The 144,179-nt window shown below is 39.4% G+C and overlaps 1 protein-coding gene across 5 annotated transcripts; it reads right to left on the bottom strand.

Moving 5' to 3' along the window:
• Nucleotides 1–52,839: 52,839 nt before the first annotated feature.
• CDH11 (cadherin 11) lies at nt 52,840–135,417 on the bottom strand. Of its 5 annotated transcripts, XM_064519718.1 has the most exons (14): nt 134,931–135,095; nt 93,806–93,936; nt 76,973–77,075; nt 72,416–72,811; nt 70,881–71,175; nt 70,027–70,146; nt 69,380–69,547; nt 66,184–66,371; nt 64,477–64,730; nt 63,308–63,444; nt 62,978–63,099; nt 62,076–62,193; nt 55,190–55,441; nt 52,840–54,149 (listed from the first exon to the last, which is right to left on the bottom strand). In XM_064519718.1, exons 4-14 carry the CDS (start codon nt 72,641–72,643, stop codon nt 53,653–53,655), a joined length of 2,379 nt encoding a protein of 792 aa, XP_064375788.1. In that variant the 5' UTR covers nt 72,644–72,811; nt 76,973–77,075; nt 93,806–93,936; nt 134,931–135,095; the 3' UTR covers nt 52,840–53,652. The 5 variants fall into 5 exon arrangements, with proteins under 5 accessions (XP_064375788.1, XP_025963368.1, XP_064375787.1 ...); XM_026107583.2 differs by lacking the exons at nt 76,973–77,075; nt 134,931–135,095 and adding an exon at nt 135,222–135,417; XM_064519717.1 differs by lacking the exon at nt 76,973–77,075.
• Nucleotides 135,418–144,179: the final 8,762 nt, after the last annotated feature.

Below are 144,179 nucleotides of genomic sequence, written 5' to 3'. Positions count from 1 at the left end.
GCCTTCTATTAGATACACAGATACTCCAAGTAGTGTGGAAGAAAATAAAAAGCCACTGATTAATTGTTCAAAAGATAGGATCTTCATCTTTTATGCTTTTATGTTATCTGAATACTAGTGAGTAAACCAAATCAGATTAAAGAAGGAATGGTTGTCTCTTATCCCTTAGACTTGGTGAAATCTAGGCTTATCTGCAGAAAGTCAGCTATATTTGTGCTACAAAATCCAAACATCTGTTTTCAGGCAGCATTTTCTTTTTTTATTAACATCCATCTCAGCCCAGCATCTGTGCAGCAATTCTGTATCAAATTCTGAAGATTTTAAACATACAACATATGACAGGGATCAATCTAATAGCAAGGTTATATGGTCATCTCTGAATATGAATGGGAAAAACAGGTAAAGCAAGAACAGCTTAGTGTAAAACTAAGTTCCATTCCCTTTTATTTCCCTGCAAGCTCTTTCATTTCTAGTGGAAACGTGTCTTTTCTTCATGAGAAATTGTGGTACCATGGATGTTCAGATGATTTCCATTGAAAACCAGTAAGTCACAGTTACTGAGGTAAACATGAAATGCTAAACAGACTCTTATACTACAATATCCCACAGGGGCAAATGCTAACAACTTAGTTTTTGTGCTTATGTAATACTTATTTCTGAAAGAGAAGACAGATGTCAAAAACATAAACTAAAGTAGACAGTGTCATTTACCTGAGTTAACTGTCCTTGAAATAAAACCAACATTGAATCTGGCAGTAACACATAGCATAAATGCTTGCTTTTGTTAACTCCTTAATCTTTCACCCCAAATTTTTCACTAATGTTTCTGCAGATTAATTATCAGTAATTATCAACAATTATACTTTGATCACTTTTAAAGGAATTTTTCTCCACATTTCAAATTGCAATAATAGACTGTCATTTATGAGCTCTTCCTTCTTAATTTTTAAAAAATCTGCTTAAAAAGAGTATGATGTTATGCAAAACTGGCTGCTTTAACCGCTTGTAGAGTTCAGATCCCCTTTGTATGTGTTTTCCACTAGCTATGCTGTGATAAAAATTTAATTTTAGTGTTTTGAAGCTACAGAAATAATATGTAGAACAGGCTTCACACTATGATCCTGGTATTTTCAGAGTGGGGTTGCAGTTCAGAGAAAATATAAGTATCTGCTTATCTTTTCAGAATCTGAGATGCATCACCGAAGTTTGTGGTCAAATCTATATTTAGACAACTAATGTAATTGGTTCTGTACACTGGTACAGAAAAGCTTAACTTAACTGAAAGAAAACCCTCTCTAGATTATTTTTTTCCTATGATTTGTGTGTGCTAGACCAAAAAATGTCAAACTGATGCCTCTTGGTGACTCACAGACATTTAACTTGTTGAATGCTATTGGTCAGTTCCCTTGTTTCTAGGTATTATATCAAAGTAGGACTGTGGGGTATTCAGGTTCTTTTAAATTGTGCATAAATAAACAAAAAAGGCAAAAAGTATTTTATTAAGCGTACATGCAATTAGCGTGCAAAATTTCATCCATTTTGTTGATGCATTTTGAAATAAGGTAATTAAAATAGTATCTACAGTATCTATAAAAGGCTTTATATAAAAATCATAATGTGCTATTCCAGGCTAAAGTGGTTTTTTAACCAAGTTTACTCCCTTGATATGGTTTCACAAACAGCGTGCAGATTTAATGAAATCCGTTTTGGTTATCAGTCTTGGTGTTGTTTCCCTGCCGTTTGTTGAGAGCAGGACTTTGAAAGCCTTGTGGCGGGATCAAGGTGCATTTCAAATGCTGAAGTGTTACCTGTCTATGAAGAACATGCCTAAATCCTTACCTGTTTTAGAAGACCCCTTTTTCTTCCAGCAGTGCTTGAACAATTCAAGCAGAAATGGCTACTGTGATCCCTGCAGATCTAGACAACTTTCTACTGCAATTTTCAAAATTATCTAAGTGGTAAGTGCTTCATTTCTCATGAACATCGTGTCAGAATATACCTAAATTAAGGCAATATTTTGGTGCAGTCTGACATGATTTGGTGAAGAGAGCAATTGTGACAAAGAATTTTAAGAAACACCAAGCGCTCCAGGAATCAGTCCCTTGCCATAACAGCCGATATGGTGTTTCCATTGCTTGTGCAGCTCCAGTCCAAACATGCTGTGATTCCCGGGGGGAATGCGAAGTTTTGTGCTGCTTTGGTTGGGGGATGGATGTGGCAGTGTTGCCGCTGCTTCTATCACTGATCCTCTTTGGAAGAGGATTTATTATGGTCGTTTGTGCCAGTGGGCATGAAAACACTTCACTGTGAAGCAGCTGAGGATAATCTCTGCAAAAGATATGTGACTGCTTATCCAGCAGATACCAACACCTCCGTGCCAGATCACCCCAGCTGTGGTCGTGGTGGAACGAGGTGCTGCTGGTTGTGCACAACCCACCGGAGGCCACTGCTTTCCTTGGAGGTGAGTTACAGTGAAGGACAAGAGAATAAAATGACATCTGCTATTTTGGACATGCAATTTTTCTCTGTTTGCTTTCATTATGTTGCTCCCATCCTACTGACCACAGGTGAGATAGTAAAGTGTGTTACCACACCCAGTGCTTTAGTAATATTTTTGATCTTGTGCATCAGTCAGAGTTACAATATGCACCAGCATGTAAGGTTCATGTGTGCAAGGCTCTGCTTGAATTCATTCAGCCAAAAATAGTTAACATTGTAGTCTTGGCTTCTTTGGCTGGCAAAACTTCCCCTTAACAATAGTAAATGTCTGCAAAATAATGCTTTAGTGTGGTGCATCCTGTTGTATTAGCTAAAGAACATAGCCGTTGGGTAGGGTTAACTTAATATGTAATAAAAAACCATGATAAATTCTTTACTTTTAAAATTCATAAAATGTGTTTATTTTGAGTGATATTAGAATACAATTGTGTGTTTTTGCTTTTCATGCGTATTTAAAAAATATCTGAAGAAAAGTCAAACATTTAAATTGACATATGTGGGTGGAAGGTTTTTTGCAGTGTTTTCACTTGTTAGCTCCTCAGTGTGATTTCAAAAGTATTCCAATAATTTCTGTGGTGTTTAACTGGAGGTGCTTCTGGCAAACTAATACCCATTGCACACAGTACTTCAACCTTCAGGCAGCAGCAAATAGTAGTGTTTTATGGGTAATTTCTTACTTCTACCTGCTGTTATCAAAATGATCCATTTCTTTAAAGCTGAAGTCACATCAGATGGTATTGTGTTCACACTCAGTTATTTTGTCGCACTCAGTGACAAGTAAGCCACTGGCTTGTGACAGCCATGCTACAATGAAAGGAGCCCCATACTGCATTTGTAACCACATGTGATATTTCACATCGGGTGATGTCTCTGCTGCCTGTAGGTGAATACAAAAAGCAGCTCCTAAAAAACACAGCACATTTCCCAAGCTGAAGCAGGTGACAGAGTAATATTATTGCATAACTGTTGCTGCAGAGGAAGCAGTTTCTGACATTTTTATGCCAGATGAGACCTGAAGTCACTGGAACAACTTGCATTGTACGTTAATTCTTGTTATATAAGGTTAGAAGAGTGTTAAACTCAAAGCACATTTTGCGGTCATTACACATAGCAGTAAGTGCACATTGTTTCTTGAACCGGGGGAATGTAATTGGGGAATTGTAGCCTGTGCTACCTGTCTAAACCAGCAACCAGAGAGCATCACTGTTTAAAGGTGTCCAGTGGACAGGGCACGTACATGAAAGCACCTTGAAAGAGTTTGAGGAACAGCATGTTTAATTACAGAGGTCCCAGCCAGAGTTACTATGGCAGCAAATGCGTAGCTGGGGAGTCCTGGTTACCTACAGAGAGAGTACTGCTGCCGTCCTCTTACAGCAGCATGATCGCACCAGCATCTGATCTGCATGCTCAGTAAATGGTATGGAAAATGGTAGCTCAGATACAAGCCTCATTGCATACATGGACAAAATTGTATTCTTTTTATTGAGGGGAATCCAATGTTATTGAGGATGTAGATGAATGGCTTAGCTACAAACCACTTATATTGACACCATCTCTGGCAAAGGCCTCTAATTCCCTCCTCTGTCCCCTGCCCTCCAAGCAAGCACACAGATTATTGTTTTTTCAGGAACAATTATATGATTCGCAAATTGAAGTCAAACCTCCAAAAGGCTGATGCTAGGAAACACTGTTCTGAGGCTGTTCAGCGAAAGTACAGTGAAGCAAGATCCAAACCAGACTGCGTATTGGCTAATCTGTCTTTCGTTTATTTTTAAACTTTTTTCCCCTGTCTCTTGTCAGTTCAAATTAACAACAGTATCTATAAAAAGAGAGAAAGATTTGGTCCCCAACACCATAAAACTTTGATCCACTTCATGAAAGAAACAAAGTGGTAAAGAAAATTGGAAATTTTACCAGAAATAATGAAAGGAGGAGTTTTTACATTTTAATATAAATGTCACATGACAGACATTTTCTTCTGCTGAATGTTATCTACAGTACCTTTCATTACTACTATTCAGCATCCAATTTGTAGTCTCTAATCAGGCATCTTTATTTTATATTTTTGCACGCTCAAGAATCTTTCAAATTACTCTCACTAGATGAAGAATTTCATGCCCTTTAAGACACTTCTTTTTATGCAGAGAACAAGAAGTTCTTGAGCAAGTTTTCCAAAATTGTGAAAGCCTCCTGATAGCAGTAATTTTAAAGAATGACAGTATAGGTGAAATATTCCTGTCTTTTTTCATTTCTTTTTAGTCATGTGTTACCTAATGTCTTTTTATTATATTTGAATCTTTCATATTTGGAACTAACTGCACATGAAATCCTAGCCTTCTCAAGCTACTTTTACCATTCGGACTCAAAGTAAAGCAATTTTTACTGCATCATTTCTCCTTTGTTATCTTGTCTTTCCATCAGGTTCTCCATTAGCTCAATTATAGGAGTGCTATGATTTTTACTGCTACTATTATGTATGGACTATTAAATCATTTACTGTTCTCCAAAACATATTTGTGCATAAAGGTCTAATTTTGAAAGGTTGAAATCTCATCTCAACATTATCACACTGGTAATCAAAGAAGTAATTGCACAAAATAATCCAGAATAAGATGCACAATAATTCAGCTTTAGGGATGCAATCTATTTGTAGTTGTAAAAGCTAATATTTATTTGTATGGTTGGTTATTTTTCTTTCTGTGATTACCTTGAGATATTTAGTGTGGACATAAACAGCACTCATAGCATACTATGAGATACTGCTGTAAAATTCACATTGTGTTGGACATCAGGTAATTTAATTGATATGTTTTAATAAATAGTATGTTGGCCAAATGATGAGAGCTGTGCACTTGATGGGTTTGATGGAGTCTGTCCCTCAGTCCGCAAATGAATAGCTGCTGCAGAGCAGCTATTCCCCTCGACACAGAGAACCGGACCCACGGCAGATCCAGAATCTCTCCTCCTTGCCACAGCGCTCACCATTTGCAAATGGGTGCAAAGCATGAATGGAGATTTGAATTTCCTCAGCTTAACCTTTTCTCACCCATCTGCTGCAATTCAGATTATTTGTAGTCATAGTGTTTATTGCTAAGATCCGTCAGGTGTTTCATGCTCTGCAAAAAGCTCTGTGCAAACAACAGGGTATGTTGTTATCATAAAAATATTAATTGCTCTGTTGTGGTACAAACAGAATGGTATTGACATTTTGGCTCTTCCAATGAAAGACATGAAATGGGTGGAATTAACTGTCTGCAAGCAGGAAAGCTCCCAATGAGGTCAAAATTTCATAAAAAATTGAGAACCTACAGAACACGTTAAATGTGTTTGATTCAAGCTGATTCAGTGAAAGGATGACTTCAGTTATACTCAGTAGTGAAATATGTTAAATTTGAACCCTAGAAACCTTACACAGGATATGAATCATTGTAAAGTTTCATATAATGTGATTGTGAATTTGCATGCTTTAGCCAATATTCACTGTAAATAGTATGTACTGCTCTTTCATACAGGCGCTTAATTTGCTCTTTTTCAGCTCATAAGTCTTCAATATGACACAGTTACATGATAAGCTGATGCTCAGGTTTCATTTCATGCACTTCAGGAAAAAAGGGTTTACCCTGCATGGCCATATTCCCGTGAGTTTCAAGAGCAGCCAAGAGCAAAGGTAAAAGCTTAGCTATTAGGGCTTTTATACATGTGGAAGAAGATGTTTCTTCTTTATTTTGTAGGTTTGCAGAACAAAATGTGCATTATGTACTCATGTGCACACAATTTCAGAAATAATTGGTCCACACATCTGCAAGATACTTACATGTTGAAACGATTGGTTGCCATTTTTAAGTTAGGCATATGTTGTTTCCTTAAGAAATTCTTCTACTTGAAGTGTAGAATTAGAAGCTTTGCAGTTTTGTTCTTCCATTTATAAAAGACACAATTTTTTTATATTTAAAGACTGTACTAAACATGATCAAATTCTGCTCTAAACTAGCTATGCACTTACTTTCCATTGGTGAAAATACTGTGGAAAATGTATAAATGTTGTGTGAGCCTCTAGCGAAATAACTGATGTCATTTGGGCTCTCTCTGCTCAGTGAGATTAGTTCTGTCTAGTCTCACTGTTTCAGTAGAAGCAAGCTAACTATGGGAGTCCTCTCGCCATGAGCATCAGTCTAAAAAGGATCAGAAACAGTTATTCAGAAGTTAATGTGTTTGATGGGTTAAAATGTAAACCTACTTTGGCTACTTATAAACCTGCAGGTGTTGTGGCCTTGTATTGGATAGTCTTGAATTAACACTTTGAGTTGAATTTCTGTCCTTTTTGGCATTGATTTCAGTGAACTTGTGGTTTCTCCAAAGATCGATGGCATTAGAACAAAACGGTGATGTTACACAGTAAAGTGGCATCACTAAGAAGGTTTGCTCTTAAAGGTGTTACAAAAGTATGCCAGCTGTCATTGATTAATTGTCCATGGTGTTCACAGGTATTGATTACATTTAGGAGCCTGTGGATAAGAGGCAATTTAAATGATCTTCAAGGAACAATACAACAAATAAGAAATAAGGTTCACTTTAAAGTAGATGCTAACAAGTTCCATTTTTAGGAAACCACAGTTTGAGGAAGGGGAGATTTATTCATTTTGTAGAGACTGATTGGCTGACGTGTCAGGAAGAGACCAACTGCTTGTCTGCTTTATTTTGCCTGGGGCACCAGTTATGGCAGTGTGAATTTTCAGCAATATTTTTCTGTATTACCATCTGAATTCAAATCAGAGTGTGGTTCTCAGCTTTTGAGATTTGAATGAATAAATACCCATGCTTCAAGTACTGTAAAAAAAAAAAAAAAAAAAGAAAGAAAAAAAAAAAGAAAACCCACACCACCCTATCAAGTGCTTTTTGAAAGTCTTTTAGACAAATGTTCTTGAAACAAAAATATTTATTATATTTATTACTCATTTCTGTTTTATTTACGGTAATAGTTTATTGTTTTGCAGTTGATATACAATAGTGCTCTGCACTCAACAAATTTTGTGTTATTCATTTGATTATATCAGTTTCAAATGTAGGGGTTTCTTTTTATAAGGATTGCAAATGTTTAGCAAATATTTTACAGCATAAGTGAGTAGCAAGACCATGGATCTTTGACTGTTTACAGAAGACAAATCTATGTTGTTAAAACAGTACTGAAAAACAGAATAATCTCTGTTTGCAATTCCTTGCTAATAAGTGTGTAACTCAAATAAGAAGCTCTGATTGCCCAGACTTGTGTAGACTTACCTCTAACGCTTATTCCTAGTTGTAGGGAGGGTCATCTAAGTCATCTGCTGTTCTGTCAATATAGAGAAAGCTGCTGTCTTTAAATAGTCATATATAGCCATATGTCAACCTTACAACTGTTACGTTTCCCTTTTTAATGGAGTTATACATTTTTCAAATGTTTATTTCCATTAAGAATCAATTATTGTCTGTATCATCATAACTTTTGAAAGCAAATGCTAACTGTCTTTCTTCTATATAACCTCATGACATTTCATAGCTGGAGTATTGCTGTATTAGTTCCTGTAATTACTAACTGAATCAGAGTATGTTGGCAGAGGGATTGAATTAAGGTTATGAGTGGTTGAACTGGTCCATCTTTTCTAACATTAAGCAGTATTAAGAATGAACTGAGGTAATACAACAGCATGGTATGAGAGTGGCTTCTGTGTATTGTACTGAAAAGGATGGCAGATCTGCCATTGTGGGAGGTGTATAACCAATGCTGAGAAATCTTACGTATCTTTCAAATAATAAAATATAATATTTATACTGGTATATTTGAAGAAAGGGAAGTCGAGAACCAACATAATTGCATCTGAATGTTCAGAATGTGGATTGTAGGTCAGTTGTTTTACTCCTGTATAACTAGGAGTATTTGTCTGAAAGCTGTAAAACAAAAACTTCACGAGGAAGAAATATTAGGCTGCATAAACGGAAAGTGCAGTACGTGAGCACTGCATATGTGCAGGCTGTCTGTGCTGGGCATACATGGTAGATTTGAAACTCCCCAGGCATCTCATACTCACAATGCACGCACCACTTCTCAGGTGTTATTATATGCATTGCCTATAATAGCATGGTTTTTGACTATTACGCATGTTCAAAGGGGACTTTGTTGTTGCCAGTAATGCAGTCTTTGTGGTCTTACTCAGTTTATCTTATTAGCTTGAGTTTTCCCACCCCAAGCAGTAATTTATGTGAGTAGAAGTAGTAAGATTTTGTGCTTTTCAGAGTGTAGAAGTGACCCTAGCTGTTACAATTTCTTATGTTATTTTATAGGTTACCTGTGATATTTTAAAGATATGAATAATTTTATGTAGATGCCATTTCTCTGAGATATTGTAAAATACCAGATAGCATTCAGGAAAAGGAAATCATGCCTTGCATCTTACTACACTAATGGATTTTCTGTCTCATTTAGAGTTCCTCCATAACCAAAGTTTTGCCCTGTAATTTGATTTTATAGCTGTAAGTTTAGCACAAAGAGCACTATGAAAGCTTCTCAGCGCTCTGTAGTTTATTCTTCACAGTAACAATTGAATTCCCATTCAGATTTGTCAAATATATCAACCAGTAAACATCCACACACAAGAAGTCCTCTAATAAAATTTAGGCAGCAGTTAGATACATAGTTGAATACGTTTTTGGATTTTACTTGTTTTATAAATGAAGTACAAATGTGTCCACACACAAGCTAAGCAAAGGCATGTGTGTGCAAGTTGGCCCCAAGCAGATGAATATTATTTTTAAAAATGGACAATAGAGCATTTGTTTGAAAACCAGCAGAGAGAATTGTCAGCTTCTGGAAAGTGTTCATGCTAATTACGCTGCACAAATGGAAAGTACAACTGCATTCTTACACCTTCACAAAAAGTACACTTATGAATTATTTTGTGTTACCTCTCTTAAATCTTTCCTGTATCCAGGTGAGAAAAGCAATGACTCATAGTGATAATATGATAAGACATTCAATTTCTGTTAATTACTAGAACTGTTTTGTGTATTTGTCTCATGAATTAAGCATTTTTATTCAGATTCTGATTATTTGATCCACCTTTCATGACTAAGGTACAATCAAATCATTCTCAAAAATGCAAGACTGACAAACATTCAATATCAAGAAGGTGTATTTATTTGTTTATGCATGTTTTAAGCAAAGAGGTAATAAGGATACTGACAAATTTCATGTTTCATTGACAAATTACTTTGAATTTCAGAAGCTATGTGTATTTAAATCAACAATTTAATCCAAATTGTTGTGACATCACAAAGCAAAATTAATCATGTGTAAATATTAGTAATGTTTCTGATCTGTCAGTTCTACCCTATCTGTAGCTACAGTGATTTAAGCTGGGATAGACTGGAATTGTTTTAATTTTTAAGTAGCAGTAGATCGAAGCAGTGGATCACACCTACATGTCTTGATACATATTCACATGCTATGATCAAAGGTGATCCTTAACAAATCACATAGTAAAGTCTTGCAGTGGTATTTACCTAAGGATACCTTAATAGAAAAGGTTGGTTGTGTGCTTTTTTTTTTTTTAATATGTATTCATTAACAGAAAAGGCTGTAAATGCAGTTATAATGCAGGTCCTAAATCAGAATTTTTTCCCAAGCCATACTTTTGCCTGATATATTTCCTGACCAGGAGATGATGATGTGTATTCATGAAATACTATCCCATATTCACACTGTGAAAATATGCGTAAATGTCAACAAAATTATGAATGCTTTGATTAATGGAAACCAGATGAATTCCACTGGGAAGGGTTGAAAATGAGGCTTTTTTTTTCTTTTTGCATGTAGCCATTTAAGACAATAATGCAAAAGCTTCTCACAAAAGATCACTCAACTTAACATGCTGCCAAAGGAGCCAGAAGAACAGTACAGATTATACTGAAGGACAATTAGACATTACATACAAGAAAAAAAGAATATTGAAAAGTGTAGAATAAGGCAGTAGATGGCAAGGCAATTGAAATTTGTCTGACCCACTTAATACAAATGGATAGCTGTTTTGGGATGTCTGAGGTGGTAGAGTTTTGCAATATGCCAGAAGTTATGTTGTTTCACCAACAACTGCTAAAGGTTTTAAACTTGAGAAATTGATTATATTCAATGTAAAATACTTGAAAATTATGACAGTCCAGCAACTGTGATTTTTTTTCCTGACAGCGAGTGGTGTTTGAGTGCCCCTGTTTTGTGGTGCCATTGTCTAAATAGGGTTGTGGTGAGCCTGACTTGGAAAACCTGATTACTTACCTTTCCTGCTTCCTGTGAGGCAATATGTGACAGCAGAGGAAAGGCACAAGTAGGAGGGCAATGAAGTGGGAAATGATTGGATACTAAGAAGAAAATATGAATTTGGATAGCTTTGTCCAGGCTGCTGATAATAAGGATGGTAGGTCAACTCAGTATTTCAACTGTGCCTTTACGTTGTGTTGGGGAAACTCATTATGAGAGACAAATAATGAGAAACAAATAGTGAGAAACAAATAATGAGAAACATTTTGGAAAGTTCACAGGGGAAGAAAAATATTGTGTTCAAAAGAATTCAGCATTTTCCTTTTATTAGTTACCCTTCTCTCCCCACCAGCCCCTGTCAAATTTACTGTAAGAAAATATCTTTTCTATCTGTACAATGTTAGGATCATGCTCCAGACTCAGCTTCTCCAGAGGAAACGGAGTTATTACACAAGATTAGCAGCCTTGGCTACTAATGATTAATTATACTGCACATGGTCACAGACGACATTTAATGACAGCTATGTCATGAGCCACTTTTCAGTTAAAGTTAAACAATTCTTATTGTAGTCCACAGGTGAAGGCCCACAACTCTCAGGAGATACCACGAGGCTTTGGGAGGATGCTGACATGGAATGGGGAGGTTGTTTTACCTACATCTCATCAATAGTTGAGGTATATTTTAAAAGAAATCCTTGTGATACTAAAAAAGTAGAATTAGCTGATGATAAAGAAATATTTTACATCTCAAAGCACAAATAAAAAAAATCAACTCCAGATAGCAACCTCAAACCTCTAAACCTAGTGCAGAACTGCGGTGATGCAAAGGTGAAGGACAGGAGATTGAACTTCAGTCTAAGAAGCTGTTTTTTTCTCATGTTACTTGTCTTAGCAGGAGTATGAATTCTGCCTGAGGAGACCACTTTTGGGAGAAGAGTTCTCCCATCCACAGACAGATACTAAGATATCAGTTCAATGCATATGTATGTAAGTATGCTTTAAAGTGTATCTATGATGTGTTTTTGTTAAATTTAATATGTCTTTAAACATATTATAATGCTCTAATAAGCATAAACTATCACATTAGGATTGTTCCAAACCCATGGCTGTCCAGTTCCAAGTGTTCTTCCAAAACTGTTCGTTTCTTTGCTGTTTTACACTGTCCCTGTTCAGATTTCAGATAGAATTTTCCCAATTTCTAGATCCTAATTTTGTCTCTTTCCAATATCACCTTCTGAAACAAGTTCTGCTATTTATGTTAAGCACAAGGGTAACAGTAGCTTTGATGTGTATGGTCTAAGTCATCTTGTCTGAAGACAGTCTGCCAGGAATGTTTAAGGATGTCGGTGTTTCATTACATGTCCTTTGAAGTAGCAGTGGAACCACAGAATGGCTGTTATTGAAAATTTTCCTTGATTATTATTTTTACTGCCAGACTTTGAAACCATACAATATCAGCTTTCTTTAGGCTTTGCTTCTTAGTTCCTTTTATGGTAAAGCTTAATACAGTGAACATATGGAGCAGCTGAAAGGCTGCCAAATATTTAAATGACAAGGTTATAAATATAGAGACAGCATGTTATTTCCCCCCCCTTAATGTATAGTCCTGTTGGTTTGAGCCAAAGCAGACAATAAATCACAATGTATAACTTGTTTTGCCATTAACTTTATAAATTTATAACATGTACATGTTGCCTCAGTCTAATAGAATGAAATAGTCATGGAGAGTTTGTGTAAGTGTGAGGGAATGCTAAGCCAGCTTTCATGAAGGAGACCTATGATACCCAAAGACAAAGTTAGTCTTTAAATTTTTGTTTTACAAAATGTTCCCTCCAGAATGCACCAGCTAGAGGCATCCTTTCTTCCCCCTGCTCTGGTCCTCAGCCACAGGGTATCTGCACTGACTAGCCCCCACCAAGCCTTGAGGTGGCTAGGAGTTGCTCTTGGTTTCACCCTTTCTCCTGGGAGTGTGGAAGATGCTCTGGGTGCCTGAGGCAGAGACTTAGCAAACAGGCGTTCAGCGTGCCAGAACTGGGGTAACGTGTTTCTTCACTAGGACTTGTATTTGCTTCTCAGCAGCTGAGCCTTTCTTGCTCGAGTCTGATCTAGTCTAGTCTGCTCTCGCAGCTGTGTTATCTTCTTGTAGCGCATGAAGAGACATGACTAACACCGGTAACACTGGATGCTCAAGCATGTTGTTTCGGTAGGAATTGTATTGCTGTTTGTTTGTGTGAATGTATGCACTGCTCTGAGCACACTAGAGAAAGCAAGGCAGCATACTTTGCATGTGCAGTGAAAGGGGCGATGTTTATGAAAGTTTTTTGTTCTTTGTGTGCGTAGTCCCAGTATGAGATTTTTTAAACTTGGAAAGTGAAAGCTTCTACTTACAAAGATCTTGTGTATGGCATCTGCACCTTTGCTCTCTTAATGCACTATGTTATTTTTATCATCCAGATTTTGTGGTTCTGTTAAAACAGAAACACAAAACTTTATATCCTTCAAATGTATATACATCCTGCTGATAAAACACAAAAACTTAGATTCACAGGTTTTTAATTAAAGTTTTGTGTTTCTGTTTTCTACTAGCAACAAATGCTTTCTCTCAGCCATCCACTACTACAAGAGAGCTATGCTACACCAGAAATGTAGCTATGACAGAATCAGCACTCCTAAAAATAATAATATGGATTATTTGCAAACAGATGGCTAGAAACACAAACACTTCATCTTACAATCATCACTTATCCCTTTGGCTGCCAATACTCCACTGCACATGTCTTTGTTGCTGTGTGCTAATAATATCAATTGAAATGACTTGGAATGTCAGCCCATACCTGCTGCACTCAGCAAGCAAAATGCCAGCTGGACTACTCTAGGAAAGAAGAATAGCTTTTTGTGGTTAAAACATTTGGTTTGGGCTCTAGAGACTTGGGTTCAAACCATGGTTCTGCCATAGATTGCCTGTGTGACCTTGAACAAATAACACTCTCGTTGTCTCAGCTGTCCATCTGTTAACACAGGAACGGTAATTTTTGATGGTAATGAATTTAGCTTTGTAACAGTTCTTAAGGTTGTAGCCCCTTCATTAGACGTGTAGCTCAAACCGTAGCCTTGAAGACAGATTCCATCTGAGAACTGGTAGCGGAAGATGATGGTTTCTGTGGTGTGATCCTTTCATTTATATCGAGTGCTAAGTAATAGCAGAAGTATAGTAGCCTTAAGGCTAAGCTCATTTTTCAGAAGTCCCAAACTGGGCATCTCGATTCTGCCTCTTGAAAAGGCCATTGTACTTCTGCTTCTCTCCAGGGATCCATAGGGGCTTCAGTGGGCTTGTCCCAGCTCGTGTTTTGGAATTCCATTTGCAGAGAGCTCCGTCATCTCCACTCTCCTCTCTGGACTCCACCACTAACTGGGTATTTCCTGTAGCTGCAGCTGTTTGCCTCATGAAATGCACTTTTGTTAACTGCTCCCTCATCTACTTACTTTTGTGTGATATGCAATCTTTGTTACAGCAAGAGCTGTTGTTTTATGGGATCCAGACGAACATGCAGGAGAGGGAAAGACGCTAGGAATCTTTGTTAATGCATGTATATTCTACACAGCTATAGCAAAACATAATCTATAAGTGGTTAATCACATTGGTAATTCACACATCTACCTGTTAATTCACCTGAATCGAACAATCACCGGCCAGATACCACCTCCAGTGGGAGGCAGGCTCTCGGCTGCTGGTGCTCTCTCTTCCGGGGGACACGTCTTGTATTGCTTTGATACTGTGCTGTCTCTGCGTTAACTCTCCAGCTTCTGCCTGCCTGTGGCTAGTGCAGTCTAGGCTTACCAAGTATTACTAGGTATGGTCGGCAAGACACTGAAACCATCCTAGTTTCAATTCACCTCTTTCCAATTTCCTATGAACGGTTTTCATCATCAATGGCAGCTTGATGTCAGAAAGCTAATAATGAACCTACAGATCCTATATATCAGAAAACAGATTCTACAGACCTGCAGCTGTCAGGAAAACAAAAATTTAGAAGTTTATACTGAAAAGGTGTGAATTATGAGGAAGTCTATGAATCAGCCCATGCCAGGCTATAGGCCAGCAGGCCTTTGGTGGGGCTTCGGCAGCGTTACAGCAGTTTTGGCCATACTCAGAGCTGAGGTATCATCCTTGAAGGCATGGCTCTGGCAGCCAAGTGCAAGAGGAAGATGGTCATTATGTCTCTTGCCCAAGATGTCTTTAAAACTGGGTCACATTAGAGATTTTTTAAGGAATGGAGCTGGGCAGTGCAGTGATTGTCACATTTTCAGAGGCAGCCCACAGATGGTATCACAGCTCATAGACACCTCCAAGGAGGTTATGGGAGGCCCTTTCCTTGGACTGTATTGTATGGAGCACACAAGTGTTTTCATTGTTCTTTAAATTTATTTTTGTGTGGTTGGATCCTGTACTTGCATTTTATCTTCCATTTATGTATGTAAGTGAATGAAGAAATGTTCTGAGCTAAGTGTTTGCCTGCAGGATTTTAAATATACTGAAGTTCAATTGGGTTTTGGTTCACAAGTCAGTTAGCACTTCAGGGGGAAGCTGTCTGCATGTGTTTGCCTCTCCTGAGTTTTGCTTAGAGTTTCAGATTCAATCAAAATTGAAAGCTCAAAGGAGAACCCAGCTTGAACTGCCAGCACTGTCTGACTTGGAGTTGAAACTATGCAAAACCTCTATATTTAGTTTGGTTTCAAACAGGTACTATAAATCCTTATGCAGATCCCAAGAGCTACTTTAAAGTTCACTCAGTACTTATCCCCAGTTCCTTTGAAACATTTGGTAGTTTCAAAGTTTTCTATACCTTCTGCCAAGATTTTAGGCTTGTAAGAGAATGTGATATAAGAAAAATTTCCCCCTTCCCCCCTTTCTTTCTTTTCCTTCCTCTCTCTTTCTTCCTTTCTCTCTCTCTTTCTTATTTCTGTCCTCTCCTCTTCTTTACCTCTTTCCTTCTTTCACTTTCTCTCTTTCTTGTCTCTCTTTCTTTTCCTGTCTTTTCCTGTCTTTCTGTCTTCTCCCCTCCTCCCTTCCTCCCTTCCCTTCTTCTCCCCTCTCTCTCTCCCAGCCAAGTAATACACAGAAAGCTATGGTTCAGCATGAGTTGCATCTTCTCAAGACAGATGTGGAGTGAAACCCATCGTCTCTCCTCCTATACCCATTCTCCCTGATTTCAACAATATTTTCTTAAGCAATAACTGGCTATGATCTTGGCACTTAGTCCTTTGGAAGCTTTCGTCTGGAGCCCTTTACAGAAAAGTATCACAAAATAGATGGTGATGTGAATAACCGTGGAATGTTTTTCTTGAGCTAGGCTTACCACATACAGAGCTTTAGCAAGACACATATATTACTAAAAATAATAGCCTAAAACTATGCCAGTGTCATTTGTTCATTATTAAGTCTATTACCTCTGAAATGAGGCTGCAGTACTCGCTCCTTTCCTGTTCTGTGCAGAGCAGTTTATTAATGGTGCCTTTGTTTAAGAGGGATGACACAGGGAGCTGCGCTGAAGGCTCGAAGCTGCTCAGCCGCTATGAAGCAGCTACTAGGTACTGTTTAATACCTTAAATGACTACATGCCTATAAATCAGCCAGCTATAAATTATATTTAATGCTGAAAAATAACCACCAACCAAACAGATCTTTAACCTGTAAATGTTAATTCTGTTTGTTAATGCTCAGTGGCTACAGCAGTTTTCTGAGGCTGCGCAAATTATTATTCACTTTGGCTCAACTCCAGCCCTTTTCAGGAAGGCCTATCAGAGATCTACCTAAGAATGGAAACCACTGCGAGGCGCCCACCATCGAGCAGAAGCACGGTGGGAATGGTACTGTCAGAAATCCAGTTCCTACCTTCCCTGCCCACAGCACTGCACCATAGAAACACCGGACCCCTGAGGTAGTTCATATACTTAGACAAAGTATTACAAGGAAGCTAAATTAGAGCTGATCCTCTGCCTGTGCTGCTTCCCCATGGGATGCATGTGCAGACACTTAGCTCCACGATACTGCAGCAGACCCCCTGGGTATTAGAGCTGGTTCAGATGCCACTGCACTGCCCCACCGTGTCACCGCAGTCCTACCCACAGCGCTGCGCGTGGCTGGGGCAAAGCCCCGGGGGAAAGGGCTGGGAGGTCCCTGCTGTGGAAGCAGCAAGTAGGGTGCAGTTTCAGAACGGAAGGAAAGGGTTTCTTCCCTCCCTTCCCACTTGCAATTTAATCCCATGTGCATGTCCCTCACCCTATCCTTTGCACAGTATCAAGCAATTTGTATCTACCTACAAAACGTTATCTAGTAATTTTTATCTAGCTACAAAAAAACATTTCTTTATTTTTTTTTCCTTGGGGGTTGTTAATCTTCTGTCTTATCAGTGATGTGATTTGACTCTGGGGTGGTTGCAAGAGAGGACTCTGGAGTGCAGGATGGAGGTGAGGCATGGGAGGAGCAGGCTGTCCCTTTCAGAGAGGCCTTCTTTACTGTCAGCCACGTGTCACGTGTGGCTGTAACCTATACTGCTTCAGCGATGCACAAATTGTTCTGCAAAACAAGTCCTACCTATCTGATGCTCATTTAAATGCTTCATTTTTATCTAAGGCAATGGGAGCCAAAGATTCCAAAACTCCAACCACATGTCATTAGGTGTCTATGAAGCTTTTAAAAACTTACTGTTTAAATCCTTTATCTATATTGATTGTAATACTTTCACCTTCCAATTCTGTCTGTTGAAAGCGTGCTCTTCTTGAGTTAAACTAATGGATACAAAATCTATTTTGTATTTGATTATATTTTATTGTTTTATCCTTGCATTACACCAAGTATAAATGTTTGGAAATGAAATTGGAAAAAATGGTGAAAATCTTTTGGAAAAGGTAGCCTTTTAACTAAATGCTTTATCCACAGTTGAAAAATTTGAAAAACAGTAGCTAATTCTGCACAAGATTATGTATATGTGCCCTATTCTTATGTTGGTAAAGTACCAGTCTCTTGGGGAAACAGTCTTTTTCCCATTATTTGCTCTTCTGATGATTAGAGACAGGCCCAAACTATGAAGCTGAGCTTTGTCCCTTCTTTAATTATAAAGTATATTAACTATATACTATCACACTGTGTATAATTCAGACTGTTTTATTTGTGACAAGAGGTGACATAATATATGAACTAAAAAAGTCATTTTAATTACTACTGTTGAGATATTTACATTAAAAACATAGTTACCAATACAGCTGGATTTTACTATACAAGATAAAATGACGTTGAACAAATCCTGGTCTCGATTTAAGCGTGTCCCAGCAGCAAGGGCAAGACTTTCATATTTCTATTTTCTAAAAATATGCAGGTTCAAAAAATAACACAACAGAATGAATAATACAGAAACTGGGCAGAGAGTAAAATGTAAGTGGGTAACAAATGTTAACATTCTACTTATCAACCTCTTACAAGCATAAGAGAGCATGTAGAATAGTAATTAACACCCACTCATCACATTCTTCTAGAAGATTAAAGAACAGGTCCTGGCCTCACTACTTACCTTTGCAAATATAATCTCATCAATTAATCTAATTCAGAAGGGAACAAGGTTTTTCTTTTAGCTCACTTAGCCAGGTTTTTTTCTCGTTAGACTGTTTTTCTCATTTACCACACAGGAATCTATATCTCACTTAGAGGTGAAAATTCCTTGACCTTTAAATGCACTCAGTTAAGTCTTTACAAAAATAAATGAGATATCACAGATGTAGGAATTATGAGAACAGGATATATGATGTATGATAAAGCTGAATTTTAGCTCTTGCTGAAATGTGTTAGTTGCATATAAAAATTAACCATGGAAGCAAAGTTTTCCATTTTGCCTCAGGATACCACATATCTACATTGCTAACAGTAATAACACAGACCAATAGCTGTTTTCGTCAATGGAGACCACAGTTTGATCTCTCTCACCTTAAGGAAATGTGTTGCAACGTGGTTTTAAACTTGAATCACTCAAAATATGTATTTATTATTTTTTTCAAAATGTGTAAGTTAGCTAAATCGGTGTTCATTCTGAAAAATGCAGCAGCACAATTGCTTGGGTGCTTAATCTGTGGGGAGCTACTGAATTCCCCCGTCCTGAACATCTGGCAGATCAGTATAGATAAAAGTGTTATCCATGTAGATAAAATGGATGTATTCTAGAGCTTTAAGATTTTTAAAAGCAATCCTAATGAATAGCCCTTGCTAGTTTTAATAGTTTCTTTCTTAGTTTTGTTTCCCAAATACATTTCATTAATAGACTTCAGGCATGCGTGATATCTGCTGTGCTCAGAGACTGTACAACACACTGACTGTATTAGCTTGGGAATCACGTTCCTTTAATATGCAGCCCTTTTGCATCTACCAGCACCTATGAATGCAAGCATACTCTCAGTCATGAACCTTTTCTAGGTATTATCATGCAAATATTTCCATGCAGTGTCTTGCTAAGGATGTAGCAGATGCAGATATTGTGGTTCCTTTTTTGAATATTTTATATATGGAGCTGAAATCTGACTTCTTGGGAAGTCTACTAGCAAAAACATCTTAGTAAATCTACTTTGAACTGGCATTGTTAGTTCTTGACTTGGAGGTATTTGTTGAGCATTGATAGATGCAGATGTAATAAGGCAATGAAGGTGATCATTAACAATATTATATACATTTACTGTAGCAAAAATGAAAATTTCAGTTTCCACACCATTAGGAGTCTGAAAAGCTATAAAAATGCATTTTGCAGTCTTCACACAGATAAATGATTGCTGTTCTCAAACCCTTGAGTAGTTTTAACAAATGATTATTGGCTGGATTCCAGTGTTGGACCTCAGCTTCAGCAAAACCATACTTTTTAAATACATAAACACAGATTGTTACTGAAACTGTTCTCTATATCCTTTCACAATTCCTGAAACAGAATGTAAAAAAACATTTAGTTGAAAATGACTGGAAAATGGACAATCATGGAGCTCATGCCAAGGTTCTCTAATCTCTCTATTCTGTTGAATTTATCGATGTGCTCATGTTGATTTATTATTGAAATTTCTTTCCCTAAAAGCAACTGTATCGTGGAGCTGGAATGACACATGAAATGTAGTCCAAGGTAAATTAAAGTACTTAAACTCAGTAGTTATCATCTGATTATAACTAAGTACATTAGACAGCTCAGTATCCTTGCAAACACTTAATATATTAAGATGATCAGTCATCAGCACACTTCTGCAAGTCTTGCTGCTGTTATGAATCACTTTTATAAGAAAATGAGTTCTTGATTTCTATCTAGGTAGGGAGAGGGAAAAAAATGGAATTGTCAGTGCAGTTATGCCAAGGCACCCATTGCTTGATTTCTTCACTGAATTGGTGGTTACTGCTATAAATGTTGAATAATGACAAGTAAATGTGACCTTTGTGAAAATAAGCGTGTAACGTAGGTACCTGTAAAAAATAAAAAGGAAATAGGGAGTCTCCAATTTGAAAGTTAGGTAGCTGCACACACACAAAATATTTTTCTGTATCTGTCAGGCAGACGGAAAATATTCATATAGTAAGGTAACAGTATGTATCCTATCTTAAAAGAATAAAATCACCTGATTTTACCTACTTCCATGTCTCCATGTCACCCTACTTCCATATTTCCATTTGCTTCACTTTTTAGCAGCTGAATAACAGATCTTTTTCTTGGTCTACATTTATCTGAGGAACAGCACAGCTATCATAAATGTTTAAAAAGATGTTATAATGAATTGGAAAATTAAAAATGGTGGAGTTGAGATCTGAAGAGCTTAAATTTTAAGATGGCTTCTGAAATGAGTATTTAACATTAAAAATAGTTTAATATTGCAGATCACTTGGAATCAACTATATAAACAACCTTTTCAGGTTGTTCAGGCTTGTGTTTCAGACTTATGTTTTAGAATGACAATTCTAAGAGAGAAGTGAAGTTCTCACTGCCAGGAAATATATATTAACGGTGAAACAAGTATAGATAGTGCCTGCCAAGGAACTGTTCATAACGAAATCTTGTTTTACACAGGTCAATGATGAATCATTAGTATTTCTTACCTGAAAATTAGTGCATTGGAAACCACTAACTGTAAACTGTGATGAACTCTTTTAATGGCATGTTCCTTCCTTCAAGCCAGGAGCTCCAGCCTGTTCTGAACTGTTCTGAGCTGAAGGCTGATTGATGGTTGCATCAGAAAATACAGCATATGTGTGGTTTAAATGACTGCATTCTTTTTTCAGACCATGAGTATCTGTTGTCTTTTCTCAAGGGATAGGTGCAGACTAAGGGCAAGGGAAGAAAAGGTTTCGCTGTTCTTCTGTAGCCCATTTTTACAGAGTCACAGTAATTGACTGGATTGCTTTCAGGATTGCTACAGCTCGATGATGAGCACAACACCAAGCACAACTGAGACCCCCAAATCCGCCAAACAACAATATGCATAAAATACAAAAGTATATTGCAGTAGAACCAAAAGTAGACCATTGTCTGCAACTGAATATTAAGCTTTGGTGTTGATTATCCCTTGTCAGATATGAGTCATCTGGTTACTTTGTCTTCAGAATTAAGGTTGTGTCGTGCTATAGCTGTCATGCAGCAAAATTTTTTCTTTTTTTCTCTCTCAAATTGTGTTTGAATAGCATTCCTGTTTTGGGATGGAAATGTAAGGTGCACCTGGTATATGACGTTCTAAAAAGTACAAGGTGACATATTTTTGAATTTGTTATTTGCACATGGTATATCCATCATTACCTTTGATTAAATTAATACTTTAGGTTTGCTGGTTTTGTTTTTCATTTCCTGTTTAAGTTGACTAGCAACTACATTTCTCCTTCTATTTTAATAACTATTTTAGAATATGTACCAGAGTTGTTGGCTGTGAAGCAAAAAAGACTGTATAGTGTATATCAAGAACAGGAGAATTCCAGCTTCATATGATCTTTTATTTCTTTATTGCTAGTTAATCTCAGATAAACCTAACTGATCTACACTTTGATATTACAGAAGAATACATTGTTTTTTTTCTGCTTCTGAGAAGAAAAGACTCAATAACACAGCCGTCAGAAAGCCTTAAAAGGTTTGTCAGGTTTGCAAGATACAACAGTATCTTTACAAGTACGTTATCAATAATTTAAAGTTCAGTTGTCAAAATAAAAGGGTATGTATTTTGTTGTGCAGTTCCTTCTGTATTGCATTTGCTAATCCCCCTTCAGTCTGCCAAATAATAGCATGAATTAATATTTCCATTTCTGAAGGAAAGTTGCCTCAAACTTTCAGGGTCCAAATATCGTTAGAGACTATGAATTTGTCATTTTTAACTTATGCTGAATAGCACACTAATACAGAGACTAAAATGTTCATTATTTTTTAAGGGCTGTGTTAGAATCTGTACAGATTATTGTTCTACTGGCTGGAAGCACTTGGGAATAGACAAAAATGGATCTGTTTTAGCAAGCTCTCTCCCTGTGTTGTTCAATTTGTCCAGTGCTAGAAAAAGTTCTCTGCAGGCTGCTTTTGAGCTCTGCATCATTTTTGAGTGAGTTCCAATGAAAGCACTTTGCTAAGGAAATTTCAGGGGGAATGTTTGGTAGTTCTTCTGCACATAAAAATATATTCCATGAGTCAAAGGTAGTTGGTCTGTCTGTCAAATCCATAGGTGCAGCACACACCACTGAGAAATCAGCAGTTCAGCCTGAAAGGCTGTGGGAGGAAGGAGCGGCGACACTTCAGGAGGTGCGGGTTTCAGCATTATTTGCCAGGTGTAAAGAGTGAGTGAATGAAATTCTTGCTCCCAGATGTGTCTTGACATCTGATCCAAAGGGACTTGTAGAGCTGGGAACTGCCACCACTCTCATTGTCTTTCTGCAGAGCCCACTGCCCAACCCAGCATATCTACTTCTGTTTTTAACTCACTAAAAATTGATTTTAACTGCTATTTTCCCTTATATTTTTACAGTAGAGGGATATCATTCTGATGAGAATCTCAGTGCATGTTACCTTCTTGACTAGAGAAGATCCCAGGAAGCCACAGTGTCATGGAAACACAGTATATTTTTGGTGCACCTCCTCCTTCCGGTCACTTCTGATTAAGATTAAGACTCACATCGATTCTGTAATGGTTTTGCAGAAGGAGCTAAGAGGGACTACTGAGCATTAGCTGTACGCACAGCTGCACAGTCACTCTCCGCTTCTCTCTGTCTAGCACACTTTTTAAGTACACCCAGTATATTTTCAGACCGTGGAAACCATTCTCTTTTATTATCAATCAGACAGACAACACATTCTGCAAACTCTCTTTACTTTAACAATTTTTTCTTATTTAAGCTGAGTGGTCTGCATCTGCCGCACAAGGCCCACAGGTGATCCACAGCTGTGATGTGCAGCGGTGCCTCGGTGAGAAACAACCCCCATTTATTCCCTTGGCCCAGGGGAATGAGGATAAGAGACACAAGATCCAGAAGAGGCTGTGCCAGCGCATCGATGACGGTGACAAGGGCAGAGCGCGGTGCACGCTGCTTCCCGCGGCCGCTCTCTGCTTTGTCACAGCGCGCGGCTCCGCGTCCCGGGCAGGCAGCGCTCCTGTAATTTACAGATCGCTCTGTCCTAGGGTTGACCCTCTCTTTGAATGGCTGCGAGATGAACATTAATTGCCCAAATGACTACCAGCTAAGAACATCAGATGAATTTAAGCAGTCAACCATCCCACAAAGAGATTTTCATCAATATTCACAGTACTTAGAGTGCAGCAGAGCAGGTATGTAAAGTGATACTGATCTTATTGTGGCAAAGATGAGCACTCACACACACTTAAGGAAAGAGGCTGCTTTACGCTAGCTCTGCTTTCTGTCTCAGAGTAAGGATGCACCGGCTGACACACAGCCTAATCTTTATGATGGTGCAAGTAGTTGTTAAATGCCATTTTGTACAGGAAATGGAAAGACCGTAATGCTGTTTGCCTACCCTTCTGATTGGACAGATACAATTTCAAGAAAGAAAGGATTATCTGGTTTGATGCAGGATACTGGCATTTTCTGTTGGTTACTGTAATTTTGAAGGAATGTCCTTTGCATTCCTGACTTTGCTCAGTAAATTAAAAGATCAAAAGAGATGCATAAAACAAAGACAAAAGCTTTACTATTGCATAATATTATGTCTTTATTAAGCCTCAGACTACTGGACATATGTCTTATTTCAATGATGTACTTATGTGGAAGATGGTGAAAAAAATGTTCAGTAATGATTGGCTTAGCATTGGAAACCAAATGGCATGAACAAAAATTACGTACAGTGAATTTTCTTGTACCTGCCAATATCAAGACATCTCCTACTAAATTTCTGCTGCTTAGCAACTCACCAGAAAAACTAATCAGGAAAGGATAGTTGGTAGAGGGTTTTTTTTCCCTTTTTTTGCCCCAAATTTTAAAATATTGAGATTTCTTTTCCATTTTAATTGCTTTACTTTTGGACCCTGCTGCAGAGATGACACCATTTCTATTAAGAAAGAGGCAAAGTTTTCTAGATTGTTTAATGTTCCTTAGGTGGATTGCTCAGGTGTAACATACTTATTGGTGTTCTCAAGTGAGCCTTCAGCAGATCTGAACCATTTAAGGATTCACCCTCATCTAGTTAAAAATTAGTGTTTGAATATCTATCAGTATGCAAAACATTCATTTGCTACTAGAGTTAGAGCTCCTTATTATACCAGGAAGAATTTGAGTTTTAATTAGCATTTCCTCTGGTGGACTAAACCCACTGAGATTACTACACTTAGTAAAATTTAATTAACTTGACAAAAGATCCTAATTGTTTTCATGCCACTAGTCCTTAGTGGGACTAAAAATAATACCCATCAAATTAAGCGTCTGCAACCAACCTTCCTTTTGGTTGTCCTATATATATAAAATTGGTTGGCCTACATATAATTATAGTTGGTAAAAAGTCTTGCCCACTATGGAATCAGGATTGTTTGCTGAAAGATGGAGATTTTTATGGCGATGGATAATGACAGAAGCTTATTAGTCAAAAGACCTCAGCTAACATTAATTCTTCCCGCTGTCTTATTACCTTTTGCAAATGGGAGGTTTATTGATTTATGTAGGTTCACAGAATAATCAACAAGATATAATACTCATTTAAGTCAATATAGTAATATAATATTGGAGAGAGGAAAGAAAGATAAATGTATCAATAATGTAACTATGATAAACAGTATATATCAATATCAAGTGTAACATGTTTAAGAGAGTTTTGATACTAAAACAAAAATATTTGCTCCATGGCTCTTCTTGCATCTTTACTTCTTTCTCAAAAAGAGCAGCTCAGAAAATAATGCTCATCTCAGAAGAAGTGTGCATGTGGAAAGTGTTAGTGAACAGAAAGTTTTAAAAGTAGTCGAGACAGAGTTCAGCCCAAGAGATTTATTGTGGAAGTTTATGTGCAGAACACAAGTACTGGAGTCCAGAGGCTCCTTTGGCTCTGGAATTGAAGGCAGAGAGAATACTGAGAAGAGAGCCAGGGAAAATACCTAAACTATTCTGCCAAGGTTATGGTTTCATCACAGGCACCCTAGCATTACTACTTTTCAGGTATGTTTCCCAAATTATTATCTCCAAAATTTAAGGAATGAATCAGCTTGTGATCCTATGAAATCAATTCAATCACTCCTTATTCCAGTACTGAGCTTCCTTGGGGCTGAATATCTCTGATCTTCATAGAAATTTCCTACTAGTAATGTAGATACAGTTTTGGCAACATACTCCATTATGTGGACACTTTTTTTTTTTTTTTTTTTGGGGGGGGGGAACAGGTATCTTTGTTAGGGCTTAAACTCCATCCCTTTCTGAAAATTACACAGTTTAGACTGAAGTTTTACAATTGAGAATGCAAGAGAATATTAACTATATGCATTTTAAAGCCCTAATAGCACTGGGAGGGAAAAAAAATGTAAATCTGTCTGTGTCAAGAGTCTTCAGCTTCTTTTTCTGCCCAAACATCTGGCTGCTTTATAACATTTGAATACTAAGAAGATTATCTTGGCTGATGATCCATCCAGACTGGCTGTTAAACACCTCTTCTCTGCTTTTCTTGCCAAGTTCCTCCTTTGTTTCCTTCCCTCTCAATTTAAACCACAAGGTGCTCTTATAAGCCTTAATCTTGCATGAAGATTTATTGACGTAAGCTCAAGATATCTATCTATTCTAGTTAAATTATAAAAATCTTCTGAATATTCATAAACACAAAATATTTTTAGTTAACAACTCTATAATGTTCACATTTTGGCATAATAAATAGAATATATGCGATAACCATTTCACTCAAAAACACTGTGTGTGTGCACGCTGTAGAAGCACTGAATGATTTAGACAAATATTTAAAATTAGGCTCCCACTAACTTTCCTCTGCAGGTGTAAAGCAGTGAAATCTAAAGTGTTGTCAAAGACTTAATTTTAGTACATAAAATTCAACGGAAGTCAGGTATACAGTGGATAAAATGGGGCCTACAGGAAAAGTTATCCACCAAAGCTTTGCTACAAAAGACTTTGTGCAATTTGGAGAGATTACCAGATTTTTTTATAATGCTGTTTCTCAAAAAACATTCATGTATTCTTTGTTTTTGTATGCAGGCATTGCCATTCGAGGGAGTTCATACAGAGCATGATTATTCCTAGCATAGTCCCATGACTATTCCTATTCCTATTCTGTCCCAGTCACTCTAACCACATTGACAAAATATCAGAAGTGTATTAAGCTGAATATTACTGTCTGCACGCCACATTTGTTCTGAGCATCTTAGAGCACTCTAATTTGTAGCACCGCTGAAAATGGTATCACAAAGGATTGTAATGGTTAGCAAAGAAAGCCAAAAGGAAGGGAGAAAGCTTTTGATGATTTGCAAGCTCAGATAATTTAATATTCCTTAATATTAAGTTAAGGAGTTTGCCAAAGTCGCTTTTTAAAAGGGAGCTGTCTTCTGATGCTCCGTGGTGATGGAGAAGCTGCGCTGATGGATGGAAGACGGTGGTTTGGGGCTGAGCACAAGGGTTTCTTCAGCTCCCCCTGGATCAGTAGAGCCGACCAGAATTTGATACCCTGAAGACAGCTTAAAACCAGCATAGCCATTTCTGGAGTGTTTGACTTTTGTTTTATGCTTCTCTAGGTTCAGCAGAGAATCAGCCCCTGGCTGAAAGTTGGTTCATGTGAGGGGATGATTCAAGTGGGGAAAGGGCTATCCAGATTTCCTAGCTAAATTCACACCAAAAGGCTTTGGTAATTTTTGGATGAATAGCAAAAGTGTACTAGATAGTTGTTTCCTACACATCAGTAGATATGGGGCAATATTATTTCTGTTGAGAAAAACAGATGTATTTTTCCAGAAAACTGCAGGGATTAGCAGCTCAAAAATCACCAAATCAATTAGCAGCATCAAAAAGTCACTTGTATTAAACTTTCCTGAAATCTACCACTAACTAGTAGAAAGTAAAGCAATCTGTTGGTCACAGATACTGTGCTAAAGCCTTTGTAAAGCATTTGTTGTGAGAAGAGTATCACGTTGCAAATAGGAATTTATCTATTTTCTATAATTTTAAATAGAATTTAGTAACACCTTTTCAAACACAGTATCTTTTTCCATGTTTTTCCATGTTTTTCCATTTTAGATTGAAATATCCTAGGAGGGGCACCTATCAAGTAGGCCTTCAATACAGGAACACAGGTAAAATACACAAATCAAGACAGGACACAAAGCAACAGCTAAGTAAAGCCATGGTAACATGCTTTCTTCTGCCTTCAAATTACATGCCACAATGTTCTAAAAGAGTGGATGTATGAACATATAAAATAAACATAACTATTTTGAGTGCCAGGGGGTCATAAGAGTTTTGCTACTTTCAACTGATCAGTTAATTCACATTAATGTAAATTATGAAGAAACTAAATAAATTCTGAAATCAGAGATCTCTAATAGACAATATTGTATCAGTAGCACCATTCTGGACTATCTGCTATGGCATGACACGTCACGTGTTATGGCACTGAATTGGGTGGAGAGAGATGGTCTCAGAGTGTAAATCATGAAAACATTTATTCTCACATCTCTAAACAGAGCCTGATGACCAGAAGCAGTGAGTTTCATTATGGGCATATGTTCTGCTTCTGCTGGAGTTTGCAGTCCTGCATTAGGAATTGAGGCTCTATATACACTGCATGGGGAGACTTAGTCCGTCCAAAATGGGGCCTATAAAGAGAATATTGGTTACACAAAGTGCAGCTGGCATTGCACAGCCTGAAGCCTTCTCTTCAATGTTGTAGATCAAGTTATATCGAATGAGGTATTTCTTCATTAACTCTTCCACACATAAGGCAGAGGGCATTGGCTGTGACCTCTTTGGATTAAGGACTATCCATGGGGTTCTGTGCTAGAGATTAAGAAAAAAAAAAAAAAGCCAGTATTTTCATTCTTTCTCTGTTTAATAAACTGCATTTAATTCCCTTTTCTACCTGAAAATTTTCAGAAAATCTCAGCTTTATTTGGAATTATGCATGCATGTGCACACATGAGCTTGCACATACACATGCACACACTCATATACAACTACATATATATATATTAAAAAAGTAAAGATTTTGTATATGTATATATATGTATGTATAAGAAATTATAGTAATGAAAAAAAGACAGGTCTTTCTCTGACCTTTGCATCCTGTGATGGATAATGTTGCTCACATCTTTAAACAGGCCTTCCCAAAATGACAAGTATGTTAGTATAGTTATTCATGTTTTAGGAAAACGGAAATACTAGTCATCTCTGTTCTTGTTGATAATATATTTAGAGCATTAAAATCTAAAGCAAACTGCTGTACCCCTTCCCCCTCTGCCTTTGATTTTCCTTCGTATGGCAAATGACTCACTGGCAACATCAGATAAAACACAGGAACTTTACCTCCTCTCTGCTTTAACAGGCTGTCACCAGCATCTTGGAACAGTCCAGTATTCTCATCATCATTTCTTAGAATGCATTGGCTTATAGAAAAGACTGTTTTCAGCAGGTTTTCATGGCTTGACCTACTGTTCACCTCAAGTATTTAGATATTTAACATTATAATGAAATGGAGGGTATTTCATAAAATAATTAATTATGACACAATTTTCTGATCTAGCATTTTCACACACCTTTGGAGTTTTACATTATACCATAATAATTTATGCATTTAGAAAATTAAAATGTAATTGAAAATTATAATGTGTAAAAGCAGTTCTGATTAACATAATGCACAAGCATGTAATAGAAATGTTAAAGACTCGGGAAGGAAAAGAATTTCAAACGTCTGAAGTTTTAAGTGTCTATCCAGAATTCAAACCAATAATACCACAATGATTTGTGGGAATGCTGACAGCATTGACAAAAATCTGCTCTTCATTATCTTCTATGGAGAACACTGAACATTTCATTTGACTTCATTCCTGCTCTGTTGTTATAGTCTTTCTTTTATTATGTACATATGTTTTCAAAAATTTTAATGTATTTTTAATATTTTATTTTAGTCACACATTATACTTAGGAATTCTAAGGAAAAATAGGACCTCAAAGTAACTACTAGTTGATTCAGAATATTTTTTATAAAAGAAATCATTTGAAAAGAGAATGCATGCTAGATTTTAAATGAGTCTGAGTATTCTGAAGTACACTACAGTTTTTATTTTTCTACTGCAGATTTAAGGTTTGATTCTGTCTGACTCAAGTAAAGGAGTAATTTGTCATGGAGTAATTCATCAGTGTTTTTTGTTTTTTTGTTTTTTGGTTTTTTTGCCCTGTCAATAGTTGATGAAGGATATGTCTACTACAAATCCACTAAATAAATGGTGAAGAGAACAGTGCTAGAAAAATCAGAGGTTTGGTTTTGGTTGTTTTTTAGGGAGGTAAATGGAAATACTGGTGGGATGAATCTCTGCTGTTTGGCCATGAAAGGATAAGTCTAAGATAGTTATAGCCAGTTTTAAACTTTGGCATCACGAATATTCATCTTCTGTTGCTTCAAACAAAAGCATTTTAAATAAAAGCCTTAGTAAGGGCTAATAAGTAATCACTGCTGAAATCAGTAGAGCTATACTGATTTGTATCAGTTAAAGTCTAAAACTCAAAAATCATTTTTTTTGAAAGAAAACCTGTTTATATTATAATTAACTATCAAGTTACATTGTAATCCTACAGTGACAGCTTTTTCTGTGCATGAAGCATGGCTGTTCCTTCCTCACAGCACCACTGTTCTTCCAGCTTGCCGCTCTTTCGTACAGTTTTACCAGTCATAAGCATTATCTAGAAGATTGAAAAACAAGTTAATATTTTGGTAGGAAAAATTCCAAACTGATGGAAAAACATCCGCTCCATTTAAAAACTGATGGAAAATATCAGTGCAATAGAAAGAAATAGTGCAATTAAAAGAAAGGGAAATGCAAAAGGAATGTAATTTGTGGAAAATGTTTATCAGCTTTGTAAATCTATGAGGATTGCTTTGGCACATTCCTTTGGTCAGCCAAAATCCAAATAATGTTGCAGTATTTGCAAACAGATTCAATGATTTTTAAAAGCAGAGCTACAAACTAAGCAAAATTAAGATTAAGACATATCAGACCTTACAGCTGTAGTGTTACTGTACTTTCTCTTGGATTTTTTTTCAGTAAGTACAGCAGTGAGCCTGTATACGTTAGGGAAAAAATGTGCACGTTGTTCTTTTCCAAGAAAGTATCCTCACCTTCTCTGAACCTAATAAAGTAATAATTTGGCCTTACATAATAGCAACAACTGTGAAGGAATGCTATTTTCTGACTAAACTGGCCAAAATTATAGTATTCTCTTCCAAACTTTGTAGAATTCAGGAAATTTTGCATGCATGCACATTCTGTTTTGAGTAACAATATGATGTAGGATCGAAGAGCACTCATTCCACTTTTGCTAATATTACTTCATACAGCTGTGACACTGTAGACAATGTAATAAAGATTACAGATCTTTAATATAAAAATGAATTGAGAAAAATCTGTATAGAAACAGATTTGATTATTAACCCTAAAGTATCTATAATTAGGTTGGAAATCAAAGGTGGTAGCAGAGAGTTCAGGCTGTTCCAGTTCATCTCTGTCTTCTTTCCTTCCTCTTTCTTTTTCTCATCGACACATCCCTTGTTCTCTTTGTTCTCTCTCTTATTGACATCAAAGAGGAAAAACTTCCTAAGAGGATGGAAGTCCTTGAGGCTTTGATCATTCAGTGATCTCCTTAGTGTAGTTGCTCTGGCTCCATGCTGGGTCTTAAGCACAGCACTTATATCTCCACACTGAACCACCCAATTTCTGATTTTATGACACACAGCAAGGATCAAAACTGTCAACCAAAACTTGCTGTATAGCTAATATGACTGAACAAGTGGGCCTAAATCCAGAAAAGCTTAATTCCCATTGGTTTAAATAAAAGTGGCACTAGCATATTTTGTTAATCATCTGAGTGACCGTACCTAACCAGAATCCTGGCACCGACTGATCCAAGCACAACTTGAAAAATTATCTGTGGAGGTAAGTGAAATACCCTTCATCTAGCCTCTAACTGAGTTTTATAGAAAGCCTTCAGCATATAGAAATCCAGAATTTTCTAATAGACATAATTCAAGGCATCTATCTGAATTTATGAATACGGTGATAAATGTCTAAATATTTTGATAATGAGAATATTGTGTGAGCATAAAGTACCTTATTTGCATATTTCAACCTGCAGGAAAAAGTTTTAGATGAGATTTTTTTCTAAATGAATGGGACATCAGATGTCCTATTCAAACATTTAATTGCAGTAGGTAATCATATTTATTAGCAATTCTGATCCAAGAAATTGCTAAGTTAGCAATGTATGCTTTTATTTCTGAGACCTAATTAGAGTTCAATGTTAATGGCCTACTGCCACAAATCAGAAACTCTCGTATTTGTGCTCATACATTTGGTTTGGTCTAGGTTTTGCACAAACTTTTCTTCATAGACAGACTGCCACTGAGCTCACTCGTATTCTTCAGGGGTTTCTCTGCAAATCGCCACTAGCAAATAAGGGCTTTACTCACTCCATTGATATAAGGTACTACTACAATACCTCACTGGTGTATAGTCACAAAGTGTAATTGATGAAGAGAGAGAAAAAAATGCTGTTTATAGGAGGAAACACCAGAAAAGATCTTGCACCCGGAAAAGAAATTTTGGCATTTTTCCTCATGATTTATTACGTTTATACAGTGCTTGCAGTGTAACAAAGACATTTTGTCAGCATTCTGGCTTCCTTGTATCAGTGTCTGGTGTCAGATGTGTGCTGGAGAACTAAATATCTTGTTGCATTGTCATTCCACACATGAAATTGTCAGAAAATCCTGGTAAACAGCCTGGAGGATATTTTCAACATTATTTTCTTCTGCCCTGTTTTTTCTTCCTCTTTGCAGTTGCATTTAACTGCAGCAATAAAACCTTAGAAAGATACCGTTATCTAATATGCACTAAATGGGAGCATGCTGACCACCTGGAATAAACATGAGTTCAAAACCAGTTAGATAGATAGACCTCAGCGTGTAAACTAACATGACTTGATAGGCAGCAGCATGATAGATGTACGCAGCTTGGATGAATACTCTAATGGCATTAGTGTGCAGAGCTAGAATAGTGGAGCAGGATGTAGGAGCTCGAGTCTCTTTGTCCTGTCCATGTCACTTAATGATGCGGGATTTTGTGCAAGTCTCTTTGGAGCTCAGCTTTCCTAAGGAAGCCGAAGACCTGAGTTTCCTCTTGTGTCCATTTTGCATTAGTCTTTCCAGCTCAGAAAATCACTTTCTGTGTGGCTCTGATTCTTCACTCAAGCAGACGCAGGGCTGTCAGGCCCCTGCGGCTGGGTTTCACTCGGCAGCGTGTTTCTGAGTTCTCTGCTTCCCCAAGGCTTGGGTCCATAAAACAGTAAGACGTGGTGCTTACTCAAATTCCAGCTTTAAATGCTTTGCTGAAAGACTAAATATGAAGATTAACTGTTATGTTCCCATGAAGACAAAGCTGTGCCTGCTCTCCTTGTTATAATGTTGTTATGGTTATCATGCTGTCTGTCTATATTAAAAACAGGCTTCTCCACTGGAACGCTGAAGTTAAAAAATGAACTCACCAAAGTCAGGAAAAACACAGATTAAGTTCCACTTGTCACAGTTTAAGCTGATTCTACCAATTGCCATTCCTTAAAAGATACAGATCTCACAAAGAGCTGTTGCTGGTGCCAGATGGGCAGATCTTTCTCCTTAGATAAGCATGAGCTGGAACGTCTTCTGCCAAAGCACTGTCTGGAGTGCCGGAGAAGGAACGGCACACGCTAAATGGAAGTGAAATTGAGCAGGCACTGAACTGCCGTGGGAACTGAAGAAATTGCTCAGAACTATAAAAATATTTCTTAGTTGTGCAGAAAGCTAGTTAAAACCGTCTTCTATAAACAGATCAAGCTTTTTGGAGGGATATGTAGTTTGAATCAAATAGGGAAGTGTGTGCTATGTTCAAAGCAATGATGCTCTCAACGGAGGGTGCCCTAGTTCATGGCTTAGTTCCTCGTTTCCTCATGTTTAGAGACTCTGGAAAGCACGGGGATGGCATACAGAGCTCGGTGCAGACTCCAGGTTTTGTTTCCTGGATGCACTTTTTGAAGTTAGTTGTGGTAGACTAAGGAAGTGTGGATATGAAAATTAATGGTGCCTATGGAAGCAACTAATTTATACACTTGATATTGCATAAGTGTCAAACAGAGTAACTTCTAAATTGATAACTGTAGGTGAAGTTAACCTTTCTGAACAGCTGCCCAGAACATTTGCATAGTGCCTAGACTGTGTGCTAGCCTGCACAAAGAAAATTCTTGTATTCAATAGCGTTTCTTTGTCTGGTGTATGTAGATCATGTAGCCAAATACTTTGTATTTTTAGCTGATGTGAAAAGACTTTCTCAATACAATGTGAGTGAGAAAAATCAATTCAGTCAGAAAAAAAGGTTGTGATAAACCATTAAGGAACTATCCTTTAAAACCCAGCAGTTTCATTTTAAAATGTCTTGTTTCTGCAGTTTAAGCCTAAACAAGCCCTGGACACTTTCAAAATACGCAGCTAATCCTGAAAACTCTCACTCGTGCAAATCGTTGCTTAGAATGGGTGTAGAAGATTATGCTGTCGTGTTTTATGTCTAGGACATGTAGGACTTCATTTTTTAGATTAGAGAAATGTCACTGCTCTTATGGGGGGGGGGATGAAACCTATTTTAACCTTGCATAAGTATTATTTTACTATACTTAAGGTGAATAAAATGAATAATAATAGTCACATTTGGCCTGTTTAGGATAGAAGGGAGTATCTATGTAGCAAAATGCAGTTCGTAAAATTGAAATTGGCTTACTTGGTTTACAGTCCTTCAGCTGTGTTAGCATCTCAAATGTTATGAAGAGCTCGTGGGATTTTTAAAAGGAATGAAGATAAAGCTTCCTCCAGAATGGATGACATTTATGTTAGCAAAGTATCCCTTTCGATAGCAGAGAACAGGATTGATTTGCTAATAGAAGTTTCTCCCATTTTTCTGCCTCTGTATCTATAGGCCTTCCAGCCACAGGCTATCAGACCTGATGGTTGCTTTCATTTCTGTGGGAAGGGACGGAGAGAGTGAGATCATAGCCCTAGATGATATGGTTGAAGTAAATTATTCATTATTGTGATGTATATGGTGTTTGCCTTAAGTGTTGCTTCAAAAACATGAAACATGACGAGTTGTTTCTCTGAAACAACTTAATACTTAAATAGACAAAAAAAACCTTAGCCATCTTCTTTCTTCTATTTGACTCTTCTTGCATGATTTTTCTGCTGATCTTTTTCAGTTCATAAAGGTGTGCTTTATATGAAATACTATGCCCAGGGAACGAGGGCGGCATTTACAGCAGGACAGAACTCCTTTTCCAAAGTGCTATGTAAAGCGTCTTGAATGCATTGACATTACTCCTCTCATGTAAATTTAAAATATGTATTTCAAAACTTTCCCAGGCTTCTAAAGCATAAATATTTAATTCTCAGTCTTATCATCAATCAGGTTAGATGATCTATGAAAGATATCGGTGGTAAAAGCTTCTTGCGCTGTTTGCTCTAGACCTCCACAAGCACTTGAGGTTCATGGAGAGCTTCTAAGGAGCTGATGTCGGAGCGGGGCTGCTGATTAATGGGTGCCTGGGACGTGCTGACACCTCGGTATGGATCAGAGAGATAAGAGACAGCCGGGGTCTGCCGGAGCGCGGTGCTTTATGGAGGCGAGGCCAAGGTTAGGAGCGTCGTGGATTTGCAGCGAGAAACACAAGACGCGCGGCTTCCTCTGGGGCGGCATAATGGTCTGCAAAGGGGAGCGAGCGAGTGAAGGATCGTTTTGTAGTACTCAAGCGAAAACAAGAGACAAGACAGATGATGTGAAAGGGTTAGAATAAAAACAAGAGGAAGAATCTACAGAGAAATGAAACTTAACATATGTCAAGCTGGTGTTTTTTTTATAACGTAGTTTAATTTATCATCCGTAAGAGGGGGCTTTTGTCATGAGGGGTTTTGTTTGCTCATTTGTTTTATAGAATAATTTGCTGTGCTAAACAAAGTGCACTTTTCAGTTGTGGCAGGAGCAGCACCGGGACACCAAGCAGTACTGTCCTCATTTAGTTAAAATAATGCTCATACTATAGAGCTGCAAGGAGAATTCAGATCGATTAAAGAGCACCTTGGTCTGCCAAATCTGTGTTACTGGTGATAGTTGGCACAAAACACACAGTGCGGCAAGGCAGTTTTCATGATGCAAGAACATTGTTTTCATTTCTTCTGTGTAAAATAAAATGGACCACAGGATTTTGCAGTGCTCAGTCATCCATTTATCCCAGCATTGCGCCTTGGGAAGTATCCAGAATCACATGCTTCACAGGAACATTGAAAAAGTTTATTTTAGGTAACTTCATCTCTTCCCCAGACTGTCCTTAGAATTCACTGTACAAAGCAAATAAGTAAGTAGTCTTCTTGTAATCAGTCTTCACATGTAGTCACTGGAATATTTTTCTTGAGTAAAGTGCTACCCCACAGGTTAAGTTTTTGACCAAGCAGAGCTTTGTTATTTACTGATCTGTCTATTAATAAACGACATGCACAGAAATAAAGGTGGCTTTAAACTTTGCAAATGTGTTTTGCAAAGAACGACATAAGACAGCCTTAGGAGAATTCTGTAAACAGGGTTTGATCCCAATAACCTGGAAATCATTGGAGGGAAAAAAGTAATTTGACTTTAATGAGCTTTGACTTAGTATTCAAAGTAGTAAATTTTGACACATTTGAGAGTACTTTGCAGTAGCACAAATGGGCCAGGAGCACAAACCTTTGGAATGGGAAGTATTTTAAAATCGTTCTAGACGGACATCACTAAGTGGGCTTAGCAGTGGCAGAGGTAAAGCATACACTGATGTGTATGGCAGTATAAACTTGTGCTTGGCATGGGTTCTAAAAAGAAGCACAGACATCTACAGCATCGTCTAGATGAGGGTGGGCATAGCCTCGACAGAGTTATTACAGGCTCCTAATTCCATGGATGCTGTTATTTAAAGCACAGTCTATAAATAGGATTCTATAATGGCATGGTTAGCTACAGGGGAAAAAGACCAAATGTCAGGTATATACTTTCTGGCTCTGATGTACATACAAGGGTAAAAGTCACCTACAGAAATTTAAGGAAAAAATGTTTCTGTAGCCAAGAATGAGGCTTTAGGAAGATCTTTAAAGAGCTACTGTAGGAAGGGTCACTTGGAGAGACATTCTGGGACTACACGGATCCTTCTCTCAGGTACATGAAGTGCATTATTAATAAAAGATCACACATAATTTACACGTACTGTACTCAATTTCAAAATGCATCAGGAGAACAACAAAAAATAAACTTTGAAAACAAATTAGTGAGACATGGAGTTGGTCTCAGTATAAATTGCAGATTAGTAAATGCCATTTTTCAGAGACAAATTTTTGTTGCTTGAAGCAAAAATGAAAATACTGCATTCTTTTACTAATAGAATATAAATAATTTATTTAACTATATTGTCATTATTGTGAAAAAGCAGAATAAAATAAAAACATCAGCCAGAATGGCCAGAGGGTCCAGTAATGGAAGCTCTTATTAGCTACGTGGCATAACCGAAACAATTACAGTTTGGGAGGCTTGCTTTCCTTGTTACGATGACTTTGGGAGGCATCACTATAATCAACCTTTGCTAAGTGGGAGGAAAAAAAACCCTTCCAAAACCCATAAGATTTTAAAAATGGCATTTAAGATTTACTTTTAATGGCAAATGGGTATCCAGTGAAATTTTGCTGAAACTGAAAGGTTGGTATAACTATTTCAAAGATCCCACTATATGCCCCCACATCCATGAAAAGTCTTAAGAAACATGGTGTTTAATTCCTTATATTTTGGGACCTACCCCCTCACCCCCGATCTGGGAGAAGTTGAACCTCCTTTCTCACAGACCTCTGTCTTTAATGGCAAGGTCGCTGCAACCGAAAAGCAGATCCATGAGGGGAGTTTCGCTGTGGTTAAAGATCTTAAAAGCACAGTCTCACGAGGGAGCGAGGTTTGGAAATAAAGGGATAAACCAATTATTTATAATTGGGTCAGACTGGGTAGGCTGATTGCCATAATTAACATTGCCTAACGACTGTCCCCAGGGATGGCGCGTGGCTGTACCAGCTGAAGTCTGGCGAAAGCGGGCGTTTATCGGGCTCTGCCGGCGCGCGAGGGCTTGCGGCGCCCGCGGGGGAGCCGGGCTGCGGCCAGGAGGCAGCCGTCACCGCGCGGCGGGGCTGCGGGGCTGCGGGGCTGGGGGGCAGCGAGCTCCCTCCCCGGGGCAATCCGTGCAGGCTGGGGAACTGCTCCTGATCGGCGGCGAGGGAGCTGGGTGAGGCTCCTAAGTAGTTAGAGAAAGCCAACTGCAGCGTTTCTCAACTGGAAAACGCCTCTCTGGGCAATAGAGGAGCAGTACTTGCGTGGCTCGGAGGGCTCGGGCGGCTGCCGTGCAGCCAGAGCAGCTGGGCGGGCGAACGCTTTGGGCAGCAGCAGTGAGTCGTGGGCATTGCTCTTCCTGCAGGACCCACGTGTAAAACAGCGGAAAGGACACTGGAAACAGCAAAGAGCTTCGAAACGGGCTAGAGACAGAGCTACATCTAGCCCGGCTAGAGAGAGCAACGTGCACACCTTGAGCGACAGCGGGGGCGAAACAGCCCCGACCGGGCCCTCGTGCCGCTTCCCCCTGCGCCCTGCAGCGTTTTCCAGCTGGGTTTGAGCCCTGGCCTTCACACGCAGCACGCTGCTGGTAGTCCGCGTCCGTGCTGCGGGGAAACGCCCGCTCAGCCGCCGTGGTCGCCCCAGCGGTAGCTGCCGGACGGGCGGGGGGAAGCAGGTACAAACCGCGCAGCGTTTGCTGGGTGGGAAGGGCCATTTCTCCCTGGAGGCAGGTGGCGGAGGCTCGCTGGCGTTGCCCACTGCTCCTGCCGTCATGCACAGCTCAGTAAAAATGCTGCTTGGTCCCTGCTGACTTCAGCCTCAGATGCTTTTAATTCAGTGCTATGGTGAGGAAAAATACACATAGCTCCGTTTCTCTGGTTTCAGTGATACTGATGCCTCTTTGGTGCAAAGCGCTGTGTTCGGGGCTCTGCAAGACCCGCAGCCAAGGGAGAGCTTGTAACGAGAACCACGTGAAAGGAGCCGACGCGGGGCACTGATGGGCATCTTCAAATCACATTTTGTTTTCATTGAAATGGTCGTGCCCCTGCAAAAAAACAAATGAAAACTTTACAAAAATCAGAAATATTTAGTTTTGGCAGATTTTAAGCATCTTCCTGTTTTCTGTTTTCGCTAGTTTTCATTTGGAAGTTTCTCTGGAGTTTATGCAGACTTCGTCTCTGAACCATGCAAATCGCATCCTGAAAATCCTGAAATCCAAAATGAAGTGTTCATTTCATATCAGCGTTTGCATTCCCAATTAATCCGCTAATCTATGCCTGCTCCCCAAACCTTCAAAAAAACATTGTTCTGATAAATCTCCTTATTTTTTAACTTCCAAAGGAAGAGCTGACCACTTAAATTAGCAGCAGCACGGTCAGTGTCCTGCTCAAAGGCGGACAGACTCTGACGGTGCTGCGATGCTACATGGTCAGCTCGGAGAAGCTCGACTTTTCAGATACCTTCCTGTGGCAAACTTTGGTAATCAGTAGCTGCAGTTAGGCACTCAGGGGGCCCTTCTCCCTTGTGCCTCTCTGATGGTTACTCTCCCCAGTTTACCATCAGCTTCTCACTCGTAAGTTTTTCAGCGTCATTTAGGCCTTAGCTATCTCAGTTAGACCCATTTTGCATCCCACCTGTGTTAAACGTTTCTGTTTCTGCTTCTTTCTTGCAGGAGAAGGACTACTGGGGCCCAGAATTTTAATTACTGTGTTGGAAATGAAGTTTCCCTTGACCCACAGAAGAACAATACAACATTGTCTTACTGTTATGGACCACTTCAAAGAGGACCATTGTAAATCTGTAATTCACAGGTACAGCTGTCAGCCTGGAAATCCCACGCTGACGCCAAGGGGCACGTAGCAGCCACTGGAGAAACCGCGACCTAAATGAATGAGCTCTATTGAAAGTAGCGCTAAGAGAAAGGAATCATGCACTCTTAACCAGCACAAGATTGTTCATTATAACAAAATAGTACCTCTACATTTTAAACTAATGATGACTTTCAGGCATAGTGTAATTATAGCACCGGCGGGAACCCATATGTCACCGAACTTTCAAATGTAAAGGTTGTGCCTACAAAATGAAGCCATATATTCCCATTAATTGAAGCAGTTGATTTCCAGTTACACAATATTAGTTTTAATGGTGAGACTATTAGAAAGTCTATGAATTTCTTTTTACTATTGATTTGTAGTGTTAAGGCACACTTTAAACTGACCAAAGCTGGTGAGAGGGTGACATTCATGCCAGCAAAGTTATAAATATAGGTGGCTCTTATAGTTGTCGTCAGTAAGTTAGCATTAGAATAACCTTGGAGGAACGGTGGTTTTGTGCTGTCAGCACAGCCTGCATAGGCTGGAGGATAAAGGATTAGCAAGAGAAATTTTGATGAGGGTATTTACTACTAATGACTGCCTTCAAAATTGCCTTTTATCTACAGCTTTTCAAAGTACTTTCCATTCATTAAGCCTTATAAAACCTTTAGAAAATTGTTAGAAGATACAGAAATGCAGATATCTTTGTGGCAAAACATACACTAATACTTTGACAGAAAAGGGCAGCAGTACACACCACACACTATTTCAAATAGCAATTGCACAGTTTTATAATGAGGCTATCACTCTGTTAATTGAAGTTTGACCAGGACAAGAGAACAGCTCTTAAAAAAAAAAAGTGCCATGGACTCATCTGTAAGTCGTGCTGAGGGTTTCTGTTTTACATCATATCAGAAAGACAGATGTACTTTATGCAGTGCTATAAAAATAAACTTAAGAATATGAATGACACCTGGGTTTTTTTTGTAATGAAATCTGCTTCACAAACTGCCAACCCCAAGAGATCAAAAGCTGTGAGCCAGGCCTCCTACATAGGTGCACTGGAAACCTGGAGTTTTAATAAATAATAAATGTAGGGTGCTTCCTTTATTTGCCTTTCTGGTTTTTTTGAGCCTTCAGCATCAGATTTCCAGCCACGAGGAATATGAATTAAAAAAAAAGTAAATAGCAAGCTGAAGGCATGTCCGCAGAGATGGTCACTCTGGCAGCATGTGAGCGGTCAGAGCCAGAAGTGCCACAGCCACTGCAGGCACCAGCCAGCGCTGGTAAGCGAGCCAAGACCAGGCTTAGGCCAGTAGCTCTATTAGTGGCTTGCACTGAACTCAGCTTGGCTGTGTTAGCGACACCTCGGTTGTGTAGACACCCACGTTTTTGAAGAGAAATGAATAAAGAATAGAGCACTTGAGTAAAGAACGCACTTCCTTGCTGTGAGGTGCCTGAGCACTGGGACAGGTTGCCCAGAGAGCTTGTGGCATCTCCATCCTCAGAGATATTCAAAACCCACCTGGACGTGGCCCTGAGCAAACCGCAGTTGACCCTGCTTTGAGCAGGGGGAGCTGGCCTAGGTGGTCTCCAGAGGTCCCGTCCCACCTCAGCTCTTCCGTAATTCTGTGAGTCCTTCTTCTTGTTTCCCCTGGCCTCAATCCTTCATTTAGTTTGGGTGGTTCTGCATTGTGTTACATAGCACGTTTTTACTGGAGCACTTTTGAAGAGGTCAGATGCATTTAAAAAAAGTGCACCTTCATATTCACAAGCTACTCTACTGGTGGTGCCTGTGTGCCACCGACAGGCAGAGCACATGTGATCCTTATAGCTTTATTGTAATTATATACACACTACCCTACTCTAGGAAATTAAGACCAAGAAAGTTTCTTCCTCTCCCAGAGGAGATGTGCAAGAGCAGGATCTTGAATTTGAGACACCAGACCTAATCTTGTCTGGTCTCTATTCCTAAAATATATTTTACTGGATGTGCACATTCACTAGCACTTACCATCTCTGTAAAAAAGCTCATTTTTGACTGTCAAGGTTGTCCCTAAATGAAGTTCATTTTATACTAATTTATACCACTGGTCTTGACCCCATTCATTGTCCTGTGGTACATGAAGAGTCAATTATGACAGGGTCATGATCAAGGAAAACTTTGTGGGGAGGGTGTTTTTCTTTTTTCTTTTTTACTACACCAATTACTGCTTTTTAAATCCTAGTGTTGCTGCTTAAACGTTTGGTTAGTTCAGGTGCTTTGGAATTCAGCAGTTGCTATAGGAGCAATGTTTAAGGGATATCAATACAATTAGTCAGTCCTATAAAAACACAAGTAATTTCATAGCCTATGAATGAAGGATGCCAAAATATACAGTAATCTGTTGGAAATCTTTAGTTATAGGCACTTGTCAGCATGAGTCAGTGATATGTACATTAAAAAAAAGTAAAAGCACATTTCTACTTAGAAACAAATCGTGGAACGAACTTCACAGTATCACTGAATGTTTTTAAAGGGAAAGATGTAAAAGATCATACAGAGGATCACTCTCAGAGTCAGCCACGCACTCTTCAAAAGGATGGAGATTTTTTTTTTTTGCGTGAGGCGGTGATTGCACCTCCGGGCAGCAAGCGGAAGACTTTGTAAGCAGGAAGGGCCACAGTCACAGTGAGTACACTACAGCTTTCTGGGGGACCAGCCAATGTGGGTGGCTGCCGGGTAGCTTCGTTATTGAGCTCATTCTCTTACAGGTTTGCCATTTCAGCTCATTAAACTCGATGGAAATTAACTCTACCTCAAAAGCAAGCAAAGATTTCTTTTTCAGTTCAACAGCACAGACGAAAGTTGGATGAGTACCAGGAACAGCACAATGAGCATGCGGGGAGGGAGCGGGAGCGTAGCAGAAGGCTCCTAGCAGCCCCCCCCCCCCCCAACAGTTTGTGGAGGGAACCTACGGAAATTTGTCTTTTAACGTCGGATGGGCGTGGAAACCCCACTACCCTGGTATAAAGGTCCAACTGTGTCAATAATGTTCATAATACGGTTGTTATCGAAAATAGATGAAGTCTTCTCCTAGGTAACTTGGCTTTTAAGTGCTCACGAGTTAGTCAGGGTTTTTGTCTCCTACAGCTGCAAAGCTGCATAGCTGTTGATTACAGACGCTTTCTTTGGGTGGGAAGATGCACTCCGGCTCCTGGGAGGAGTGCGGTAAGCTAGATTTCAGTCTGCAGTGGTCATGCTGGTTAAAATATTCCCATTCTGCAGTGTTAATCTATTCTTTAATAGCCTGGCTCTGGCCATTGAAATTCACTGTAGGATTTTTTTCCACTCAGTTTGATTCGCAGCATTCTCAATTATTTGGGCAGAAAACAAACAAACAAACAAAGAAGTGGCTAGCCGCACAGGAAGAGCAGAGCTTTCGGAGCAGCTGATGGAGGGCTGGTCCTATCACAAGGGGAATCTCGGGCAGCGCTCTGGAAAAGGGACCACTTCAAACTTAGGTTTCTTTTGAAGCCCACACGAGGCACCAACAGAACAATCTTGAAGTCTTTTAAATGCTTCTTTTATATAGGCACAGCACAGTTAGACCACTCAACTAATTTTTAATCAGAGATACGAGAAAGCATACAACAAGCACATGGCTTTACTTCATAATGCTCGTTGGCTATAGATGCACTGTTGAAAAAGGCAGCTACATTACTGTGACTTAATGTGACTGTAATAACTGCATGGCCACAAACCATTAGGTTCTTCATCTGATAGCTGACTAAATTCAAGGGAACATATGTTAAGAGACTAATGTATTTCCCCAGATCCAACCCCACCAAAAAATGTAAGAAGAGGTTCTTGCATGGCATTTTCAATGCTTTGTATAGGAGAATGAATAAATAAATACAGAAGAAGATCTGAAAAATGATTCCAGCAAAACTTGGTCTAGTATTTCAGTCAGTAAAGGCAAACAAAATTTATTGAAGTGCCTTAAATAAGGGGCTGGTGTGTCATTCTGTTGAATAAAACTGAGTCCCTTGGCCCCATTCTGTTTTAGCCCTGACTACAGCTGGCTCAAGGGTCAAGCTCGCCCGTGGGGAGGATGCGGGCAGAGCCTGGGCAGGGCATGGGAGGAAGCAGAGCATTTGCTGTTCGGGCTCTTTTGAAAGTGGAACTGCCAAATGCTAACAGGTCTTTACAGAGCATCTACAAACAGAGATTATTTTTTCTTCTGAACTTTATAAGTTTTCCACATTTGGATGGATTTTCTTAGGAGAGCTAAGTGTAAATCACTGACGAAATGGTTATCCTCCTGCCAGCTTTCACATCCTGCTCCAAGTCGTAGCAATGCTGAAACGGCATAACAAAAGCGGTTGTCAGAATTCTTTTAATCTTGGCTGTAACATTTTTACTGAAACTTTTCATCGATTCTGTTCCTCGAAAAAGTTAATTTTTTTTTTGAATGAATCTGGGAAAAAAATTCATCCTAAATAGTTTACATTTGACAATTTATGAGTGTGTGTGTGTGTGTGTGCGTGTGTGTGTGTGTGTGTGTGTGTGTGTGTGTGTGTGTGCACATGCGTGCGCGTGTGTATGTGTATATGCGAACCTCATAATGTGAAGTTATGGTGTGGTCTACAGCGTTATTTTGTAAGGAAATTTTGGTCAGGGTTTTCAAAGGTATCTTGTGTCAATGCAAACATTTGAAAAAATAGTTGAACAATTAAATCTGTCTCTCAAAACACCTATTGATTGTCTAAGCTTTCAATATATGGATTTAAATAGCAGTATCAAAGTAATCTATTATTTCACCTATCTTGTTACAGAAGCGTATGTAACAGCTATAAGAAAATAAGGGTTATATAAAATTATAGCCACTATTTATGTATTATTGTATCCAACACATATGTCCTTTCCATATGGGTTGTTCTCACTGTACAGAACATGGTAGGTTCCAAGTATAACTCAACAGAAGCATTCAACCTTTGATTTTAAAACTGCTATCATCTCCACTTCAACAGCCCACGTTGAAAGGAAATTCCAGATTGTGGGGGGGAAACGGCTGCCAATCTGAATAAGGAGGAACATAGTCAGATGGCAGGGAAGTATTTGTACTAGTTGTATTAACAGAAGCAATGACCTTTACACACTCCAAAACAAGCCATATGGGCCCTGGATCACAGCAAGCGTTTGTCAAGCAAAACTCCTGATTCGTTTCAAGCAGTGTTCAAACACAGGCGGAAGAAGCTCGAGCACATAATGCACTTCTAAAATGCATTTCTGAAAGAGGGGCGATCCACCAGATTTTTGAGGTAACTGCTAGCTAAACCTTCAAATCCTAGAGTAAATTTTTGTGTGAGTGTTGGCCTATCGACTGCTTGGGAGGGAAACCAGATGGGCTACAGTTTAGCCTCCCACCAAGGCTCCAAATTCAATTCATTGGCTTGTTCTTGGGAGAATTAATGAAAGTTGAATAATATGCACTGGCAGTCCCTAAAACCCTCTGTTTTTGTTTTTTTTCTTTTCTTTTCTTTTGGCAGGGTGAGCCTGTTCTGCATTAGATTTGCATATGGCCCCCTTTCTCCCTGCTGTAACTGCAGTGATTCTTCTGGCCTTATTTCTGATGCGAACGTGGACCCTAAACTTCCCAAACTTCAACTTTACAGACTTGCCCAGGCCTCTACGCGCCTCGTGCTTGCTGTCTGCGAGGAGGCCCGGCAGAAGTGAGCAGCGGCTTAGCACCGGGACTGTTTATTTGTTAAGCTGGTAAGAATGATATTATACTCTTCCATGACAACACTGATCTTTAACTGAAACAAATTAACCCGGTACCGTAAATTTTCTCACTGGAGAGCAATACGCTGAGTCTCAAGTGCTGGTGGCAAGGATATTAATGGAGTACTCAAGGTGGCAAGCAGAACACATTTTAAATGTAATCTGAGAGAGATCAGGAAAGAAAACAGCATCTTCAGAAAGCAAAACAAAACAAAACGGAAACCAAATTGTGCGTGTGACCTTTCCTATGAGCAGCATGAGCAGGGTGAAAAAGCATGCTGCGCTACGCCTGGAGACTCTCAAGAAGGCGAGTAGCTGGTGTGTGTCAGAAACTCAGGGCTAATGAAGCAACTGCAACAAGAAAGTCTGAGTTTAATGATGAAGGGATTCAAAATAACAAACCCTGACTAATTCTGAAGTTTCCGAGAATGGCAGTGAAGCCCTTTGGCAGACAAATAACTCAGAAGTTGGCCCATTAAGCTGAACAGTCTTTGAAGTGCAAGGCCATGCAATCACGAGGGACATCTGCAGACCCGAGGCTGAAGGGTGGCCCGCACACCGGAGCTCCTTTCAGCCCGTAAGAGCTGCTTGGATTATTTTGCCACTCTTGCAGGCTTGTATTTTTATTCACATATAGAAATCAGCCACAAAGTCGTTTGTCTGCATCTTTTATCCTCCCACTCCTCCCCAACAGAGCTTCCAAGACAGACAGCAAAGTCAGCGCGGGGAGAAGAGGCAGCTTTAGGGCGAGACCCTCATCCCTCTCCCGTTACCTTTGCCTCGGCACCTCCTGTGTGTGCACGCAAACTGCCTGCCTAAAAACACTTTCCTTCATCTGCTTCCTGCCTCACCAAAATGAAAAGTAATTTTTTGGGGGTTTTGCTTTTCTTGTTAGTCTGGTCCAAGCCCACCGTTAACTGGCAGGTGCCATTGGAGCCGCTCTCTCTATTGGCTGTGGGGCGCAAGGCAGCACTCCCCAGGGCCGCGGTCCAGCCCGGCACCGCGCCGAGGGCATCCCGCCCCTCTCACGTCCCTCCCTGGCTATTCCGCTTAGTGCCCAGCTGCAGCATCGCATACGTCTTGCCTGTAGACGCTGCAGCCAACGCAAATGGGTAGCGAAGAGCGGCAAAGCCTGAGGCTCCCCAGGAAGGTCAGGAGAAAGGCCATGGTCTGGCCTCTGGGAGGCTGGTTATTACAGCAGCCTCCGTAGTGCCGAGTACACAGAACAGCCGACTGCTACTGAAATCTGCTTTACCTTTTTGGGTGCGCGATGGTGAGAAGCTGTTTCTGCTGTGAGCGCTGGCACCTTGCCTCATGCACTTCGCTGGGAGGGTTAGTTAAGTTCTGCACTTTATAGGTGCAGTGGGAGGCTAATGCTCCTTTATTACCCCAACCTCAAAATTGACCTCTATGTTTTAAAAAAGCAGGGACTTTCGTACTACCTCATAATCCACCAAGGGCAAATAAACATTCAGAAATTCCATCCTTTCTTTTTTTCTGGAGTCTCCTTAAAACTGCAGCCTCTCTTATTTTTGCACAGACATTTTGCAGTAATTTTTATTATGGCCAAGTACAGATGTTCTCTTTATTTTGAAGCAGTGCTAACAGCAAAGATCTAGTTTAAAAAAAAGTTTCTAATCATTTGGTATGGCTGAGAGCAGTTTACCAGAGATAGTCTCCTTGAAATCTTTTGGGTTATGCATCAGGTGATGCAAAAGCCATGCTCTGTATTTACAGATCCAGCCAGCTACGGTTTACTGGCTTTACTGTGCCCCACAGGGGACAACAAAAAATGTCTAGTATGCCTGTTCTAGGTGTGTTTCAGTGAGATGATGGCTTCTGGTTGCCCAGCTCTGCCCTCGAAGCGAGTTTTGTTCTGTAAGTGCAAGGGGAAGAGGTGGCGGGAGGAAGGCAGGACCACGCGCTGTTTGGCCCTGCGTGTGATAGCAGCGCCCTAGCAGGTGCTGGCCTGGCCGGCGAGGTAGAGCATCTCTCAGGGCTATGAATGCCTCCTACTTGCTTCTGGCTTTTTTCAAAATGGTTTAAAGCAGGTCCTATGGCTTTATTTATTTTCTGCTTCTGTGGTTTTTTTTTTTTTCCTTTGTGTAGTTGCATATTGTTATTACATGAATGAAACATACAGTCTGTTCTCCTTGGGTGGCCATGACAAAAGAAGAAGAAGAAGAAAAAAAAGAGTCATTTGAGCATTTCTTAGTGAGATTCTTAGGTGTTATTGGAGGAATTTTTCCCCGTGAAAAGAATTTACCGTGACATGGGGCACGCCAGCGCAGCCGCCGCCGTGCAGCAGCCGCGCGTGCAGGCACGGAAGGTGGGCAGAGTCCTTTACCCAGCGCTGTGCCAACACGGGGCGCGGGATCGGCTTCCAGCAGTGTGGGAGCACTTCGATTGCAGTCGTGGTACCTTATTATACTTACTATTATGAGCGCTACCATTTATTCACAGTAGTAAACACTGTGCTAAGTAGCTACTCTATACAGGATCTTGGATTTAGAAAATATACCACAATTACGAGCACCGAACAATCTTGAGTGATTGCGTTTAGTGAAAAGCACTTGCTGGATCATTGTGCAAAGCCACAGAAACAGGCAGTGCTCAGTTGTCAGAAACATTTCAATTTGATTTTTTTTTCTTTTTAATAAAATGCTGAAAGGAATTAAACGTCTGAGATTAAATGCGACTCATTAGTGACCAAAGCGGCAGAGCCCAGGGCCGCCAGCCATCCTGCTGCCTCTGCTGAGGCTGTTAGCAGGGGTGATAGATAGCTGGATGATGATGGGTTTTGGATGTGTAGATTTCTGCTAAATCAGTGGACAAGTTTTGTCAGATTTCTAGCAGTTTTCAAGAGCTTCTGCCAGTCCCCCCAAAAAGATACATTTTTCATTCACTATTGAACTATGCATGATAGGCCCATATAAATTGAAGCAAAAGCGAGACAAGTATCTTGTATGAGGTTTTATCATTTAATGTATCCACCCTTCCATTTTGGAAAGCAAAGAATACAAACAGGAGTTTTGCTTATAGGTATGGGAAACGCACAGCAGCTGCGCAATCAATAACAGACAATGTTACTGCAAGGCCCAACAGAACTGCAAGAGATAATGTGCATCGGCCATTAACACTAAGTCATTACAGAACTTATTAAGTGAAGCCTTAGGGCTGTCATAGAGCCTAAAGGTTGACATAAATTTTTCATACACGTTGAACTTTGCTAAATGTGCTTGCATTTGATTAATGATGACTTTCTTCAGTACACGAAGAGGAAGGGAAGTATGAGCTCAGACTGCAGCAGGTAGAATGAGGGCTGGGAAGGAAGGCCATCTGCAGCCCGGGTGGGACGGCGGGGCTTTCTAGGGCCACCCTGCCGAGCACAAGGGAGTTTATTACTCCCCCAAATATTGTTCCTCACCACGCACTGGCAGGGCAATAAGCACAGCATGGAAAGCTGGTTCTGTAGAAGTGGAAACATCATGACTCCAAAAAAATCAAGACAAAACCCTTCAAAAAACCCACACCTGTCAAAAGCGGTACAGAAGTGCTTCCTATTTACAAAGCAGTGGTATGGCTGCAAGGTGACAGAGCTGACCGGGGGAAGTCTGCCTTGGCAGCCAAAGTAATGAATCGTAGAGCCGTGGAATAATTTACTTTGGAAAAAAGACAACAACAACAAAAATCCCCCTTTAATTTGCAGAAAGGTCTGGGCAACAGCATATGTAGTCGGTCAATCGAAATAAACATGTTTTTCCACATATTAAGAAAAAAATACAGTCCAAAGCAATCACAAGGTCTAAGTTCCCTTCACCAATGACAAAAATGCTAAGTATGGCTTAAAAGTCAAGGGATGGCTTTTAAAACTATGACAGAGTAAGTTCTGTTTCTTTTTCTAGTTTTTAAACCTGTTAAGCATCAAATTTGTAACTTCTATTTCTTTCCAAAGAGAAAAGTACCGGGTGCTCTGCAGAAGCGAGCACCCGCCCTCGGCACCAGCCTCCTACGCGGGCGGGCGGGAGGCCCGGCGCCCTGCCTGGGCTGGAGGGGAGCAGCGTGCAGGGAGCAGCGCCGGCGGTGAGACGTCGGTGTCCGCGGGAGGTGGCGTCTGGGGACGCTCTGCTCCGAGGGGGCAGGTGTGGCTGGAGGTGGTGCGGGGGCCTGAGCTGGAAGTGGGTTTTGCGGTACCAGAGTTGCAGTAACAGCTAACGCTGGTGAGCAGGCAGGGCACAGGACTTTGGACATGCTACGGGAGGCATGTTCTTCAAATGACGTAAAGCCTCCTCCATAAATCTCGCTTGAGGGGAGCTCCAAGTTGGTTAAAGTTGTTCCTTTTGGGACCCAGGTTAACACAGTGAGTCCAGCTCAGCCAGTCAAGATTTACAATAGCCTTCCTCATTGGATCCTGAGATCAAGGACCTTAAGTAATGGAAAACCTTGTCCCTAGCGTGGCAGGCGTGAGCTGCTCCACCGGTGCCAAAAACGTTGCCCAGAGCAGGCCTGAAACCCAGCTGTGCCTCCTTGCAGACTAAGGTGCTAAGGAGCCCAACAGGTCGCTCCTTTCCTTACACAAGGCATTCCTTTTTTTTTGTCGTCTTTTTTCTTTTTAATTTTAAAAATTGATTATGGTCCTGGTTGTTCAGCTTTGACTACAGTAATGTAGTCCTGAGCTCACTCACCTAACCAGACTGCTGCATCAGAGGATTTAAATAAAGCCCCACAGTTCTGAGAATTTGGCTGGGATAGGGAAGACACAAAAAAATTCCAGGTTTTTGGGTCCTGGAAAGCTAAGGTTGCCTCGCTATGAGCCTGATCTAAACTCAGGCTCATAGAGAAGACAGCTCAGGCTCAGAAGATTTAAATCCTTCACTTTTTCTGTAAGCTTATCAGCACCAACATGGTCAAATTCAGCATTTTATTTCACCAGTCAACAAGACGGAGCCAAGAAAACATGCAAATAATTTAAGAACTTTTCCCTAGCTGTGGTCGTATCAGTTTCTGAGGAGCTTTGCACACGCTCATGCAAACATTTGTGGCCAGCTTGTACCCCTTGATACGGTATCAAACACTGCTTGATGCAATAGCAAGAACATGACAGAGGCAACCCAAAAATATCCCAAGCAAACCCTCCCTTCCCTTATCAGTGTGAGTTTTGAGAGCTCCCTTAGCAACTAGCGCTGGCCCTGCATATCCAAGTGCTTCTCGGCGGCGAGCAGCGACACGTACCAACGCGTTGTGGGCGAGCGGGAGACGGGGACGTGGGACCTTGCTCAGGCACAAGCTCTTCTGGGCATTAGCAGCCAGGCAAGGAGCTGGCTCGGTTTTTGCCAACATTGATGTACTCAGTTCACAAAATAACCACCACTCCTGGCTAACGTCACAGCGTCTTTTAATTATCAGGGGGATTTGGAGTTCTGTTCTTTTCTCTTTTTTTTGCTCCCTCACTAAATGATGTCCCAGGCAAGACTTTGGGAGGTAAAAGAGAGGCCTGACCATCGCCCGTGCCTGCTACGCTGTCCCGCTACTTACCTGCTTCGGCGCCACGGCGAGCCATCCGTTAGCTGGGGTCTGTCCCCAGACCCACCGAAGCAGCAACGAACCTTTCCGCGGACGTCGGTGGCCGTGAGGCTTGGTCCTCCTCCGAGGGCGGCCGGGAGGAGCGCGGGACCGTCCCAGAGCCCCTCCGCCACGCGGCACGCGGCAGTCCCAGCCTACGCCTGCGCTAACGCGGTCGGGGCGAGCCCGGCCCTGCTGCCCCGGGCTGGGCTTTGTGTAAGCCTGAGTCTCCAGTGACCGCCGCTGTGAAGTTTAACACAAATAAATGTCCTGTTGCTGTGCCAAAACACACTGTTCATTTGGGTGCTGCAGAGGATACGCAATGAATGTAATTCCCAGCGTTTCAGAGGTAGTGTTGGCTGAGACGAGCAAGCCTAACTTAATAAAGAGCTACGGTAATTGCGTATTCACTGAGAAGGGGAAAATAATCAAATGAAAAAGGACAAAACCAGCAGGGAAAGAAAATTTATTTCCAAGCATCTACGAGAGTGCTACAAACAATAGAGACTAAAACTCAAAGCATTTAAAACTATTAAAAAATGTAGTTGACAATGTCCTTCTTAAAAAGTAAACATAAAAATGTAGAAAATGCAATTATTAATTCTAAAACTTGCTCAATAGTGAAATAAAATCAGATAGCATCAATGAGGATGGAGTCCTACAAATTTTTTTTTTTACTTTCTTTCCATTTGTTAATTTGTAAATTGATACTAATTTCATCTTTCAATGTTTATTTAAATTTATAATGGAGAAATGTGCAAATCTAGCAAAATATTCTTTGGATTATAAACAGAGAAAAATCAACAACCAAAGAAATTTGAACTGAGTTAAGTAATAAACTATAGAATTCTATAGAATGCATACAGCTATAATAAAATGAAATATTACAATAAACATTGTACAGCAAATCTGCTGATTTAGCAAACTGCATTATAAAACATATGAATATAATGGGACAAGTGAATATGTTATGAATATAGAGCTGAAATATCATTCATAATTTTAATGAGTTAAATTTTAATCTAACTACATATACGGGGGGTCTTCAGAAAAGCAATACACCAACAAATCAGATTTCCTTTCAGATCAAGCAGTTTGGTACCTGACTGCAAATGAAGGACAGGATCCGTAAAATGAATGGTAGAAAAATGTTTATCATTTCTATTTATTGCCTCTTCCCATATTGCAGCTGCTGATCTCCGACCCTAAACAGCAAACTATATTAAATTTAGCAGAAGTAGAGCCGTACACAGATGCTGAAAATGTTGATGCGCGGAACATATTCCAATCCCTTGCTCATTCTGAACTAATATAAAAAAAGTTATAGATCATTTTTCGATTAAAAACATACATTACAAAGAACAATTCTGAAAGCACTCTGTATTTCTGTCATTACAAATTAAAATGTCTTCCTAGCAGTAGACGATGCTATCCTACTGTAGTAAATGAAAAAAAAAAAAAAAAAAGAGAAAGAAAAAAACGTAAGTGCCAGAATCTTAATTAATACTCAGGTAAAGTAATTGTCAGGTAGAACAGTCTTTAGGGAACTTATAGCTAAATTGGGTCAGATTTAAGTCTTTAAAACCCGCAGAAGTTTAGCACAGCTATTGAAATCCACAAGCCTGGAGTAAATTGTAAGTACAGTGTACTCCTGTCCATTTATAAAGTCATTACTGAAGTCTCCGGAATTCCTACGCTATAAGATAAATGCATATTACATGGGAACTATTTAAAAGAATTACACTTATTTTAATCCAGAACACAGTATCGTTATATGAAGATTATTACTGTGTTCTGGGAGCAGCCACACGCTGTAGATAGAGAGGGTACAAAACGTTCACCAGACATTACATTTTTTTAAATCTAAAAAACATTTGTAAAATGTACTTGATTTTTAAATAATCACTTAACAAGGCAACAAACCAACTACAAACACATAATAAATAAGGCTATTAAAAGGTCACAATTGTAGTAAATTAGTCAGAACTATAAATGGGACATTAGAAACACTATGTTTTTCCTTATATGCTTAATAACCAGAACAAGAATTAAAAAAGAATCAGTTTATTTCAAAGTCTGCTTCTTATATTGAAGCACATATTAAAGCAACAGTACAATGTTCATAAAATATAAGTGTGATGCTGTAACATTTCTTACATGTCAGAGTACTGATATTTGTATGTATACTAAAATAAGAATTTTAAAATTGTACAAATAGATACATTAAAAATGACATAGAAATAGGGCGCCTCCCACTGCAACAAGACAGAGTTTTTATATCTGGCACGTATTAGTTCAAGATGAAAGTATAAGCAAAAAGATTTACAAGAATCAGCAGTAACAAGTTTGATGCTCAAGAGACATAATAATTGTACATTGTACTGTACATACATCATATGGGTTTAAGCTGGCTGAATATTATATATTTCAAGTTTAAAAATGCACTACCATATAGAGTGTCCATAGTTTAAGGCGAAATTACAGCTCAGAACTGTTATCTTTTCTAATTTGTGGAAGCTTCTTTGACATAAAAGATGTAGATGTTCATAATACATAAAAGATTTCCCTTATTTGTAGGTTCGCTTTTAGCATTTTCCTTCATTTAAATATTTTGTATTTCATAAGTGGGTTTTTCCTCTAGTGAAGTTGATAGCCAACTTCCGCATTTGCCTTTTGTAGGAAAAGGTACTTCACAGTATTTACCACTTCTATGTCCTTTTTTATCAAAGGAATCCTCTCTGTCAAACTCAAATGTTTAAATGAGACTTCTCTTGATTTTTAAAAAAATACCTGCTTGCATTTCTTCTGGATTCTTCAGAACATCAGACACAGTTCTTAAGGCCAAATCTGAAACTTTATTGTTAAGAATCATCATCGAAAGTGTCTTTGGAGCCATACAAGTCTGCAAGTTTCTTAAATCGAGGTCCCCAGTTTTGGAGATAGTCGTAGTCCAAATCAGAATCTGTTGTCGCTGACTCTAAGGAGCTAAGTGAACCAGCCACTGAGCCTCTGCCTTCATAGCCATAGATCTGAATAGAGTCATAGGGAGGAGCGGTTGGATCGTTATCGGCCTCTTGTATTCTTGTATTGATGAAATCATCAACATCAACACTATTGGGAGCTGGCCGAAGCCCTGGTCTTGGCATATACTGATACTCAGGCTTTATGTCTTTACGAGGAATAAATCCATTGATGCCATCAGGGTTCTGCAAAGTAGCTATGTCGAAAGCTTCCGTATCTTCTTCTCCTCCACCTTCATCATCATAAGTGATGATATTCTCTCGGACATCTTCTTCCTCAAACACAATCAGGGGTTCTTTCTTCTGCCTTTTCAGTGTTACAAACAACACTACAATGACTGCAGAAAAATATAAAGCAAGTCAGACCACACTCTAAAGCGGTATCTGTTTTATAAATTGATTAGTGTTGGGAGCTAACAATTTCCTAACATTGACTCCTCAGCTTCTGCACTAGTTCCTCATGTATTTTTGCTGACATCTGCATTTTTAGCATATCTAACTAGGTAAAAACCTAAAAAAAAAAAGTTGGAATACAGATTTGAACATACCGATTTGAAGGTTTACATCTGGACTCAATACCCTGCTCAAACTAACTGCTCACTACTGCCAGACTTCAATTGAGGAACTGCATTTGTCGGCCCCCAACGCTGCATGACCGTTGTGGCACTGCCTTTGATAGAGTTCAATCATACTGCATAGCTGCAGCAAAACACGGATGAATCTTTACTCTCCTCCACATGCCCACCACTAAACTCTAATTCCATGTCCTGCTGATGGTGAAAATGGGCATTTCCATGAAAATGGAATTTTTCTAAAGCAAGACCTCAAAACACAGGCTTTTGTTGATGTGTTCCTTCTCACTTCAGATTTCTTTAAAATAACTTAAAATTACATAAGAAAAATGTGACCATAAATTCCCATGGGCAAATAAATGTTTTATATAAGTATTTTCAAATCATCAGGAAATGCTTTATAGCAATTTCTTAAAAGCAGCTCTTCTGAGCCATTCATTTGTCTTCAACACAAGTGGAGTTAGAGGGAAATAGCTGGCAGGAGCCATTAATCCTGGCTGACCTCAATAAGGAACCTGTCATCCAGGGAAGATCACAAAACTTAAAACTGTGTTGTGACCTCCTTAACCAGTGTCCCTGATTAACTGATATTAGGCCACAAGAGGACATCGGCCATATCCAGGCAAGTTCACTGGTGTTTCCTAGTGCAGCTATCGTATAGTGCATTTCAGCCAGACAAATTAGTGTCTCCTATAAAAATAAAAGCTGAGAAATTAAGACTGATTTATCCACCTTGGAACTAAAGGGAGGATTAACACTGTAATACCAACAAGTGTAGAAAAATAATAATGAGATAACTTTTTTACCTAACAAAATCACAATGCAAGCAAGAATGGCAATTAAAGCGCCAGTGCTTAATCCAGCATTGAGGATGTAGGCTTCGGCATTACAGGAGAGCAAGGAGCCGTTGCTGTCACAGCCGCAGACCCGGATGGTGAGGGTGTTGGTGCTGCTCATGGGTGGGAGTCCACCATCGCTTATTACAATAGGAAGAAGGTATAAATCTTGCTTTTGGCGACTAAATCCTTCACGTCTAACAAAAACGCTTGCTGTGTTATCTGTTTAAAGAAGGGAGATAAGTCATAATTGTTATTTTTTCCTCAAACTCATCCTCTTAGGAAATATTGAAAAATTATATTTTGCTACAATGGTACTGATTTTTCAGATGCTGCAGGCATGTACGATAAACAGATTACTGCCTTCTTAATGAGCCAAAGGCAATTACAGTATTGTGCTTCATTCATACAGTATCACACTCAATTTTAATTATTTTAGGGTGACGAGGGTAATACAAGGAGCACAAAAAATGGCTTTCCTTGGTTACATTTTTTCTTTTTTGCATAAATTGTTCTCATTTGCAAAGTATCTTAACATCATTCATATGCAAGTTTACCAATTAATTATATACCATAAGGGAATACAGCTCACAGTAAACAAAGCATTTACTTTATAGATCATAATGTTTATGACTATTTTGAAAGAGATACAGCTGAATATTAGTTATATCAACTAAGGCAACTGAATTCATTCATTATAAATACTAAAAAGTATATATATCATAGAAAGTCCATTCTACAAATAATTACCATAGAAGATGATGTTAGTAGAGTTTCTAGAACTCCACTGACCTTCAAGGAAATTCATGACACTTCATCAACTAATTGAATGACTGAGCCTTGGCACTGCTCGCTGTGCTGGTTCTAAGCCAGAATTACAGCATTCGGTGGAGGGGGAAAAAATCAAATCCCATTAATGTATTGTTCTAGGTGTCAGATCTACAGAAATGGAAGGCACAATTCTGCACAAAAATAGCCGGTGTTAATAGGACTCTCACCAAAACGAAAAGCAAACATTACTGTGTATTAGCAAATTTAAGCCTCAACGTTGACCTATTTCAGTAAAACACATTGCATTTTGCAGTTTTTCACCCAAACTCCCCAAAACCAGAATTCAGAAAGCTTGACCACACATGCGCTGTATGTCCAGGTGCCTTATGAATTACACAGATACGCTGAGGAGGTCAAGTATTGCTCCAAAACTATTTACAGCACTGAGCAATTGCCATGGCCCTCTTCATCTTAGGCCTGGCAGCTGAGCTGCAGCGTCAGCGTGGAGCATTATTTTGGATAGTTCTTCAAACTCTTTGGGGTGACAGCATTCAAAAGGGAAGTGCGTAACAGGAAACACTGGGATGAGACCGCCAAAGTTTCCTGCTCCCAGCCATTCCAGAAATACGGAAGGACACACAAACAGTATTTCTTTGTGGTGTTTCTTGTTTCTTAGTTCTCAGTCTGAACCAAAGTTCATAAAATTGCAAACATCCTGAAGTAAGTAAAATGAAACAATTGTATCCATGTTTTTCAGACCTTCAAAAAAAGGTTTAGTTTCAGATACGGATTTACTTCATGCAACCTTTTCTGTTTTGCCAGCGCTCTTTATTTTCACCATATCACAGGAGGAAAGACGAGAAAAGGATGGTTCTTTTATCCACTAAAGGAGAGCTATTCACCTTCAATGGCAGCCATTTTACTGCTGCCTCGGGGTACTGCAGAAGATTAATCATTTCCTATTGAAGAGTCAGCATAAATTCCAGAGTTTAATAATGTGAATCATAAAACCTCTTTTAATGATCTGACCACTGCTATTTCCATGAAAATCTGTGAATAAATTATACCACAAGAGAAGTATTCTTGCCTTACATTAACCACCCTTGCCAACATTACCCCTGATGTGGGACAAGGTCTGTAACTGTCCCCAAGTTCAGTGGACACAGATAAATTTATCAGATGATAATGATACTTGTACTATTGTCCTGTTTATCTGGACTTCCTCTCTAGAAAATTCTGCAGATCACACCAGAAAAGGATGAAATTATTTAGGACTGTTCGAGATATGATCTGCTTGATACATACAGAATTAAGTCATCTCCCCGTGCCTGCGCCTTGCCTCCTGCTAGCCCCAACCTCAAGAGATGCCCAATTTGGTTCTTGCTATATGACAGTGCTGTAGAGTGTAAGATGCTTAAGTTTCATAAAATTAACATACAGATGGTAAATACCTTGTCCACTTCTCCGTTACATTATGGTCATGTTTGTTAAGGATGGAAAAGCTGATAAAGATTTGATTATTTGTCATTATTGGAGATGCTGTTTGCTTCTTTTCAGAGTCTTTTTTTGACCTCCTAAATGTCTACATGCAACATTCGTTCAGCTAGGCTTTGTGGTACAATTTTTAAAAAGACCTTAGTAATATAAGTGTCTGTATGATAGACTTCCTATTTTACAGCTTCAATGGGCATGTAACCATTTGTTATAAATAGAAATGTAACATCTAACATCTGCAAATCTATCAGCTAATACTTACAATACTTATAGAATCAATAGAATCAAACTATTCCATGGGATTCTCTAAAATGCATGTCGTAACTCATTTCCTCTACATGAGAGCAAAGATCTGCTCTATTAAACGAAAGGTTGCGATAGGACGGATTATTTCTGTGGCAAAAAATATGGACATTAATAGAGAGCTAAGATGCAACTGCCCTGAGACTGCACAGGCAATCTGGAAGAAAACCCATGCTCGTATCCCATTTTCACAGTATAGGCAATCAAGATTTTACAGTCCATGCAAGCATCTGATTGGCTACTTATGTCCATGATTTGGTTACCTTTTGCTAATAACATTACAACTTAATGACCAAACAGATCAGCCACAAATGAAGCAATTAAACCTTGTCATCTTCACTTAATACATCATCTGATAAAATAAAAATATATTTCAATATGATTTGTTTAGATCATAATGATAGTAGCAGATATATAGCATAAGCTATGCATACACTACACAACAATAACTTAGAGCAAGAACAATATCACACATTAATATGTTTAGTCTGTTGGCCACATATTTTGTATTTCATTATATTTTTCCTGAATTTTGGCAGCTTTCATAGTATTCCTAATATGAAGTTAAAAAAAAAGGATGGCAAATATTCTGTTTTGACAGAGTCAGGCCAATTCCACTGCAGTCAATTACATTACACTACACTAAGGCTGAATTTGATGCAATCATTGATCTGTCTGGTTTAATTTAAGGTGATTTCTGGTTTAACATTTTTTTTTTTTTAAGTAAAATCCAATCAACATGCCAGGCTAAAGTTTAAAAAGGACTACCATATATCAACCCTAAAAGGTCATATTTTTAACCTTTTTTCTGTTGATGTTCACTTCTCATATTTAGAAGGAACATAATATCTGTGAAAGAAAAAAGAAAAAAACTCTTTAACCTAGATAAAAGATAACATATAATCCTAGCTAATATTCTCATCCTGCTTTTTCATCATTTTCAAGTCTCAGGAGTATAACTGTAATCCAGGCATAATGACATTTTTTAAGCCAAGAAACAGAAGTTAAATGTCAATACCAGCTTACAACTATTACTTAACACATATGGGAGCTACTTGACCGGCAGTCTTAAAGAACACAGCGTGGGTTAACACAAGATAGAAGGACAAAAATATCCATCCCGACACCGTCCAGAAAAATATACATGCTTTCATTTTTCCTGCTATTATTGTCTGGGGAATCCCATGTCCAAAAGTATTGTAAGTGAACGGATTACCTATACTCGCCAGGAAATCGTCCTAATTAGAAGTTCGAATTGCATCACTTTATGGTGATCTTTATGGTGATTTTCCTCATTTTCCACTTTTCCTCTAGTGATCTTCTCAATGGTTTCCCAAGTTTGCCTCCCCATAAAGGCCAGCATAGCTTGGGCGTTTGGGGGTTGTTAGCGCAGATATTCTGTAAGGAGGCTTCTAGATAACAGCAGCTGACTGCGGCGTGAACATCAGCAGCTCTATCAGAGCACGAGAGCTGCCTTGGCAAGAAACCTAACCAACGCGGGGGCCGATCGCCTCGGATCAGTACCAGGCAGTGGCGACGGCTGCAGAGAATCCAGGGCAAAGCCCCAGCATTTCACTGCCCACAGGTTTCAAAATCTCTTGAAAGAGATTGAAACTGAGAGGCAGAGGACATGTTTCTATTGAAAAAATGGATTTTGGTGACAGATTTTAGTGGCCTTACAAGTTTAGTGTCAGTCTTCTGACTTGAAGTCAGTGCTTTCTAAAGAAATTACACCTTGTGCACTTTAAAACATCATTATACCTTACTTCCAGTAGGGAGGTGTCATTCACCCTCGTGCGGCACGCAAAGCCAAGGTTGCTGCACCGCGTGCGGCCGTGTTGGCTTTGTGCCAGGCCTCCGCGAGAGGGGAGTCCAAGCAAAGGCCACTAGGGCCCAGCACGGAGCAGGACTTCAAGCAGGAAATCCATTCGCTAGGGATCTGCGACCCTTCCTTCCGTGCAGGGCCATGTGCCTCTGCTACACTTCTGGAGTCGACTTCAATGGAAGTAAACGGGAACAGAGTCTGGGCAAATATAATGCTGTTTATTTACATGGTATAATGTAAGTGAACAGTGCAAAAGCAATTCAGTGTTTTATCACAGCATGTGATAAGCCATTATCTCATGTTTTCTATGGAAGATAGTCTCAGCTGAAAAACTTGGTAACACAGTAGGCTATTAATAGGATGTAGAATGTGATTACTTTTTTTGGATTACTGCAATATGTGATTACTTTCAGTAGCTGGTAGAAAGAAACTCTATTAAATGATAATTATAGGACTGTATTCACTTTAAAGTTCTGTAATAGACCCAAACATTGGAGTTTTCATTAACTGTTCTCCACAGTTAATAAAGCCGTTTTCTTTGAAACTTGCAATTCCCTCTGAAAGAAGTGGCATGGTACATAGACTATTCAGATTTACAAATGAAAAAGAGAACTTTAAATGATCATGTAAATTATTTGACTTACAAATGGTAACACACTTCCTCTGAAAAGGTTTTCTATCTAGAAGTACACAAAATTCTAACCTTTTCCCTTTGCTCTTTACCAAAACTTACTAAAAACAAACAAACAAGCAGAAAATAGTTAAATTAACAACACAAGTGCAATAAAGATTGCACAGTAATGATGGAAAGACAGTATGGAAATGGATGGATTTCATTACATTCATTCTATTACATTTCATTACACATTTCCTATACACAAAATTATACAGGAAGAGTCAATCCTTAGAGTAGCGTCTTGTTGAAATGACCTTTTGCAGTATTGTCAGGTGCAGCCACTGTATTCACTGGACATCATAATTTCCATTATAAAACCTTTTTATCTGGGTTAACTTTTTCATTAAAAAAATGAATTTGATGCATATGGAAATGAAGGATTAACAGAAGTGGCTGGAGTGGGGCACTAGGATACCATTTGCCTGCAGCTGTCTTATGTGACCATAAAACATCTTCTAAGGAGAAACTGGACCTCAGGGTCTTAAGCAAAGAACATGTTTCTATTTACATCTCTTTAAAAATACATTCATTGATTTTTCAAAAAAATTGTGTTTTACTACCTTACAGAGAATAAATATATCCCCTGCACTGGATCCTTTATGAATTGCATATATATGTACAAATGTCAAGCACTAGACAATATTTGATCCTTCAAGAATAACAGAAATTGTGCTTAGGAGCTCTGATGATAATTACCCTCGCTTCAGGTGTTGAGAGAGATATAACGTATGGTACAACATATCACTTATGAGAAAAAAATTCTTACTGAAATCACATATCTGGATTATGTGGCCTTTTGTATTTCTGGCAATCTGTAATAACTCCTTTGGCTTCATGATTTAAACCAGTTCAAATGAGTTCTGAATTTCAGGAAATAGTCAAGTTTCTCTCAAACATTAAAGCTTGCTAATGAAAAAACATCTCTTAGAAGATGAAGCAGTTTTTTTCCTTGTACAGGAAAATAACAAATGAATAACCAATAACATTTAATGTAAATATCAATTATTATCATTAAATAAATAGAATAAATATTTCTCATGATGGGATTGTCTTTTGTCTGGTTTTCTCCCTCTGGCTTCCTCAACTTTTGGCAAGTTATGCTCACCAAAGCTGTCATGTTAGAAAATTAAATTAGTTTTGGCTTTCATCTATGTCTTTTGGCCTGCAAGTTTCTCACATCTTATAATATCCAATCTGAATGCAAGGCCACCCTATATTTCATTAATAGAAGGTTGGCAAAGGGATCAGGATTCCAATCTGGGCATGTTTCACAAGAGAAATCCATGTTCGTATTTCCTACAAAGGTTAGTGCGGCAGCAATTTTATTCCATTACAGCTAGTCCATGTCTGTCATGATCCATAATATACAAAAACTACCAAGCAGAATTAAGTGAAAAAAACGCAAGCAACTTAACAATTTATCCTTCTGAAGCTAATTTTGGCATAGCAAGTAGTTTTGTGGAAATTGCAAAAACCTGCCTACCACATTTAGCAAGAGTTTTTGTCAATGTTTTTATCCTCTTCCTGGTAAATATAATGGCAATGGATTTTTCATGTAGCGTATTATTATGTAATTTGAAATACCTATGCAAGAAAATGAAAGTGAGTTAACGAGCATTACATTATTCCAAGACCATCCCTGTAGATCAGCTATACTTCTCCTACCTTCTTCCCCTACACCTCTGAAAAACAGGTTAATGAAAATGCTGTTGCATGACATTATATTGGCCATTATTTTTCCTTTGTCATTTCTTGGGACACTAATATAGAGGGAATCTTATACAAACCTCTGTTGTCTCTGAGTGTAAAATTTGGATTATGAATAATTTCAGGCGGTAAACTGAAGATAAATCTTGGTCCATTGGCCGAGTCATCCTTGTCATCAGCAGTAATTGTAATAAATTGCTGTAAAAGAAAAGTAGCGTAAACAAACAGTTCCTTCTCCAGATACATGACATATAGACAGCATTCGGAGGAGACGTCTGAATACAAAGAATTTTGAAAGTCAAAGGAAATAGAAAAATACTCCAAAATATCCCAAAGAAACACATGAAAGTATGAACATGCTGCAAACACAAAGCTAAAATAGGCGATCTTTATTTGCTATTATATTTAACCAGCGTAGAATTATAGTTGCATACACATTCTTTTATATGAACTTGTGCTAATGATAACTTAGTAAGCTAAAAGACCTCAACAGCTTTGAGGGAGTTAGCACAATGTCCTCTCCAAACTGGTACACTAACTGCAAAAGTGCAGTTAATGTGTAGAGCCATATGCTAGCTGATACCATCCCCATTGCTTACGGTCTGTTCAGGGATAAATCTGCAGGCTCCACGCTACAAGAGCTGTAATGTGATTCTCACCATAGCATGCAGAGTATTTTTGCAATACCCACAACAGGCTCACAACCGGGAATGCTGTTCTCAGCCGTGGTTGGTGGATACCCAGAGCCAACACCAGTCACATTCAGTGCACGAAACACTATTCTATAGCTGTTGATAGCAAAAAACAAAACAAAACAAAACAAAAAACCAACAGGAAAGTGCCTGTCTGTGTGTTCTAGGCGTCTTTGCCAAAACTTTGAAATAGATGTTCAGTTACTAACACCCATTTGATTGTCAAAAACTGGCCTGGTACCCTGAGGAAAGAAGTTCATCTGCCAGGAACGCGGCAGACGAAGGCGTACCTGATTACTTCGAGCGTTCTCACACACAAACGCTTCGTAGGCTGCCGCAAATTTTGGAGCGTTGTCATTGACATCAATGACCTTAATTGCTACTGGAACTTTGGCTTCCTGGTGTTGTTTGTCTATGGGAGTAAGTGAAAAAAAATGAAATGGAAGCAGGAAAAACCCTCAAAAAAATACTAACAAAAAACTGTATTAGCTTTACAAAAGTAAAAAAGAAACAGGCTTAAGCTTATCTATTAGGATCTTTTACAGCTTATTAAACTCAGACAATTAGAAGACTACAGAATTTATATCAATGATTATAAAATACCTCAATGAAATACTTACGGACTTCAACTGCAAAGATAGAGATATTATGCCACGCAATTTCTTCCCTATCCAAAGCCTTTACTGTCTTGATGTTGCCATCTTCTGCATTAATAGTAAAATATCTTTCAAGGTCAGTGTGACGATCAATTGAATATCTAAAGATTGAAATTCAGTAATTAGATAAAAGAAAGATTTAGCAGTTTCATGCATGTAAATTTGTTTTATACCATATTATTATTTTTAAATAATTTTAAGCAGTACACTTAACATTATGGACATACCAATGGAAAGCTATTTGGCTCTTTTAAGAGGAAATGCACTTGGGCGGTTTGTACATACAGAAAGAATATTATGTCAGAATCTTTGTAGTAAGGGTAATGAAAATTATTGTTCCTTGAAGTCTCTAGAATGAAACCTATGAATATACTATATGTTCTTCTCTTACAAACATAATACAAAATCTACTGAGATATTTATGTTTTCACCTGTTTCACATTAATGATGAAGATCTTTTAAGTCTTCCAATCTTTAGATTACTCAGAAAGTTGATTGATCATACTAGATAATTAAATATGATTCATTACCTACACATTTCCGAGCTTTACATAGCTCTGGTTTTCCTATCTTCACCTTGCAATTCTTTGTAATGTTAACTAAACCCACAAACAGAGTTTCATACTTTAATTTACACTGAAGACATGACAAACAAAAATACACAAATAAACGACTACCCAATGTCAGTGCTGAAAGCAGGTGTGTGTATATGCTTGTCATTAGAAATTAACAATTAGCAATTACCTAGCATTGTCTCTAATCTACTGCATATACTTCTATCTTTTGAGAAAAAAACATCCTGTCTGTGATAATAGCATAGGATATTTTACAGAAAATATAATGTAGAATAGAGTCAAACATGGATGTCCTTAAGTATATTTTAGGTAGATAGAGCTATAGTATATTACACTTCAAGCATTTCTTAGTGATATGGGCTTTGAGGAAAGTGCAGCTTATGGAACAAGACATACAAACACTGAAGGGTTACATTTATTAATATTCTGGCTGGATTTGGAATTTTACTATCATAGATCTATCGCACTATCTTAAAAATAGTGCGATCTTGTTGCATAACAATTCTCAAAGCTAATGCTTGTCTGTAGAAATAAACAGCCGGCGCTAACGAAGCATACCTTATAGCACTGTTTGCAGCATCGGGGTCTTTGGCATGTACTTTTCCAACGACGGTACCAGATGCTGCATTTTCTTGTACTTCAAAAATATAACTTGGTTTTAAAAATATGGGTGGCTCATCAGCGTCTTCCACAGAAATCTTCACTGTCACTGTGTCCTTGAATGGTCCATTACTGATGAACTTAGGATCAATATGTACATTGGCTGCCTCTACTTTCAGGCTGTAGGACTTTTTGGTTTCAAAATCTAAGAGCTGTGAGAAACAAGATGACGGTGCATCCATTGAACAGAGTTAGCAAAACTAGACTGTAAAAGCAGTAAACAGTCCCCTAGTATTCAATAACATAAAACAAATGTGAGCATATCTTTCAACAAGCTCGGACTGAAATGTGTATATTTAAAAACACGCAGACTCAAGTGGAAGGAGCTACATTCTATGTACGCAGCAGCAGCAGCAGCAGCAGCAGCAGCAGCAGAGGAAGGCCGCGCAGGACAGCCTTCCAGGCAGCACAGAGGCGGGTGGAGAGGAAAGAAGTTACTGGAAAAATGCTAGGCTTGGTCTATCCCAAGCTGGCAGGCTTTCCTTTAGGAATATGGATGTGGTTTGCACTGCTGGCTGCACCATGCGATAGGACAAAGACAATTATTATAAGTAACAGGGGAGAGGTGAAGATGGCTCATTGTTCCTCTTTTGTTTCTGTAGTCCTTTCCATCCATAGACTTCATAGCACTTTAAAGAGGGGAGGTGAAATAATGTCCCATGAGATAAATCCTTTTGAGACCCTGATCCAGGTTGCAGCATATCTGCATTATCGCTGACATGAAATGGCTGCAGGGTTGCAGTATTGGTAGCTTCAAAATGATTATGCCTCTAAGTAACTGAAAAGCAGGTGCCAACCACAATTCACAAAGTATGGCTAACACTATAGACTGAATTCAGGCTCTATAACCCCACCCCTAAAACAAATACAGTAACTGAACTGCAGAATAATTTTTGCTGGAAGTGACCTGTGGAGGTCATCCAGTCCAACCTGATGTGCAGAGCAAGGCTAACTCTGAAGTTAAGCTGCCCAGAGCCTTCTCCTTTTAATTTTTGGACATCTCCAAGAAAAATGAATAGCTACAAAGATATCAAGAGCAAAATAATACTAATAAAATAGAAAATAGTATTTATAATTTATATTATTTAAAAATTATTTAATAGTATTTTTTAAAAAAATCACACTGATCGATTGTGTACGAAATAAGCTCAGTATTTTTGCTGCTTTTGGCATAGCCTGTGACTCCTTCAGAACGGTATTGTGGACAATGCACAGCTGAGGAATTCAAACTATAGGGCATGAGGCTGTTTAGACCGAACATAAAGCAACAGTGAATGTCTGCTACTTATAAGCACTAGGCAAAACTTCATCAACAATGAAGCTGATGGCATTGTATTTTACCGTGACTTTTTATTATGAATTCATTTAGTTTTTGCATTAATCCACTGTACAGTTTTTATGTAACTCTTCTTGGTTATTTTCTTCCTTTCCATTTCAGCTAATGGGGAAATGGAATATTAAGAGTTAATCACAGCTTTATAAAATATTCAGTGAAATAACATTTACTGTTATTTTAGTTTAGGTGCTAATCCATTACTACTAAATATTCTGTCAGAAACAAAGCATATTACACAGTTGTAGGTTTGAAAGGACAGTATTACGCACCTTCTTAAGCTTGACAACACCTTCCTGAGTCTCGTAATCTGTTGTAATTTCAAACATATCCACTCCATCTCCATCAATGATGCTGTAAGCTACCAAGCCATTTTCTCCAATGTCTGGATCTTTGGCCTTCACTCTTCCAACTTCCTCTCCTGGAACGGCTGCTTCTGACACTGACATCTGGTATACACCTGGCAAAAGAAAAAAAGGCATTTACCGCATCAAATATTCAGTCTGCTTCTTCGTTTGTGTATTTACTCATGTAACTTGTAAGTTCCAAACAAACACAGTAATTTTTCACATCTTCAGATTCCCTGAAGGAATGTTACATAATAGAGAGCTTTGAGAGAGAAGTCATCTGGGAAATCTTCAAACACATTGCTAACCCCTATAAAATTCCCACCTCACTGATGTTTTATGCAACCTTTACCTGTCATGTTCAGGGAAGAGTTAAAAGGCCAACTGATCTGTCAGAATGCAGAAATCATTGTGACATCAAGGTTGTAATTTGTATCAGAGATGTTATTACAAAAATTGAAGGAAAATTCTGTTTCGTGTGACTCATGGTATGACCTTCAACTCTATAGCATCTAGAAGGGTAACTGCCCATTCAGTCAGGAGCCACAAATTATATAACATGAATTGGATAAGACCTCACTGCTGTGCTGCCTAAAACAATAAATCTGCTGCTTTCTATGGCTTTAACTTGAAGTATGAACTTGTACTAGGAGTGAATATTAGAATTTAGCACAAAAGAGAACACATACCAATTAGAGCGTGATTACATACCAAACAAAAAGTGGCTTTCCGTTATCAAATGCCACTTGGAAAACAAGCCCCAAACCTCCCACAGATGTGTTGCCATACAGGTTTTTCCTTGTGTATTCAGGGACACCAGAGCAGAGCACTAATATTCCCAGATAAATCTCTCTCCATCAATTGTCCTTTAAGCAACATTGCTTCCTGGACCTTCCTGACCCCCTCTAGAGTTTAAGTAGCATAACCTGACCCTAAATGTACAAATCCACATCAGTGTTTTCTGCCATTTCATCAGCATGAATGTTTACATGAATAAAAAAACAGCATGAGAAAATGAAATGATCTAATCTATCCTCCTCTCCATAATTTCTCTTTGTTGCTACCACTAGCACTCTAGGAAAATCAGGAGACTTACACCAGGCAGGGACTTGGCTCATTACCCATGAAAACAATTGGCACATGTCATGGAAATAGACCATTAACTCCAGTCACAAAGAACCCAAAATTTAAGTACATAACTCATTAAGGATTTCAGCTATGTATTAAAAAAAAAAAAAAAAAAAAAAAAGATCACATGGCTATTACTATAAACACACCAAATTCTGGCTTTGGATTACAAAGCATTCCAAATTAAGGTTTTAACCTCGGGGATAAATCATTAAGTACAGTAACTCCTATTTGGCATTTCCAATCATTGATTTAAATACTCTCACAAAACATACACTTTTTTGCACTCAGTAAAGCGGGTATAATTTGTTGGGAAAAATCCATCATTTGATTGAGGTATTCAGCAAAAATACCGTGTGCTGTTGCCCACAGTTATGATCTGGAGTGAAAAGGGGTGCTTGTGAGGTATATTAAAAAACCCTAGCTTCAGATAGGCTTCGCAATGTGCGGACATGGAGTGACAGGGCATGCTGCTTTCCAGGATGTAACACTTTCCTGTTAGAATGGTAGAAAACGCTGACTTAGATTTTTACATTTAGGGTCTGCCTATGTCTTTTAAGCTCTAGTATGAGGGTCCAAGAAGCTGTGATAGTGGAAGGGGAACTGTTAGAGAGATGTCCAAATGCAGGATGTATCAGTATCCTCCAATTGCTCAGAGGAGAAAAGAGTGGCGGGGGTGTGTGTGTGTGCATACCCTGCCTTCCAAAAAATCCCCTAGACAGAGAGGAGTCCAGTAATGCACTTCTAATCCAGCTGTGAAGACTGAACCTGTAAATGTCAGCCCAGACTAATTTTATATGTGAAAAATGCATAGTTAGTGCAGGTATTAAAAATAACTTTATTTGAGCACTGACAGTATACTTTCAGCATCAATTTCAAAATGTAATTCTATTAAATTTGGTTTTTTATTGCCATGGCAGACATAACTCATTAGAAGTATCCAGTCATCTGGATTTATCCTTATGAACAGTCCCCAGTTCACTGAGAGTGTTTATAGAAGTAAAGGATGAAGCATCAACACTAAAACTGAAAAGCTATGTGAAATAAAAAATGATGCTCATTCACTTGAAGGTCTGTCAAAGACCTGAAAGAGCATAATCAGGAGCTGTTAATAGAGTGTGCAACACTCTTTCATCAAGGGCCACAAAAAGCAAGGCACTTGTAGCCTGAGAAATACTGCTGCAAGAACATAAAGTAGATCACCTTTCCTTTGTCCACACTCATCAATAAACAAAGTGGATTTGCTCATTGAAAATGACTATTGAAACTATTCTTGCAAATAGCTATGAACTGGGAGAGCTGAAAGGCTTACAGTAAGGCCACTTGGAGACTTCTTTCAAAGACTGTAAGTCTCACAGGAGAGCTTTCTGGTACATATTGCAGCTCTCCAGCCACAGAAGAATCTGTTCATATAGGAGACATGAAAGGATTTCTTTTACCTCCTCCTATTTCCCCGCAAAGATTTCTCACTGCTCTTGTGGTCTAAGCAGAGCAGTAAACACAGCTTGCTTTTTCAAACAGTCTTTTACATCCACCATATAATTATTAAATGGGAAATGAAGTAAGCTATCTTAGTCTGGAACTGCTGCAGTGGAGGTAAATTGGGGGCTATTTTTGCCAGAATTGCTTTAACTATATCAAGAAATGGGGCTTCTCCATTACTAGAAAAGTCCAGACTATGTCTCCCTGGTCACATCATAGCTATATTTGTAATATAACATGGTCCGGCAGTTTTTCATTAAACATGAATTGTAGGGTGAGGAATCCTTCTAATCTAATCTTGACTTCAAAAAAATGACTCACTTTGCAACACAGAGAAAATCATCCAAATACGAAAGCTCAGTACATTATTAGAACTATGTAAACAATATTTATTCATGTGTGATGTGATAATCCATTAGTTAACTGTTTTTCCAAGTTCTGAATATGTCATATACTCTACAAATACAGGTACTAATAGTAAATGTGATTTTGTAAGGACTTTGTTACTTACTCTGTGGGAACTTTGGCGGATTGTCGTTGACATCTGTAAGTGTAATTGTCACTTTGGTTGTCCCTGAGAGGCCTCCCATGTGTCCCCCCATATCTTTTGCCTGTATTACAACATGATATTCTTCCTTAGCTTCTCTGTCCATATTCGGAAGGGCAGTTCGGATAATTCCTATAAATACAAAGAAAATATGACACACACAAATGTTCCCACCTTCACATCATGAAAAACTGAACACTGTATTTTCTAACTTCCATTAAAATACAGCAATACATGCAGTAATGGTGCAGATTCTGCTTTTCCTATACTCTGCATCATGCTGTGCAAACACACAAGCCCAAATATTCAGCAATGGGTTGAACACAGAACTACCCTGAGGAATTACATTTCAGCACAGAAATTGCCATTTCTATCACATCACAAAATAAATAGTCTACATCTTTTTGGTGTAGCGCCCCTAGAAGCTCTACCAAACGCCAGAGGACCGACCTTCAAAACTACTTAACTAGGATCAGGGAAGGATGAAGAAAGCTTTGTTCAAACACATCAGTAGATATATCTGATTATAATGCCTTTGCCAATATATTTAATTTGTCATTTTAATGTATTCCAGTTATGAGGTCCTACTCAAATAAATTGCTCAGTAATACCTGTTTGAGCTTCCACCGAGAAGTACGGCTGACCTTCAAGAATACTGTAAACCAACTTGGCGCTGTTCCCATAGGTAGGATCATCAGCATCTGAAGCTGTTACCTGAATAACTGATGTACCTAAAAATGGAAAGCCAAGGCAGAAGGAATACAGTCAGAAGCAAACATATCTGAGAGAACTAGGCAGAGATACTTTCAGTTGTATGGCATGACTATTTTTAAACTTTTTTATTTCCAGGTTTGGTAAATGAAAAAAATTACTTAACAATTTATATACAAGGAAATAGACTCATCAGATCCTTAAATATGTGTCACCAGTGGTGACATGGATTAATGTTCTAAATAGTGAAGATATAAAAATCAATATTCTATAGTGTCTTTCTTCCCTAGTAGTTGAAGCATTACATTGCTTTTGACATTAGACAACCAAACAAATCCATTTTCCAGATACAAGCCTTTCCCTTGCTGGCTTAAACAGGAGATGAAAACTGAATGGATGGTGTGGCAGTAAATCCTTAGTTTTATTAAACAGCTCAGCCAAAAGTACGATCTTGATGTTTACCCCAGAGGATTCGTGCTCCATAAATACCTGGGAACCTTCCTGTTCCTCCCCAGGGTGGAACAGTGCTGTTTTCTGAACCATCTACAGAGACACTTTGACCATGATAGTTAGTAGCTGCAGCAGGGTTTGATCTGGTCAGTGAATCAGATAAATTGACCGAGTTGTTGGCTGAGGATGAAGTAAGTTTTACCTCCCAAAGTTCTAAATAATAATAATTAGATCGGGCCAAGATGCATTGCCAAGAAACTTCCTCTACACAGCCAGGCACGGAAGCCTGTTCATGAGTACTTACCTACATTTGATCTCTCCGGCACATTGGCATGGTAGTTTTCATGAAGAAACTCTGGTGGGTTGTCATTTATATCTTGAACTTTAACAATGAATTCAGAGGGCGGTTCCAAAGGTCTGTTAGTGTTCCTGTCCACAGCTTGTGCCGTGAGAGTATACTGAGCTCTCTCTTCGCGGTCCAGTGTCTTTGTTGCATGGATGTTCCCTGATTTGTCATCAATAACAAAAATGATTCCTGCTCCTTCACCTGAGAGAATGTATTTAATGTTTCCATCTCCAGAATCGATATCTGAATGAAGCTACAAAATGAGAAACAGACATAAGGTAACAAGATGGTATCCATCTCATGTATGCGTATATGAGACAAAAAAGTTCCTGAAACTACTGTAATTTCACGGTTTCCAAAAAGTCTTGTCTTTGATCAGGAGCTAATTCGTGCATGGGCTGACGCCGTGAGTACCTGGTCCCCGCATTCAGAGAAGCTGGCCTGATGCATTTCATGCCACCACCCGTACGGCGTTACTGAGACCCAAACTTTAAGATTTAAGGAAGAAATACATAATGAGATAGTTATAACAGGCTCTTGTTCAAATAAGGATGGAAGGAAGAATCATTTCTGCAAACAGTTTGTACTCTTTACACTAATCAGATTTTACTAGGTTGCATTTAAAAAGTCGTTAAGTAACTCATGGAGCTATAACAAATGAGCCAATCTTTGATTGCAAACTAGTTTTTAATTACAACCTTTTTATTATAAAGTAAGTAACAAATGCTTACTGAACTTTCTTACCTTCATGACCAGCGCACACCTCAGTTTGATGAATGAGAGAAATATTGAGCCAAATTATAGATTTATTGATCATACATTCACAGTTACAAAGCGTACATTTCTAACCATCTTTTAAACCAGAATACCCAGAATGGAATTTGGTGTCATTGACCCAATTATCTACTCTTTTGTGCTGGTGTTAAGTTGATGCAGTTCCATTGATTTAACGGGAAGTTATAAACAGGTAATTCACAGTAAAGGAAAAAACAATTAGCTCAGTATGTTTGTACATATGCCTGTGCACACAGCTGTATGTCTCAATGTATATATCTCTCACATTTAATATTACTGATATGTTAAAAATGAAAGGATGAAGAGGTAGCTATTGAGCAGTACGCTCTTATTAAGCTGCTAGGTTAGATGTTACATTTTTAGTTACTATTATAAAAGTCTTGAAAATGATATTCTTGGGACACACTTTAGTTCAAATGGTGGCTCTGGTTCCTGCTGTGGTGTTAAATGACAGTTTGTACGCCTTCATTCAAAGACTACTGAAGTGAATGGAAAAACTTGCATTCACTTCAAGAGTCTTTTGCTTAGCTCCTTAATGGAGCTACAACAACGTGATTAATTCTAGCTGAATAAGTGGTTGCTGAATAGGCAGTTAATATAACAGAAAAGCAATGGCAAGAAAAATATCAACTCGGTTAATAACAAAGCAGAAAATAACTAATATTCACATGAATGAAGAAACACAATTTCTTTCTTACCCTTCCCACTAGTACAGGATCTGGTCCTGTATACTCTTCTATAACAAAGAACTGATTCCACACCCAGCCTCTTTTTGAACGATGCAGAACTTGTCCTTCTTTCCCTTTTTCATGGTGACCATGAAGTGACGGCCTTGCATGGTTCGGTTTGTCTGTAGCTATGGCATGGCTGTAATACAGCACGCCCATGCAGATGAGAGCAGCATGTAAACAATTGTCCTCCTTCATTTTTGGTTATTCTGTAGGCACAGGAGTATCCAGGAATCTACCCCTTCCACCTTGGAAGTCAAAAAATGTGGGGCTACCAAAGAGTTTCAGATAAAATGTTCTGCACATAAGATGCCACCACACATAAAATGCATCACTTTAATGCTCTGCAGCTTCCCAACTTAATTCCTAAAAGAAAATGAAATAAAGAATGTCAGTTCTTTCAGGTCTTTCAGGTGCAATAATTTCTTTACTAAGCAAAATGAAACTAGTACTAATTTGGAACATTTCAAGATAAGAAGATTAAAATGTAATAGTTATTATATTAAGTAATGAGTATATTTCGTGTTTTGTTATATGTAACCCCCATCTTATAAAATCTCCTAACTTGCTGGTTAGGGCACTCATTTGAACATTGGAAGACAGAGAATTATATTCTCTCATGATCCTGCCAAATGGGTTTATCCCAAGATGCAAGGTAACTGTAGAAATACCTAATTTATATCTAAGCCCTCTTAGGAGCTTAGATTTAAGCCTTAGATATAAGCCTTTAAGCCATAGGCTTAGATATAAGATAGATACCAAGACACTTGCTTATCAAGAATGGAATATTTCTACACACACCCAGAAAAAGGCCTTTTAATGACCAAAGGATTTTCATGCTGAAAGTAAGTACCTAGGCAGGGGCAGTGGCTGACAGAAATCTGAGGACCTAAATTTTGCATTTGGGCACTTAAAATACCCTTCTACCTCCCTCCGAGGATCATGTCATCAAAGGTGAGAAGCAGCACTGATTGCCAGTGCTTCTCTCTTTGTTCTGGTGACTATAACTGTCATAAACCAATATAAATATACACAGATACTTCTAATAATGTAACAATTGACATTAGTTACTTATTCCTACTGTTGCTGTGATTTAAATTACCTAAATTATAGTATTTTCTTAATTTCTAATAATTTTTTTTAAATCAGGAGGTCAGAATTAATATTTGAAGCAGAAACTGCATAATACAGTGAAAGCTGAATTAAGGTCTATACCTCCAGCAGCTAACAATCCATCTTAAAGGCCACTTTGACATATCCCTGGGGTTTCCAATACATTCTCCTTCAAGGTTTACAGAACAGCCAATTTTTACTGGTCCCTAGGATATTTGTTTCAGCTCTCAGTGTAATTCACTTTGTTATTCTGCAAGACACTAATAAAATACTCAAGGCTATATCCTTACAGGCATATGTATAAATATATGCTTACCATCTTCATTAAAAGAGAATGATTTTTTTATGAGAGATATGGAGGTCTTGCACAGAGTATTTGTAGCATACAAAATGTGAATATAGAGAAAAGCTTGAACCTACATCACATCCTACAGCTCCAGCAACAGATAAACCCCTCACCCGTATTGAACCAAACATCTGGGAGTCTCTCTCATACCCGGGGCAGTTGAGTCCTCCCCTACAGTCCTTTTGGCACAGTTACATAAAAACACACATCCAACATCGAGAAACAGGGTGCATTTATAAATAAGGAAGGAAATACTTGTGTTCTTTTTCTCCAAAAAGGCTGATTTTTTTGTTTTTGTTGTAAAACAGAAATCACCTCAACTACCACACCGTAATGACTCCAGCCTAATGAATTAAATGGTAGTCGCACATATATATGCAAACATAATCTGGCACCAAGGGAGGGATTTCTACAGTTTTCTTCCTTAAGCATATTTATTTATTAAGTACAACACTTGGTGTAAACATTTAATTTTGCACTATTGTTAGGTGATGTCACATTACCGATGCCTTGTAAGTATGGCAGATACGACAAAGAAAACAATCATCTCTACTCCTTTGGTCAGAAAAATGCTTTCAAATTCAGTTATTCAGACATAAAATGCATGTGTGAACTGTGGAGCATTAGGCCTGGGTTTTCCGAGCCTATTTCTTGTCTCCATTTTTTTGAGAGGTAAAAATAAAGTAGGACTTAAAGGAGCTGCAAACTAATATTTATCCTGGTTTAGAAGTGGCTTAAACAGGAGAAGCCTTTCACCGTGGATTAGTATGGTGGCTCCTTCTGTGATCACAGTGACTTTCAAGAGGAATCGGACATGGCTTTTTTCAATTATGCATAGAAAAACCTGAACTGAAGCACCTCCTATGCAGTATTTACTAAGTTTCTCTATCATTTCAGTAATCATTTATTAAACCTCTCTCAAAGTCCCCCAAAGTCTTTTCAAATATAATCCATCAAATTCTCCTCAGTCCCACAGATGAAAATGCACTCCTCTGCCCCGGCCAGCTTACACCTCTGGATTTACACCCTCGTGACAGGCATAAATTCAACCCCACAGCAAGCAGGCGCGGAGGTTACCTCTCCTGGGAACTTTGCCTACAGAAACTTCTTGATGTTACCAAATTCTGCATATTACAGCCACTTCAGCCCTCTTTGTAGCTGCACTCAGCTAATCAACGATATTGCTGTTGCGCACGTGGTTTGCTATGGAGCATCCTTTCAGCCGAACAGCCTCCAGCGTCACGCACGGCATCGGCATCGCTGCTATGCCAGACGGGTACCGTCGCTGTAAGCACCTAGCGTGTTACTCGTGGCCAGCGCTTAGGAGTGCCTGGGCTCCCGGACTGCCAAACAGGGCCTACATGCTCCAAATAAATAGAAATGAAACAGAAAGGCTGCCGCACCTAGACAGCAGTGTATTTTTAAACCTGTTGTTAGAAGTGGTTAACGAGTAAACTGCTTGCTTTAATAGACTTTGGACATGTTTAAAAATTAAACTGTTCTTTAGGTCATTAACATCAAATTATGGTCTCAGCAATGAAAACAAGTAAACAAATACGGCCATTATTCCCAAACTTTTCAATGCTGTTACGTACATCAGTAAACACTTTATAAAGATGCTTAACCATAATGGAAGAGCCAAGCTGACATATATGCTGCTTATTATCAGCTGCTCAAGTATGAAACAAAACATTAACCACGCATCCATGCTGAATTTACTAATGACGATTTAAAGCAGTAATTGCTTGCTACCTTTAGCTTTCTCCTCCGTGTACATGTGGAGAGAGAGGGAGCAATAGGAAAACCACCGTATCTCACCCGCTGTATCTCACCCCGTGAGCCCTACTCAGGCAGAAGTCACTGGAGCTGTTTACGGTAATTGCTTCTGTTTGGGGTTTTCATGCGAAAGGACTCCAGTAATACCAAGGTGGCTCTCTGGGAAGTGAGCCGCCGCTCGACAGGCTGCAATTAAAGCCGGAGCGGCGGCCGGCGAGGTGTGCCTGACCCGTGGGCCTCTGCCGGCTTCTCCCTTCCCAGCTCGCACGCGCTGCTCAGCGCGTCGCAGAGGCTGCCACAGCAGTAAGCCCTATGACTCCTACCTTACGAAGAAAAGTTAATAGCTCCTTGTTAAATCTTTAGGTAGAATAAATCAGCAGAGCTCCACTGAAGTCTATGAAATGACTCTAATTTAGAACAGCTACAGTCTGATTTTATAAACTACTTCCTTCCTAAAAGGCAAGGTGCACGAGATGCTCTTAAGGTATAATTAAAATAAACTGCATTGCAAACCGAAGTGGCATCATTAACAAGAAGTCTTGTTTCCAAGACAATCTGCTCAAAGCCTTTCAAACATTTAAATGTAACTCAGCTGCGGAAAGCTAATGGTTTCCTATTTCTTCAAACAGCCAATACGGAAAAACAGCTGAACAATCTATAAAGCACTTCCTTTTCTCCCGTGGACATCAGTGAGGGAAAAATACCTCATCATCCTCCAAGCATGGTATAAAGATATGAGAACTGCAACTGCAGCAGCTGACTGGAGTGCTGCTCGGTGTCCATAAACTCTCAGTGTGCATCACTTCCAGTCAGGCACTGCTCAACGTTACACACACACACATTGAACAGTTAGAACCATTTGCTGTGAACGTTTCTATTCTTTTTTTTAAAGTCATGATCTGAGGGACATCTTTAACATTATTCTAATCATTCAACCAATTCTGCACGCAGATTATATTCCTAAACTGTAGGAAACGGAATCTCGGGTGGGCATTTGCTCAAATTGCAGCACCAAAGTTTTTTCATTGCTGTTGAGAATTGCCTAGCATATAACTTTGAAATTCTAAATTTTCCTTAGGAATCTATGAAAGTCTAATCCTTCAATCCCCCACATCCTTAAACTTAGTGGATACTAAGGTTTGAACTAAGATGGACTTTTTCCCAAAAGGAAGAATTCCGCTAATATATTTTAGTTTCATAATTATGGTAATTTTGGTACCGCATAATAGCTCTATCAGGGATAGGGGAAAAACAAGAGTTAACCAGCCAGGATACAAGATCCAGTCACTCACAGAGGCACATGAAAGCAATGCGTCTCTCCAATGCTGCTTCTGCACGTTGCTCAGTCGGGGTGTGCAGCACAGAGAAATGTTAGCATGGCACGGAGTCCACGCTCTGGAAAACATAATGCACCATAAGGTGTATACACAAAATACTTGCATGGAAATAGCAGCTCTCCCTAAATAATTGTGAGGACATGCCTGTGGGGCCTTTCTAGCTAGGTGGTCTATGTTTCGCACTTCCATTTTTTACTTATTTTTGAAAATGCAAAGCTGCGAGTCTCAATTTTATCACAAGAACAGTCAGATCTTCTACCCTTATAAAGCCCAATCCATCAATATTCCTAATGGAAATATGCTATTCAACTCATTAAGAACTCATACATCACAAACCCAAAAAATAATATGACCATGTCTTCAGATTATGGCAAAGAATAGAGCCCGAGTCTGGATTACTCCGAAATGCATGAACTCCACTGTCCTTCCGCATCCTACCACTGAGAGACCGCAAACCTGCAAAACTCTCAAAATGCAGCACGGCACAGTAGAGAGGTGGTATTAGATTTGCCTGTTAGAGTTGGGATAGCATCCTAAGAAGTCAATGTGCTCTACAAAACTTCACACACAAATTAGAGTGACTGTTTATACATGACTAATAGACAAAAATAAAGAGCCAACAAAGATTATTTTAATGACAAGACCAGTCACGGAAGCTAAGTCTAGCCAATTTTAAATATCTTTCATTATATTTATAGCAAAAAAATTCCAAACATCCATGCTGACTTCCTGTGTGCTATTAAATGACCATATGTGAAATTAGAATAGACTAAACAATTTTTCTGATTTGTCTAGGCTACAACTTCTGGATGATATATTAAAATAGCAATTGTTCTCAGAAATACACTTGGCAGAAAGCAGTCAAGAGCACAGCGCAGCAATATAATGAAGGATGATTATGTTCTGAAATGTTTTGCAAGAATATCAAGTAAATATGGCAAACTCACAATCCAAATGATATTTTAGCTGTAATTAGAATTAGCTGAAAAGATGAATGATGTCTTTTACCACAATTTTATCGACAGATGAGTAAATGAATAGTTTTTTAATGACAGAATAAATATTGGACCACATCAGCTGTGGAGTTAAGAGCGGGTGAGGCCAGCGCAGAGCAGGGCCGTAAGGACGGAGCAGCCGGGGCGGGTGGCCGTGCCCCTCGCCGCAGGGGCACCACGGTAACCTCCACGTTACCGGCATCACAGAGCGAGCAGGAACCCCAGACTTCGCTCTCGGGCCACAGCTGTTTTGAGCAGCCTCTCACTTAGGGCTCCTACGCCACCGTTTAACTCGAATGGGTAGCTAAGAGACCCCTTCTTCCTTCGAAACTTAACGGGGGTCATGAAAAATGAGCAGCTCACCTTGAAAGAAGCTAAGAAAGAGATTTCTGGATCAAATAATCAGCCGAGTCCCACTGAGCCCATACTGCTTAATCTTCAGGGCATATCGTGAATTTAACTACTTTGGGACCTTTTATTAGAAGAGATGAATTGAGGGAGGTAGAATAGTTACACATGCAAGTGTGCAATTGCTGAATGCATGCACAGCAGTATGAATGCAAGAGTCACTTGCCATGTATTTTTATCCTCTTATAGTTTGCTGTAGTCACATACCTGATGCCCTTTTCATAAATATTTCAAGACATTCATGTAAGTAACATGAAAATATTTTGAAGCAGGACAGCTCTTGTTGCAGAAAACTATTCAGCTCTACCCACTGTTTCACACATCTTGATAACCTAATATTTGGTTTTAATTTAATTGTTCCCAATTTAACAAAACTTTGTTTTCCTCTTTGACTCATTTCAAGCAAACAGTACAAAAAGGTACAAAAATAGCCTGGTCCCTTTTACTTACGAAAACAAAAGAAAATACTCAGAATCACTTAACTCTCTCAATGACTTTTGGCTTTTAAACTATATTACATTATCAGACCAACCTGTTTTTACCATAGAAAAACTAACTGTACAGCATTCTTGTGGGAAAAAAGCCATATCTCATTTTATTTGCATTAAATAATGGTATGCAAAGTATCAGATCTGCTATATGGCGTATCTAGTTTGTGTGATACACTCAGAAAAGCCAGTTCTGAAAGCAAGTCCTTCAGTTCTGAAACACGCCAGACTCTTTCTTTCCCTGAATCTGGACAGGATTAGAACCAGGATTGTTGTGTTTCCCTGCTGGAACTAGAGTCTTTTTCACAGTGTAGCTGCCTACGTGATACGTGAATTAGGAACGGTGCAACCCTGGCATATCATCATTCCCAAGGTCTACTCTAATGCAATGAGATGAAGTGGAGGATAAGACAATAACAGCTTTTTATTTTTAACTCACAGGGCACTGCAGCAGCTGATGGCTTTGTGCATGTCTTGCCAGTCAGGAAATCATCCCATCAGGAGATGGATTTTGCTTCCTCAAACGAAGCCCTGCTCCCAGGGCCGCATTTGTTCATGTACCAGGACAGGTCCACCGCCAAGTGCCCAACCATGGCCCTTAACCACCACATACTAAATAGGAAAATCAAAACTTTAAGGACTCCAAACCCAGCAAACTGACTTTATGAGTATGACTAATCCCATGAGACGAGTCACATGCACATACAAGTAACTACTTGGAATCAGGCATTGAAGCCAATAGGCAGTAGTCTAATGTAAAACATTTTGCTAAAATGATGAAAGGTCTGATCTCTGATGGAGAAAAAGATTTTCATGTTGTATATGTAACTGGTAAATCCCATTTTTCCAAAAGTGTAATTCTGAAACAGATCACCAACAACTCCCTGTGAGCCCTTCTGAAGCAATGAATCTTCCTTCTTGTTGAACTTTAGTTCAGTTTTCACTGGAGTGAACAGCAAATCATCCCAAACTTAATGCAAACTGATATAAAATATTTTGTGTCATTCATGAACCATTATTAGTCTTATGAGACAAAGTATTTAGTCCAGAAAAGGAAAATTTTCATATTTATAGATATTTTTTGGGAAAAAAAATCTGTCAGGCATCCCACTGAACAAAGACAACCTCGTACTCCTTCATTCATGTTGCATTGTCTTGCCTGAGAGCATGAGGCCCTTGGACATGGTTATCATCTAGGCTGCAGTTCTGCAGCGAATTAGGTATTTGTATAATTCTACATGTGGTCTGCAAATGCCTAGGGGTTTCTAGCGAGTATCTAGGGGTATCCTACTATCTGGGGGTACCATGGCAAGGTTTGTTTCTGCTAAATATATAAATAAAGTCATTACAGAATAGCGGATTTTCATTTTCGGCAATAAAAGTTACCTTAAAAAATGCTAAGTAAGTTTTGTAGAATCCTATTCTGAGTTCATTATGAAAGGAAGTCTTAATCCTTTGCATTTTGAAATTATGTTTTATAGCACTGTATTGGATTACTGAGATGTTTAAAGCCAATAATCCCCAGCTGTTCCTAAGAATAGCTTTTGAAATGTAGCCATATTCTTCTGTAACAGCTTTGAGATTCAATATTAGGAAACCATAGACTAAAACATAAAATGATGGCTCTTTGAAAATAGAAGTCATTTTGCAGGAAAGAGGAGGAAAAATAAGCATCCTGACTAATATGATGTGATATTTCCTTCAGTATCCATCTCTGAAATCATCATGGAAGGAAACTATTTTCACCAGACTTTGGTTTAATTTGTACTCAGTCTAGAAGAGTGAAATTGCCATTTGGTGCACCTCACCCAAAGCAGTAGAAGGCAGGAAGACAACTTAGCACATTATGAACAGAATGACATAGATAAAGGCCTGAGAGAGTGATATTAAAAGACTTGGGAAATGAAAAATGCCTGTAAACAGTGTTTCAGTTTGCTTGCTGCCCTGGGGAGATCCACTTAAGCTAAATGTGACAGAGGCTGTCTGTTTTTAAGCATAAACTCTACAGGAACACAACCAACATAAGAAAGGCAGTCTTATTACAAAACATGGTGATCAACAGAGTCATCTGAAATAATGACTAAGCCCTTGGAAGAGTTTATTTTATATAGTCATTGTGTTCTTGCCCATCTCAGCCAAACTGGAATTCTTGTAATTTCCTGTACATTCGAAACCTGGTATAGCTGCTGCCTATGTCCCCTCCAGTTTCAACATAGTTTACTGTTACATAAGTGGTTATAGATGACACCCTGAGGAGGAAAATAAATGACGACTAAAGTCAAGTTACTTGCAGCTACTAAATGCTGTGTTCACATGTTAAGCCAATCCTGAATATTATTTTTTTTCTCTTGCTAGGAATTTATACTTATGGATGACAAAATCACCCTTGTGCTGTAACTGACAATCCTTTAGGTAAATGCCAAATAGGAGACAGAAAGTCAAGTTTAAAGAATGATAATTGAAACTTGACCAAAACCTCATGACTACAGGCAGGCCAATTCAGCTACCAAACCAAATCGGAAAGAATTCCAACAAATGACCATTTGCTCTTCTGTTTTACTATCTCTTGCTGAACGGTCGACATCCTCCCCTGCCACAGAAATCTGAACTGCAGCTGGGGTATTCTACTTACAGCTTCATTTCTGGAGGCAACTTCAACAGTGCTGTTGAACCCTCAAACCATTGTAGCATCTCAGTATGTAAGAAAATAGTGCATAACCTTGTATGGTCTTTACATGACCAATGCCAAAATATAACTCTAAGCAAGAAAGCTATGAACCAGCTTTCTCTACAGTATATTTTACACTGCCAAAACTGTTGGATTATTCTGGTAAAAGTCCTGCTGAGTAGTAAAACCATATATATATCTACAGTGGATATTGCATAGTCTTTGCATACCCCATGCACACATAAAAGTGTGTGTGGCAGTTTTTCCTACATATGGAAGTATCTTAGAATGTAATTTCCTATATGATTTCACTTTTTCAGAAAAATGAAACGTTATTTTAAAAAATTATTTAACTTCAAAAAAAAAAAGATTTATGACAGAGGAAATACTTTCTAGAAAGTTTCTGAAAGGAAAATGCACTGCGCAATAGGTTATTCTGCTAAACGTATGATCAATCAGTTTCTGATAGATCAGTTCTAGGTGGTCAAGGCCTCTCTCTACAAAACGTTTTGCAGCTTGGAATATAATTCTACTAGACTACTTGATCCCCTTGTTCCCCTTCAATGTGATCTCCCTCAAGTAGAAAAGTTTCTGATAAAAAATCGCCACTTCAGAGCCACATACAAGCCACCTCGAAAAGACAGCAGTTTGTTTAAGTCTAGCATCCACTGTGACTCTCATTTAGAGAGGTTCACATAATTAGATTTTCTGTAACACTTATCTTTATAAAACTTGACAAGTTAGTGAATTTCTCTCTCTCTCCCATTCTCAGATATATTTGCTAGAGAAAGAAAGCGGAGGGCTAAAATTCTGCTCAAAGAGCCTCCTCCCTTTCTCGACGTTCCTGGCGTTTCAGAGGGAAGAGGTAAGGTCCTTCAGCCCTGCACGTGTAAGGTTCTTTCTGACTATTTGCTTAATTGGTCTAGTTTGGTGTAAATTTCTTCCACAACGAGCATAAAAGCCAGTTTGAGATTTTCATGAATGAACAGTAGAATAAATAATTAAATTTTTCACAGGCAGAGCCTGTCTGTGAAGAGACTTATTTTGGCTTGATAGCATGAGACAATAACATTGGAATATTCAATTACATCCCTAGCGCAATGTCAATAGTCATCACAAAGGAGATCGTCACTGTTTAAGCATCTAATGGGAAGCTAAAGCAGAAAGGGCTAAAATTGCAACTTCAAATGATTAGTTACAATCCATTAAATCACAAGATTATAATTCTAACAATATCTGCATGAATATCTTTTGAAATGTCATGTTCTAAGTAGTCACCATGGAATAGTTCCACTTAACTCTTAAAAAAACCCAACAACCTCCATTAGATGCAACCTTCCCTTCAGCTTCCTGCGCAGCCTGACCTGCTCCGAGCACAGACCAGAGGAGCTGTCTGTGGTTTCACTGTTCCAAGTGATTACATCCAAAACTGTAAGGGCTAAAACGTAATTCTCAATATTATGCTACTAAAAAAATGCAAAAAGAGCATCAGGTACTGAGTATAAACAGTACAAAAGAGACAGACTTGCCAGCCTGCAATTAACACGTGCTTTTCACGTGAGTGGTACATTTCCAGAAAAAGGCAAATAATTCAATATATTTTGTATGGACATAACTCATTCCAAATTAAAGCTGTTTATTATATATTTCTTACTGACCACATGAAACAATGACATATCCCAGAGATTATGGCCTGGCACCACTTCCGACCTGTAATTACAGAGGATTTTGACAAAACATTTCTATTTTTCTAATAGAAACCATTAACAAGAGCTTTGAGGAATCAGCTTGCTATAGTTGGAATGATGCTCACGTCCTAAGATATAAAGCAGAAGAGGCAAATTTTAAATACTTTGAACCTATTGCTGTTCTTGCGCAAAAGCTATAATCTCAGAAAGAGCTGTCCCATAATGGCATACACGTGAAATTGTCAAAAAAGGGCATTTTTAAATTAGATTAGTGCTATTTATGACTGAAACTATAAATAAGATATGATCAGATATATTCTGAAAGTGCATTATATGTTTTGGAGATATGAAAAATTCTAGCCTTTGCCATAATGTCACTGATGTCAAAGGCTAGTCTTCACCTTAATGGTGCAATAATCAGGAACCATGGCATATATCTGCATCCTCCATCATTTATACCGATGTCTTTTTTAACCAACAGGACAGTATAAAACTATTTGACTGCGAAGGAATGGCCACTCTGGTAAAGCTTTAGCTTCCAAATCGATAAGAGAGCCTCTTCTCTCTAATGGAGACCGGTGAAGTGTTACTTAAAAACAAGCTTGTGGAACAAGAAGAAAACAATCTGACACCTGGCATAACTGCTGGGTTGAAAACGCTATGATTTTTGGATGGAATGACCTTAATATGAGGCAAGTACAGGGGAAAGAATTTATATTCATAGAATAAAAATAGAGGACAATAACAATAAGAAGAATTAACTTGTATGTATACAGAAAAAGAAGACTGAAACTTCATTTATAAGAATGAGATTAGGCAACTTTTTCACATAAAATATACTCTACTAAAGTTCAGCATATTTTCTTCCAAAATGTTCTTTTCAAAAAGCTGCTGAGATGATAGTGCTATTTCAATCCAACCAATTTCCTTTTTACTAAAAAGTCTTCCATAATGGTAATTAAATAAATTGCTCTTGAGTAATTATGTTTTTTTCTGGAAAAGAACTATTAGGGTAAAGAGATATGAGAGAGTCTGTCACCAAACAAAATCTTTCTAAATACATTCGTGCTTGTTACATTTATTGGAAGAAGGATGGAGCACTTCTAAAGGTTGGACCTTTCTGTTTTTTTTAAAGGAAATTTCTACCTTACAGTTGAAACAGGAAACCAAGTAAAACGACTGCTCACAGTCTTGGGAATGCAGAGAGAAAGAAAATGGAAGTCGTGAGTCAATAGAAAGCTTTTAAAGACCATATGTGTTAAGCCCTAGAGAGCCAGTGTGAACTAGAAGTCCAAATCACATGTTAGAGGCAAGTGAGTGGTGGACAAGATGATGAGTGAAAGCCTAAGACTAATGGGTAAGTGCACTGCATAAAACGGCGTTCTCCGTGAAAGCACACATACATCATGTTTGTAAGAGCACGAGGCTTTGGAGATCCGTGTACCATAGCTCTATTAAGGAGGCTCTGTGCATGGCAATTCATCAAACACCTCTAACCTCTGTGAATTGTATCATCCCAGAGCAAAATGAGATGCTTTTACAGTTCTTGGTCTGACCCACAAGTAATTTCTTAATATGTAACTATGTTTCATCCATACTTCTCCTCTTGCTTACAAAACGGTTTGTTGCAATGTGTCAAGTATACCATGGACTGAATTACGTTTTTTCCTCAGATTTTAAAACTTGGTTAAAGATTCTCCTTTTATTTGTGGAAACCAACCATATATGTGCTATGAAACCTGTGGCACCTACTGAAATAGCCACCAGAATGGACACAACCCGCCGCACCTTGTTCTCCGGGCTAGTCTAGTGTCTCAGACTTCACAGGACTTTAATGCAATCTTGATGCTTGCTGGTTTTGCTCACATTACAAAGAACCTGGAGTTTTTCCTCCTATACAAGCTGATGCAAAGCTTCAGTGGCTATTTGTTTTTCTGTGTGTATAATGCTGAACATTACTATCTTCCTTTTTCCTTTAAATCCCTTTGGTAAATAGTATGAGGATAATCTCAGAGGCTAAACAGCATGGATTAGTATCAGAATTTCTTTATGGTGTCTTTACGATATCACATCCAAGGAAAATGATACAGTCCCCTTCTAGATGCTAACCCCCTACTTCTTTGCCACTCAGAAGATGAAAAGACTGTTTTGAGCGCAGAAACTCACAAAAGTGAGGAAAAAGGAGAAAAGAACGATTTGGTACTATCTGTCTTTCACCTACGATCAAAAAACAGCTTCCTGGAAATCCAATGGTCAGAGAGAATAAAGCACAAGCCAGGCACCAGCTGGAGAAACTGGATCTGGGGATTCATCCAAGAACTGGGAACATCTTTCTGAACAGACAGCCGTATCTCTTGTTTAAATGTAATGGCTGTCAGGGTAAGCATTGCCTTAAAAAATGCAATGTGATTTCTTCAAACTCTTTGTGCATATTTTGTGGACCCCTTCGGGCTTAAGCTTCTGTAAGTGAGCTTAGCACTGGAGTCAAAGAATGATAAACGTACAAGCAGTAAGAACTCATTTTGTATGTCATGTGCAGGCATTTACGCTGTACTGTGCTACCTGTAACCATGACTGTAGCTAAACCCAACTGTAACACACCAACACAAATGACTATACAAGAATGAGACTGCAAATATGAACGTTTACTGAACGCCTGTCTATTAATGGGGTTTAATTAAATAGTATAAAAGAAATTTCCACGCGTAAGCAACACTAACTTGTTAAATTTTCAGAGCCTTGTAACCCAGTAAATCTGGTGTTTATTGCCTGCAACAGGCCAAAGGCTTTGTGTTAAGCTAACAACACAGTCCTCAGGACCTGTCAGGCTTTGTCTGGACTTCTTTCCACCTGCCTGGGGCTTGGTTTTATTTAGCTTGTTTGCCTGTAACAGGTTATCTAAAGACCAGATGACTATTATCTAATTTGTTTTGGCTTTTCGCTTAGCTTTGTATGACTGTGTGATGTAATACTGGTTATTATTATATATATATATTTGTTAAGAATAGATGGCAATAACAAGTAGTTATTCTGTGTAGAATGAACTGTCTATGACCCTAGAATAAAATGCAGCAGAGGGTAGCATGGGCATGTGGAGGACATGAGAAGCTTTGGAAGTCCAGGTACAAGATGACACTGGAGGGCCCACGGCCAATGGTCAGTTCCTGGCCATCAGAAGGATGCAACTGCTGAAGCTGCTCCAAACCCATTTTAGGAATAACAAAGAGAACAACGGGCAAACTATTCCATATATGTAAAAACACACCTCAAATAGTAAAATCAGATGTAATGCAGAACAGGGGAGAAGTGAAGACAGAGCAAGGTGCACAGCACATTAGCGAACATACAGAAATGGCTCCAGGTGGATTCTAGGAGGAAGAGGAAGAAAACGTCATTGTCATCATGCTCCTCCGGGGATGCCGATGCCTTGGGTCCCCCACCAAAGCCATCACCTGGAGAGAGGCAGCGGAGGAGCACAACACCACAGAAAGGGTAGATACTAGAAAGTTTGTGTGTCGGTCTTAGCCATATATCGTATGCACCATATAACTGGACTAACAATTCTTTGGTTAGACTGCTAAGGCTTTAACCTGGCTAATAATACATTCTTGGCTTTGCATATAGGGTTTCTTCCTTTGGCCTAAATAAAGTGCAGTGTAATAAACTGATTCAAGCAATCTAGTCTGTAACTTGGAGGCAACATACTGGTAACAGCTCACAGGCAAAAAAGTTCAGCAGGACAAAGGATGATACTGTCAACCACATGTGAGCTCACTTACATTAATGAAAATGGAGTCTGTGCTGGAAGGAATTAACAGGGGGTGAGGAAGAGAAGTTTACCCTGGATAATGATGGCCAACAGAGCACCATTCTCTGCTTAGGAGAGTTGTTCCGTGACAGTTTTTAAAAAGCCATTAGCATACTACTCGTTACTGAGAAGTTTTTCCATTTAAATATTTAACTGATCTTCGTATTTGTTAACTGAAAGCACTTTTTAAGCAAATCAAATTGCTACAGATCTACAAGGGGGGGTGGAAAGGGTCATTCCATTTTATGCTAGTTTTCTTGAATACACAAGTATTGTATTATTTTGTTTATCCTGCAAGAATGCAGCAAAGTAGCAGTAAGCACCGGGTCATTAGCTTTACTGTGAAGTAGCACAACACAGTCTTTGTTGAGCTTTCCTTGGAGTGACTCATTGTAATTCATTGAAAGACCCTTTGCTGTGATGGTGTTGTTCTCCCCTGGCCTGTGTAGGGCAGAGGGAGAGAAGATAGAAGCGGTACCTTTTAACATGTACAGTAGTGAAGTTTGCAGTTAGTATCCAAACACGTGAAATAGTTTCCAATCTTGAAATGAACAGCTTATTAGTGAGTCCTACATGTTTGTACAAATCCATTCACTTCAAAAACAAAGTATTCTTCTCACCAACATACCACAATTCACACGTGTTGCCTGCAGTGAAAGTATGAAAATAACTCACGAGGTCTAGGGAGAGGCTTTTGGTTGGTTGGTTGTTTTTGCTTCAGTGCAGCCTCATTTCACAAAACATAGCTTATGGCATGAAACCATGCCAAGATAGCTCGGGGGCCTTTCAGAGCGACCAGACTTTGGACGTTATGTAATCTGTTTTTCTTTTTGGGGGGAGAGAAGGGAGGATGAGAAGCCAAATACCCAAGGTTCTCTGGTAATATTAGGTATAAAACTGTAAAAGTACACTTTTTCTGGGATCAGACCCCAGAATGATCACCCTTTGGTATTTTGGGCTGTTGTTTGTAAGAGGAGATTGTGCTCATAAACAGAACCAGAGAATACCCAAGAGGGTCACTCCTGTATTTCATTTCCAAACACTATATTGGCTCACACTTCCCACGTTCTGGCCTCTCCTGTTATCCACTGAATTCATTAGAAGGTTTTGGCTACTGGCCAAAAGAAACGGTTAATGCATCGCAGAGCCTATATTGTTTAAAACATCTTTTGAGACAAGAATTTATAGCACTGCTATAATAAAACTCAGATTTCAGCATTAACGTATGAGTCTGTGTACTTGCCAGGCATACCAGTATTATACAGAAAATGTGAACCACAAAACTCTGAGGAAATTAGGAAAATATGTAGCAACATCTAGAAAGATGCCATTAGGACTTGGTTATACCTTTAAGAACAACCTTAAGCAAGAGATAAATCACATACGATGCTGCACAGGGTTCTGCAATGGACCTAAGAGAAACGCTGTTGAATCACGAATCCTTAGTCCTCGCTTTGCACTGAAGGATAGTAATCTTAGACTTTGTAATCTAATAGCACTTACTACCTTAGCCAAGAAAAGACAGGATTGAGCCTGGACTCGGCCCTCACTTTGCCCCCTCCATGCCTCCGCCAGGCTCTCAGAAGGTTAATTTTTTCTCTGATGCAGCTCTGTTTAGTGTACTTTATTCTATTCTATTTTATATTATGCTTGTTATTATGCATTCAAAGTATAATGAAATATGTGCTTTCCATCCCAAAGAGTACATATTAATCTTCTGTAGGAATTACAAAGTATTACTTTTATGGACAAGAAAAAGTATGGCTTTTTCCTGTAAGGGAGTAGAAGTATAGACTTTGCCTAAAACCCTGGAACAAACCTTCATTTATGAGACAGGGGAATCATTTTTATTCTACTACATGAATTCAGTGGGCTGCCACAGGCCAGTCATAATCTGTTATTGTTTCCCTGCAACCTTGTACTATTAATTTTTCTTTTTAATGAACTGTCCAGTCTAGTTTAGCTATGGGAACCATGATGGAGCTGCAATATAAATGGTTTATGTCATGCCTTTGTCAAAAGGCTTTCCCCTACAGCACTAGAATATAATTGAAAAGCCATTTTAAAATAAAGTAACTGAATGATTGCAAATGCAGGTTGTCAGGAATAAAGTGGGAAAATCCTATGCATTATATTAGATTTTACCAGTCACAACTAGTGTGACTTTATTAGTGTTTATACAGATTAGTAAAGCCACATAAATCACATATGTTTGCATGGTTTTATTAGCATGTATTTCTGAAAGACAGCAAGCATATTTTTAAGAAGTTGTTCTTCAACCGTGACTAACCATGCAGTAATTGTTTTCGTTAAATGTCTTGGATGAATTAAATACACTAAATGTTTTTGTTTATAGCATACAGAGTAAGTGCATGTTTGAGATAGTAAATTAACTTCTGATTAGAATTAAAGGCAGTTTTGTTGTATATGAAACCTTGAAGGGCTGAGTATCCAGTAGTCTTTTTATATGTACTACATATGCAAGAACGTATCTGTACTGTATATGCAAGAATAATATTTTCTCTTACGTTTATTTTTTATAGCCCTGGATGTGTGTGCTTGTTCTTGGAGGCATTATGGTGAATGTTTTTAAATACATAATTGCATTATTATTATTATTATTATTACTATTATTATGAAAGCCCAAAGAAAGCTACTATAAAGAATACTCACTATAGTTAAGGCTGACATCACTTTTCTCAATATACTATGCAGTAAGTTCACTACATCGGTGGTTTGAAAATTTCCATCAAAATTGTTTCTGAAAGAGTTGCATTTGATTTTTGGTTCACACTTCTAACCTTTAAAATAACTAGTGAAATTTCATCAAAAACATTAGGCATATGTGTTCACTAGAATACCTATTTCACAACTAAAACCAAAAATTTTGACTTTGTTCCGATTCTCAAGGTCTTGGATTTTAGGGTGTTTTTTTTTAGCTAATGTGCCAATCTTTCCACGTCTTTTTCTCCTCTTACGGCCAGTCTGCTCATTTTGTGCCGTGCGGTCTCTGCCTTTGCTTAGCAACTCTCATGCCTTCTGGGAAGCTCAGGAGTTCCTCGTGGCACAGCCTGGCCAAGGCTTTCCAGCCCACTGGGCAGAGCATATTGCAGCCCAGATACAGTTCCCCAAAGCCTAGGAAAACACAGAAATGACTGTTTGATGAACCGGTTGTTTCACAGCATTTGAGCTGAAACCAACTTTGGGTCAATAAGATCTGAATTTCAATTCCGTTCCAAAATAGTTGTTTGGAATAACAAAGTACACATTTCAACAAAATAGAGATTCTTTCAATCAGATTCTTTCAATTCACAGAAATAATTTTCTGCTAAAAAGCTGATAGGAAAATTTAAAACATCCATATTACAAGGTATTGAGATTTTAAGATCTAGTGCAGTATGAACATATTTTTCCCACTTACTGTCTTATAGAAGTCTAGTTGATTTATAACAAAATAATGATTCTTTGGTATCTGTTTGAACAGGATATATGTCTTGTAACTACTCTAACAATATTTCCAAAGGCATTTTAGCTCAAGCAATTCTTGATGAGAGCCAGCACCAACAAAGCCAAGGTAGCAAATTCACACTCCAGCTTACGAAACTGAATATGTGCAATGAGACTGACATAAGCAAATTGTTCTTAACATATCACCCATGGATTTGATGTACTTTGTAGCATCATTCCACTAAAGTCAAAGAGGTTGACTCATGTATGAGTCTCTTTCATTTAGGCTACTAATACTCACCTACAATGTACACAATAAGCAAATGCCTCGAAATACTGTTTATTTATGCAATAAAGGTTTCGCTTCAGGTACTGAATATAGAAAACTAAATTCTGACAGCTTGTTTGTGTACAAATTTAAACTACAGGTACAAGCTTGGGTGTGTCTTTTCCCCATTTCCAATTTTTTGCTTGACTCTAAGTCTCAAAAGACTGCTACCCAGAATAACAAACCCTCTTCCACCTCACTGTGGAAAAGCTGTGGCTTGAAGTTGAGAATTCAGAAATTCAGGTATTAAAACCTATATAAATGACTACTTGTACAGAAATGAAGTGAGATGTGTAAAATAGGTCAAAGCAGGTAATTGGAAACTTAACTCGGTTCAGATATGAAGGCCTCATTAAACGTGCCAGCACTGTAATACGACAGCGTGATTCTAAGTAACTGAAAATTAAGCTTCGCTTCACATGGCATTTGTGCAGAAACAAAGCTATACAGCGATCTCCTTCCATGATCTATTCCATGACCTTCTGATCATGCCAGTAACAGCATGCTTCTCCTGTTACAGCGTAAGTTTACTATGCAAGAACTAAAATTATAAGAAGGATGTTACACCTGAATGAGGCAATTTATACATCTTACAAGCCTGAATTTATCTATCCAGTAAGTGAAACTAAGTTTCTCAGCCCTATTTGATCTTCAATTATGCCAGCAGTCTCTATCTGAGGTCCCATGGGTTGACCCTTTGTTCATAGAGAATGCTTTTGAAAGTAATATATCTGAAAAGAAACTTACCAGTTGTGCCTCCTGCCACTCCCTTTAGAATTTAAGTATATATGTTCCAACAAACATAAATATTCTGATAAACATCAGGAGGAAATCTCTCATCAGGATACAGCTACTTAATGAAATTCTGGCCATCTTTAGTTCAATTGAGCAGCCAAGCCCATGCTGTAGCTCCAAATAAGCTCAGCACTGCCTTTCTCTCTGCACTGTTGTTCTTTGTTCCATTAACAATAGTTAAACATGAATATTTACCTTGTCAACTGTTTGATTATGTAGATACTATAACAGGAAATTTGCATTCCTGAACAGGCACAGCTGGAAACAATTTAAGAGAAAAAATCCTTCAAAAGAAGAGAAGAGAATTTAAGAAGCATATGGATGCCCAGGTTTACATGATAATCAACAAAAGCAGTGCTTGTTCCTCCTCTTTGCGAGGAGGCACTTCACGTCCCAACCAGAGCGAACACCCTACAGTCACTCTGCAGGAAGCTTTCTTTCAAAAATGATTTCCTCTAACTCTGAAATGTAAAAGAGTCTACAAAAATAGACCTGACAGCTTCTCAAATAAGACATGAAAAAAGCTTGAGTAGGGACCCGGTTCATTAAACTCACGTATCTCATGTACTAGCAAGAGTGGTGGATCTTCAAGCTTTCCTTGAAGGCTATACCTTACAGTCCTTTAATTTGTTTCAATTGGAAGTGTACCTCTGAAGTCAAGAACAAGAAGAGTAGAATTAGGCCTGAACTAACCCATGAAGTGAGAGAGATACAAGAATGAGTGCCAGAACAGGCAAAGTAAAACTGCCGTGACAACAGTTACTGTGCATGGAGGGGACACTCAGTCAAAGAGAAGACATTAATTTAATTTTTGCTATGTCTTTTTGAAACCTATATAGGAACTTCATACCTAGTCAGGAAGTCTTCCATCAACCCAAGCTCCCTTTAGCTTCATTCGCTGCTGATGAGCTGTGTCTGACCAAGAACTGAGCATTGCCTGCAAAATCTGGCCCTTGAGCGGAGTGAATGACAGAGTAAGAATCCCGTATGCTGAGCTAGAGCTTTTCGCAGCTAGGCAGCAAAGGAGCTTGCAGATATCCCAGCTTTCTAAACAGAGTGCTGTTGGTTTCACTGTCAAATACACTATGTTGGGGCCTGATACTAATCACTGCAGTCTACCTTAACAAGTCAGTGCATACCATATACACGCATCCTATATAGCTGGTGGCAAGGATTTTGTGGTATACAGCCCATTTGGCTGCCAGAAATAAGATTATCATTCAAGGACATTTTCACAGAAATGAAGCATCTGTCAAGCAGGACTTGAGCACACAGAATGCAAAACCTGTGAATGAGTCAGCTAGACAAAGAGCTTTAATATCCTGGCTTCGTACTCTTTATCTTAGAAAATTCAGATGGGATCATGCATTTGACTCTGTAAAAATGACTGTATTTACATATCTACTAATATCTATTACATTTAATCTGTTTCCCTACTAATTTTAGAAAAGTGGGGATACTTCTATAGATGGAGAATTCTCACCTCTGAGGTTGGTTTCAGTAATGGCACAACAGAAAGTCACAGAGGATATGAAAAATTAAAGGCTATCAGAGCAGCACATATAGCTTTTTCAGGTTAGGGTTTCCAGTACTGCCCTACTTCCACACTTTCTGCAGCTGCCTCCTCTGAAGCCTAAGAGTCACCACTAAACTCATTTTCTAACCCCAGTCTGAGCATTCTTTGAAGCTTTGTGGTTACACAAAAAGCTGTTGGTGAGATAAAACAAATTTGGCATTAATCAGTCATTCGCATAGGCCTAGAATAAGAAAAATATGAATCTTTTTGACTGATAAAGTTGCAAGTCTACCTATTAGAAAGTTTCTCACATTCCTCCTCATAAATGCTACACTTCTGAGTTTTCAGGGAGTTCTCTCATGTTTTAAACAAGAAATTAAATGAATGTGATCCAAAAAAATGCAGCTTATCAGACCATGCTTTACAGGCATAGCAGAATGGCCAGGGTCCTACAGCATCAGCTCCCCTGAGTGACAATTAAGACCAATGGATACACTCTATGAAACTGGATGAGGAAAACTGGCTTATAAAGCACATCAAGCACAGGATTACTTACTGCAGAAACTTCCTTATTTTGTACATATATTGGAGACAGTGCAGAAACAAGAGACTAGCTGTGCACATCTGACATCGGATGCACTACTCACCTTCACCCACTGGAAACTTGTTGCCAACTTACGTAGCATATTCCACACATTTGAAATGCCACTTAATGAGACTACGATGACAATGCAGATGTACGTTTTCTGCTGCCACTTATCCAGTATTTCAGCTCTGGCTGCAAAGAATGAAAAAGTTCATTTGAAATCCAATGAAACTCTGGTACCATAATAAAAGAAAACTAAAGTCTAGCCTATAAACTATCCCAGTAGCCCAAAGAGAGTTTAAAGACTAGCAATTAAAGAGTATGTATATGCCAAGGACAGAATTAATAAGTAGCTTTTTCCTTAACAGACTTACAAGAATGTTCCCATAACTAAAACGCTGGAGGCCATATCAATATTCCTTCACATCTTTCTCGTTACCTCCTGAACAAACAGAGTTCTATGGAAAAATCTGTTCTGGGAACGTTATCCAATACAAGACATACTGTAGGGAAAAAATTAACAGCTGCAGATATCATTAGCCAATAAGATGTGCTTTGAACATTTCCAAGTGCTCTAAAGGCATATTAGAAAATTAGTATTTTTACCATTATGATTGAGAAGGGAAAAGATTATTTTAGTAAGTGGAACTACCTCTATAGTAGGGGAAATATATCTAGGATAAGATGTTTGAAGGAAAAAAATGAGGCAAGAGGTGCCCCTGCCTATAAGAAGTTCATTTATAGTTGTTTCATAAAATGGGGTAGTGAGCAGAGACATTCTGTATAAATAACACCGAAACAAAATGAAATGAACTGAATCAGTCCTTACAGGGTGAGGAGAACCCTTTACCTTTCTTGCATTTAAATTAAGCAGTTAAGAATGCTCTCTATCTGTATGTCGCCACAAAAGTAACAAATACATAGTTAACATGATTGAAAGTGGAAGAAGTACTGCTTATGTGCTGATGTAGACACTCTATTCCTGATACTCCCTTGACATCTTGATAGACTTTTCTATGGCTACTAAGTGAATGCTCCTAGGAAATCAGGCTCGATTACCTAGATCTTTCAAATTTACTAATTGAGAATTTCTAAGAAAAACTACTGCAAAATAGCCTCTGTAATTTGGGTTGATACTGTTTAAAATGAGCTTACGTACATCCAAATCAGTAATTTTTTGCAAAGTTTTACTGTTAAAGCTGCCTCAGCTATGCAAATCCTTCATTTGATGCTCACTTTACACTGCCATTAGAGCAATCAAATTTTTCTGGAAAAAAGTTTGTCAGCAGCACACAGCAAATTCGAAAGTTGCTGGTAAAAGTGTTCAGGAGAAATAAATAGGCATTGCCTGAATCTTATATGCAATAATACATAAAGACCTACTTCACACTAACTCCATCAAAGGAAGACATAAAAACATGTGGCTTTTACAGCCAATTCTAACTGCAGATATACTGATTGACTCATTTTTTTAAAAAATTGGTGATGTATGTTCAATAAACACACATTTCTGGCAAGTGAGTTTTGCTAAGCTAAGCTCTATGAAGTACAGTACGCTCTATGTGATGACAGAGTAGCTAATATACAAAGTAGTTGGTTTATTAAATATGCTGCACATAACAAGATATTTATGCAATTTACTATGAAGTACACATGGCATCTTAAAATATGCTAATTTGCAAGCAAATTCTGTTTTTCTTTTCATAGAGGATCTTTTTGAATTAATTCACAACTCATTTGAATGAATAAGAATGACAGAAACTGAATAAACTTTCTCATTTTGATAATTAGCTCAAGTGACGTCAGAATCTTTACAGATGAATTTGCAGCTCAAGTCCCTTTTTGCTCAAGACATTAGAAATTGCTTAGGATAATATTTCTCAGAATATGCTTTCACATATCCCCATGGCCTAATTTTTTCAAGATCTGCTTTTGATTTTGAGAGCTGCAAATATAGCTGGTAATAGATACCACCAGTCTTCAGCCTGACCTGCTACACTATGTAAGCTTTTTCTCCGTACATGAACCTGAGCACCAGCCAGTGACGTGCCTATGTACCTAATAATTAACTGTCAAAGAAGGGCTCCATTTTCCAGTTACACAGCATTTAAACAGCCACCAGAGGTTACAAATCAATATTTTTCATAATACTGATCATTATTTTAAGCAAATAAATCTTCATATTAACGTCAGGCAAGGAGAGAGAAACTCCTCCAGATACGAACTTTCATGAAAAACATTATTTAAGACTGCTGAATGAATTCACTGTTAATATAAATGGCACGGGGTATAGCTTAGCTGATAAATTTTGATACATAGGTAACAGGTATTACCTACTTTATTGGACATTACATTGTTTATTTTCTGCTACAGTTGAATATATCTTTAACAGTAAAGTTCTATTAACTGTATAATCTTCAAAACTGGAAGAAAAGGCAAAAGAAAAACAAGTGCTGTATTTACAGAAAACTGTTTCAAAGTCCAATTATAATTACAAGAAAACTCAAAAAAAATCCATTAAACAGCTCCAATGCACCAAATAGATTTGACACAGTGGCACTTTAAATCAAATCCCCTAACAAGATTTTTTTTTTTTTTTTTTTTGGCAAAATAAGCCGTGTCTTCAGAGTCGGTTTATACAAAGTGACAACTTGAACAATTTTTGAAATGTTGCTAGTTAGAGGGGAATAAAAAAACCCACCCAACCCCATTGTCACTATGGTAATTATTTCACAATGCCTGATGTTAAATGGGCAGTCCTGTGGCCTAAGAAGCAGCTGAATCCTGCATTGTCCTTGCATGATAAAAAGATTTGCGAGTCTGAAAAGCAGAGGAACGGAATCTCACAGCTTCTTAGACTTTGCACTGAAAGGGCCATTGTAGCATCATCATAAATCCTGGGCTCCCCAGGCACTTGACAACTAAAGCAGTGGACAATAGAATTCTTGTGTTGAACAAAACACTCCTTGTCTGCCAAAGGGCTTATCTGCTTCATTTACAAATGTCTTTCATTGTACCAAAATAATTCCCTATTAGAAAAACTATTAGGAACAGAACTAAATAAATATTCACAGCTTTGTGGGCTGTTTGGCAAAAGGAATAAACTAATACAATCAAGGAGCATGCAAAATATGAGATTTAAATCAAGGAAACGCAAAACAACCCCAAACCTCTCTTCATTTTCTCTTTGCCTTATTGCAGCAAATTATACTGAAAACACATTTCTCTACATAAAAGAGACCTAGGGGATAGAACATTAACTAAAAGAAAAGAAAAATATTAGAAACCTGGAAGGATTTCAGATTAGAGCCAAATTGTGTCCAACGTGCTTTTAAAGTTAAAATATTTCCAGATTAGCAATTACAGAAATAATAAATTTACAGACATGTCAGAAAGTTTTATGAAATGGTGATAAAATATTTATAATCATAAAAAGAATAAAATAGGAAATTTATAACTACATATATTTAACTCCTTATTAGTAAGACATGCAAAGGTATAAGGCAAATGAAATGAAATGAAATGAAATGAAATGAAAAGAAATGAAATGAAATGCAAGGAAGGAGTGGTGGCCAGCTTATTGCATCTTTTTTCAAGAAGCCTAAAGAAAATTCTGGCAGTTACCACAGACAAAAATGAGAGAGAGAATAAAAATATTCAAAATATTTATTTGCAACTTAAAAAAGCATTTCTACCACATTCAGAATTCTATTGCATCAGGTTACCACTTAAATAGTTATTTGATTACAATTTACTAGGAAAATGCTTATGGGAAGAGAATTTCCAACATACACAATCAGGAAGGGCAAAAACGCTACCAATCTAAAGTATTGTTCAAGCCTAATCAATACTGACTATATGCAACGTATCAACATAATCAAAATGGTTATATTAAAACCTGAAGAAATTGAATCTTCCTGAGGGAATTATATTATTGATTATAAATTATTTATTCAAATACAACATGAAAACAATGTTTTTACACAGCCCAGGCAAATGGGCTGAGTGGCTGAATAATTTTCTTTCTGTCTCTAATTATTACAAGCCTACAAAATCATATAAATATTTCTAACCTGCATATTAAACACATATTCAAGGAGGTGGGAAAATGAAATATTCAGCTTGTACACAATGAACAACATTGATACTGTTAAAAATACAACAAAGAGTTTAACAGCATTTAAAATAAAAGTAACAAGAATATAAGCTCACAATCACAAAGAGATGGAGCACAAGATTTAGGAATATGTGAGCTTTCCATGGTTGTACCATGAATTTCCTGTGTGACCCTGCCACACACCACTTAACCTCAGAGCCATTTCTAAAAGTGAACAAAAGCGTGCTATAAAACATTGCACCTATGAAAAACGCAGTCATCAGTATAACAATCTGAGGAAAGAGGCCTCAGTTCAGACCTCCCACATGCCAGCTGAGTATCTCTTCTGTTTGGTTGCAGAGCTTTATCATTTTTTAATCTCACTCTCTCCTCAGTGAATAATTAACTATTCTGAAGATACAGGTAAAAGTTTTGATTGAATAAAGAGTTTAAACCTGAGTTCTTACATGCCATTTTTTGATGTTTGCTATTCTGAGCTATGTGTCTCCAAAACTTCCCTCCCTCTTGAAGCTGTATCCTCGGTATAATTTGCATAAACATATCCTGATCATTAGGCAATTTGCAGTTCAGGCATAAGTTTTATTTTTATTTTTACTTTCTTAACAAAACTGTTTCCTGCCAGCTCGCTCAGTTTTAGCCTAGTTCCTAACATGTGACCCAAAGCCACACCACATTTTGACAAAGTTAGCAGTCTCTGTTCAAGAAGAAAGAAATGGTTCTGCTTCAAAGTTTCGGTCTCTTAATGCAACACTCCATAGCATTTAACCCTGTTAGGAAATACATATATTGGATTGCCTTGGTTAGGAGGGTAGTCTCCTCGGCTATGTATAAATGGCTCCTGCAAGCAATTATCTTAGCACCTAAATAAGCTGGTGCTCTGAATCACCTTCCAGGAGAACCTGTCTTTTCCCACTTATTACAGGCATCTAAGTTAGGTAACGCGGACCCCCACATGCAGCAACCAATATAAAACCACAGAACAATTCAGGTGGGAGGAGACATCTGGAGGTCATCTGGTTCAACCTGGCCACTGAAAGCAGGGCCAACTTCAAAGTTGCATTGGGTAATTAAGGATATCATTTTATGAATGTTAAGAGCTTCAAGTTGCAGCATGACGAGTGCTTTTGGTGCTGACACGAGAGCCCAGCAGGCTCACCGTCCTATGCTGAGACGGAAACACGGAAAGAAACATAAAGCAAAGGGCAAACATTGCATCAGAAAGCAGAAAAAGACAACGTTGTATAATCTGCCTTATGAATACAGGCGCACACAATTACAGGGACTACTAGCAGGGCAGAGCCATGGACTCCGACACGGCCCACCTCTGAGGTCTGGGACCTCCTCCACAGCCCTCCGTGCCTGTCCTGGAGCCGCGGTGCCGGAGCAGCCGTGGCCAGGCGGCTGCCGTCCTGGAGGAGCACGCGGTTCCCCCGGTACGGCCTTCCACCGCCGTCATAGCCAAACCCCTCCAAGGGTTCATACTACCTGCTGGTTCTGAGGTGGGGAAGCAGTAATACATGTGTTTTACAGACACAGAGTTGAGTCTTGGAGAGGCTAAGCATTCTGCCCACGATTGCATAGGAAGCCTGGAAAATGAGGGCTTGAAAATAGATTTTACATACTCATTAGCCAAACAGTTGGACCAGAAGTGAAGAAGAACCTTGCCACCCAGCAGGGATACCCTGTAGAAAGGCAGCACATGCAAGAAAAGGACAAAAGCTAAGACAGGTAGACAAGGTTTCATATAAACAAGGTTCTACTCAAAGCAGACAAATAGCCTGTTTATCTTGTTAGACTATGCCCTTTCTTATGACCTTTCTGATTTTATATTATACTCTCTACCAAAATGTTTTCCCCTGTGAGTGACATCCCTTGCAGGATGAGCAGCCACCCTCGTGCACACTGCTGACATGGGAGACGTCCAGCGCGTTGCAACGCCGGGAACACTGGAAGCTATCTGGACTGCTTCCAGATATCGCACATTGACAACCTATACTAAGTTGTGAGACATGAATGCCATAAACAATGATTGCAATTAACATACTAAAATGTCTGTGTACTATAGCAGAATAGCTACACAGAAGACAAAAATATGTTACTGGTGTTGAGAGTGCTAACAGACTGCAGACTAAAGCCCAGATCTTATCTGTTCAAGGCCAAAATAAATAGCAATAAGACAACAGTTTCATGTGGGCTCACAAGTGACAAATTACCCCCCATCAGGAAAACTTCACTGATCATTGTGCACCAAGGCACAAGGCCCCGTGCTCACCCAATACAATATGACTTCATCAGTTCATCTCTTGCTTTTGGGTCACAAGTGCCTGCAGGCAAATGATAGCCCCTTGAGGATAAAGTCTGTATTAATTAGCTTCATGCTGCTTCAGTCCCATCCTATCCAGGTACTAAGAACACAAGTGGATATGGAGGCCTGAAGGCAGGTATGTTCTGTCATTATAAATATCATAAAAATCAAGCCCTCCATTTCCATAAATCCAACTTCCCTGAGTTTCTTCTAAAATTATATTTGGTAGAAGAGGATCCACAGTAAGCACATGTATTTTTTATACACACGTGCCTATATACGGTTAGGCACGTGTAAATTCACACATGTAAATAAATCTTAATACAAGTATTTTGTTTATCTTTTTCACACAGAAAATATTTCAGTGCACCACATTTGGAGAACATCTCCATTTGCGCCCTACGAGCTAGACTTTTTATACTTGCTGTCTACTAGATTAACTTAAACATATGTTCTTAAACCACTAGCAGTAAAATACTCATATATATTCTCTCTTGGATAAACATATTATATATACAAAGCACTCAAAATCAATTACTACCATCACAAAAAGCATACAGAATTGCTCTAAACCCTGCTAGGTCATGCTGGACCTCAGCTTCCACCAAGAGCAGATGTCAGCGACTGCTAGAGCGGGTTCTTGTCACCACTGATATTTTTATGGCAAATTTTCACCGCAGATATTTTTTTTGCTTGTTTGTTTGTTTGTTTGCGTCCTTCCCTTGCCACTTTCTCATTCGTATTCTTCTGTGCTTCCCTTCCACGGTACACAAATGGCCTGATCCTGCTTCTACTCTGATCAACAGCAAAGCTTCAACTGTCTTCACTAGCATTGCGTGCTTACTTTATCCTATCCTTCTCTGCTGCCAATTTAAGTAAGCTGTTTTCTATTTCTTTCCTCTGGCTTTCTTCTGTTCTCTTTTATCAACCTCTTCTAGTGACCTGAAAAGAAATCCTAAAAAGTGAGAGCCACTGAAGTATATGCTGAATGCCCCCATTAGCCAAGCTGTAGGGGACACTCAGCACAGAAAAAAAATTCAACTAACCTTTCAAAAAATCTTTATATAAATGTTCCACAAAATCATCCTGCTGGTTGCAGGTCCACTAGGGACACCCAAGAAAGAATAATCCTGAGACATCAGAGATACTATAAAGGAGACGAGCGCAGAATTCGTCCAAGGGACTCAAGAGAGATGGAGTTCTTTGGTTGTAAGGACATTTTTACCTACCTTCTCCCTTTTATTAATAAATAAAGAAAAGAGTAGTTGTTTAAAACCACCACAGAGATCTGACATTTTTGAATTTCTGTGCGCCTCATTCAACTCACTGAATCTCTCTGTCATCCCAGAAAGATTCATGATTCATTCTGGAAAGTCTATTGCAAATCTAGCAATGACTTTTCAAACATTTGTAAAGTTTTAGAAAAAGTTTAATTGAGTCTTATTTCTGTGCTGAATACATCTCTTGCCCCCCACCCCCTGCCCAAACTCCCACTGGTTACAGCTTGTCTAGATTTAGGAATGGTGCAATGAGGGGAGAAGGGGTAGTAAACTCTTTTTAGGCATTTGGTCTCTGTCTTTCTTGGTCTTCTTTTCCTCATTTCCTTCTGTGTTTTCTCCAGAGATGTTACAGAGTTGTCTTCTCAATAAAGAACAAGGAAATGTTAAATCCATTATTTTGTCCACAAGCCAGTCTTTACTTATGGACACCAAAAAGTCAAAAAAATCAGGAAAGAAAAAGCTGAACATTACTGATTTCCAAAAAAAAAAAAAAAAAAAAAAAGAGAGAGAGAAAAGCTCCTTTAAATGCTACATTTCAGTTTTAAGAACCAAATGATACCAACTAACTAATGTTCGATACTATTCCCAACAATTTTCATTTTCAAATCATTTTCAACCATTTTCAAAATAAGGTAATTAAAGATACAACCAAACATCCATAGGTAAGTATAATATTTGCAAGATGGGCAAATACTAAGAGTTTCCATTGGGCACAGTGCACAATTCGCCCTCAGAATTAATGCAGATTTCCAGCTTTTCATCAATGTTTGTAGCAAGGACGGTATGATTTTCCACCTCATATCATTTCAGGATATTCCACTCTAAACATTGCAAGATACTTTAATTTTTATGGACAGCTATTTTGTCTACATTTGGTAACATGCCTACCTACGTATTCTTGAGAGTTAAACCCCAGATGCAGATCTGTGTTTCAGCTGCATAGCATAATGAAGTGCTCATAGCACTGAAGTTCACAGCTAAAATTAACCAGAATATTCTACTATATTAATATTTAACATTTGTCTGCTATTCATTATGCCTCCCAAATACCACCGAGACTTTAATTTTCTGTGGTGTAATTATTATAAGCTATGAGCAAGTGCATTATGAGGTTTCTTCAAAACAATGATTGTGAAAAAGAAATATGCATAACCAAATAATAACATCGCAAGTGCTCTCCATATTCAGGAGAAACTGCATAATGAGGGAAGAATTCCTACTGATGCTGATGGGAGCTTTGCCTGATGAAGAAAGTCCTAGGTACTATAAATGCAATTGCTTTAAATAGTGATAAATGAGCTCCAGAGTACTATACCACTTGCAATTAACTAGTAAACTCATACTCATCCAGTCAAGATATATTTATGAAGCACTGAGGATAATATAAAGTAAGGAAAAAAAAATTTTTTTAAAAAAGCTAGTCGTCTAAAAGCTGAGATTCTGTCTCTACTATTTCAAATGTTTCCTGAAAAGCATCTATTCTAAGTTTCAGTTCCCTTCAGTTTGGAGTCAGCAAGGACACCCAGTGTTAACATGTCTAGACAAAATGGAAGAGCACATATGGGAACAAGTTAATGGTTAATAAAAAGCAAAGATAACTTCATGCACAGAGGTCTCTTTGCCAACTGCGTGGAAATGTGGATCCCCAGCAAAAGCATGAAAATGTCTATTTGTGAAAAGCGTATCTTAAAGAAGAAAAGGGGATCAACTTCCATACGGAGGTAACTCTCTCCCTTTTCAGCTGAACTGGAAGTTCAGACGGAAGAATATTCCAGGCCATAACCTACGTCTGCTTGGGCAGACTTGCTGGGAGCGTCTGCACGGTGTATTGCTGGCAAAGGTGAACTTTTCCTGCCCAAGCTCCAAGCTGAGCTGAAGCTGAATAAACGTGGTGAGCACAGCGCTGAGCCCAGCCCAGAACGTCCTACTGCGCAGCAAGTCACACTAGCTGGTGCGCAGCCCGGCTAACGCAGCCTTGGCACTGCGATAAGCACGGCGGGGCCGCTCTGCCAACAGAAGACTTTGTAGACATGCCCTCTGCTCCTCAGTTTCATCGTGAAACTGCAAATAATAATTAACGCCTGCATCTCAAAAGGATATTGTGAAGGTAAGTTAATTTAGTCTCACATGAAATGTTAAGATGCTCTAAAACTAGCATTGCGTTAGTCCAGATTATTTAGTATGAAAATCATATAGCCACACTGTGATCACCTAAGGTCATATACCTTTTTCCCTATGTATGCCATGGAATTGAGCTAAAATAAAGCCATATACATACTTTATGTTCAATCTGATGAGCTCTCAGCTTGGATAGTATAAATAAAGATACTCATAGCTTTCGTATTATCTTCAAGTTAATGAGATGTATGACTATATCACGAGTCTACTTATCTCAACAAACCTGTTATTTTCATTTCAGAAAGTGTCAACTTAAGTGAGTTTTATTAAAAACAAATCACCAAATAGGTTTTACCTAAGTGTGGATGACTTTGCTTCAACAAGTTGCTGATTCTCTGGTCAGTACTCATAGCAGTTGTAATTATAAGGTAGTCCTTTTTAACAAACAGCACTCCGTATGCTAAATTATAGCTGAACACTTTCAAAAACTTATTTGAGAAGTTGCAAGCGACAATAATAAGCTTCCTGTCTCCCCTTTTAAAAAGAAATCTGATGATTCATTCTGTCAATCTCATGCAAAATGTTCAGTTTTTACATTAATGTTTACTTATTACAGTAACTGTAGTGCAAAGAGAGGATGAAGAATAAACCACAGAAGCTCCACTAAATGTTGGATTTTTGCTTTTGTATTTGTATTTTATTCATGTACTGTTTTATCCTTTTATTTTTCAGGGCACAGGAACCTCCCCAACCACATTTAAGAAAATAGACCTCAGCAATCCCCCACATCAAGACTGTGTAATTTTATGAGTGGCTACATAAATTATCTTCCAAAATATTTTGTGAAGAAACATCTTGTGGCATTGAGAAATACCTAATGCTGTAACTCAAAACCTCAAGATTTCGTGGTTTGAAACCATGAATATGGTACAACAGACCAAACAAAAATCACCAAAAGTTGCTAATTTCAGAGCAAAATCTTGTGCTGTGTGAAACAGATGAATCTGCCCAGCACAAGGGCAAAATCTCCTTTCCTAATGCAATGTTAGGGCCCTGGAAACAGGCTCACACTGGAGCACAGTGTAACTGAGCCGGGCTCAGTCTCGGTATACAATAATCAGTGCATTTACCCAAGCTCGCACAGTGCGCTCACGGCCTTTATAGCCTCTGCAAACACAAAAACCTGGAGAGCTCTTCTTCCTGCTATACAGATACTATTAAATGCCTTAGGAACAGGAAATAAAATTGTATACTATCAAAAATATGAAATACAGACAGCCGGGAGGGAAGAGGAGTTGCCAAGTTCTACGTTTTCCCTATAGATTTCTTTGTGCCCTGAATTTCCAATATTAAATCTACTTCACTCCTGCACAAAAATAACTCAATTAATTAAAAAGAGTAACTGCAGGAAAGGTTACTTACAGGGAAGAAAAAAATTCCAAAGCATCCAAGAGATTTAGGAGCATAAGGTCCTAAATTAGGTCCATATAGGTCCATTAGGTCCTTATATGGTTAAATCACACTGATTTTGAAAAAAACTTGTCATCCTAGGCGTTTAAAGATCTGCTTCTGTAGCAGCAAACTCAAACCTCATAGTTAAATGTAATAAACCCACATGTGCAATGAAAATTAAATGCAACTGTTCAATACCTTTCAACAAATGTCATTTATTTTCATTCCCAAAATCAGAGCCAGCATTAGGGTTATGCTTTAAAGAGCATACCTTCCCAGAAACTAGGGAGGGAGCAGATTGCTAATGGAGTTTTTGTATTGACCTGGCAGATCACTATCTAAAGATATTTCAGGGATCTGCTGGACTTTGAAGCAATCTTGAGGGACACCCCATTGCACTAGGACGGCAAATCTGCCACCTCTAGGACTTGCCCACTCCCCCACGGCAGCTCAGCGGCTACGCAGGACACCGCACCTGCTAAAACCAGCTCTGAAGAAAACAGAGCAACCTGTGAAATAGGAGGACAGATTTAGTGGTCCCGATTAAATAAAAGGGAGCCTTAAGAATGAAAGCGGCAAGCTTTGGAGAGCCAGCATGCTCCCATGTTCGCCATATGCCTTCGTATGTCTGTTCTGGGGGAGTGTTACAGCTCCTGCTGTTCCATTCTTCACTTTTTAAAGAAAATGTTACAGGGCCACAAGGACTCACAAACATTTGTTGACATTTCTTCTGGGTCAGCCTTAGGAGTCCTGCAAGAATTTAAACATATGGCAGTATTTAGTTGCATAAGGGAATGGGCTGTTTCAGAGAAAAGCAGTATTTAGTTGCAAAACAGTTTAGCCACCATAAAGGTTTTTTGAGTTTTGGCAAAAATCCAAGCTTTTCTCATTAATTTTTTCACATTATGTTTTTAAAGCAACAGCAGCTTATCAGATGAGCAGTTCACAATACCTTCTCCAGGCCTCCACGCAAGTAGCATCTTGCTCTGGGGCTCTGGATCAAACAGACTTGACAGATTTTAGATTTGGCAAAGGGTGAAAAAGAAGGGACAGACTTGACTGCTAAAATGAAGGTTATTTCCCCAATTTGTCAAAGAACACAGAACAGTCCCTGTATTTTGAATCAGAAGTAAGGACTCCTTGAACTGGGTGCTTAACATGGTTGGGTAACACCACATATGCATTTGCAAGACAGTGAATGGATTTACAAGGTTTTTTATTGTTATTCAGATGACATTGTTCTAAGCCAGTCACTGGTAAATGCACAACGCCTCGCTGGCTGGCATTCTTTATATCTTGCTGTTAAAAGAATACATTGCACACAGAGCTCTGAGCTGAGGCTTTGTCTCAAGCCATGAGTAAAGGGCAGTACAATGTTAAACTTGCTCAGTAACACACGGTGAGCACACCTGATCCAGCTATTCTGACCCAGCTGCAGCATCAGGTATGTAACACAGCAGCCTGCCTCACAAGTAAAGGTAAAAGCCCTGTGAAGACTATTTTTCCTTCAGCGCTTACTTCCCTCAACATTGCAGCACAATAATGAAGAAGCTCCTGCCACTCTTTTCACTTGCATGATATTAAATAGGCCACAATCTTGTCTACTAATTATATAGAACTGTATTTAAAATGAGTAATTTAAGCAGTTGAGATGAGAGGTCTTACACGGAATATTAGGATGCAAGGGTCGTTCTCTGTTAAAAACTGTTTTTCTGAACTATATGACAAATGTGCTTTTTAAAAGGCAGACTTGATCAAGAAATTATGCTGTTTCCTAAAGTGTTCTGCTAACTGATATCTAATCTAACATTAACTAATATGTACCAGAAATTGCCAAACATGAGCTACTAGCTGTTGCAATCAGCTGGAGGCATTGCAAGGGCTCCTCGGTCCCTCCACCCCCTCTGCCCTTCCCTTCCCGGCAGAGGCAGAGCGCGGGCCGGCACCGAGCAAGGGCACCGGCGCGGAGCGGGCCAGTTTCCCCTGCATTGGTGAAACATCTGCCCCAGCAGATATCTCATTAAAACTAACACATAGATTGAGGACACCAAGGATTTTGGCAGGGTTTTTGAATGAGTGAAAGCATGCTACAGACTTGATTCAGTGCTGCTGTTCAGTAAACCTCTCTGGGGTGCTAGAGAAGGCAAGATTACACTAGTTAATACTGGAGGAAATAGAGATGCACAGACTAAGCCTTCCCGGGCTGGTTTTGAATAATATATTCAAGCCTAGAAATGATCTCAAGATTATTTTGGTTAAAACAGTTAGAATAAATTCATATTTGAATAACTGAGATGGATAACAAAATTATCAGAAATTGCAAGGGAAAAGCAGGGTTATTTCATTTAAATAACTGTATTGTACAAATAAATAAAACAGCGCTCGATCAGGAAGTTTAAAAGATGTATGTAATATGCTCTTTGTACTAGCTTCCTTGGGAGTCTATTAGCTGCCAGCAGGCACTGCTAGGTGCATTACCACTGTTGTTAGCTAGAAGACTGCAAGTTGTTCATATGCATTATTTTGACCCAATTAGAGAATGAAAAGCATGAGACACTCTGAAATTTCAAATGAGTCAGAGGACAAAATTTTGGCACTGCATAATGGAGATCTACTATTCCTGTGATCAAACCCAAACTAATCACCGACCTCCTGCGGCCAGACCCGGGAGGCGGCCACCCCACACGTGGACAGAGGAATATGTGACACGCATGGAAAATCATGGCATCTGGGAAGAAGCTGGAGACCCCTTGGGGTATCTGCAAAGACAGTGCCTGGTTTTCAACCAGACTACAACTTCGACACTGTCAAGGCAAGAACTAGTGACTATGATTTCAGTACTTGTAATGATCTGAAAGAATATATATTACTGCTCTGCAAGATTTCTGAAACAAAAAGCACCATCGAAACCACAACAGATCCTGTTGAATTGCTGAATTATTAAACAGAGAATATTTTTATATAGTTTAATATGAGAACATGGAATCAAGAATAAGTCTGCAGGCTTTAGTCAAAACTGTAGCTCCATAATTAACCAGCAATAGTTAGGACATCTGAATGATGTGAACAAAATTTCAAGGGCAAATAACTTTTATCTAACTCTCACACTCTCAACAAAACCATCTTCCTAATTTGGTCAGAAGTATCACTAGTATCAGAAGTATCACTAGTATCACTAGTGTCCTTGATGGAAATCAGCTGCAAATATTGTAGTCAAGCGCACATACGATACCAGTAAATCAAAGTTAGTAGCTGGAAACAATCAGTCTAACACAGCCATGCCCCACCTGGTAGCTGAATTCAAAGCTTAAGGACATGGAAGCCAGGCAGATGAAAAGATAAATCAGCAGCACAGGAAAAATAATAAAACAATGAATAAAAGGGACTACATGACTCACTGAAATGTCAGTAAGAAAATGGCATTAGAGCTTGCAACAATAACTAATAGATTAAAATACATAAAATAACTTTTATGTATTCCAAGAGTGGCAGGAAGATTTAACTGCAAACTTTTCATTGCCTTCAGAAGCAGAGCTGTAAACCAATTAAAGTTGGGAACTCCAATGAAATTTCCATACAAGCAGTTGGCATTAAACTCACATTCATGCCTACATTATGATACAGAACAAGATACACAAGTCCGTTTTTGCCTTTGAGCTAGACGAAGAATGGAAACAAATTTTAAGCACCACAGCGTGAGATAAAAGGGACACAGGATTCTTCAGTGAACAAATCAACGCCATTTCTGAGGAAAAAACATAATGGATTCTGTTGTGGATTGGGACAGATAATAACAGTATGTAGCAGGGAACAGCAAGGCTGCAAGGCGTTAAGAGATCCGAAGGGAGCGACAGGTTCCTGCAGGTTCCTGGCGGTGCTGTGCTAAGGGTGATTTTGAATGTTTGGGCTCAGAGCAGCAGGCAGCGCAGGGCACGGGTGGGCAGGTGTGCTGCTGCGCCCGTGCGGGGAGCCGGCTCGTCTTCCCCCCGGCACAACCACCCGCCGCGTGCTACGCTGCCGAAGCAGCGCTCCTGATCCTTGGCTGCACGATTGCAAAAGTCTTCTTGTGAAGACGAGCAGTCATGCTTGGGACTTTCTTGGATACAATTCTAGCTATCAGCTGCATTGAGGAGAACCTAATTCCAATTATCTGAAGTCACAGAACAGCTTATGTTAAGTCTAGCTACTTACCACCGTCTACTCATTCCTCTTTTGCATGATAAGAAATAGAAGTTGTTCTGATACACCCACGAGCAATTATAAAAGATATGCAAATATTGTCAAAGTATCTATAAATATTCATTTCCTATTAAAGCTTTTTGACCAGGTTCACAAACTTTCATATTTTGTTTCTGCAAATGTTCCGTTGGATTCAGCTTACTGTCAAGCATGTTTGCGGAAACTGCATATTTTAAGTAACTATCACAGCAAATATTGGATTTGTAACTGCTAATATTCATATCAAACCTAACTCGAGGAATTGCACTTACCCGTTTAGGGAACTCAAGGTTACTCCCATTACTTGGACATTCCAACAAAATGGCTTAAACTGCATCAAATGGCTTGCAAAAATTACCAGAATAAAATATGATCCTGCTAACAATGCACATTAGTGACATTGTGCATGCAGTGTACTGAGAGGAGGAAAGCTCAGGCTACACATAAGTGTTTGCTGAATATTTTGCTGAAATTAACTAATTTTCAATGAATATATTAGAATGTAACTAATGCATGAACATACTGCAAATAGAAAAGTGAGATGCCCCTCATTTAATGAATTCCTTGTTACAAATTAACCACCCTCCTAGAAAAAAATACTTAAAAACCTCAACTATATACATGAAATGTTTCTATATTAAACACATTTCATAATGCTTTATTAAAAAATACAATTTTAGGATAAACAACAAAAAATTAACTTAATGTGGTTTGATGTTGTTCTCTGCAGATCCAACACAGCTCCAGCTGAAATCAATGCAATCTAGTGAAATACATGCTCTGGCAGCTACATGTTCGTGCCTTAAAATATTATCCATTACTTTGATGAAATCAATATCTATTAATGAAATTATATTTTCACTTTTGAAACACTAACTATTTCTGAAAGCCATCAAATGCACAAACACGTAGATGAAACAAACTGGAAACAAACTTAATTTAAGTTCATAAATAGACTAGATCAAAATATTTTCAAGTCCTACACTTTATATTATTCTTTGGCTAATATTTGTATTTCTCTGCCTGCTCATTAAGAAGAATACTTCAACCATTTGTAGTGACTCTCACCCAACAAGGTGGGGTTTGCTCCTATTGCTTTTTTTTCTTAATATAACCCATTCAGCTAAACATGCTTCTATACAAGACTATGACCGATCCAAAATCTCAAAAAGAGTTGTACTGTATCTCCTCATAGCTTTCATGTATATGAAAGATTATGAAATACGAAGAGGCCTAACTAATATGAGATTGTTGTGAAGCTTCCCTAGCTGCCAGTTTTCATTTCAACCTTTGTAATAAACATCCCAAGATTTTTTTAAGCAAGCTTCTTGGTGGCACAATGTGTGCCTACTTCAGTTTCACCCGTTCGTACCATGGCTGCTATGTATCGCGAGCCAAATGACACTGTGGGGATATCTAGCTATGGAGAAATGCCATAATAAACCCTGTAAAGCTCAAGTACGTGAGATTAGATGTTACACCCATTTGTTTAATTTTAACTTATAATTAGAAATTATGAAGAAAGAACAATACATGACCATGACCTGATGGCAAGTGAGGAGGATCTGTTGGGATAACTGTAATAACCATTGTTAGAACTTCTCATTGTCTATGTCCAGTTGAATGCCCAACACTTCCGGATGTTGTCAAATCTAGACAAACCGCAGCCCTATTTTCAGCAATAATTAGCTACAATTAGCAAACTTGACGGCTGCCTCAATCAAAAACATCACAAGAGAGGCTTAGCAATTCCCATCACTTGGGCTGAAATACAGATTTGATAAAGAGAATTTTCCACTGATATTAAGCCTAATGAAATGTATCAGCTCAAGCAACTATTACTTTCATTATCCAATGGTACAAATGATTTTGTTTCTTTGAAACAACAAATGTGATAAGAACTATTCAGAAGACATCTGCCTTCTTCCCAAATCTCAGTCCCACTAAATTAGTAAGAAGTAGATAAATCAAGCACAAGCACAAGCACACTTCACTACCAGCATTTTTACAAAGATCAAGCCATCCCGAAACATCACCAGTACTGCTGTGTAACCCTGGCTAAGATTTGATGACTGTATTCTTAATAGGAGCATCTCTGCAATATTTAGCAAGCCCTCTATCCTACCTCATTACCGTTTAGTACAACCCCACATAAATTGCGTATGATTCAAGAGTAAATTTTTCCTGGTCTTGGGAAGGAAGACTTCCAGTTCAGTAAACTGGTATTAACCTTTCTCACTATCTTGCATGAAACACTAGCACTAAATTCAGTAACAAGTTCAGTTCAGAGTGTCCTCATGTGATTTTTGGCTGGACACACACACCTTGTAAGCTCTCTGCGTTTAGCAAGAGCTAAGGATTGACCAGCTTCACCCAAAGAAAGGAAAGACCAGGCTGATTGTCTTTGTGAGCAGAGCACAATTTTTTTCTACATAGCTAAAGTGCTATTTCTGGGATCTCTTCAGTTCAGCCACTGTGCCAATATGTCACCCGTCCGAAGTCAAGCGAGTTTTATTTGCTGAAAAAATTGCATATTCTTTTAATATACCATTTTTTAAGTCTTAAATCTCCTTCTACAGTCTTCATTGCTCATTCTTTTCCCGTATTGGCCTAGCTCACCTTCTTATTCCTAAATACCAAATGCCAAGAACATGTTTTTCTTAGCTCACAGGATTTTCTTATGTAGAAAAGGTGACAAAAACAATAAAATTCAAAGCAGTCTGTAAAATACAGAGCAGTAGAAAAATACGGAATGCATATAATTCAGCCAGACCTCTCTCTCACAGGCAGAAGAAACCAAATCTGCATCCCATTTTCATTCAATCTAATTTTGGGGGAGAGAAGAGCAGAAGAAAATGAACAGGAATACATGCTAAAGCACAACGCTACTGAAAAGAATATGTTTGGCAAGCACATTTCTCAGCCTGCAGAGAAAGGCAAGATTCATTATCAGCTGATTCTCCTTCCCTGTATTTCATTTTGATTTGTACAGTGCTAAATCTCCATAGTATCAACTCACAGATGCATTGCATATGAAGCAGTAACGGTGAGGAGGAAATAAAACCACACAGGTTTCCATAGGAAGGAATGCTCCTGATACTTGTATTTTGTGTCACTTGCAGCTTTTGTCTACTTGAACATCTTCCTTAGCGCTTCATTCCTGCTTAGCAGCTCCAGCACATCTTAACCCAAGACAACTGTAATCTGCGATGGTGCTAATCTAAAGAAATACTAGCCAGCTGACTCTGAAAGAGTGAGAACTTGGCACTGATAGCTCCTCGGTTATCAGGAATAATGAAGTGCTTTTACGCACAGCAGAAAAGTGCTAGAAAGCCATGTGTACTGCAGTGATATTAGCCTTCTTAGTGGGTGAGAAGCAAAGGGCTGCACTGATTTCTTTACCAGTTTTATCCCTGTGTAACTACTACTGACATACTGAAAGAGTGGTATATAGCAAAGGATTTTGAGGGTTTTTTCACTTATTTTTTGTCCCATCTCTTCTTAAGCAATTACATCTTGAGATATGGACTATGAGAGAGACACAGAGCGAGAGAAAAAAAAACACCTTACGTTTGAATTAGTCATGCTTTGCACTTAAAAGTTTATACACAGAAGACTGGAAAATGGTGCTTAAGCATAAGCACTAAGGATTGTATTATACTGCGTATGAATAACACGTATATACCACCAACAATCTGTTAGTGACATGTCCTAGTTAAGAAGTGCTTGATTTTACTAATTTAATGTTGATACGTATAAATAACAATAATTCCTTCCACAGGTTCTAAATTTCAGTTTGCTATTGGCCATATTCAGTTCCACTCAGGTTACACTACATTCGCCGGCTTTCACGCTCTAACACAAGGCTTTTTTGTAACATGTAAGAAAACTCTTCAGAGACATTTTAAATTACTTACTTAGATAAGAAATTGTTCATGGTATGACAGTAGCAACTACTGCCCTACAGGCTCTGGTTTTCTAAAGCCCTGAGCAAACATATCACAGGAGATGGTCACCTCCATCTGGGGAGGTATGAAGATACGAATGACCTGACAAAGGCCATACAACAAGTCATTAAAAGGATCCACAGCAATAGAAGGACCCACATTTTTTACAAAGATTCCACTAGATTAGAAAATGTGATATTAACCCACACATTCTATCTATTACTCTTTTTTGTGTTTTTTTTTAAATAGGCTCTAAAATCCCTCTTTTCCTTGATAGCTTTTTCTGCCAGTAATATCAGTGTTTCTTTAAAAATGTGACATTAGAAATAACTAAAAAGCATTAGCAGAAACTTTAGAGATGTCTAAATTAGTATAGTGTCTCACTTTCTCCGGCACTCTGCAAACGTGGGTCCAGCCTACATCAGTCAGAAATGTCCAGTTTCAGCCTCTCCTCACTGACAAGGGCATAAGACAAAAACCCGGGAATAGAAGCATTTCTGCTGGCAGAGAAAACTTATTTTGCTGCTATATGAGTTTTATTCATGAACTGATAGAAGTATTCCTTTGTCAACACATGCTGTGCTTGAAATAAGGATTGTTATCGATGTAGATGTCTTGGCATAACTATATTAGCACATGCTTTCTATCGCAGAACGGGCCCAGCAAGGTTTCTTCTTCACTAGGAATTCTTTTTTTGCATCTTTAAATTACCGAACTGTAAAAAAACTTTAATTGTTTGGGTGTAGTTAAAGGAGAGAGCTAATTTCTTTAGCAGGTAAGATCCGTTACTTTTGAAGTGAATTTTGTTTTCTGCTATTGACCCAAGCTAAAGCTAATTACAAATACTAATAGGAATACAAGAAGTAATTTCAGGTGTCTTAACCATAAACCCCATTTCTATATTCTGCAGCTCCTGAGCCTGAGCTGGTGGATTTCTCCTGTTCTCGGCATGCTAAGCAGGAGCAGCTAGTGCTGACATTACACCAAACAGCACACTCTCCTACGAACTACACAGACAGTTCCACGCTCTCGAGAAGAACTGTAGTCTGGGGAGATCCCTAAGAGCACTAGTACTGCATTTTGCAGCAGAGAGACCAAGAAAGCTGACAGAGAAAGCCACATGGTAAAGCTGAGCGCTGCGTGTGACCCTCCTTGTAGGGCTAGCACCCACCACGGCACGAACACCACGGACAGAGCTCAAGGGAGACTGGGGTACGCGGGAAAGGGTCACCGGGCCTCTACGTTCCAGGGCTGCTACGACATCGCACTCCCTCGTGTAAGGCAGCAGCAACCTTTTCAGAGCTGAGTCCTCAGAAAGTCCAGCCCTGAGCAGCATCCTCAATCAAACCACCATCCTTGGAGGTTTTCAAGACCAGACAGAATAAAGCCCTGCCAACGCGGACTGATCTCACAGCTGACCTTGCTTCAATTCGAGCAGGATGCTGGACTATGAGACTTCCTGAGGGCCCTGCCAACGTGAATTATTCTGTGATTTTTACCTATACAACACATTTACAGTAAAGATGTATTGAATCATTATTTTCATTAGGGTTGACTTAAGAAAAATGTAATTAAAACCATATTACTTGCACTTAAAGCTCATTGAATAAAATACATATATGTCTGTGTATGATTTGAAATCACATTCCAACTCCAGAATTTAGACAATATTGTCCTTCCCCAAAAACATCAAAAGAGAAGCCTGTAAACATATGCTGTCCTACATAGAAACAAGAGGCAGACAAATAAACAAGCATGGAAAACTGTTTTTGGTTGAGTCCAACTGACATGATTGCAGGAGCTAGCAGTTCCTAAGTTCACTCTTCCATCTTATCAAAGGAAAGATTTGATAATTACTTTGAAAACAGAATCCTACACGAGTAAGTTGCTAAGCATACCAATAGATAGAATTATTTTCCTTTGAATTAAAAATTCTATTTTTTTCCAGGAAAGAAGTAATCTAAAATCACAGCCAGTCTGCTGCTTTATGATTTTGCCTATTTTAGCATCTGGGAAACAACACCTTCAAGACAGCAAATGCCATTTTCTGCATAAAGAACTGTGACTATTTGGTCTATCAGTAAAATTGATGCTTGGTAACATTTTTCAGAAAGTAGCTGGAGATAATAATAACAGTTGAAGAATAAGAAAAATCTACTGAAATTCTATATAATAATATCTGGAGAACATACTTAGAAGAGATGATAGATTGTATGGATATAATGTTCTTTGTTTTGAAAACCATAACAGTTCTTTGGGAGATGATTACAGTCAGATTTATCTGAATTTGTTTCCTCCTATGGTACCCTTATCACCTCTCTGAGGAACAATTTACTGCAGAAGTAAAATATTTACATTTGCTCCATTTTAAATCTAAGGAAAAAGTCAGCAGAACAGAATTAGTAACACTTAAATTCTTGATCAAAGAATTGGAAAAAAACAAATGAAATGCAGGGAACACTTTGTGATCTAATAAACTCTACAGAATTTCTACCAAATTTTCTTTTGAATGTTAAGGACAAGACTATTGATTTCAATAGAGATTAGCTGATCAAATATATGCCCATTGGTTTTTCTCAGGTTCTGTAAGAATATAACAAAAATTTTGCTGTTTAATTTGAAAGAGCATGAGATTCGTGGAGATTCATTTCATATAGGAAAAAACCCTGAAAATAGAGGTCCTCTTTTCTGAGCTGAAAGATGTCAAATAAATCTGAAAAAGATAATTGCAACATATTTAAATTAAATTCCACCCTCTATTTTCTTATTGTCAGAATCTTTTAAGAACAGCATTGGTATTTGCTGGCTAGAAGAGCTGCATGCCTTCAGCATCTCTTCACAACCGACTTTAGAAGCGACAACTCCCAACTGGAGGTTACTGGGAGGCAAGTTATACGACTGCAGTTCAGAAGAAATGGACAGATTTAGTGGGTTCAGTCCAGGTTTAGGTAATTAAAGCTTGTACAGCTGAATGCGTTGGAAGGACTTTAGCAGCTTTATCTTGATTGTTCAACAGGAGAAACTCCTCTGACAACTATTTAGGCTCAGTGTCACGTAAATATTCTGGCATAAGTAATTCAAATCCTCTTCACTTAGCTTCCTTGCAGCAATCTGTGCCCTCTTCAAAAGACTTCTAATACTGTCTGCTTCTGAGGATGTTAAGGTGCACATGACCTACCTGTTCTAGTGTTTTGCAGATCATTTAATCCTCCCAAAGCTTTGAAGCACCTAATTATTCTTGAAGTAATTGGAATCACAAGAAAAAAAAGCGGGGGGGAATCCCTCATTATCTGTAATAAGCGTGCTGGAAATTTGAACTGAATTTGAGCAACCACTGCATGTGACGCTCTACAAACACTTAGACCTGTCCCATTAAAGCTGAACAGTAAAAATCCCACTGATTTCAAGGAGATTGAAAATGTGGAAAGGGAATCCATGATATTAGTATATTTAAAAATTGGCAATTAAAGACACAGGTCAAGAGAAAGGCCCAGGCACTGAAAAGATGAAAGGTCAGCAATATGCAGGTGACAAGTTCAGAATACGAATCCATTTGCTCCCTGTCTTCTTTAATACAAGAGGAAGTAAAAGAGATTTTATTTGCAAGACTGCATATGGCACAAAAGAAGGTCCATGCTCTTCTTAGCTCTAGCACTGCTTACTCTACCTTTTATTTCATCTCTCACGATGGAGCCCATAGAAGTAGCTTGCCAAAGAATAAAACTTATTTTACCACGAAACAGAAATTGTAGATACAGCTCCATGATCTTTTCCCTTCCCTCAATTTAAGCATATTAATCCAGCCTCACGATTACTGTCCTCTTCCTCATAAATATGTACTGAGATTCCCTTCATACTCAGCTTCTTCCAGGAAAACATAAAGTTGTTTATTACTTCCTACCACAGTGCTATTCCCTCCCCAAAATTCATTGGTGGCACTTTAAGAAAAGAGAAACCAAGAAATGGATGTCAGTAAAGCCACTGCATTAGTCACATTTGGAGTCAAGGTTCCCTTCCTCCCCACGCAGACACTTAGAAATCAGAGCTTCACAGATAAATTCTTCGGAAATTTCTCGAAAGAGCACTGATGCATGTCCTGCATTCAGTGACATAAAGCAAAGCTGAGCGATAATTATCCTGTGAGCACAGAGTCAGTGCAGTGTAAAAAAGGTGCCAACAATTCCAATGCTATCATTAACTGCTGCCGGCTGCTCGTCATCTGAGCGTGGAGGACAGCCCATCAGCCGGCACTCGTAGCCGGGGAGAGGAGAACATACCTGTACACAGGAGGATATTTATAAAATCTAATCATACTGGAAAAAAATAAAGAAATTGCCTCACAAAGAGTTGTAGCACTTATTCCAGTTACATGACATTTTATTTTTCCTCTGGAGTTGGCAATGTCATATTGCTGATCTTTTCCTGATTTAAAACTAAGTTTCCAAAAATCTATTAAATACTGAAATTTGCTATACTTCCTGAACTGAAACAGGATAAAGGCAGGAAAGAATCAATGAATCAGTAGGATACTTTGTCTATTTGCAGCTGATCTATTTCCTCTGAAAGCTGTCAATGTTTATTTTTTAATTGATTTTTTAAACCACTAAGTAATAAAGCACCCTGCAAATACTAGAGCTTATAACAAAGGTTTTCTGCTCTCATGTCTGTGTTATCATGCACATAAGCAAAGACACTGCCTCTATGCAAAGCGTTGTTATACTGCTAAATAAAAAAAGAAGAGGAACAAGCAACTAGACCTTCTTGGTCACCAATTCCTGTCACCTCAGCAGACAAGGCAGGACAAGTAGTGTAGAAAGATGCATCCACCCAAAAACACAACCGTAACTATGTAATGCAGCGTACAGGTTTCAGTGCATGCTATACTAAACTTAAGACATGCAGTAAAAGACCAAAATCCATAAATATAATGTGCCAGAAGAAGGAAGATCAAGAAACGAGAAGGTTTCACAACTGGTGTAAGTCCTGGAAGAGTAAGATGTTTATTATATAAAACCTTCAGAGGACACCATAAAGATCGTATTCCATGTTACAGAAGAAGGAAAGAACAAACTGAAAAACAGTCCCAGTGAGTGTGATCTGGTCCCACCTACATCCTGTTCAAATAGGCAATGCTTCCGAGCACGGTGAAGCATTCCCTTGTCCCCCTGCCTGGATGTCAAACTATCCACCGAGAGGCGAGAACGGAAAGGCCTGCTGGTTTTCCAATGACAGCAATCTTAGGTATTTCTCTAATTACAGCAGCTATAGCATTTTCCAACTATGATATCAAGCCAATAGTGATATCAAGCCAATAGTGAAATTATATTTTTGTTTGCAGAAAGCAGTGTTCTTGTTTATTTGCAGCATCACAGTATTTCTAAGAAATATCTTCAAGTTATTTTACCTGCTATTCTAACTAATGAACGCACATTTTATTGCATTTTACTGGCTGGCCAAGTTCTGTACCCTACTCAAGAGACAACATGCTAAATTTTTAAAACACTTCAACTTTACCCGACTTCTCCTTCATCTTCCATATCAAGTTGTAAAACACATTCTTCTTATTCATAAAACATGTCACAAACCCAGGTTTCAGCTGAAGCCTGATCTACGTGACAGCTGCTGAAGCCACGGATGAGCAAAAGCTATATATCAAACTGAATGAAATGGGAAATAAACAATAGCACGTTCAGCAGCAGGTGCATTGCTGAATATTGCATCAGCAGGACATTGCTTTGACTATGGTATTTTTTTCTCATAGTAGTAGTAGACTGAGTGTACTTCTGTTTACACTTCAGCAGCAGCTCCGAGAAAGCTCACATCGGCAGGACTATGCAAACGGAGGTGCTACTGCGCAGAATGAATTTTCCAAAGTGAACTCATTAGTTTAATCCATCTGGGTTACACATAAGCACGTGTGCCTCACCTGGTTCAATTAACCTCCAGGTGCAATTCCCCAGACAGGACGCCTGCTCGGCTGGTACGAGCTGTCACTGCACCTCACTCCGCACCTATCTCCACCTTTCCCTTCCCCTCTTGCAGTTTCAAGAACAGCCGCTCTCGCTGCCGTGGTGAGGCAGGTCCCCGCAGCCGGCGGGGTGGCGGGAACAAAGCACAGCTCTGCTGCCCTTTCCAACTGGTATTTTTTCAGCTGATGTTGAATCAACAGCAAGATGTGCTGATGCTTGGAAACCTCAGGTGCAGTTCAAGCGAGATTTAGATTTGACAGGACTATTCTGCAAAGCTCACAAAATCAGTTCTGTGTTCATACGGTTCTCACTCACTGTGCGTAGAAAGAAAGTCATTAAGAAGTGCTGACCTATCCCCTGCCCTCCACGACCCAGCCCCCTGCCCCGCAGCCCATGCAGCCGGAACGGGTCCACTGCACCAGTATGAGTCCCGAGCAAGCAGGCTGTTACCTCTGTGAACACGACTGGGCAATCAGACAAATGTTGTTACATTATCTGCCCTTGTTACAAGCCTCTAGCTGTAAAACTTCCTCGCTTGATAACTCCTTGCAGAATTTTAAACAGAAAGTGCCATGGATGTGGAGAAATGACAGAAAACCAGGCAAGGAAGAAAAAGATGGAAGGAAGGCAGAAGAGTCACTGTCAAAGGAGCTCGAGAGCAGAAGGAGATGGCATTTTCAAGGATTATGCAGCAGGTAGATTAACTTATGTGAAAAAACTGAGAAAAAAAGTGGCCAGTGTTATGGTTTAATAATCCCTTTAATAGGCCCCTTTACTGATGAGCTCAATTGCAAAATGAGTCTCCTCCTGCCCAGGATTCTTCCCCTCCCCCAAAGGTTATCTGGCTTTTCATTTGTCTTTTGCATCTCTCTAACTCGAACCGAGCATTATCTGACTGTACTGGGTACTAACGTTGTAACTTTATTATCAGCATATCTGGATATGAACTTATTTATAGTGTTCAGCCTCTTTCATTTTTATCTATGGAGCTGTTCCATCTTCACTGACATAACTCTGCTTAGAAGTATTTTGGCACATGTTGGATGTTAACAGTTACTATATAAAACAATGTTTCATTCTAATTCCATTACAGAGATTGAAATATTCACAAATGTCAGATTTGTGTCTGTTCCTATACTTACATAACTTGAAAATACAAGTCATCACGCATGTAATACACCCACACACCCTTTTCTTAGCTTAACATGGACTAAAATTAAGTCAAAGACAATACACTGCAACAGTCTTAAATTCTTACCATCAGATTAGGAATTTAATTATGTTTTAATGAAATTATTTTTATGAATGTTTCCATGAAGCCTGTATAGCCTCTTACTAAAAACATGAATGTCTACATCTAAATATATTCTGCATTTCTATTAAGAAGTCCTACAGATTTTGTTTTGATCAAAAGAAGATCAATCTTGTACAACGTGAATTTCTCTATATGATAAAGCATAGACTATATTTATATACACTGTTGCTCTATAAGATAGTATGATTGAATATAAATAAATTCTTATTATTACGTTTAAGTCTTGAATATCCTTAAATAAGCAGTAAAAGGGGAGCTGTCTGATGCATGCCATTTATATAAATCTCAGCCAGTTCAAAGGTCTAAATGACAAGTCTTATGCTACCGATGAATCTGTGACACTTCTTAGAGGACCCGTGTATTTAAACCACCGGATGTATTACATTGCTCATATATATATAGTGTTTTCAGCTGTCACAAATGTTAATACAATCCTCTATCTTTCCTCTATTTACTAAAAATTAATAAGCTTCCATCAGAAATATCTTGTTAAGCACTTTTATCCTCATAAGGCAAAGGTGGGCCTTAGCAGGTAAAAATAGATGATGGAGAATTTTACTTATGGCATCTTAATTTCTTAACCGTTTTTTACTCCCTAGCTTAGTTTTGAAAACTTTCACAGAATAAGCTCAATACAGCAATCACCACCGGACACATAAAAAGGTATCTTTCCTTTCAGTATGCGAATGTTTAACTTCAGCGTACTGTAAGAGCACAGACCGCAGTGGGTTTATACCTGCTTTCTCTTAGAATAAGGAAATGCAGTCCAATTTTCAATGCTTTTCCTTAGCACTTTTCATCTTTCTGTATGACATTTTATTTACATATTTATTTTTATAAAGATACTTCTCTCTAATAAATGTTCTGTGGAACTCAAAGGTTCCTGTAATAGAATTAACAGGTTTATAGAAAATAAGTTATAACCAAAATTACAAAGGTGGGGGTAGGGAAAGAAGGAATATTTCAGCAACATGCAGCCTATTATGTAAATTTGTCACCACATGCCATACATAATGAATAAACCTTGTGCTCTTAACACTTTGATTATAGACTATACAGACAATGCAAATTAAAATTCCTGCTGCTCTATAAATGCAATGAGAGGAAATTATGTAAATTTTAACACATTAGATTGATTTGGTTGAAATGAAACCTGTTCCACTTGATGTTTTAGGGGAAGAGCCACAATTACAATGATTGAGAAAGTGCAGTGTTAATGAAGTGTGTTATTGCTAATCAATTCCTCCTCCTCTGGTAATGGTACAGGCATGTGCACTGTCACTACATCATTCACAGACAAATGTAACCACTCACACCACTGCACAGTTGATATAGCAAAAATTAAGGATTCTATAAAATCACATATACAGTCCTATTTAATATTACTGATTCCACAGTAAAACCATAATAGACATTAAAGAAGGGAGTGTGCACACATACATATATGAACATATATACACAAAACATACATATTATATATAAAACAGGTTTTGGCAATACTGCCTGGCTGACTATACCACTCTCTTGAACGCTACTGTAGATTTCGTGTGATACCAACCAAGTAACTTCACTTTGAGCCGATTAATCACCTTTCTGCTGGCTGATCTCTTGGAAAATATGGAATCAGACTATTACATGGTAATAACTTAAACATATTTAGTTAATTGAAACAAAAATCAAGGTCTTTCAAACTTAAAAAAAAAGTTTTCTGTTCAGATGGAGTAAGCTAAGAAAATCAGACTCAGTGGCTGCCTAAGTTTCACACAAATAATTCCCTTTTCCAGTACCAGAATTCCTTGGCAATTATGGCTGGTATTTGGAATGTCTTCACCATTGAGCACAGCTGAATTTCATTCTGCAGCCCTAGCGTAAGGAACTGCAGTGCACACAGCTGATAGAGCTGGTTTACGGTTAGCCAACAGGTAAAGCAGTTTATACCATCTTTATGCTAAGCTGAGGAGCATGTTACTTCAAGCATCATGACACTGTTTAAATGAAATACTTTGTAGAGCTCCTCACCAGCATGAGAATGACTTGCAGAATATTACGTTAAACTATCCTGTCTTTATTGCTTCCTGTGTTATGTGAAATAATGAGTATTTATAATCATTTTGTATTTTACATTCCTTTTGTTCTATACAAGTTTCTGGGACTTTTTTGTAAAGATAAATTTGCATTTGCAAAAGGATCTGCAGTATTAGAAATCTGTGGCATTACTATGTCACAGGTAAATATGCGAAGGTGAGAAGAGCCAACCCATTTTGTTTTCTTTCTATTTATGTAACTTTTATATCAGTCTCAGAAGCATTTGTCACCACATGTAGGGACTGCATTTGTTTCTTGTCTCTCCAACTTGTCTCCCACTACTTTATTTCTGTTCCCTGCTAACACATAAGGAAATACTCTGCGCAAAGAGATCTCACTGGCTTCAACAGCAGTTTGACACATAGGATCATTCTAGATCAGCATTATACACACAGAAAATCAGGACAACACATGCAATGAGAAAGCTTTTACACAGAAATGATATAGCAGATAAACATACAATGCACACTAAGACTGGCACTTACCATACGAAATATCAGTATGTATGTTTGTCCATTCAAATCACTATGAACATAGGAAAAACAGGGGTTGGGCCCCAACAGTGAAAGGAAGTCTGGCTGAGCAAAAGAAGAAAGGGCAAAGATAAAAATGAAGGTGGAAGATGCAAAGGAATCTTTCCCAGAAATAAAGTGACATTTATTTTTGCAGGCTGAGAATCCCTTCATGTATTAGCATGAACATCACTGCCACGTCTAGGGTTTTGAAAATGCCAACCAATTTCGGCCTCACATGCCTCACCAGCATGATTGCCATCGACGGTCAGAAGCACAGAGAGAGCTTGAGATTAAGCAATGTTCTTTTAGATAAATTTTTGCCACCCCAAATTCCTTCTGTTTTTTGGTTGGGGTGCTGGAGAAGTCACCTGTGAACTCCTACGGTGCACAGTTAGCATTAGACAACGCTAATTAGAATCTCAGAGCATGATGTGGTCAACAAGCCCCTTATAGCTTGGTAAATAGAGGTTTACAAAACAAAACATGAAAAATTATGTAAAACTAAGAAACAGGAAAAACAATGTCAACAAAGTGAGCTTACAGAAGTAGGAGCTAAGCATTTCACTTTGCAAGACTCAGTACAGATGTTTAGCTATATAAAATAAACACAAAGAATTACAATGGTAAATATCTCACCCCACAGGAATCAGCTTAATTTCCAGCTCACAGTGATCCTAGAAAACCGCATCTGTCCACACTAGCCCTTGCTTGAATTTGTTGACTTCAGACTGCTTTGTTTATATGAAAAAGCTCTTTTTGATGTTGGAATATTAGAAGGAGTGAAACAATAAATTTCCCATATTCTAACATCCAGACATCCTGAGCTTGTTCAAGGACCCCTTGATTCATGAAGGCAAATAATTAAATTACCTGAGCTTTGATCAAGGAGTTGCTGCAGTCCCTTTTTGATGTAGAATGCGGCTGTTTGAAGCTCCACACAGATAACTAGCCCATATGTTTTTTAACCCTTTTGCCACTAGTAGCCATTTTTTGCAAATGTTCTAGCACCACACTATCTCCGGGGGATGCTGCTCCAACAGGATATACACCAAATATAGTAGGTCCAATAGGATCGTTATACCAAAGACTTGATGGCATGCACATTACTGAAGGGCTTTATTCTGTGTTTGAAAATGCCCCATCAAGCTGAAATTATTTTTCAGTTGAATTAATTTCTCTTAATATTATGCTTTAGAAGCTGCTCTTTATATGGTCTATCACCAGGAGACACAAAAGTACTTGTGAGAAGCATGAGTTTTGCCTTTGTAATACAAGAGTTTTCATCAAATGTTCCACGCTTTCCAAATACTTCCCCCAAAGGAGACACAAGTGGGCACGTACACCTCTAGTCAGGTGAAAGAACTCTCTTGAAATAGGAGAAATAAACAGATTTAAGGTTTTCATTCTTCCCTTTCCATTAGCAAAAGACCTTTTGTACAAAGACAAAGTCACCTTTCCACTATTTTGCCTGCAAACTGAGCAGAAGCTAGAAGTCAGCCCAGATGCTGTCCTCTCAGCTGATCTGTAATTTTGAAGGTGATTACTGAGATGGAAAGACTTCCTCTCCGGAAACGAGGAATAATGTTCCTCTTCTTTCATTCTAGGATTCTTTTGGGATGTAGGGAGGATACTAGAAGTGCATAATGAGAAAGAACAATTAACGAACAGGGATTCCTTACTCCGATCCCTATACAGCTTTAACATCGTAGCCATACCTATACCCCTAATTTTAGCAACAGTTCCATGGATTATGGAAGTGGCCTCACCAGGCTACTGAGAACTGAGAAAAAACAGTTTTGCAGTAGGACTTTTTCTGGTATCGTTCATGGCAGAAAGGTGTCCGTCCTTCAAGGCACAGCTGTGGAAAGGATTCATGTCATTCAAACTGACATCTCAATTCAAAAGCATACAGGCTTAAGAAGGCATAATGAATATGCCTGGCTTACTAAAGATAACAGAGAAATTATTTTGGGGCATGAGGATATAGAAAGAAATTCATGCCTTTGCATTTAAAACACTTCATATGTCATTAAAAAACTGGATATGTTTCTAATTTGTTGGAAAATAAAGCTTGGGGCCTTTTATGAAACCCAAAGGGGAAACATGTAAAATCAGTTGGTAAGCATGGGAAAGGAAGTTAAAGCATATACGATTTTATGTTTATTCCATTAAGTCACAGGAGCTGCATATATAAAGAACATGAAACAGGAAACTGTCATATCTGAATGACACAAAATACTGCTTCTATCATTATGGAAAAGCATGAAAGCAGGAGCTGCTGATCTCCAATTCAAGAAACAATTAGCGTTCATTAACTCGACTAATAAGCTGCCTGAGGTATTTATGGGTTAAATATAGCCAACTTTCAAGCACATGGAAACAGTTAAAACACAAGCTTTTGTGTTGTTTATTTTGAATGATTTCATCTCTAGTAAAAATGGATTTAATTTCCAGATGGGGCATAACTCTGGAACAAAAACATTCTTCTCTCCTCCAGTATGCAAAGTGGTTTAACACCAGGGGAAAAGTCCCTCACAGACATTATTAATTTTGTTTACTTAATAATGTTTACAGTAACAATGGCCTTCTATAATTCTTTTTGTAAAAAACAAATACAAATTAAAAGCCCCATTTTGGGTATATCTCCCATTATGCACAGCTTTCAAAAAATAACTTGCTGATCATTCATTTTTGAATGTGAAAATCATAAAGGCTAAATTGTTCCACAGACTATATATGGTGATATTCGGAAACAGGATTTAATGGCTACGAGAACAAAATTTTGAGCTTTGTAGCTGGTTAGGCAGCAGTCTGATAGATGTGGACAATCTGGTTGGAGCCTGCTGCAGAGGATGGCCTCCACAATCTCCCGAGCAGAGTGATTACAGCTCCCATACTCCCCGACCTCCAGCTAGGCAGAAAAAACCCAAGGTCATGACAACAAGCAACTGTCAAATCTTGGGAAGTATCAGAGCTGGCATTTTCTCTATAGACTTGATTATTTCAGCCAAACTCATTTCTTGTTCAATTTGATTGGATAATTAAGCCTGTATTAATGCAATTTCTCACATATGATGGGGTGGAGGTGGCATTCCTAACGCCAGTAGGATTCAAAACGGGCTTAGCCATGAAACACACACTTCCTCGTAAGCTGTTTGAAAACAGGAGTTAATGTAAAAACAAAGACTAGTTTAAATTTCTGTATCATGTTCACTGTCCAATAACACCTGTGTCAACTGAATAACCGCATGGACTCCAAAACAGCTTCTCTCTTTCATACCAGAGTGACCAGGCAGAATTGCACCTAGCAAAGTAGGTAACACCAGATGAACTGTTTGATCCTCTCTTGCCTGCTCACACAAGTCATTTAAAAAATTCTGCTAACAACAATGACAAAATTCTGAAAGTCTATTACATAGAGTGGACACTTCCATAGCTTGCTAAATATTTAAATAGACACTTAATGCCACAGTAAGGGAGCATTCAATGTCAATTCAATGCCACTCAAAACAAAGAAGACTTTTGTAATTTTACTTTTGCCTTACGTGTACTTTGATTTCTTCTTTTGAAAACTAGGCCAGCAGCCACTTACTAATTTGTGATGCTGTAGAGCTGCAGCACATCACTGTAGCATGAAGTAAATCCTTGTGTTTCCTTTTTCAATGGAGTTCATCACCTCCTAATTGTATATGACATCTGCATATTGTATAGACACGTTCCGCTGCAGCAGTAAGGCTGGTTTCCATTTCTTTTCTTATGAGATTGCTTCAGTATTTGTCAGATCACACCAATACCATCTTACTGAAACATGGGGCTTTGTTGGTTATGAATTAAATACGTAGGAAGTCACTGAATATACTGAGAATTATTTTTTATAGTATCTGTTGCCCGTAGTTTGCCCTGAGTCTAACTAAATACAAAGAAAGTAAAATTTCTGCCTTTGGTTCCAACAAACGAAGCAGTGTGTGAGGAAGGTAACTGGACTCTACCAACTATAAGATTGCTCACCTGTGGACGGATGATTAGAGCCCAGCACCCTGTACTTGAGAGGGATTATGCAGGGTTTTATCAAGTTACAGTCTAGAAATGGGAAGTCCTTGCTTACTGCATAGTAGCTGAAGGAGAAACTTGAACAAGGCAAGTGTTGACTCAGTCTGATGCAGTCAGTCAGAGAGGGATGCCTCACACCTGAGGACGAGTGAAGGTGGTTGGGCAAAGGAGAAAAACAGAAAAAAACGCTGGAAAAGCAGGGTCCGGTGTACCTGATAAAACGGAGGCAATGGGAAGGCAGCGCAAGGTTGGTATGGAAAAGTGTGACACTTTGAAGGTGAGAAGTTCACCAAATATTAGATTTGATGTTACAGAAGGGGAGCAGTACCTAGTAAATTGAGGTAAAAGAAATACCATCTAAATGTAAACAAGCTCAGTGAATTCAATGAGACGATGGAGGAACCTGAGAAATCAGGAACTATCATGCAGTGACACTGAGGGGCTGAACCAGAGGCTGAGTCTTACCAAGGCTTCACTGCTCAGGGTCATGTGTTACGAAACTATGCCTTGACATGCGCAAAAAAATAGGCAAAGATTGCAGCCTAGAAAACCACATGCTCTCTAAGAGAAATTTTAAAATCAGTACCTGGAACTCAGCTACATACATAGTTTATGAACATATTTTTTCATATAAATATTGCACAATTCACAGTTTTTAAGGAAAGAAGGAACCATAATGCTCATCTTAAGTCTGACCTCCAATTACTTGCCTTGCTACCTAATCAGCCCTTTTGTATGTAAATGCCAAGTTGTTTGTATGTAAATGCCAATGCCTGCTATGTTTTTCTTACTATAGAAAAAGAAATGCTATGTAAATTGCAACCATGCTAAAAGAATTGAAATGCATACTAATCAGGCTTATTCTCTGAGCTATACCAGCTATAACTGGAACAGGAACAAATAAAAAGGCAACAATCAGTGATAGACCAAGTTTCCTATTTGAACCCGAACCTCAAATAAAATTATTATACAACTGCTTTTCAAAATTTTGGAACCTTTATGTCTGGAAGAAATTGGGTTTGAAACCGTGAATGAATGGTAACTCTCACTAATTTGAAATAGTAAAGATTTTCACTAGAATTTCAACTGCAAGCATATATGCTGGAAAATAATGTTAAGAAGTTATCTTTTAAAAAATCTGTTTACTGTATGCACTGGATAAAAGCTTGAGTGATTCTTCAGTTACATCAGTTTTGTCATTCTTATAGATAAATAGTGATGGCTACATGCAACAGGAAACTAGAGGTTTTAATCACTGTTCTGTATGCATTGAATTAATCTGACAGCATTCAACCATTTACAGTTAATATCGGTCATTCCTCAGAAAAAGCTTATAATCATTTCTGCCCTGACTCTATATACTACTCTGTAGTTAAGAAACGCATTACAATCCCGTCTTGAACAGTGATCTAAAATGAACTCATAATTTAAAGGTTGCATTTTTTGCCTGTTTCCACAATTAAAATTTTCTAGTAGCACATAAAAATTAATTCTAAATATATAAATGAAAATATACACATATACATATAAAATACACCTAGGCCACAGACATGCGTAAAGGTATGTGGCTAAGTAGCTCTAAAAAAGATTGGAGAGTCCTTATCCAAGGACTGGCATAGTTACAGGTATTCTACTCTGATAATGAAAATACACATATTTTCCATTCTAAAATTCTAATATCAAATGCCAGGCAACTTTACACAAACTCTATTTCTTTTGTTTGCCTTACAATGTCTACATGCAAAAAAAAAAGTTAGTTGATAAAAGATGAAAGGAGTAACGCAGTTATTCATTCAGCAGCCAAGATCTTTGAGATAATTACTTTAAATCAAGAAGGGACAGACCATTTAAATTTATGACTTAATGCCGACACATGCATGTATTAATAAAACAGTTAGCATTAATGGAAATAGGGTTTAGTCTCCTGATTCAAATAGAGCTATCATTTCTGGTTTATACTGAACTAATGACTTATCCGTGGCAGAATGATATGTATGCATGTATTTAACTATTTAACTTAACCACTGAGACCAATTAATATGTTTCTGAAGTTTTATTTTATTTAAAAATATATATCAGCAGCCTCACTGGGACAAAAATTATGCTGAACCAGAGTTTCTATGACATCAGTTTAACCTTAAATATAATACTTTCACATAGAATATCTGGTGATAACACTGTATAAAATGAGGACTACTGAAATGCAGTGCAGAAGAAGCAAATCTTCAGTGGTGTTCACAGTAAGTTAAAGAACATTTTAGCCTACCAAATTAGCATTGACTCTGTATGATCAGGAGCTCATGCAGAGACATGGTGGCTGCAAGAGGGTACACCATAAATGTAATTTCTATCATCACATTTGCTAGGGTGAGGATAGAAGGAATGAAAAAACCTGTGCATAACCATCACAGCCAGGCTGTTTCCAAGCTGTTGGGTAGGACAGACACCTGCCACTAGGGTAGTGTAAGAAAACTTGCCCTAGTAGTACTGTACAAACCTGAAAGATAAGGGAGCTAAACTCTTAGTACTGTCAAGCTCCCAAACACTAAAATTCTGTGAATTGTATTTTAAAGGGTTATTGAATTTAATTCTTTCTGCTCATCACTCTAGTCTTTGCCCACGTGGGCCTGTCTCCATCACATCATTGGGAGTTCAGTGGCTTACTTCGGTGAAACAGTGTGAGATCTTACCTATCTATACAATTAGATGAAAGCTTAGGTGCAATTACTTTCCAGATAACTATTTCCCACACCTCGTATTCACGTAGCAAAGTTCTGTTCAATTTTGTTTGCTTTATAATGCTTCATGATCCACAACTGTATTTTATGTTAGCTTGTCTATAATGTGGCTACTGTCTCGCTGTTGATGAACTATTAAATCATCATTATAATAATGAATTATATCTGGAAACCTATTGCAGCATGGTTCACCAATGACTCTGGAAAATCCTGGCTCCTCTTCTACATTCAGTCACTTGGTCCTTTTTCTTTTAATCCATTTACATTGATTTCTACTACTTCAACTCAGCCTGCCATTGCATTACAATTACGAATTCTGATGAACTCTTGCTGATTCAGAAGGGAGAGGGCTCTTACTCATTGCCAAACTTTGGAGAAAAAACACAAAAACCCCTTAGAATTTGCTTGAGCCAGCACTTTAAAATTGAAGAGCTAAATTATGGCTCATGGAGCCAGCAGAGCTCAGCGGGACTGGGACGTCTGAAAGCCACCGCACCACCCAAGCAGGGACGGGAGGAGGCCTCACGCCTTTGTCGGGCAGAAGCAGGCCCCATGTCCCCTTCCCCAAAGGCACTGCTCACAGCGGAGCTCACTGCTAATGTCCCAGCCACGCCGTCAGGTTCTCTGGAGGGCCTCGAACACGACTGGCAGCTCTAACTTTTCCACCCACCTTGAGCACACCCAACGGCACAAGCGATGCTCCCTGCCTTGGAGCACAGAGGACGGGCACTTAACGGGCCTCTGGCTGCTCTTTGCAACTCAGTGCTCCTCAGCAGAGCAGGGCTCACTTCCCAGGACAGGACGTATTAACTCTCACATCAAGAGTTGTTACTATATGGTAATTGTTAATTAATACCCTAACATAGGCGATTGACAGAAAACAGCACAACTATCACAGACATTTTTGGCGTCGAAGTCATAGGTAGTGATTTCTGTTAGACACTTTAGCTTGTCTGGCTGTGTATCTGCCCAAGCGGAGCTAACACAACACTACAAAATCCCGCACTCCATACCAGTAGTTCCCATTTCTGCTACGCAGAGACTGGATTGGTCTGCGAGCCGGACCAGAGGCGCGTGCAGCCCACCGCGCTGCCCTCAGCAACGCCGGACCCGGTGTCTAGGGAAGGCCGCAGGGACAGCGCAGGTGGAGGTGAGAGCCCTTCCACGCCTGCAGCCAGCTCCTATCTCTGCCACTGTGCGTGTCCTTTCCGGCCAGGATCTGCAGTGATGGGCTGCAACAATCTCCTTTATTTCCCAAGATGTTCCCGGATCCCGGGAAACGATTTGGATCAACTGCTGTTTTCAGCTCTCCTGTTGTAAGCCCCACACTCCCATTTGTACAGGTAACATCAGACCATTTTGCTGAATACAAATGTATTTTTCCTGTCCATAATGTCTGTATAAGATATCTCAAGGACCGACAATATTTTTGAAAGAACTATTTCTTGTTTTACCATATCATTTTTTCCATCTTTAAATCCTTTTCTTGCGGCTTAGCAGGGAACGACACTGCCTTTGAAAGAGGGAGAAAGGGACAGCGAGCCGCTGACAAACCGCTGCAGCCGAGCGGACGGATGCTGCTCGTTCCACGCCGAGACTCCAGCTGCGGCACTCGTCAGCCAGTCTAGAGTTAGGCGATTTCCCAACTTTGCAGTGCACGCCAAGGTGGTAACACGACGCCGAAGGTAACGCGATCCACTGACTAGAAAGATGTTAATCCTGACAAACTGCCTGAGCATTAGCCCGAACCGCAGCTAGATTGAATCCTGTCTCCCCTGAGAGGGCCGGCGATGCTGGTGGTAACAAAACGGCTTTTCATAGCGCCCTGGAAAGCAGCTGGGCCGGAGGCGGCGGGCACGGGAAGAGCGTCAGTGCCCTCTAGCGCTCGCCGGCGCGGCGCCGAGCGGCCCCCCGGCCCCCGGCCCCCCTCGCCGCCCGCGCAGCCCTGCCGCCCTCGGCGCCCAGAATTTGCTCGATTCCCCCCAAACTCTGCCCCCGGGGGCCGCCGTCGCCAGACCTGTTGATCAAAGTGGAGCAACGCTAAAAACTTGGCGCTTGCACGGATTCCCGCAAAAAATTCCTGCTCCTTAAATAAAAGCTGCCCCTCGGGGAGTATCGGTTACAAATCGGTTATCGCTCACTAATATTTAAACGACTTTAAACGCCTTCCTTACACAGAAGAAAGAAAATGAATGAGTTTAATAATTCTGCGTACGCAGCCTTGCCCTTAAATGAATCAATAATTTCACAGTCTAGCAGCATCCTAGGTCTTCAGCATGGAAGTTCAGACACAAGGCTACATTTTTCCCCTAAAATATTACAAGAGTCTTATAAGTACATGACTGATTCCCTATAGCATTCCTTGGACCCAGCAAACGGACAATGCAAATTGCAGTGTCCTTTTAGAACAAATGGGTGTAGCACGGAAAACTATGCACAGACTTTTAGCTTTAAATGTAAGTAGAAAAGCTCTAACATAAAACAGTCAAGAAAGTATGCTGCTTAACTGCTTCAGTTTAACTGATTCCAGATGAGACGCCTGCTTCTCACACACCAAAGATACTTGGCCAAACATCCAGCTCACAAAATGGATTCAGATGATTTTAAGGAGTTCACCAAGGAAGAGGAGATACTACTTTTCAGTTTGAAATTCCTTTAAATTTTTATGATACCTGAGTTAGAAAATAGCATCTGAGAATATCATAGTAATCCCAGAAATAATATATTTGTTTCTTCTCAAAATGCTTTGTTCAGTTTCGGCACTTGCAGAATACAAAAATGTCTCTTAAACTACTGGATCTCTGAACTTCACATACATTTCTTGCACTAAATTAAATTAAATATGTCAAAAATTACCAAAATGGCATATTAACTGAAGGTGAAATCACATGATATATTTTAAAACATTTTATCAGACAAGTCATGAAAATGCTTCTAATCTTTGTAGTTTCCCCATATTGTTATGCAATCAAAAATTTGATTTTGTTGTCCTGTCTCTCGGTCAACCGTTCCCATACACATCTCCCTTCTGAAACTGCTGATGACAAATTGCAATGACTTATCTCATCTCTTGACATACTTGACTGTAGCAGCTTCTGTGGTAATGAAGTAATCTAGTTCCTAGTGATTTTTTTGGACACAAAACACTTAAAATTTTAGCAAAGTTGAAGCTGATGTAGAGAAGGCTATAAATAGCGTATTTTGTCCATGCTCATTCCCAGATGCTCTAGTGCAAGGCTGGGGCGAAAATACAAATTTCCTATTGCAGGGCCAAAGCACAAGAGTCAGAAGGAGAAAGATGCCTTTGAAGTAACTTTCCTAAAGAATTTCACATTTTTTACTGAAGATGTAGTTCTTTCTTTGTTTTGTAACTTTATTTTGCTCTTCTCATCCAAGAGGAAGGAGAACTGCTTTAAAAGTACGGTCAGAAACTTCTGTTTTCTACAGTGTAGTAGACTGAGAAATATGCTAGAAAAATGCTTCGGGCAGCGTATGAAGCTCAGACCTTCTGCTCTCAGTCTCCCCCCGTTCTTCACTGCCTATCTGCCAACAACACGAACTGTGCTGATGCTCTGCTATGAAAATGCTCTTCGTAAGAAAACATCTGCAATTCTACTTCCATCTACTTCTATGTATCTCTCCATATAAAACCATCCAAAGGATTGAGTACAATCATCAATTCGTGTTTCAGATCTCAGTGGACAGAACTGATCTGAGGCAGACATCAGATTAATTACTGCAGAATTTCATTATTAAAAGCAAACTTATTTATGAAGTTAGTCAGTGCAGAAAAGAGAATAAAGTATTTACCTGGAGAATCACACATACTTCAGAAACACCGAAGCAAGAGTAAGAGGAAGGGGGGGGGAAAAGACAGACATTCAGTCATGTCTGAGTGTTTGCTTCCCTGCTTCCGAATCTGTTGTTGCTTTTTTCATTCAAGAGTTTCATTATTAACTAATCAAAAATATTTAAATTATTAACAGAGGGTTCAAAGTCTGTGAAATTCCTATTGCATCACCATCACAAATCAACAGGAAGAAAGTCCTTCCCAGGGAGTTACTAGCCACCAGAATGTGAAAAAGAAATGAGCATTCTCCTTATAAAGGGCCAATTTCTGAATTAGTGACCTCATTTGCTAAAGAGGTTCCTTTGTCACAGATATCTTGGTAGGTAAATACTGTGTTACACAGCCACACTGTCCTTTGTAGCAATGCTACAAAGAAGATCTCCCAGCATATACGGGCTCTCTCCTCACCAAATGAATATTTAAAAGAGTAGACAATAAAGGGGGACTTCTATAGAAGGTAAAGGCATTTATATGATGATGTCAGATTGCAATATGTGCTCCTGAAGGGCTGCACGGGAAGCAGTTTTATTCTAAAAGTTAACGGTATTTAGGTGGACCTCCAGCCTGATCTATTTTACCTTTCTCAGAGATGTGCCTGTGTGCATATCACCCAAGAGCCTAATGATTTTTGGACTAGCCCATATTAAAGACAGATACCATCTTGGTACCTTGTGAATAGTAATGCATTTGAAAGCCAGCAAGCAAATTAAACAAAAAAAAAAAAGGAAAGAAAAAACAGATAAAAATCAGAGTCCTTCCCTTTTGTTATTCTGGATAGAGTACCCTTCATTGCACGCACTCACAATTTCTGCATATCCATTTCATGCCTAGGAGCTACAGTGCAAGCAAAAGATTTTCAGTTCGGGGCTTTCAGTATCTGCTGGTCTGGAGGAACATTTTACAGCGGACAAATGCTCGCGCTCCCCTCCCCCTCCCTCCCCCAAGTAAGAGCTGGCGGGGAAGAAAAAGAGAAAGAAAGAAAGAAAAGAAACGTTTGCCACAGCGTTGCCTTCCTCCTTTCGGGAGAGACCCCCTTCTCCCCGGTCTGGAGCCAGCAGGGCTCCGCGCGGAGCTGCGGCACGGACGCCCAGGCGGACCCGCTCCGGAGCGCCTCCGCCGAGGTGCCCGCTGCGCCCGCGCTCCGCCCGCCCCGGCCCCGGCCCCGGCCCCGGGTGGCCCCGGCCCCGCGTGGCCCCGCTCCGGCCCCGCCGCCGCCGCCGCACGCACCTCCAGCCCCGGCGTCCTGCCGCTGTCAAGTTTCTGGAGCGCGCTGGCTCGCACGCACACGCGGAGGCATCCGCCGCCGCCGCCTCCGCCTCCTCCTCCTCCTCCTCCTCCTCCTCCGCCGCCTCCGCCGCCGCCGCCGCCTCCTTCCCCCCGGTCCTCTCCCGCTCCGGGAGACGACGAGCGGGGCCACGGCGCCCCGCCGCCCGCCCCTGCCCCTGCCCCTGCCCCTGCCCCTGCCCCTGCCCCACCCCGCGGCTCGCAGGGGCTCGGCGCGGCCGCGGCGCCCCTCACCTGGCGCCCGGGCGGGCGGCTGCTGCCCTCGGCCGCCTGCGGAGCCGGCGCGGGGCGAGTCCCATTCACAAGTAGAGGCCGGGCAGGCGCGGCAGCATCTTCAGCCTGTTACACTCCACGGGCAGCGGCTGCTGAATGAGGCTCCGAGCGAGCGGCAGGAATTAGAAAGAGGGAGGGAGGGAGGGGGAAAGGGGAGAGGAAAGGGGAGAGGGAGGGAGGGAGAGGGAGCAAGGGGGAGTGAAGATTAGAGGAAGGGAAAAGCGGGAGGCTGTTGCTTCTCCTCTGTTGCTTCTCCCTTCCCCCGCCCCCCGGAGAGGCGCAGACCCGGGAGCGGCGGCTGGAGGCTGCTCTCCCTCCCGCAGCGCCCCGGCGCGGGGCCGGGCTGGGAAGGGCAAAGCGCGGATGCGGGGGGCCCCCCGGCACTGTCCGCCCCGGCGCAGCCCGCCCGCGGGGTCGGGGGCCGCGGCGTCCGCCTGCCCCACGGCTCGGCCCTGCGCCCCGCTCGCCCACCCACGCCGCGAGGGCGGACGTGGGGAGCGACGCCCCGCCGGCACCGCTCTGCGGCGGCCCGCGACCGCCCCGCTCGCCCCGTCCCCCCCGGCACGGCCGCGCAGCCGGGGCTCTCCGGGCCGGGGCTCCCCCGCCGCCGCCTCGCAGCCCGGCGCAGCACCCGCCCGAGCTGCCCAACAGCAGCAGCGCTCTGTGCCGGGTCGGTCATGTTTCCTGTCACAACCAGACGTTTCTTCGGGGGGGGGGGAAACAAAAGTTTCCTAAGCATTTCTACATTCGGGAAATACTGGCCTGTTCCGGCTCACGGTTCGAGGCCGAGGCCAGGCCTCCCCCCCCCCCCCCCCCCGCTCCCGGAGGCGAAAGGGCCGATCCTTTCCTCCTCCCAACACCTCCCACCCGAGGGGCTGCCGCTCTCTCGCTCTCACTTTCTTCGGTCGCCTCAAGCGACAGCCGGGCGCCGTCCTCAGGTGGGGCCGAGCGGCTCGGCTCTGCGAGGCCCGGGGGGGCGCAGGGGGCAGGTGACCCCACCCGAGCCCCCACGGCCCTGGGCACGGGCGCGCGTGGGCCTGCACGTCCACGCTCCCGTCCGCCAGCTTTCGCTGCCGTGCCCGGGGGCTCCCGCTCTCCGGGGCTGCTGCCAGCGCAGGAGGTGCCATCTGCGTGGCGGTGGAGCGCAGCGGAGCAGGGGAAGAGGCAGCACGCAGCCCCTCGAGGCGAGGGATGGCGTCCGCTGCTGGGAATAACCAGGCACATCCCTGCGACGATGTCGTGCCCACCCTCAGGCCCCCCATCCCACCGTCCACCTCCCAGCCCGCCCGGCAGCGCTCACGCTGTGCTGCCACCGCACCGCGAGGCCCAAGAGCAAGGCTTTTGTATTCCGTGGTTAATTAGCTCTGCCAATAACTCCAGGCAAAGGGGGAAAAAAAAAACTGGCACAAAAGCTGCCGCCACGCAAACAGAAGACTCTGGAAGGAGGGAAGCCGACAAACAACGCGTCCCGAGGCGGCCGCGGGACGCCGAACGCCTGAGCGCAGCGCGGTCGCTCCCCCGACCCACGTCGGTCCCAGGGACGGCGCAGCAGCCTCCCGGGCTGCAGAACTGCGAACGTGAATTCAGTGAGACTTGAAGCCTAAAATCTGCTGCAAATGGAGAGTTCACCACGCGGTTCCCCAGCACGCGGTTCCCCAGCGCGGCAGGGCGAGGCCTGCTCGCCCCGCGGCGGGAGGCAGGCCGCAGGAGGTGGGCTGGTGCGTCCTCCCAGCACCCCGAAACCTCCCCCACGGCCCCGCCGCTGGGGCAGGGGGCAGGCAAGGAACAAGAAAACTCACCGCCCGAGTGAGACACAAGAAAACGGTGGACAAACCCAGGAACACCCTGGGCTGAGCTGAAAGAATGAGGCAGCAAGACAGCCAATTAATTGATATTAAAGTACTAAGGCTTTATTTGAACAGGAAGAGGGCTGTGGTGATAAGAAAACTTATTTTAGGGAAGAAGTGTTTTTGATAGGAAATTTGAGGAGTACTAAGTCGTTATCAAGAAATAAAACATGAAAAAGGAGCACTTTGTATTTTTTTTTTTTTTGAGGAGGGGAAGTTCAGGAAGAAAGAGGATGCACATTAATTTGGGAACAACTTGGTTATGAAATTGTTTTAGAAGAGAAAATACGAGAGGAACAGGAATAAGTTTCAGAACAGTTCAACACAGTCCCAGTCCAAGTCTTTGACTGATTGACTTTAATGGACACCATTAGTCTCCTGTGATAATAATATGAGAATTACCATGTGTTTTCTTTTTGGACACACTGTTGTGAGTACTGCTTAGCGCAGTTCTGCTGTTGTGGCTGCTAAAATTGCCAGTAAACTAAAACCCAGAGCTGGGCAGTTGGCTGAAGAGTTTTTTCCTTTCCCCTTCTCTCGCTAGCTTTGGCAGCACAGTGGAAGGTTGACTTTCATAATTCCATTTTTAAACTGCTGAGAACAGATTTTTTTGGATATAAAGGAAATGTGAAAGCAATTCCAGTCTAATTAAGCATATACAATAGGTACCCATAATATTCTCTAGTCAAAGAGCATATTGATCTATAATGAAAGGTTTCATTAATTCCATTCATGGAGGCATGTTAACAAATGAGTGTAGCAACATCTGATCTGATGATTGGCTTGAGTTTGCTCCCTTCCTTCTGCACTGAAATCTCAGAGTAAAACTAATCAGATTCTGCTATGACTCTTCTCTCATTTGTTCCTCTTCCTACAGCATCTATAGACGGAAGGTCCTATCTGCAAACAAAATCAAAGCAAAACTCCTACTGCGATCTATATGCTTGCATCTCTGTGCTAAGTCACCAGTCTGATTACATTAATAATCAGTGTGGAATTCATTTCACCTAACTCAAGCCATTTTGAAGTTGAGTATTTATTAGGCTATCTGCAGTAGTGAAGTCTCCTCCAGTATCAGTAAAAAAGGTCTCTTGGATGGCCTGCTGCCTGGAGATACCTCTCTCCATCCCCTGAAGGGTTCTAAACAACTAGCTTGGACTAGAAACCCAGCTTTGACCACCTAAAAGTCAGATGAGATGAGTCCTACTTTTTTGTGTTAAATACAGAAAATAAGAAGTGGTCAAATCAAGATTAGTGCGAGGTGCTGACAAATGAGGACATTCGGTACACTCCCTTCAGCCATTACAGATTATACTTGGACGGTTCCAAACTACTCCGACATCATTTCTGGAGAATTACTGCACACAGTCCTTGCACAAGGAAAACAATAAAGGAAAAATGCGTAGGGAAGAAAGATACCACCCAACATCTGCAGACCTACTCAGCTGAATTTGTGCCAGCTCAACATTCATGTGTGCTTCACAGGACATTAGCTGGGCCATATTCATAGACTATCCAAATCATACCTTGCCATTCCTGCTACATATGGATTGATGGAAAAGAGGATACATTGTGGTAAATTTCTGCTCCTTACAGACTATTTCTGCCACTTGGTGACTCTTCACGAATGCAGCCTTAGGCCAGATACTACCTTTAAGAATGGCACATTGCAGTCAACATACATTGAATGTGGACAGTACCAGATTAATCAGTGGAAAATCTTTCTAAGTACAGTTGCCACCTCTCTTCCCAAAAAAAGCTAGACATGAAATAAAAAAGCAGGCCTTAGCTAGTCTGCTGCCATGGAAGTCATGGCACAGCAACGGTGAGAGCAAGGCCTGTAGTCAGCACTTGCAGCTGCTTGAAACCTGGTGTTAGAATGAAATCAGACATAAATAAAGGAAGTTTATACATATTTTAAACAGTATTTATTTATGCATATCCATATATTTAGGTTAAGAACATCTGTGATAACAAATCTGTGAAATCTAAAAAAAGGTTACTTCATCTACTGTGGGTTTGCAGAATCTGAAGTTTGTTAAAATTCTGCTCATTGCTTGGTAAGTTAACACATTTATCATTTGAAAATAAGCTAGCTGAATTGTTTTCCAAGCATCTGAAGAGGTACATGCCGTTCTGCTAACTAAATCATTGTTCTCAGAAACATAGTATTGTGTTTGAGTTCATGAAATTTTCCTCAAATACATGCAGAGAAAGCCACACTTCAGAAGAATCTTTATGACTGAGCTAAAACTCATAAGCAGGTGCCTCATAAGTTTCAGCTGGACATTTGTATTAGTGTACATAAAAAGCCTGAATTGTGAAGCTTGGAAACCGAACTCCAATAAGCCTCTCAAAATTTAAAAGTTATCAATATGTCATCTCCTCAATAACATGGGCACGTCTACACTATCAATATGAAAGAAGAATCTTCTTTCCGTGTTTTGACCCTGTTTTCTGCAGGGCCTGTGGGCCCATCTCCCGTATGGCTTCCTGCAGACTTTTGTCCTTCTCAGCTACCTTTAACAGACATGCAATTTCCTACACTTTTCCTCTCTCCTGGAAAGTATTAGAGATTTAAAAGCCACACAAACAGCATATTGCTAGCAGCAGGAGCTGGGAGTTTAGGAAGGAGCAAGACAGACAGTAAAAGAGAAGGATGGAAGAGAGTTATAATAAAGGCTATTCCTGAACAAAGTTTTCCTCCCAAACACCCTACAATTCCAGTGTGATTTGCTAATCGGACAAATCAGAATTTGTTTCCTATGATGTGAAAAAGCAAAGAGTGGGCAGAGAGAAAACATTTGTTCTTAATGACCTCAAAAGAAGGAAGGCTAACGAAAGCTGCAGGACCAGCACAGTGAGAAGACCAGTGTGTAAGAAGAGCGCAACTTAACAAAGCTGCGCATCTCCTGGGGAGGAAACAAGTCTTTTGTACAATGGAGAATGGACAGCTCGGTGCAGCTGGTAGCTAAAACTGTTTTTTTCCAATAGCAAATGTCTTCCTTGTGGACATATAAAAATATAACAGGTGTTTACTTCGGAAAAGCTAAAAGAAGGGCAAAAACATAGAGGTAAAAAAAATAATAACGTAAAACACAACTGATACAGATGCTACCTCCACAAAGTCAGCAATGTAGAAGTCTTTCCTTGGCTATACCAGTGCATTACTTGAAGTATTGAAACCTGAAGAGAAAAGGGAATTTTGAAGTGGGAAGAGGGTTATAGTAAAGAACCAACTGTGAAATGCTGCAGTCTTACAAACAGTGCTTTCCAGGGGAATTTTTTTTTCTTTTTCATTTTTGGATGTGCACCTGCAACCTCCTGTAAACACACAAGCTGCACTGCTAAACCTGCAACTTGTATCGCCTATTCCAAGTGGTGCCCAGGGTGGTTCTCCTCTCAAATAAAGGACTGACGTGCCTGATGTAGCAAGCAGGCACCTAGATTTTGGGTTTGGTCATCTCCTCTCCCCGTCCACTGCAAAAAGATTTCATTCCTACACCAGAGCAAAGCAAAGCAAAGCACTCCTCACTGATCTGCTGATGTAGTCTCATTGATGGCATTCCACATTTTAACTTCAGATCCTCAGTCTTCAACCAAACCCAAGTGGCCAGACACAGGTCACAGAATAAGAACCTGCCCATACATAAAATACCACAGAACTGAGTCCAAATTAGCTTAGGCTGCAACAGAAGAAAAGTCTGTCTTTCTCCAGTTTGCAGAGACCTTTTCAAGTTAGGTCTGGTTTTATTATGACATTAAGGAGTAGCTACCTTGTTTTATAAAACCTAAGGATCTGGCTTGGTATGTACTGCACACAGATGATGCGATGGTTTTGCCACTGTCTGAGCTTTGAGCCCATCTTACCCCAATACACTGCTCAGGATGTTTTGGGACTATTTTATTCATTTTTAAAAACTGCTGTGATAAGTAAGGATGCAGCAGCATTCTGGCCATCGTCCCATTTCCTCAGGTCTCCTGTGGCGGACTGGGACTAGACAGGACTAGACTAGTCTGCTCCGATGCTGCTCAAGCCTAGGAAATCTCTAGAGGCACCTGAGTCAACCTTTTGGTTGCCCTGAGTTACAGATTTGATGTAATCAAGGACCAAGCCCCAAATATTTTTTTTTACAATACTCAAGTACATTAACAGAGAATAGTATCCATAAGGACATTAACCGAAAAATACTGTACGCAAAGAGTCTGCTGACCAATATAGATTTGCAGCTATAGACTCTGTTTATATTTCTAACCTAGTATCCAAAAAATTACAGCATGAAAGAATTCAGGGGGGGGAAAAAGAGGCCTAAATGGTAAGTCAGACAGACATCATAAACTTTTTAATGTATCAATGTCTTTTGCTAATGGGTTTTTAGAAATACAAATCAGAAAAATTTCTCATTTAGACAAGGTATTATTTAGTTAGGAACTTGAGACTCATTTATTCCTGACACTGCACATTAAAAAGAAATAAATGCATTTTTATATATGTGTGTATGCACACACATCTGTGTATAGCATTGTCTGCATGGGCTGGCAAACAGGATGAGGCCTCAAAATAAATTCCTCTAATCTATTTGACTTCTATTGTTAATGAAGAAAATAGCTTACATAATTGATTTTATTAGAAAACAAGCTTGAAAAAAATCACTGCATCTTACTAGAGAGCATGCACACATTGAGCACACATCATTTGATAGTAAAATATAGCACAGCTAAGTACTTCGTAACAATTACACCTTTTAATTCTGTTTCTCAGTGTTGTGCAACCACACGCTTGTTTTGTGCAAGATGTGCTGTACAATTAATGATTGTGCTTCTTCCAAAACATGAGAAAAGGATATCTAAAATCGTCATAATTTTACTTTTTTCTATTTTCCCATGTTCTGTTTAAAGAATACCTATTTGATTTGTGAGAATATACTTCTGCTTTGCTAGGAGTATTTTTTCCATGTATATTGGGTATATCTAACATCAGTTTGCAAATGGTCCAAACTGTGTCCGAGAAGATTTAAGGGAGAATGATGTTCCTGTAATCTCAGCTGCTAACCCTTCTGTACTGATGAACACCAGGCAGTCATGCTTATCTAGCACAATGATCTTTCTTCATTTAATGCCCACAGCTTGAGATAGTCAATCTTGCCCAGCGTGCGCCTCAAGTATTTCAGATTTTTATTTGTGATTTTTGTGTATGTCCCTATGCTATTCCAGCTACTGTGAGCCACTAGCTACTTATCTACCCATACAAGGCCATAATCAAAGGCCTTTTTATAGCAGTATATGAATGACCATGTTGCACAGATCCAGGAGCTCAACCGCTATCATGGCGGTAATAGTTTGGTGAAAAATTAAAAACTGAGCTGTTGTATATAGGCTAGCAAAACAATGACAAAATGATAAATCTTTAGCCATGAATTCTACTGTAAACCATACATAACAGTGAACCAAGTGAGCTGCTATCACTGCATTAACATCCATCTGATGCTTAAAAAATACTAAGTCCCTGTTGTCTAATGAGCTGAAGTGAGTAAAAATGTTATAAAAAGAAATATAGATTTGCTTGACTATTTAAAGTCCATTGGGTTATAATTCTTTAATATCGCTTTTATCATAAGATAAAAATATAACTAGACTTTACAGTTTGTCAGATGAGTCATAACTAAAAATATTAGATGATTCACACAATAATCAATCACAAAACAGGAAAACAATCTCAGTTAACTTGTTGAAAAATGAAACTATGCTGCTTTAGTATAAACCTGCCATGTACTTTAGAAGTTCATTGATCATTGAGTACAGTATCATTTCTTTTTTTTGAAAATCCTATGTATAACAAGGTATCATTTTATTTGAGTCTAGGTGATTATTTAAAGAGTCTGGTGATATTTTTTCCTACATTTCCCGATAACTTAAAAGCAATCTGCATGGCATTTTTAGTTCGAGGTGCAAATAGGACAAGGAGTATAAACCACACTCTGAGAGGTGATAGGAGGCACGCTTGAAAACGTTACGCTTCACTTGAGGAAGCCCAATATATATGTGTCTTTCAGTGGTGTCTGGATAGATAACCTAGCAGACGTCTAAGAAAAGCATTTAGGCCCCTATCAGAAATCAGTACCGCCGTTAAGGCTGTACATCGGAGGGGAGGCGAGGTGGGCATTCGGACAGGGCATGCCCAGCGACTCCGGGAGCCAGGGAAGGGTTTGCACCGACTTCAGCGAGCTCTGGAGCTGGCTCCGGGGCTTTGCCGTGCCTGGAGGCGGCACGGTGCCGGCTGAGGTTGGGCACCAAGCAGCAGGGAGGTTTCTGCCCCCTTTCTATCTATAACGACACCAGCGAGAAACATCGCTTTTCACAACTCACCTGCTGTTTCTTGGCCATTGGTTGCTTCTGGTTATTAGTTCTGATTATTTATTTGGTGACGTTTTGGGGAAAGAACCGAAATCCTCTGTTGACTCAATAGCTGAGATGTGTTACTATTTGCTGTCCATTTTTCAAAATCAGAAGGCAGATTAACACAGATGCCTAAAACATCAAACAATGTCAGGTTTTTCCCAGTAAAATATTGCGGGTGCTGGCAAATTGTAGGAAACATTCTCGACTATGCTGCCACGCTGCCAAACACAACTAGAAGAAAAACATATTCCACCTTAAAATTCAACACTCCATCGCATTAATTTAAACAGTGGCAGAAGAAAAACAGCATAATTAAAAAAGAAACTAGTGCAAGTTTCCACTTGGACTAGGCCTCCTCAGCCTGTGTTCAGGCCACACAACACAAAAAAAATGCTTCACGTGAGCATTTCATACAATTTAACACATCCACGTGGCTCAGTCCTAGGAGCATCGGAGAAAATTACAGATGTTCTGAACTTACAGATCTCTTAACCCATGGAAAAAGCCTTCATTTCCATGAGACCTACTCACAGAGAGCCTCATCTTCCTCAATTTTCCACTGCTGTGGTCTAGGAACGTGAAAGTGGTCCTCACTTAACTGTTTAGCATCTAGATGAACTCATTTCCATGGAAACCAGCAGTCTGCAACCCTCTCCCATGTAGTTACCCTTAA

Source organism: Dromaius novaehollandiae, chromosome 13 (assembly GCF_036370855.1).
Source record: "Dromaius novaehollandiae isolate bDroNov1 chromosome 13, bDroNov1.hap1, whole genome shotgun sequence".
In the NCBI taxonomy this organism is placed as follows: domain Eukaryota; kingdom Metazoa; phylum Chordata; class Aves; order Casuariiformes; family Dromaiidae; genus Dromaius; species Dromaius novaehollandiae.
The sequence above is the reverse complement of the archived record's forward strand: the minus strand, read 5'-3'. Positions and strand labels throughout refer to the sequence as shown.

Excerpts from the sequence above, each read along its gene's own strand:
- CDH11 (XM_026107583.2), bottom strand. The coding sequence starts at position 72,643 with ATGAAGGAGGACAATTGTTTACATGCTGCTCTCATCTGCATGGGCGTG. Across the intron at positions 69,548-70,026 it reads CTCGGTGGAAGCTCAAACAG|GAATTATCCGAACTGCCCTT; the intron begins GTATTACTGAGC and ends TTGTATTTATAG. Across the intron at positions 62,194-62,977 it reads AGAACGCTCGAAGTAATCAG|CAATTTATTACAATTACTGC; the intron begins GTACGCCTTCGT and ends TTTCTTTTACAG.